Source organism: Nasonia vitripennis, chromosome 5 (assembly GCF_009193385.2).
Source record: "Nasonia vitripennis strain AsymCx chromosome 5, Nvit_psr_1.1, whole genome shotgun sequence".
Lineage (NCBI taxonomy): Eukaryota > Metazoa > Arthropoda > Insecta > Hymenoptera > Pteromalidae > Nasonia > Nasonia vitripennis.
In genome coordinates, this window is record NC_045761.1 from 17,042,546 (window position 1) to 17,185,046 (window position 142,501).

The 142,501-nt window shown below is 42.0% G+C and overlaps 10 protein-coding genes, 1 long non-coding RNA gene and 2 other non-coding genes across 39 annotated transcripts in view; 6 read left to right on the plus strand and 7 right to left on the minus strand.

Annotated features, from left to right (window-relative positions):
* Positions 1–425: 425 nt before the first annotated feature.
* On the plus strand, positions 426–1,758 carry LOC116417783. Its single transcript, XR_004228041.1, has 2 exons — positions 426–1,007; positions 1,552–1,758. It is a non-coding gene; the product is annotated as an uncharacterized LOC116417783 (long non-coding RNA).
* Positions 1,759–2,112: 354 nt separating this feature from the next.
* On the plus strand, positions 2,113–16,479 carry LOC100118200 (WD repeat-containing protein 7). 17 transcript variants are annotated; one of them, XM_016986307.3, is made up of 25 exons: positions 2,113–2,277; positions 2,844–3,019; positions 3,107–3,339; positions 3,413–3,555; positions 5,212–5,402; positions 5,487–5,632; positions 5,936–5,956; positions 6,995–7,021; positions 7,826–7,916; positions 7,990–8,401; positions 8,479–8,699; positions 8,775–8,994; positions 9,061–9,175; positions 9,252–9,457; positions 9,609–9,746; positions 10,037–10,105; positions 10,681–10,782; positions 11,555–11,764; positions 11,832–12,099; positions 12,182–12,621; positions 12,708–13,045; positions 13,120–13,443; positions 13,523–13,615; positions 13,693–13,890; positions 13,967–16,479. In XM_016986307.3, exons 2-25 carry the CDS (start codon positions 2,855–2,857, stop codon positions 14,150–14,152), a joined length of 4,557 nt encoding a protein of 1,518 aa, XP_016841796.1. In that variant the 5' UTR covers positions 2,113–2,277; positions 2,844–2,854; the 3' UTR covers positions 14,153–16,479. The 17 variants fall into 17 exon arrangements, with proteins under 17 accessions (XP_016841796.1, XP_016841797.1, XP_016841800.1 ...); XM_016986308.3 differs by having other exon boundaries at positions 10,681–10,776; XM_016986309.3 differs by having other exon boundaries at positions 2,119–2,277; positions 3,413–3,534.
* A 12,349-nt stretch (positions 16,480–28,828) lies between these two features.
* On the minus strand, positions 28,829–41,008 carry LOC100118230 (homeobox protein Hox-B6a). The gene is made up of 4 exons (XM_016986362.2): positions 40,261–41,008; positions 39,863–40,180; positions 35,323–35,588; positions 28,829–31,216 (listed from the first exon to the last, which is right to left on the minus strand). The coding sequence occupies exons 1-4, from the start codon at positions 40,517–40,519 to the stop codon at positions 30,809–30,811; spliced, it is 1,251 nt and encodes a 416-aa protein (XP_016841851.1). The 5' UTR covers positions 40,520–41,008; the 3' UTR covers positions 28,829–30,808.
* Positions 31,454–32,999, plus strand: LOC107981201. The gene is made up of 7 exons (XM_016986363.3): positions 31,454–31,628; positions 31,697–31,819; positions 31,897–32,028; positions 32,113–32,235; positions 32,331–32,462; positions 32,547–32,669; positions 32,763–32,999. Exons 1-7 carry the CDS (start codon positions 31,494–31,496, stop codon positions 32,808–32,810), a joined length of 816 nt encoding a protein of 271 aa, XP_016841852.1. The 5' UTR covers positions 31,454–31,493; the 3' UTR covers positions 32,811–32,999.
* Positions 41,009–42,015: 1,007 nt separating the features above from the next.
* LOC107981189 lies at positions 42,016–43,209 on the minus strand. The gene is made up of 5 exons (XM_016986178.2): positions 43,013–43,209; positions 42,822–42,944; positions 42,595–42,726; positions 42,383–42,505; positions 42,016–42,282 (listed from the first exon to the last, which is right to left on the minus strand). Exons 1-5 carry the CDS (start codon positions 43,145–43,147, stop codon positions 42,235–42,237), a joined length of 561 nt encoding a protein of 186 aa, XP_016841667.1. The 5' UTR covers positions 43,148–43,209; the 3' UTR covers positions 42,016–42,234.
* Positions 43,210–46,657: 3,448 nt separating this feature from the next.
* LOC116417778 (serine/threonine-protein phosphatase 6 regulatory ankyrin repeat subunit B-like) lies at positions 46,658–60,200 on the plus strand. The gene is made up of 3 exons (XM_031932802.1): positions 46,658–47,124; positions 58,547–59,140; positions 59,202–60,200. Exons 1-3 carry the CDS (start codon positions 46,747–46,749, stop codon positions 59,973–59,975), a joined length of 1,746 nt encoding a protein of 581 aa, XP_031788662.1. The 5' UTR covers positions 46,658–46,746; the 3' UTR covers positions 59,976–60,200.
* A 13,746-nt stretch (positions 60,201–73,946) lies between these two features.
* Positions 73,947–75,397, minus strand: Dctn6 (dynactin subunit 6). The gene is made up of 5 exons (NM_001129749.2): positions 75,280–75,397; positions 74,911–75,081; positions 74,719–74,837; positions 74,496–74,638; positions 73,947–74,406 (listed from the first exon to the last, which is right to left on the minus strand). Exons 1-5 carry the CDS (start codon positions 75,315–75,317, stop codon positions 74,305–74,307), a joined length of 573 nt encoding a protein of 190 aa, NP_001123221.2. The 5' UTR covers positions 75,318–75,397; the 3' UTR covers positions 73,947–74,304.
* Positions 75,398–77,761: 2,364 nt separating this feature from the next.
* Positions 77,762–77,864, minus strand: Mir281 (microRNA mir-281). The gene has a single exon (NR_039002.1). It is a non-coding gene; the product is annotated as a microRNA mir-281 (primary transcript).
* Positions 77,865–83,716: 5,852 nt separating this feature from the next.
* Positions 83,717–86,375, minus strand: LOC100118344 (uncharacterized protein). Its single transcript, NM_001129747.2, has 10 exons — positions 86,047–86,375; positions 85,860–85,971; positions 85,635–85,771; positions 85,372–85,534; positions 85,057–85,292; positions 84,811–84,989; positions 84,508–84,730; positions 84,258–84,433; positions 84,053–84,187; positions 83,717–83,971 (listed from the first exon to the last, which is right to left on the minus strand). Exons 1-10 carry the CDS (start codon positions 86,131–86,133, stop codon positions 83,926–83,928), a joined length of 1,494 nt encoding a protein of 497 aa, NP_001123219.2. The 5' UTR covers positions 86,134–86,375; the 3' UTR covers positions 83,717–83,925.
* Positions 86,376–86,493: 118 nt separating this feature from the next.
* Positions 86,494–86,566, plus strand: TRNAR-CCU. The gene has a single exon. It is a non-coding gene; the product is annotated as a tRNA-Arg (tRNA).
* A 204-nt stretch (positions 86,567–86,770) lies between these two features.
* Positions 86,771–89,717, minus strand: LOC103315397 (uncharacterized protein DDB_G0283697). Its single transcript, XM_008204053.4, has 5 exons — positions 89,427–89,717; positions 89,079–89,328; positions 87,873–88,993; positions 87,653–87,791; positions 86,771–87,559 (listed from the first exon to the last, which is right to left on the minus strand). The coding sequence occupies exons 2-5, from the start codon at positions 89,316–89,318 to the stop codon at positions 87,338–87,340; spliced, it is 1,722 nt and encodes a 573-aa protein (XP_008202275.1). The 5' UTR covers positions 89,319–89,328; positions 89,427–89,717; the 3' UTR covers positions 86,771–87,337.
* Positions 89,718–89,729: 12 nt separating this feature from the next.
* The window catches only part of LOC100118639 (tensin-1), a 149,511-nt gene continuing 96,739 nt past the window's right edge, over positions 89,730–142,501 (plus strand). For 10 of the 11 annotated variants that reach the window (XM_031932730.2, XM_032600291.1, XM_016986247.3 and 7 more), the window contains exon 1: positions 106,520–107,629. In XM_031932730.2, coding sequence (XP_031788590.1) covers positions 107,528–107,629 — 102 coding nt within the window. In that variant the 5' untranslated portion in view covers positions 106,520–107,527. Of the gene's footprint in view, positions 89,977–106,519; positions 107,630–142,501 lie in introns of those variants that run through there. The other variant, XM_031932731.2, reaches the window with a different exon arrangement.
* Positions 130,806–135,700, minus strand: LOC107981195 (putative sodium-dependent multivitamin transporter). Its single transcript, XM_016986248.3, has 7 exons — positions 135,401–135,700; positions 134,778–134,897; positions 133,853–134,074; positions 133,263–133,606; positions 133,065–133,184; positions 132,295–132,978; positions 130,806–131,553 (listed from the first exon to the last, which is right to left on the minus strand). The coding sequence occupies exons 1-7, from the start codon at positions 135,404–135,406 to the stop codon at positions 131,283–131,285; spliced, it is 1,767 nt and encodes a 588-aa protein (XP_016841737.2). The 5' UTR covers positions 135,407–135,700; the 3' UTR covers positions 130,806–131,282.

Genomic DNA, 142,501 nt, shown 5'->3' on the forward strand with positions numbered 1-142,501 from the left:
TAGAAATAGGACGGGTGGGTGTCGATCGGAGAGGTGCATCTTGGGTGGGGTTGACACAAGATAGGGCAGCGTGGAAGGCTTGCGTAGATGAGGCGCTGAACTTTCGAGTTCCAAATGCCATGTAAAAAAAAAAACTATCTTTAGTCTTAAGTACTAGTTTTAAGTCTTTTATTCTTCTGTTATATACCAAGCTTGTACACAGGTAACTTAGTTTACCTTTACAAGGCTTGCTGGTATGCGTATTCTTAAGGTATACTATGAAACCTATCATCTTGGTTTAATAAATAATAAATAAATAATAACATATCCTGCAGGTGATAGTAGTATACCTATATATAAGTGTATAGATATTTATTGATATTTTTTTTAATGTTTATGCACGCGTCAGAAATAACAGGAAGAGATGAGTGGCTTTTGCGAAAGAAATGAGATTTATAATGTCAGCGGCGTGACTGTACACATCGGTGAAAATTTGGAGTTTTCGCTCGGAAGAACCAGAGCGAAAAGCGGAAGCTGAACTGAGACTCTTATAATTTTACTTAGGAGAAGCCCTAGCTGTTTTTTTTTGATGATGGACATCAACTGCGGACAGTCTGTTTTCTTGCTTGATAGGAAAAACGAGCTAAATAAGCTTATGTTACAGAGGGTATTCACATTCTGTAACAGTTTTTTTATAACTACGAATATGATGTTTTCCAGTAATATAACGGTACTTCAATTAAAAATCCCCGCTTTTATCAGTGCTTCAATATTGTATTTTCTATCCCGCTAGATATTGATCTTGATCGAATGCGCTATAAACACGCAGAAGCGATATAAGTAGCAGATAAAGAAATGTATATATAAAAGCACACAGCAGATTTCAAAATGATCAGACTGTAAAGTATCTTGAAATCATCAACACACTACCAGACCAATTTTACTAACCGCCAAAATGAGTCAAACTCTTACCTACCTTTTGCTCTTGGTCGTCCTTATCGCCTGTCTGACTAATGGCGCTGTTGCGGGTAAGTTGATATTTTCACCTGTATTACCTTACTGAATAAAAATCTCAGATGAGATTTCTGGCCGAAATCTCACTTGAGATTCTGCCCTACGGATTGCTAAAATTTCTTAAATAACTATTATTCAGTTTGTTATAATTAAAACTTGCCATCTAGGTGGTAAAAACTCTCAAATAAGTTAAAAAATACACGTTTTCAAGCATTTGAAGCAGTATGCAAATTTAAAAAAAATAATACGAGAATCTCTAGTTAGCAACTCATGAGTTAAAATTTTAAAAATCTATAAAAACTGGCTGTATGAGCAACTCGAAACATTGTTTTTCGAACTTATTTGCGAGTTTTTACCACCTAAGAGGTAACTTAATTATAACAAAATGAATAATGGATATTTATATTAAGAAATTTTAGCAATCGGCATGGCAGAATCTCAGGTGAGATTTTGGCCAGAGATCTCACCTGAAATTTTCCAGTAGGGTATTTTACTTATTAAAGTGTTGGCTGAATGAATTTCGTCATAGCATTAATTGTCATTTGTTAAATGTTACAGCGGCTGAATGGGGATGCAGCAGCAACAGCGAATGCGGAACGTGCAGCTGTACTGGTGGATATTGCGTCTGTCCCGATGGAGTGGTCTAAATCAGCTGAGAAGCCTTATCGTCCTTTTATTGATTGATTTCGAGAAGAACAATGTAGCTTTATAACTTGATTAATTTTTCTAATCCACTAAAATAAATGATTTATAGTATTCCATAAAGCTGGATTGGTGTGATTTTTCCTATTGTTTAAAACCTTCAAGTATAATTGAAAACATAATCACAGAAATAATCGAATACTGACTGGATGATAATATATTCCACTTACATTACCTACCTTTACCTTATATATTTCTAAAATTTATGTATTCTTTAAACAGATTCCGTCTTTTATAGTTGAGCATAAAACGCTTTGCCCGTTTAAAATTTTGTTCATCTTTTGTTCTTACGTATGAGCTTGCAAATTCCTAAGCTTTCGAATAAAAAATATAATTCCCGCGGCCCGCCGTGCGTCGACGCGCCTGCGCAGTCTGCACTCCCGAGTCGCGAGTCGCGGCCGCGCATTCGTGATACATATCCGTGAGTTCGCGACGTCACACAGAGCGCATAAACAGCTGATCCGCATTGACTAGTCCAAAATGGCCACATGCATGAGTTTATAGTGAAAAGTTGGTGTTTTCCGGCAAAATTCGCCAAGTCCTGAGGCACAAATCAATCACTACTGCCAATCGACCGATTCTGTAAGCCCCGTAGATTTACCTCACGCAATTATCTCGACGACGACTGGCGCAGTTGGATTAAAAAAAAGTCGACGAAAACCTCAATGCCGTCACACGCAGTGACATCTCGCGCAGCAGACGCTCTATGGGCTATGGCATTGGCTCTAAGCCTAAGCCTCGGCTCTAATGACTTTTTGTTAATTCGCGAAAAATAGTCACGAGGCGCGTCGCCCCGAGGCTAGCTAACTCTTCTAATGTTTGTGTGGCGTCGTTCGTCCGACCGAGCGACGTACGTCGAATTATTCAATTGCTGGACTTATTGATCCAATTCGTGGCCATTTTATGTAAAGTAACAAAGTGTATGTACAAGGTTGTAAAGTGATTGTGCCTGGTGACTCCGATTCCGATACAGTTTTGCTTCTTGTGCGAAATATTTTTTCGTTTTCGTCAGTCGACTTTTTTTACCTTGCTTTGCCATTTATCAATTTTCCTTCTTAAATATATATACACTCTTGATGGCTCATACGTTGGCCAACTTGAGACTGCTTGTATGAGTATCATAGAAAATTTTGATTGAAATCCTGCAGGATCAGTAATCATGACAGCTGGTACTAGTTTGGTTGTACCCGTAGTGCTGTGGGGGCGTATAGCTCCCACACACTGCATCTCGTGCATATACCTATCACGAGATCAAAAGACTTTAGTAACAGGTTGCTATGACGGACAAATTTGTTTATGGCAAGTGGATCCTGAAACATTAAAGGTAGTTAAATGTTGCTGTGTTTTTGGATTCATACTTTTTTATATATCCACTAATAATGATCATTGTGTTTCATTCATAATCTCACAGATGACTCCAAGATGTTTACTAGTTGGTCATACAGCTCCGATCATGTGCCTTAGTCGAGCCAGTGTCATCATGGAGCAAAACTATATTGTTAGCAGTAGCGAAAGTGGAGAAATGTGCACTTGGGATTTGGTTGATGGAAAGTGCCGTGAAACTGTTAAGCTCAATAACATTCACACTCAAATGTTACCGTATGTCTCTGCTGGAGGCGAGGATGTTAGATTATTTTGTTCAGGGTAAATTTATAATGTATTTAATTTTTTATATCACCTTAGTGACATTCAATAAAATTACATTTGCAATCCTCAGATATTATCCAGAGGTACTAGTGATGGATCCATTTAGCCTAGAAGTACTATTTACCCTGAGTTCCAGGGTAAACCCAGATTGGATCAGTGCTCTACATATCCTGCGGCCGGCCAAACGGAAAGGTCGGTTCTACGTGCACACAAGTTAGTTTACACTCATTCACACCTACGCTTACTACCTCTTATACTTAAACATTAATCCTTTTTTACTCCCTATGATTTGTATTTTATTTTGTAGTAGAGTAAATAATTGCACAATTGAATTTGACCATATTGCAAATAATTAAGATTATTCTGAACTTGCTTCAATTCAAAGCGCGATACTTAGAAATTGAAGAATATGATAAATGAGCTTCTGGTTTCAAACTTTGGTTAAATTATTGAAAGTGTGGATAACAATGGGTTGCACTGTTTTTGAATGATAAAGTCACAAAACTTTGTGGTAAAAATAATCTAACAATTGTATGAGTAGACTTTAAATTGTATATTTACATAATAATAATGGTTATACTAGTTCCTCTTAAAGTAATTTATAAATATTTTTAATGTAAATTATAATGTTGCAGCATGTAATCAAAGCGGATTCAAATTGGTACTTGAGTGCTGGTAGTTGAACTTGCTCTATGTACTCCTATATTTCTAGAATCTTGAACGGGTTTATAAATCTTCTTGCTGTTTTAAAACATACAAAGCATTATCTGGGTTATTGATCGATCAAAATCGATTTTTTAAATTAACTAACAATAACAAAACTTCGTGCTAACTTTTTTTTTATTAGCACTTTTACTCTCTTTAGAATTTTATTTTTATCATACTTACCACAAACCTTGCTAAAGTCTTTTCCCTGCTATTCATTAATCATCTACACACAATAATCGCAAAACAATACTCTCTGTAAGTATATACAACATGAGTAATCTCTTTCATACGAAACTAGAAAAGAGAATAGTATATTAATAATACTTTATATTTTTATAAGCATGAAAAGCTTGTGAGTTTTAGTGAAATAATTGATAATTGTGATGTTTTTATATTGTCAAATCTTAAATCTGTTGACTATTCAATTAAAGACCAAAAGTTTTGCATTTTATTAATTTATTTATTTTATTCATTGTGCAGACTTCATTTGTTGGAAATGATGTAACTTATAAATTATGATTATTAATTTATGACTGAATTCTTAAAAAGTTCTTCTGTAGTAAATTGCTGCTTTATAAAACTACTATATATACTAAAGAAGTTTAAAAAAAAACTCTATTAAAATTTAATCAATGCATATAGTTTCTACACAAAGTTTCATGTTTTTATTTGCTTATTAAATCAAAATGAGATACAAGTGTGTTTTCAAATGGGATCCAGTAGAATTTGGCACAAAAAATATTTTAAAGTTTTGGAGTTTGTGTTATTCCAAGTGGCTAGCTTTGCATGTATTGGATATTCTCTTTCTTTTATTTCTTTTGTATATGTAATTCACTATTTTCGTTTCAATGAATTTGTTAAATATTGCTTTTTAAAGAAAAAGGTTTATGAACTTTATTTTTTATGCATGAATAAAAATGGAAAAAAAAATATTGTTATATTATGGATATTTGTACTTGCATGTTTGTTGGAAAAATTTGTAAAATTGTAGAAAATTCTGTATAATTTTATTTGTATACATAGATTATATTTTTTATTTATTAATATTATACACAAATTGAATTGAAATAAATATAATACAGTTCATGCCAATAGCAATAGAAATAAATTCTTGTTTCTAATTGCCTATTGTTTACAACAACTAATCAACATTTTTTAAAGATGACGTGGTATTGGCTTTAACAACTACTGGAACAGTAAAAGTCTGGACTCTTTTGGGACATGAGAATCGTAATAGCGAGCCACTTTACGAGCATGAGAGCAAGCAGATCAGATGTTTGAATGCCCTAGCTATGACCTGCTGTCCTTACAACCAACGTACTGTACTTATAGTGTGTTCCAAATATTGGCAGGTAAAAATTTTGTTTTCGCGCAATTTTGCACACGAGTCATATACATATGCGCATATTAAAATACAGTTCCAATATTAATTTTAGATTTATGATGCTGGAGATTTTTCGGTCTTGTGTTCTGTAACTGCACCCAGAGGAGAAAGATGGATGGCTGGTGACTTTTTAGCTGCAGACCGGGTGATTCTTTGGAGCGATGAAGGGCATGGTTATTTGTACAAATTACCAGCAAAGTAAGTTTAGACTGTGATTTTGTTAAGTACACTTTATACTACCCATTTTTAAATATAATTAACTGTAAAGGTATGATGTTAAATTTATATGAAGAAATCAACTTTTTCATGTTAATATATTGTTTTGGCAAGGGGGAAAAAGTTATCTATTTCTAAAAATTACATTTAGTGTAGACTGGTGTTTGTGGGAAAAATTGATTTCTATGAACTATGTTTTCTACTTTGAAAATACACAATTGCACAACAACCAAATAATTAACAATTCAATAAAATTACAATTTTGTATTTCTTTATTGGTTGTAGGGTTATTACACAACTTGAAAGGTAGTTCTACACAAGTATTTACATGATTCTTACTAAATTAAGACAGTTATGCTCTTAACATATTTCAATTTAGATAATTGACTTTTAAAACTAACATTTTTTTAAACTATTTTTTTTAAATAATCGTTTAAAACAATACATATTAATATCAATTCTTACAAAACAACACTAAAATTTAATATGTATGTTTTTATTTCATATTAGATTATGCTGCTAACTATTAGCAAAGCACTTGCAAGCAATGCACAATTTAATTATCATTCTGTTATTGCTCATGTTTCTTTTTCAAGCATAACAGCGCCATACATTTATATTCATAATGTAATCGTCATATCTTTTTCAGTAATGAACTTGCATTTACTTTAATTTTATAATACATTTTAATAATCGTTAGACTCATGATTGTATAATCTCATTCATTATATTAACAATGTTATGCTGATGAATGACTCATGGTAATTGATTATCTAAAAAAATTTAAGAAAGATAAAATTGAATTTGATTTATTAAATTCATTTTTTCACACCGAAAGTTCTTTCTACTTTTTTTCTTATATTAAAGTGGTATGAATTAAAAATCTACGAAATTTGTTTTTTTTTATAGTACTGCAGGGCATAAATCCGCATTTATGTTAACACGCCTATCCGTGACATAAGTAGTCCTTTATTGCACCGTGCATATCGCCCTCGGTGCAAAAAAGGACTGCTAATGTCACGGATAGACGAGACAGCGAATTTATGCTAGTCAATGCTATAAAATAATGTACGATACACGTGTCATAAGTCGTTCTTCATGGCACTGCGTTAAGCGCTCGAGCGTAGCGTAAAATACGACTTATGCCACTAGTATCGTAATGTACTAATATTACTTGAGTCAAATTTTTGTGACCAAACATTTCATGATAATCCTGTCCTTTATTCCTTAAGTCATTTACACAGTACTCCAATTAATGCATTTCTGATCTTTTTTTCACGATGATGTTCTTTCCATAAAAAATTAACATCTGCCATGTTCTACGGTGGACCTGGTCTGTTATAGCAAGCTGAAGGGCAAGGCTCTCAGCAGGTAACCCTGCATTGTCATATAAACCTCATATACAATAATTATTCACTCTTCTTTTGTAATTCTATTCTGTAAACCTTGGACTTTTCTCTTTACCAGCTTAACTCGCTCTGAGTCAGTAAATTCTAAGATTTCCAGTTTAAGATGAAAAAAAAATGTTTGTCCTGGACCATTCAAAATAGTCAAGTTTGAAACTATTATTTTAATTTTATTAAATGGTGATGGTTAAGGAATTGAAAATAAAAAATTTAAATAATAGCATTAACTTAATAAATAAAACTTTTTCATCAATAACTAGTATCTTTTTGATTAATTAATACTTCAGAGTAGTGCTCATCTTCTTTCACATTTCATATATAAATTATCACATTTCGAGTTCATATCCTTTTACACAATAATTTTAAGACTTTGCTTTTGTTGCTTCTATGCACGCACTGAATGACACGTTAACAGCTTCTCTATCGAATACAAACACTTTGTTTATTTTGTTTAAAGCACTATGATGGTATTTTATTTCAAATAGTAAGAATTCAAATAGAAGTGCAGAATGCACTAACAATAAAACAATAATTTGGCATCTATGTTTTTGATTTTATAATTTTAAATTGATTTGCTGAATTTATTTTGTGCAATTTAATATATGTGTCTATTCATTGTTTATGCTAAATGTTTTGGTTTTTTAACGATATTTTGAATGTCAATGTTAATATTATAATTGAACAGTTTTTTCAATAATTGTGGAAAGACCAAAACAAACGCTTGAACGTTAAATTATCTACAATGATACTAATAATATTTACTGAGCAGTAGTGTCGCAGACAACAAGAACTTCCATTCAGCCTCAGTGGAGAATGATCAACCATACTTATACTGCACTCTTACTCAGCCTGGTGATAAGGTACGAATAATTTTTCTTTTTGAATAAATATTCTTGTTTTCTTTTTATATTTATAATCTTTATTATTCTCTAGCCTTTATCTTGTCCACCTGCAATGCGACTAGTCACAGCTCAGCAAGGAAACAAAACTCAAAAGTTTCTTTTACGTGGTGACAGTGAAGGAGTTGTAATGCTTTGGACAGTGCCAGACATAACAGGCCAGCAGATGAATCAAATAAATCAACATGACAGTACTCCACCAATGCTACCACCTACCTTGAAAACTAGTATAACTGCAGCCTGGGAAGCAATGAAGCCATCCCCAGTTGGAATTCTGGATCAGTTGGACTGTGGGGATGGACATGGAATTAAATTAACAGCCAGTATTTACTTACCCCAGCAGAGTCGTTTGGTTGTGGGTAGAGAAGATGGGAGTATAATAATTGTCCCAGCTACACAAACTGTAATGTTGCAGTTATTACATGGAAATCACCAGCAATTCGATGGTAAGACTACAAAATTTGGATATTCATATTTTATATCGTTGTATATTATTTTGTAAACGTTTTATAAAATTCATTAGATTGGCCCCCTCATCAAGTCCTGTTAGGGCACTCAGGGCGTGTAAATTGTCTACTGTATCCTCATGGAGCTGCATCCAGATATGACAAAACCCATTTAGTTTCGGGATCTGTTGATTTCGCTGTGTGCTTGTGGGATTTGTACGCGGGAACCCTGATTCATCGTTTTTGCGTTCACGCTGGGGAAATTACTCAGCTACTGGTTCCTCCAGATAATTGTAGTGTAAGTGTGATACAACATTTAGACAGGTTACAGTTGTTTGTTTCAACTAAATTAACGAAAAATTTCAACTTGCAGCCAAGAATCCAAAAATGTGTCTGTAGCGTAGCTTCAGATCATAGCGTTACGTTGCTATCGTTAGCCGAAAGAAAATGCGTCGTTTTAGCTTCGCGTCATTTATTCCCTGTGGTCACCATCAAATGGAGGCCATATGATGATTTTATGATTGTTGGATGTTCTGATGGAGCTGTTTACGTTTGGCAAATGGAAACCGGTCACCTCGATCGCGTCTTGCATGGTATGAAAATTATTTTTGTGATTGTGATTTTACGGAATTTTTAACGTGACAATTGAAATTTTGAAGGTATCATAGCCGAAGAAGTATTATATGCTTGCGATGAAAATACAATGGTAACAACTGGCTCTAGTAGTGGTGGAGGTGAATTGGGCTTAGCGAACCCAGCTGTTCATTTCTTCAGGTAATATAACCAGAAATTAATAAAATTTTTAACTTGATTTTACAATTCTCTAAATACCAACAATTATATTTTTCAGAGGTTTAAGGCACAGAAATTTATCAGCTATTCGTCATGCTACACAGCGAGGTCTGCATCAATTGCAACAACTTCACGGCGGTCATGGAAACGATCACGGGAATCAGATAAGGGCTAAAGGTGCTCCGCTGACCATCCAGGGTTTCCGCAGCAATCCCAAAGATCCAGAGAGTCATATTCTTTTCTTCGACATCGAAGGACTCATAGGTAAAACTCGTAATTTTGTTGCTTAGATTTTTCTTTGCAGGACAATTTTCAGCGGATATAAGCCCCAGGAATAGGAAGTTATATCGGTCCTGGCTTTTTTTGTTGCGTGAACTTGCTTCATAAATAAACGAAATTTTCGATGTTCATACAGTACAATTATTGAGCGACGAGTACGGGTCTATGTCGCCCGGATCATTGGAAGCGCAGGGCTTGATTTCAGCTACGGAGTATCAAAAAGTTGCTGCGCTTACGCAGTCAGCAAGCCCTGATGCACATAAGAAAATTGCAGGTGAGGATTCTGCGAATATGTGGCTGCTACTACTTGACCCTTTCGAGCCAGTTAGACTCAAATTGTACTTTGTATATATTAACAAAAGTTGCTTGTTGGGCTTTATAAAATGTAAGCATACGCGTACAAAGTACTTTTTGAAGTTTTTATTCAAATTTAAAATTATTTTGTCCAATAATAGAAGGTGACTAAAGGGTCAAGTACAAAGGTGCAATAAAGTCCTGCTATTAGGGTACTGCATGTATGAGGAGAGAATGTATGCAATTATTGACTAATATTAAAATTTATAGACTTTTTTGGTCGCGTCAAGGATAAGGCAGGTGACATGGAGCGGATACTGAAGGAAAAGGATCGACATGGTACCGTGTTGTAGCAAAACTGTTGCATATGTGTTTATTTGCCCTTATCAACAACTTATTTGTTACCGTCATATATGTTTATTTAATTGCTTTGATAATTACTGCTATTATACATTTTAACATGTCTTACGTTCTTGTCTGAATTTATTAATTTTACTTATTTTCTAGATGGTTATTATTATTTATATTAATGTTATTATTTTTCTGATTAAAAAATCTTATTGAAAAGACACATAGTAAAATTAGAAATACATTGATTCTTGGCAAATTTTATAGAACAATTCACGTTTATAAATCTGACGAATGCAATGGATTTTTTAATCATTTCAAATATATTTTATTGCAATTTTATTTATTTATAGAAGTAGTCAGGTTTCAATGTTAGGACTTACAGTGTTTCAATTCATTCGGGAAGCATCAAGAAAAATCATTCAGATTAGTTCAGACAAAAATCTGTGGGTCCAGCATGTGAAGCTCCTGTAGAATTTATTATAATTTATGTTCTCGTTCGCTTTTTGTGATTAAAGTATACATGTGAATGTGAAAAACTTGTTAAAGGGCAAATTTTTCTATAGGTATTATTGCTAAGATGAAGGAGGGCGCAGAGAATGTGCATACTAAAATTCAGGCTAAAGTGGAAAGCGTTGGTCTGAAGCCATCGACTCTCGATGGTAAAGGTTAGAGTATTTGCTTTGCGAGCCTATATGAAAGATATAAGCTATAAGTTATAGGCATATATAGCATGATTTTACGTCCTATACGTTTTGCTTTTGTACTTATTATAATTATAATTTTATTCATAAGTTCAATAGATCGTCTATATGCTATGCTTATTTAAAAGTCGTTCATTCAAGGATATTTGAAATTATTTTGTCAACTAATGGAAAATTTAATTTTAATATTACCTCCTTGAATGCAATCGGTTTTATTAAACAGTTTTTTTGTATTTAATCTTTCATCCAACATATCCTGCTTCAGTTTATTTTCATTTTAACTTATTTTTTCTGAATTCTTAGCAATTGGTCTACGCCCAATGTACTACAAAGATTGCTTTTCTTGAAGGCATGCATACACGCTTTATCATCATTAATTTGGCTCATTTCAGTTCTCTCAGTCGATTGCAATGGCACTATTCTCCAGATTCACTGTACAATTTTAATTTATTCTCATTATACATGGTAAAGACCCTGTATTTATTTATATAAATCATCCATATAGTCGTATACTACATTGTTTTGACATGAATATTTAATTTACCTATTATTTGTATCGTTACTTTCATCGTCACGTTTTTATATTCTGATTTATATCATAATGCCCTTGATTTTATATTTAATTTTTAGTCGTAAAGTATGTTTATATATTTTTGTTCACGTCACTGTCATACAATGATAGATTTTTAGCTATTTCATTTGCATAATCTAACAATACAATGTCGTTGATTGTTAGGCGACGGATGGAATAATGACAGCACCAGAAACTCTCTGAAACGCAATGGGGCTTTCAATGAACCAAATTCGACAATGGAGATAGCTCAACTTTTGTTAAGTCTACTGCACGCTTGGGGAATGGACCCAGACCTTGATCGCGTTTGCGAAGGCAAGCTAGGACTTCTGAGACCAATGGTACCGGTATCCTTTGGAGTATTATCGAAAGGAGGTATGTTTTCTTATCTGAAATCAGATCAATCGTTAATTAATTCATTACTGACAAATAATATTTCCAGGGTACATGTCGTTCTTACTTCCAACGTGGCAGACTCATCTTGAGCATTGTATAGGAGAACCTGCGACGCAGTTGGAGCAGCGTTTGCCGGTAGAACTAGTCAGACAAGAAAGGCTCACGAGGGCCTTTACCTCAAGGGCACACTGGGAATTGTCGACCACTTTGACTAGCAACCACTTGTTGGCCGTGGTAGCCCTGTCTAATACTCTCATGTCGATGAATAACGCAACATTTGTTCCTGAGCAAGAAAGAAACCGTAAAATGCATAGGTGAAGTGTTTACATAATATATTTTTTTTTGTTTTTATTACTGACTGCTGATGTCCAACTTATTTTATATTGTCTTTTTTAGGCCAGGAAATAGGCCAGTAAATTGGAATAAAGCTGAAGAAGAGAATGAAGAAATGTACACTGTGCAACAGGCGCAGATAAAACAAGGCTGGTCCTTGTTGGCTACGCTGCACTGCGTTCTTCTTCCCGATAAAGTCGCCGCTCAAGGCGGATCTAAAACATTTAAGAAACCTCAGGTGGAGATGATGGCTCGAAGATGGCAACATCAGTGCCTGGAGATACGAGAAGCGGCTCAAGCGCTTTTACTCGCTGAGCTAGGAAGAATGGGGCCGAAGGGTAGGAAAGCTTTAGTGGACAACTGGGCACCGTATCTACCAATGTACAGCACTCAAGAGCCTATCGCGCCGCAAAATCAAAACCAAAGCCCACCACCTGGTAGTCCACCTCCGAACAGCGAGCATCCCGATGTGGAGGACGACGAAGAAGAAGAACTTGCCGAAGGTGTGTATTTGATATATTTTTTATTATTTAAAATGTATTCACTTACAAAAAAGAAGAAAAAAACATGAACGATTCTTCTTTCACAGAACTGAGCGTGTCAAGAAAACCATCGAGCGTTGCTGAACTGAAGCGTAAACAAACTACTGCTGTTGTGCTGTTAGGTGTCATTGGCGCGGAATTCGGCCAGGATGTGACGACAAACAATCAGAAGAGGGATAATGACCAGCGACGCAAGAGTTCAGTTGTCGAAGGTTTTGGAATCGGAAACAACAATTTATCGAGGCTCACAAGCATTGCCCTAACGCATTTACTGTACGCACCTAATTCGCAAAAATTACCTCTTCACACGGCTTTGAGAAGAGCCGCCATTGATCTCATTGGCCGTGGATTTACTGTCTGGGAGCCTTACCTTGATGTTTCTAGAGTAAGGACACCTATTGTTATGATATAATACGTGGGATTCAGTCCATTTCTTTAAGGATACAATTTTGTTATTAGGTTCTTTTGAGTTTGCTCGAAATGTGCTGTGATGCAGATAAACTTGTGCCAAGTATGACCTACGGCCTTCCATTGACTCCAGCCGCAGACAGCTGCAGAACGGCTCGGCATGCCCTGACGTTGATCGCCACCGCGCGTCCAGCAGCATTCATCACAACGATGGCACGTGAAGTAGCCAGATACAACACGTTGCAACAGAACGCACAGACGCTCAACATCAACCTAGGAGCCAGTGTGCTGGCCAGAGCCAAACCAGAGATCCTGAGAATCGTTGAGCAACTGATCGATAAAATGCAAAGCGAGATGAGCGATTTATTAGTAGAAGTACGTCATTCGAAAACATTTCATTTTAATTATGCCACGTTAATGGTTTACGAATACTATAACGACATTGTCGTTTCAGGTTATGGACATTATTTTGCACTGTCTGGATCCTGGACACTTGAAAACCAAGCCATTGAACGAAGTCTTCCCCGCCGTCTGTAGATTTAATCAAGTAAGTTTTAGTTTTTCGTAAGATAATCTTTTGAGAGTTTGACAAGAATATTACCTATAAAATTAAAATCACTTTAGGTAAGCCATTACCCACCGACGCGCAGGATAGCTGTTGGAAGTCGTACTGGCCATATAGCTCTTTACGAGCTACGTGGCACCGTCAAGTGTCAATCTATAATTGCACATCAAGCTCCGGTTACTGCATTAGCTTTCTCGCCAGAAGGAAAGTACCTCGTCAGTTATTCGTGTTCCGAAAATAAACTATGCTTCTGGCAGGTATGTATGAACAAATATAAGTATAATTTATTTCGAGAATAAGAATATTTTAAAACATGATCTGTAAAAATTGCAGCAAATAAGTAGCGGAATGTTCGGCCTTGGAAACTCGCAGATTCGCTGCATTAAATCTTACAGCACTGCGCCAATAAACGATGTGGCGAGGTTGAATCCGATGAGATTAGCTCGTCTTATCTGGATTAATAACCGCACGGTTACCCTTATGTTAGCCGATAGTTCAGAGACTCGCTTTAACGTTTGAATTTTTGTAAAGTTGATTTTCGTGCTGTTTGATCAAAGAGTTCTTAACCGGGTGGAAAAAATTGAGATTGCACTTACTATAAGTAGAATTTTTACATATCTATGATAATTCGAATTTGTGATCTTAAACCAAAAATATTAAAAAAAAAACAGAATTCCTTAGAAGTGTGGTTTGTCTGAAGCGTCATATGCAGGATAAAAAAGAGTTGATAAAAGTACAAATTGCTGTAGCGACGGTTTTTTAACAATACAAAGTTTGAATTCATTTGTTTTTAAAACATTGAAATTTAAAATCTTCTTTTAATAATCTTTTAAAGTTTATTGAATTTATCATGAATTGTTAAAATAGATCAATCTCAATGACACCGGTCGATAAAAAGCAATTTAACGTTTGTTTAGTTATTGTTATGAAGAGATACAAAAATTTTTCTTCTACAAGATCATTGATACATAGTCGTACTTACGTGTTTGCTAAGAGAACCATAACAGGTTTTGTTCAGCACTGATAAAATGTATTTATCGCATACCGATCAGTCTGAAAAAAGGAAAGTAATATAATGAAACACCGCCCAGGCTTAGAAATGTACATAAATCGCAACTAACCAGCCATACACTGATGTTATTACGAACACTTTTGAATCTTAAAAAATCACTTAAATTTAAAAAAACTAATTTCAGAAAATTGATATAAAAATTGTAGTTGATATTTTCTTTAAGAATAACTTAAAATCCATCAGGAAGAGTAAAGTCAACATAGCATTCCTATAAAGAGTAGTATGAACAATATATTTTTTGTGATATTTAGTTTTTTTAGATTAACAGTTTCTGTAGTAATTGTGATTGCTATTAAAACTGGAAAGTTCGTCTTATGATATGCGACGACTTGCAATGAGTTAAGTTTAAAATGAAAACGGAATTGTCCGTGAGCAATAATAATATTGCTTTACTAACAAATAAGATCATTGCATATAACCCCAGTTTGGCATTCACTTAATGCATCTTGCCTGGACAAAACAAAAACAGTCTTTGAAATGTCTAACATAAAAAAATATCAACTGTAATTTTTATAAAATTTTTTTACTAAACAACATTTTCAAAGGATCGCTCAAGTGCACGAATATATCGAGTTTTTAAGATTAAAAAGAAACCGTAGCAATGAAGCCAAATTATGAGCTCATCTTCGTTGGCTATGGCAGTCCTTCAATATTTTCTATACAACTGTACATTTTCCTCTGTAAATCGTAGATGCGATATTTTTTAGACGTAGACAGATATTTTTCTTTGAATCTAGCAGCTGCTATAAAATTGTTACATGCGAAACCTCAATTGGCACACATCAAAGTTATTTTTTCTGTTTCTTTTGTTAACTAATTTATCTCAACAAAATTTTAAAATTGTACATTGTTCATGAAGCAATAAAATTAGCAGCAGCTTTTTTCAAAGCCAACTCGCAAACTTTGTAAAAATCCTAGTAGCATTCATAAAACGTCAAACTATTTATGTTTTACCATTTAAATTCTCACGCGATCGAATCGGATACGCGTCGACAATAAAATGGATAGTTTAATTTTACCATTTGTTACCTTTTAAAGTAAAATAGAACATCGTTAGGTTCTTTGTTAAAAGAAATAATCTGAAAATAGTATTACGCTTGCATCTAGACAAATCTATTGTAAAAAAATATGTAATAATGACATAACTTATTGTTATCGTATTGTGCGAATTGTAATACCTTCCGGATCTTTGACTTGCTGGCGAGCAAAGAGTGCTTTTTTTTCAATTGAGCCATTCTTTTTTTATTTTGAATTTTATTTTTTTCTTATGGTGTTTTTATAATGTGCAATTTCAGAAGATGATTATACGTACTACACATTCTCCTTTATAACAGCATAAACTTTGTTTGTTGTTTAAATAAGTATATAAATAAGTCCATGTAAATGTTACTTACCTATCGGTTTATTATGCAAATAAGACACAGACACGCGCCTCTTTTTAATAGATCTAACGCGTTCCCTTAGTAATGTATCAAAATTGTCATTCTTAAACTATAATTGATTCGGTTAACTTGTATTTTAATATCACTCAAACTGTTTTACTCAGATGGAGCAAAATAATAACCTGGCCGTGTCTGTCAAGTTAACATTTTGCACGATGGAATAGCCGTCGAGTCTTTGATCCCGGAGTGAAGACACGCTTAATTGTAAAATTAAATGTTGCATAGGTTTTTCGTATCAAAGTCAAGAGCACTTGGTTTCGATACGCAACGCACGAAAGCAAGACGCATTCGAAGCTCTGTTAAAAGTTAGAATAATGTTTATTATAAAGAAAGATAATAAAAAATGATGTGCTCACGATTGCACGAGTTTCGCGAAATCAGCTACCTTGAAACAGAGATCGAAAAACCTCGTTAATAATAAATGTATTATAGATAGCCGAAAGTACGCATTACCAATGCACGTGTAAACGCATGAGTAATAAAAGAGCCACGCGCGTTATATATTTGTTGTTATCGCTAGCGTGTATTTATCAAATGTATTTAAGCTCATCCATCATGAAAAGAAATGTATTACCGATGGAATATTATAATATACATGTATATACACAAAAAGCAATGCAAATTTTATTCTCAATTTATGTCCGAATTCTATTTTTGTCGACCGTCGTTAAACGCCCTCAAAAGATACATAATATGTATCTTATATATTATATACACAACGCTTTGTCGTCTGCCAATCAACTTTACGACTGCATCGAACGTTTGAAAAGTGTGGCAATCGATTATTTCGACTATATACAGCGAGTATATAATGACGTTTTTATAATCCAAGTTTCTCTTACAGGCCTTTGGTCCGTGCCGAGTCCTGTAACAGTGTCTGCATATTAACGCGCCCGCAGCGGAGTTCGTCTGCACTGATGTACGCGCTCCTATTCTTTTTCTTCTTTTCGTTCGACATCGGCATGACAATGGCCTTTTTGTATTGCGCAAAAAAGTTTCTTCGAATCCGTCAATCCGCTCATCATCGAGGTATAGCTTCAGACTTACTCCAGCGGATATCGAAATTGAAAAAATTGCTCAGTGCAATTCATGCACTCAAACTGTCTATTGTATATTCAAATACTCTGTGTAACTACAAAACTTTGATTGTAATCGATTAGTCACGCTAACTTATTTAATTGCTGTCTAAGAACCAGATTAATCGAACATTCAAAACTAGGCTGCGAAAGCACACTCCCCCACAAATCGACCTCACGCACAAAACTACTATATACAAGCGTATCTCTCGACTCAGTATATATACATCCAATGATCCATCGTTACGTATACAAATCGCACGAGCTATAAAGCGCTCCCCTAAACGTCCGTACACTCGTACTTATCATAGGGTACACAGACTGCCATGCCATGTACATATAATGCGACTCAGCGCATCCCCCTGCGACGAGTTTCTCCGGCGCAAAACTGCTCATTTATAATTCACGTGTGAGTTAAGCGCGCGATTCCTTCCCCGTCGTGCCTCTGCGGAAAAAGGAAAGGAATTAATTTTTCGCAGTGCGGGACGATCGATCGCGCAGCTCAGTGTCCGTAATGGACTGGCATGGGACACTCGGAGGGTCAATTGTCGGCGGGGGAAATTAATTGCTTGCGATGGATCGAGAAGAGATTAGCGTTTAGTGCTCGAGTGACGAATGATTTCGTGGTCTACCATTACACTGTATATGAATGCGTAATTTTATTAGCTCAGCGCTCTCGAATGTACCGTTTGATCGAGTTGAATTCATACGCCGCGCAAAAGTAGATGTGAATCGCCGTCGAGCCAAGGTGTGCCTACCTCCGAGTGTTCGTCGTACAACGCATCCAGCTTTCTCGGATATCTTCAACGCGGCATCTACTTTTCCAATATGTATGTTAATTCGTACACGTCTACGTCTTATAATAGTCGCCCAGGTAATGCCTCCGAGTGATTTTGATTCTTGTTATCCCTTCTCTGATTTCGATTTCAGATTCTTTGCGAATAAATAAAAGCGCACGAGCGCACCTCGAGTATTTGTGCGAACAATACGTAGCTACGTCTTTAAACGAACGCAAGTGTATATTATAATGTACTCGCACAGTTTAATCGTCTCTCGACTATATCGATTAATTATCATCGGAAGAAAGTCAAGCGATCCGGAGTTTTCGGATCACAATAGCGACTCTTCCCACTCGCGGGCTCGTCTCATCGCGCGATGCGTGGTCGTGCCTACTTATACCTGATTTCTGCCCGGTCATCGGGTTTCATTAAGAGCAAAAACCGATCCGGCCGGATAAAGCCGATCCGAGAGCGCTCTCAAGACCGCCCTGGCAAATTGACGACACACCCAGCCAATGCCACGAGGCTACGATTTTCATCTTCGATGTGTACATTCATGCGATACCCACAGGTGTGTCTGTGTACTTCTATGTGTGTGCGCGCTCGACCACCGCGAGGTATTTAGACGCGTGGGTATTATGAATGAGTGAGAGTCGAGCTCGTTCGCACTCTATTAATATTTAAGACTGATTAGGCTGAGAGAGCCGAGCTCGGGACTTTTTATATTTCTTTTTCGTTTCGAATTGCTCTGCGGCGATGTGTTGCGAAGTCGCGTGTGCAATCTTTCTAAGCGAGCGAAACAATCATACCGGCGGACGATTTTGTCATGAATGAATTAATACGCGCGGCGCGATAACCCGAATCGCCGAGATTCCGCAAAGTCCAAATCGGAATCTCAATAACATCGTAAGCGCCGCTGAATAAGCCAGCAGACACGTATATTATAGCGGCGCATATCACTTCGTAAATTTCGCCTCAGTAATTAAACCGAGAATTAAGCTCGCGGTCGTCCGATAAACTCGGCTGCAGGGCGTCGAGCGCGAGCAAGCGGTGTCATAAATAAAGCGTAAATATGTATCGGCTAAAATAGTCGAACGCGCCGACGCCGCGGCTCGTGTATCAGACACGACGATCTAAAATGGTGCGGATCGGAGCTAATGTCTGAAACATTCAGAGCCGGTATATCAGAGCAGTCAGTGCTCGTTTATAACTGTTTAATGAGCGTCGCGCGCGAGCGCGCTGACATGGCAATTATTTGCCAATTACTCGATCCGCCGCGCGCTGTGGTTCGTCGTATATTTTCGACGTTGTATCGTCGCCCTGCGGGATTATTTTTTTCATGCGCGCGCGCGACGCTACTGTGGAGCGTCGTTACATTGTTGATCGGGGCTGATCTCTATTTCATTGTGTGCCCTGCACGTGAGCGGGCTAATAGAATTTTAAGCTGGAAATCATTGGATTTGGTATTCTCGACGTTATAATGTGACGAGAATGAATTATCGTTTTCGCCTTATTCGATTGAACGATATCCACGGATCAGGATGTAACCCGATTACGATTAACGTTCGTTCTGTAGCAGAGCGTCGAGAATACCGTATTCGAGGCATAATCAATGATCAGCCTATAGGTTGCATAACGCTCGGATTTCATAATTTCACCGACTTTCAGCATAAATACCACACAGACACAGTAGCTCGAAATTCTCCCCCGGAGCATCGAAGAAAGAAACAAGAAACCCGGACGAGTATCGGCTCACATGTCCAGAGGCGAACGGTCGCTGCTGAGTCAAGTCGTCGCGCGAGTCGCTCCACCCACTTCATCCCCGATTTCCAACGCCACGTACGCCCTCCCTTGCAGTGAGTACAGTCCAGCTATTCCTACGTATATGGTATATAGAAGCCGGCAATAAAAAACAGTCCAGTCAGCGGGGCGTGGATGAAAAGAGAGAGAGAGAGAGGAGCTGCCGCTGTTGTTGCTGCTGCTGCTGCTGCTGCTGCTGCTCTGGTCCAGAGATGCCCTGAGGCGGACAGTCGGGAATTGCCCCAAATACGAAGGACCGATAGAAGAGCCATTTAAATAGCGCACCGTAAACAGATATAAGTGCGCGCAGCTACTGATGCTGTGCTACAGTACTGTGGCTTTTTATTTTTTTCTCTCGCGCTGCTGCTGTAGGTTTCCTTTTTTTTCCGACTACGTCGAAAGGGTGTGTCTTTGGGCGAGATAAATTTTATTCGTCCTCGAGCCGGTCGTTGCGCTCTCTGTTATCGCGCTGATGCTCTCGGGCTTTTTTTATATGTTTCGCTGGTGAGAATCGACGCTGCGAAAAAATAATTCCTACCGCGTTACTATTATACGTATACACCTGAATCGACGTTAATCATTCAATAGCCCGGCACTAAGGGTGAATTGGCGCACTATAGCGTAATTATATAATTAAACCCCACTACTCCGGCTAATCAATTCGTCTATTATCAGCTGCGCGGAGTCGTGCATCTTTAACGACGACTCGAGTCGTAATAAATTAATCGAGCTAATCGGAAACCAATCTTAATTTCTGACTCACATCGGATGAATTATTCTCGACGTATCTATATATTTCTATTCAGCGAATCTCAATTTCCGATCTGGCTCATTAGCGGCGAAGCGCTTTTCTAAAAAAAGGAGAATCCCAGAATCCAATTTTCCAAAAACGACCACACACACACACACAGACTATTCCCTACTTTTACGAGGATATCAGTATCGTCGTCGCCGTCGCGCGCGGTGTAATCAGCGAGCCACGCCCCTCGAGCGCGAGGTCTCCTCTCTCTCTCTCTCCCTCTCTCTCTCTCTCTCTCTCTCTCTCTCTCTCTCTCTCTCTCTTTCGCTCTTGCGTACCGCCCACCGGAGAGCAATTACACCCCGAAGTCACCCACGAGCCGGTCGCTTGGTGGGGAAATTCCCCTCCAGACGATTCGGAGGTGAGCTCTTCTCTCTCTCTCTCTCTCTCTCTCTCTCTCTCTCTCTCTCTCTCTCTCACTCTGTTCGGAGGAAACGATTCGCACGATGATTGCGGATAAATTGTGCTGCTGCAGTTTCTGTACTGCATGCGCGGCTATACACTCTCTTTGTTGTAAAAAATAGAGACGGCCATGTGTATAGTGTATACCCTCGACCCCAACTGCATAAATCTTCCGTTTAATTTACCGAGCGGCTCACTTAGCTGCTCATTTTTTCCCTCGGTGATATCCCGAATCACGGCTGTTTTTTTTTTGCGTCCCTTGGTGGTTCGGTATTTTTTGCGGCGGACTCTCCCTACTATAAACTCTGTCGATCGGACTTGTGCAATTAGACGCCCGAGGTGGGTGGGACACGATCGTCGATGCGGTGACGGAGAGTTTTTCAGCACATGGTCAAGTTTGCTGGGATTTTTTAGTGCGGTTGGATGCTCGATTGAGTATACAAAGAATTGGATGCAGGGTAATTTCTCTGATTTACTTTTTTATCAGAGATCCTGCACACATGTTGTGATGTATGATAGTTTAGTGTGCTATACTGATAAGGAGGTGGGCAAATAAAGCGTATTATAAAATATGTTTTAATAATATTTATCCTATACTCTAAAAAGACATATTACATGGTAATTAAAAATTGAGGAACAATTAAGGGGTGTATATTTAGTTTTATTGTCGTAAGAATCGCGTCGACCTAGTCCACAACCTAATCTTAATTACACTTTTCCATATTACGCGCATAGCATATATGCGTTGCCCAGGTTGGAAGCACAGCGACGTCTTCTTCGGCCAAAAGTCTTGTACTGATACCCGCGTATTCAGTCTAACGCATAGCAAAAAGTAATGTATTATTGTTGTCACTTTAGTTCAGCAGTACGCTTATACAATTGTGTAATATTCCTATGACTATGCGTTATACTAATTTTTTTATTTATATTAAATTACCGCGCAGAATCAAGCTTTTTTCGCGTATCAAAGTTTTTCATGCATAAAACATTGTTTCTCAAGATTTAGAGCTCTCATTGATGATAAGACTTGATAATCTCGTTGCTCCGTAAGAATTTAGCACAGTTCGAATTTTCAAACGAATACTAGCACAACTCGCGACTTTATATTACTTAAAATGTGAGTATTTTACGTTTTTATTAGGTTATTTGGTTGGTTAAGTTTATGAAAACCTTGGACAAAGACAGACAAACCTCAGAGTTTAAAAAGGTTTCGGAAATTTTAGAAGGTTTCTAAAAAAAGTGAATAATTTAAAAAAATGTTGGTAAAAAATGATTGTATTTGTGAAAACAATTTTAAATTCGGTAAAAAGTTGTAAATTGTGAATATTTAAAATTGTCCATTAGGGACAGTTTCGCAAAAATCGGGATATTTTTATAGAAATTGGTTGTTCAAATTTTGAGTTCTGCTAGTCTAGCGTGCGTCAAATGAGCTGTGCTACTTACGACGGGAAATTTGAAAACTGCTACTCTTCGTAGGGAGCGACGATATAAGCTCGGATTAAAATGGCTAAGAATACCACCGTCGTCGTCGCCAACATCATATAATGGATTTCCCGCGCGAGTATAGACGATTAAATCGAAGCTCGAGAGCAGAGGAAAAGCTTCATGTACATCCTATTTGCACTTCCAGAATACCCGCGACCGGGTAATAATTTAATAATCAATTTGATAAGCCGCGCGATTATACAGGGCCGTTTTCCATCAGTATGATTAGGACATCCGCACACTATATAGATATATTGCAATAAAATTGTTATTATTAGGATCTTGCTGATTGTCGATTGCGTTTATCGATCTAAAAGCCTTATAGCGTGTCAACCAGCTTTTTACGGCTTCAATTATGCATTGTATACCCACGTGCATTAACGCTGTTAAATTGTGTGCAATATATCACTTAAAATATGCAGGAGCGCGCTATTATTGGGCGCGCGAACGAGTATGTTTCGTATTATATTATCAACGTTTAGAGTAAATTGAATCAAGCGCTTTATTTATATGGACAATCGCTCTACTCGTATCCGCTTTTACGTCTTAATGGACTTATATTTCGCAGCTTTGTTTCGAGCTGACGCAAGTCGGCACTCGGATCTCCTAAATTTGAAAACACTTTGCCGCGAATAAATTCATTTTACACGCTGTACTCGTAAGATCATTGTCGTGTTTATATCCAACGCGTTACAAGTCGCCTCCGCATATATATATATATTTATAGAAACAAATACACAATTCACATGAAAAAAAAAACACAGCTTCGCACTTTCTCTCTGATCTCGTCCCGAATAAAGTCGGCGGCCAAGAGTCAAAAAGCAACCCCTTGCACACGAGGGACGATAGCGCACGACAATACCTAATCCAGCGAAAAAAGAGCAGCAGTTGGCCGCGCGTCGATTAGTCCCGCTCTCTCGAGGCGCGATTTCACGGCCACTTCGAAGCCAAATTACGTGCAGGAGCCTAACTATATACTGTGGGAAAGAATCCGAAGTAAGTGCTCCCGGAACGACGGGAATTAGCGCCGCGCGAGGGGTGCGCGAGCCTCCTAGTCGTCCTCGGCAGGCACGCGTTCGCGCGATCTATAAGCGTCGCTATAGTGTATACGTACACGTCAACGTATACCCAGAGATTAGCGCAGGATTTGTTTTGACTGTTGCATCCTCCCGGATTACGACGCGGATATACGACGCGTTTCTTCCTTATTATTTCAGCTCTCGATCTACATAAATAAATGCGATCGATCGTTCGGGGAACACAACAGTAGCCGCAAAGCGACGTATACTCACAAAGGACAGGTGCGCGCATATAAGAGCGCGTTTCTCGGAATAACGAAAAATCGCATTCCTCGATCGTAAAAGGAAGCCGGCGGCGGCGCGCGCGCGCTGCATAAAATATGTCGTGCACCCGGTGCTGCACAATAATCACGCCCGATGCGCGTCCACTCCTCCGTCCGTATAGAAAATCGCGTATAGTTGTGTACACACAAAACACGGACACGGAGAGAGGAAAGCTATACCGTCCTCTCGAGCTCGTCGGCGTCGTCATCGCGCGCACAATATATCCTTTGCTTTTCCAACTCGACCCAAGGGTGTGTACACATATAATATACGTGCGCAGCGCGCGCTATACATTGTCCGGTGGAACGACCGCAAATCATCGATGACAAATGGACGATCTCTTTTCCCCCGCGGTATAGACGGCTCTCGAAACTTTTCCGACGTCGCTGCAGCCTCGGCCCATTGTGCGCACGGGCGACTTTTGTCCGACGACACGCGCCGCCGCAGGAAACCGAGCTTCTCTCTCTCTCTCTCTCTCTCTCTCTCTCTCTCTCTCTCTCTCTCTCTCTCTCTGCGGTCTCTGCGGCTTTCCGACTCTCGTGTAATCTGTCGTCGCGCGTATAATGGGCCCAGAGACTCTGCACGCACTGCGGAAGTAGCTTTGGTGCGCGATTAGCTTTGTATCGCGATAGCGGAGGATAATTTTAGCCGCTGATTTTGTTTCGCGAATCAACGCTGCGAATCGTTCACGATTCGTGTACATTCGCTCAGCTCGGCTGCGGTGCAGAATTAGCGCGAAATGCCTGATATACCTTTGCGCTTTTAAATTTCGTTCGACATCCCTCTCCCGCGTTAATAACTCAGACTATAGCGATCGAATATAATGTACGCGACGACGCCATTCACGAAATCGAGTATTCGCAGTGTGGAATTAAAGCGATGAAAATTAATTAACAGCAGCCGGCTGCGAGAATTTTGTCGATAAGTCGCGGCTCGAATGACACATCCGCTAGAAGCATTGTATAATTCTACGGCTATCGATTATTCCGCGGAACCGAAGAGCTATTATATACATCGTCTCGGCGCTTGCGGTGTAACGAAGCTTTATTACGCGAAAGATTCGAATGATATCATAAACGCCGGAATATACGTCTGGAACCGATGGAAATTTGCAGGATGTGTTGGAGTATAGACGGAGCAATCGAGTTAAAATTGATATATCTGATTAACCGCGAAACGTTAAAGCGAACGATGCTGCGGAGTGTAGTGTGTATCGAGACATCGCGCGATGAAAATCGAACGGGAGCTTTTCTCTTTCACGTCTGGTTATATAAGGGCGCTGATTTCGTTAGCATCGCTTGCGCGCTGCCGACACTTTAATTGGCCTCGATCGTTTATAGAGTCGACGATTGAATCTGTCGGCTCACAGGCGAAACGACTTTACTGAACTTTTCAAGAAATGATTTACACTGATTCGCTGGAGCAGAAAAGAAGTTATAAAAAATCAGATAATTTACTTATTTGATGAACCGTATGATATTATAATATCGACACATTTTACCTACACCAATGCATTTTTGTTGATGATTATGATCCTCATATAATTGAAATATATTTTGATATTTACGTCGTTCTCGGTGACGTGAAGACGTTAAAATATGCTGGTAAATCGATGTTAATAGTTCACGTGGCTTGCTTCTGTATAAGATTATTGTAGGTGTTTCAAAAAATAGATACCAGAAATCTACCGCAAAAAATGTTCTTTTGTTTATCGTGGCTCTACATTTCATTACTATAAAAATCAAATTAAATTGACCAAAAAAATCACAAAACAATTTCGCTCCATCCGCAAAGCATCGGCATCAGCAGCAGCAGCAGCCCAGGCGCGACAATCATCTCGGAGACACAAAGCTCGCTCCTTTTTATTATTTCTCGTCCTCGGCAGCGCGCAGTGGTATAACGTAGCCCGGGAACTTACGTAGTATACATCCCCGCCCTCCCCGCGGCGACGAGATTATACGACGACGAGGAGCCGAGGGTCGAAATTTCGTCTCTGTGTCTTCTATATATATATATATATATATATATATATATATATATATATATATATATATATACGGAGGCGTGGCTGGAGCGCGGATGATTTATCCGCGTCGCGCGCGAACGGTAACTGCCGCCGCGCGCGCGCGTGAGTTGATCGCGCGCTAAACGACCGCCGTAGCGCGGACTCGGCCGCCGCGCGTTGCTTGCTATTAACCGTAATGCACTTATGGCCATTGTGTCGTCCCGCGGACACTTTTGTCATGTCCCATGTGGCTACGTGCGTGTGCGCGTGTGTGTGAGAGAGAGAGGGTATTAATGATACTCTCCAGCGAAAATTGTCCAACAGGTTCGGGTTGATTTTTTCTCTTGCGTATTCGTCGGATGTTTAAAATAAATATTTAGCTGATCGAGGAGAGAAGGATGCTGATGTCCAGGTACTCTGGTATATATAAGGGGAGAAATGCGCAGCGGACTGACCGTTTTAATTGCTATCCCGTCTACCTGATGGATGCACCATCGGACGCGCAATTTCGAAGTGCACTTCTGCTTGCTATCGTAAAACAATTGCTGCGTCTCCGAGGTGCTTATGACCATATAAGGTGGTGCTCGCTGGCACATCTGCTCTTGGGGATTTTCTCACTATACAAAATAAAACTATAAACTAACAGAAATCCAACAGTTTTTTCAGTGATATGACTCGATGAAAAGGTTTTTTCAACTTCATACCTGTTTATAATATATAGCGTGTTCCGTAACGCGAAACAAAGTGCGCGTCTCATAGTTTATTTATAACTCTCTCCTCCTAGTTAGCAAAGAAAAACTTTTCCAAGCTACCTCTGCGCGACTAGCAGCAGACGTATAGGGCAAAGTTCGCCATTATTTTTCAGATTCAATTATATAGCAGCGCGAGCCTCTGGAAATCACTGGTGTGTACAGCAGTTGTTACACAGTAGTGGCAGTCTCTGTTTAGAATATTCAAATGAGCCCATTCCGGGTCTTTACAACTGCTAACAGACATTAACCTCGGCTGATCGATGATACACAGCAGCTACGCGTGTGCCCTCGTAGAATATAATATGTCCAACAGTACACTACGTTATGTTCTCCGCTGATGTTCGCAGCGACTAAGGCCTCTTCTGCAAGCGTCGTTCGATGCATCCAGAAAGCTCTGTGATCGTTTATTTATTCAGTCATCCCGAGCTTTTGGATTTTTTCTCTCGGTTAAATTATTCGCTGAATTTTTATTTCGTGCTATTATTGAAAGTGAATCGATGTGATTTGATGAATGTTCAATTGCCTCTAACTCGATGAACTGAAAAAACACCGAGTTCGATAGAATCATTATTCCGCGGGTTTAAGCGAATCATATACGCAGGGGCATTAAAAAATTCAACGTAATATATATTTTGCCGGGAAAACCGCAGAAAAAAATTACGTTAAAAAAAATAAGCGACTTATTCGCGGTCGACCAATTGTTTACAATCGAGAGCGGGCCCAGTCGCGTAATTGCGCACAAAGGGCGGTCCCCGCGCGCTGTACGTGCGCTATACGGGCACATCATGCCCACCGAATTACGGCGTCGCAGCTGTCGCGAGAAAACGCCTCCGAATTAGCGGAGTATAATGCCCACGTCGATTGTAATAATTATTGTTATTGAGAGGGGTGCATTATGCGCGACCGAACACAGTTGCGCGAATGAAACGTGCGTAGACGGTTGTTGGGGGGATGCGCTTTTTTTACTTTTACTGGTTATGCTCGTAAAGTAATTTGAATATTATTGCTGAAAATTTTTCTTTTAATTTTATGTGATTCCTCTTCGTAATGAAGCGTGATCAACCGAATGAAGAAAATCTGTTCGGCCTCGAGCCCAGAGCGTTTACCCCAATTAGCCTCAAGGCATCGATCTCCATCTCCATTCCGGCAATCACAGCAGCATCCCCATGCATCCAAAGCGCTCACTTAGGTCTCTCGCAGTCGCCGATACATCACACGACGCATCAGGCATATCGGGAGCACAAAGCCTAAAAAGCAGTTAAACCGAGAGCGAGTTCATACCATATGTGAGTCACGCCCACGAGGTGCGCGCGCGCGGCCTTATGTCAGGGAGAGAAAGAGAGCCGCGCTGCTCTTTTTTCCGGCTTCCCTTTCTCGAAATCCGCGTGTCGATATTACACGCCCGATGCGACGGTGTGTACCCAGAAAGAGAACCCGATCCCCACTGGGGCCGACTCTCGAAGGTAGAAAGTCACTGATCTATGCACAATGAGAGACAAGCTGCGCGCGGCTCGACAAATTGTCAAAATAGAAGCTATTGTCGCATGCGGAGATCACACGCCTTTTGTCGGGCTATAGATCTTCTTCCTTTTGGCTCGCGATGAATCGTGCAGGAGGAGAGGGATCTGTTTGCTCGTTCGGCTCTCCGTGGAGTGTTTGCGGAGGGTTCGACTGTGCGCGCAGAGGCGTGAATCGGGAAAAGAGACAGAGAAAGAGAGAGAGAGAGAGAGAGAGAGAGAGAGAGAGAGAGAGAGAGAGAGAGATAGAGAGAGAGACAGAGAGAGAGAGAGAGAGATAGAGAGAGAGAGACAGAGAGAGAGAGATAGAGAGAGAGAGAGGACAGTGTAAAGGTGTGATGTATACTTACCTCTCGTGTAGAGACCGTAGGGAGATGGACTGTGTGTTGTATCGATTCTTTCTCTCTGCTGTGTGCGACGACATTTGCATCGGCCGTTTAAAGATGCAGGAGTTTATAAGCGTTATTTTATGGAAAACTCTAATCCAGTTGCGCAGAATTGTACGATCCATAATATGCATGTAATATCCGTTACATTCTTACATTATATATTGATGCTCTAAAACGAGAAGAAAATCGTTAAGAATCGAATAACGCCCGCTTGTGTAAATCAAGAAAGCGCTGACCCAGTTATCAGCTCGCTTATATAGATCACAGAGCGCGGATACGATGATGATATACACATATCTATGTGTACAGAGGAAATAAGTTCGATACTGCATTCTGCTGTATATGTAACATGTTTTTCTTTATTGCGCCTTTCGTACACATACCGGTCAACGCCGCCGCGTTATTTCGGTGAATCATATATATTCGAATCGGCCCTTTAATTATTCTTCGCGTGTACACGTGTAATTCGTGATTATCGCAGTAGAGTTTACATGCATACGCTTGGTGTATGATTATATTTATTTTCGCATATCATTTATGTGTGTCCGTGTGTATGTGTGTATGTGTGTGCGTGTGTGTGTGTGTGGACTATACATCTATTTACACGAGACCGCAGTCTCGCGGCTTTACACATCCGAGGAGCTCTCTCTTTCTCAGCTCGCACGCACGTCTCCTCGATTTTTCGCCCCTATGTATACATGTATACACACGCATTTATAATATTTATAATACTGTATATTATGTACACGAGAATTTATTGTAATCGTACGAAACATGATAATCGTAAAAAAATACCAGCGAGTGTGACGTGTCGATCGTATAGATTGTTGTTATAATAATTATATATTATGCTATTCGTACTTATTACATATATTTGGCGGGATACATTGTACACGTGCGCAACGTCATATTTACAATTCGTCTTTATGCAATAACTTTTATTTACAATATGCAGTTTTTCAGTGTTCTATACGTGTACGCCCGAGATTCGGCCTGTGAACTTTTTCTCATATTTATATGCAATATATTTACAAAGCTTATGATGCGACACGTTAAGGTAGTTCCGTTTCATCGTTGTTGTTCTTCTTATTATTCATGAATAATCAAGTCGCTTCTCTCAGCGGGCTGTAGGTTTAATGGCACATTCATAAGCCGCCGTTAAAAATTCAACGCTCGCCGTTAATTATGCAAAGTGTGTAAGCTGCGCGCGTGCGAATCAAGCTTTTACGTCCTCAATTAACCAATTTTCATTGATTGCGCCGAGCGCAGACTTTACAAAAAGCTCGGATGAATGTTTAAACGGCCGAATTGAAGATGCGCTTGAAAAAGAAATTCCAGGGAAACCGCGAATATAAACCGGTGTAAAAATATATGTCATAATATAACGGCTAATTAAACATGTGTTCGCCTTAATTCAAAAAGCTCCGGGTGAATCGATAATCGCCAAAACGAGTCGCGCTTGGTGTATTTTTAAAGACGCTCGAGCGGCTGCTATATATAAAAACGAACCTCGCAAATTGATTTAGCTTGCAAATAGTATCGAAGTCTCGGGATCCGATAGCCGAACGTACGTAGGTATTTATATTGGCCGTTATTTATAAATGTTTCGCCTAAAATTTAGAAAAAAATCGTCACGGAGGAACTACCTCAACAATACAAAGTGCTCACACTGATACACACTGAAATCGATCTCCTCGCGTCAGCGGCCGCTGCTCAAGATCAGCGCTACGTATGACTAAACTGCGTTGCAATATAATATACACTCGCGCACCCTATGCTATATACACGTAGATACAGACCCGCGCACGCCAGCGAAGTGAGAGAGAGAGAGAGAGAGAGAGTCGTGGGTGCGGTTGGAATATGTATTCATAATTCACCCTTTGTGTCTCTCCGACTCCCCATCTCGTGCCCCCCTCGTCCTCGAGTCTCAGCGGGATAGGTGTACAAGATTTGTCCATTAATCCATTTGAAATCGCGATTATTCCCGCGATTTGCGGCTGTATACGCTGCATCGCGACGAATCTCTCTCTATGGGTGGCTTGCAAAGTACGGGACGTACGTATATTCGGTCGATCAATTTAGCCCGAGGACTCGACTCGCGAATATTATTACCGGGATTAATTGAGGGCCGTGAAACGGCGATGGGGCACTTGAATAATTTAGTCGATTTGCGAAGCGATTGAACGGAACGTAGCAAACATTCGCTTTCAAAGTGATCTTAGAGAGACAGCCTTTGCACATCAGTCAGACGAGTATCTCACAGAGAGCAGCGATACCCTCAACACGCATCCATCACAGACTCTTACTCCCGCGGCTACCTGCTGGCGACTCCACTCGCGGCACTGGACGGTCTCGGCGCGCTGAAGGCCCTCAGTCCCCCGGGTGAGCCCAAGGTCAAGGCGGCTCCGCTGGGCAGAGGCGAACTCGGTATTCTGGCAGTGAGTCCCGTTGTGGTGAGATTCAGTCCGCCACCGGGTCCGCTGGTCCCATGAGCCGGCTGGGGACACTTCTCCAGGTGATGGTGATGCGACCGAACGGCCAGTCGGCTCACGTGCACCGGTATAGGGACGACGATTCTCGGTCCGCCGCCGTTGGACTGGTGACCTCCAGCGGAGGAACCACCGCCACTGTGTCTGGCCGCGGGGTTACCCGCGCCGCCGCTGGTCAGGCCCGCTTTGACGCGCTTCCACTTGGCTCGTCGATTCTGGAACCAGATCTTCACCTGCGGACAAACAAGGAAAGTTTTGTTGTTATTTGGAGGAAAGTACTCACGGAGACGCATGTTGTGCTTCATGAGAGGAATGTGTGGGTGTGATTCCCGAACGCTCGCACGGCTTTATCGGGAAAAGCGGTACTCAATGCGGGTAAGTACGCCGAGGCGCGCGATATCGACCTCGGACGATCGGTTCGGCTGATAAGCCGATTGATAATCCTATATAAGCGAAGGTAGAGGCTGTTGGAGCATCGCAGTTCAGATTTGGAATAGACGAAGCAACAAAATGTTCTCCCGCTACTTTTTGACCTTCTTGCTGGTCGCCCTGGTGGCAGCCGTCGCCAGTGCTAGCGCCGATAACCAAGTGTCCGAAGCCGAATTCGACGAAGCCAAGTACGAACTGGAAGTCCGCTCCAAAATCGTAAGTTTCTAATTTTTTCACTTTTTTTCATTTTTGTTAACTGACCTATATTTACTATAACTGTATAGGGCGACAAAGTCCTGAAGATCCTCAAGAGCTTCTTCAAGCACGCCACCGAGGACTGTCTCAAATCCGCCGTCAACAAGTGCAAGAAGCACTGGTACAATCCCTCCAAAGTTATTCAGTGCGCCGTGAGTATTTTTTTGCGAGTAGAGTAATTAAGGCGAAAGATAATTTTTAAACCGAGGAATGTTTACTGAAATTGCAGAAGGACTTCTTCAGTATCGAGAACATAGGATGCCTGGTCGGTGCTCAAGCGGAATACGAACCCGTGGAATTCGAGCTCGAATACGATGAAGCCGAGTACGCTGAACTTGAAATCGAAGTTCGCTCTAAAATCGTAAGTTTAGAAATATTTGCTTAGTTTTGAAATGATGAAACTAGCCTGTCTAAATTATAACGTCTTCCTATTGCAATATTTTAGGGCGACAAAGTCCTGAAGATCCTCAAGAGCTTCTTCAAGCACGCCACCGAAGACTGTCTCAAATCCGCCGTCGACAAGTGCAAGAAGCACTGGTACAACCCCTCCAAAGTCATTCAGTGCGCTGTGAGTACCTCTTTTTTGTGAAAATCCGAATAATTAAAGAGTTGAATCTATAATCGTTCATTTATTAATCAATAATTTCTAATTTGAATGTGCAGAAGGACTTCTTCAGCATCGAAAACGTAGGATGCCTGATCGGTGCTCAAGCTGACAATGAGTCTAGAAAATTCGACCTCGAATTCGATGAAGCCGAGTACGCTGAACTTGAAATCGAAGTTCGCTCCAAAATCGTAAGTTTAAAAATATTTGTTTAGTTTTCATATGTTGAAACTAGCCTGCCTAAATTATAATGTCTTCGCATCGCAATATATTAGGGAAACAAAGTCCTGAAGATCCTCAAGAGCTTCTTCAAGCACGCCACCGAGGACTGTCTCAAATCCGCCGTCGACAAGTGCAAGAAGCACTGGTACAACCCCTCCAAAGTTATTCAGTGCGCTGTAAGTGTCTTTCTCCCCCATTTGAATGAAATAATTGAATTTTATCATAGGGTTTTACAATCGTTTGACTGGATTTTTTTTTTAATTTTGCAGAAGGACTTCTTCAGCATTGAGAACGTGGGATGTCTGGTTGGTGCTTAAGCTGAATCGTTAAATCATCACCTACCTCATGTACACCTAGCTATAGGCAGAAAACATATTCAGCATAAGCGAAAACATATCAGTCGATAGTTATACATACAAATCTTGTAATCTCACTATTGTACTCGATATTACTTATAAGTTACCATGCAGCTATTTATTTAAATAAAAAATTGTGAACCTTACAAATAAGCTTTTGTAACTTTTCTACCCCACAAGCAGCGTTAACGTATCCTAATCGGTATAATAACTGTAGTTTTTATTTCTTAATACAACTTTGCAATCTTTATAAAAAATGCTATAATTTATAAACAAATGGTACACAAAACACTTAATATTTAGTTTTGTTACAAATAAGATGCAAAAAATGCGTAACAAAAACGCGAAAACAGCGACCATTTTAGATAGCCAGCAGCCTATCTGTACTTTTGGTATGAGTGCAGGGATTTTATTTGAATGAGTGGAAAATGTTTTATAAACAAAAAGGTGGCATAATAAACGGAAATAAGCAAAAAAAAAACGAGTGTATTCATGGCCAAACATTTTCTAAAAATTGAAATCGAAATTTCTGCATTTATACCAGAACTACAAGTGATCAAAGTATCCGCCCAAAATTTTAGCCCAAAATAACCACTCGTTCACTTCACGAATTCTACGGACAGCAAAAAAATGCTCAAAATATTGCACCGAGTGCCACAATCGATAAGTGGGAGTAATCAACTATTTATCATGCCGATAAACATCTTATTATCGGGATCGTCAGTATTGCCCCTACCGAGAGGATAGCTGATCCTCGTCGATGTGGGAAGAATATATTGATGATCTTCTCTTGGGTAAAGTCGAAGTTCGCCAGGAGAAGAATCTCACGAGTCTCTAGTTGTGCGGTACCATCGAGTTTTCATCTAGTGCGTACACTGTAGCGTTTTGTGCGAATTTAAGCTAAGGAGCTCAAAGGAATGAAATCTTTTTATCTAAAAAATCTATGAGATGGTGAAAATTAAGTTCTTTTGTTGAGGAATAGTGCAGTGTCTTCCAATATGTAATAGGTAGTTTGTTACAATGTTTAAGTGTTACAGATTTAGCTATTCCTCGATCGGGCCACAGCTGTGATCAATATTCACTACCGATACTATAGGTTTTCAGCCCTCCCAATAAATCATGAAATAATACACAGTGGTAAAGGTATATAACCAAATTTGATTTCAATTGAACAAAGTATTTTGCATTTAAAGTTAAATAAAGTATGATAAATAAGTGGCACGGTGAAGTAGTTATACAGGATAGTTAATGCGAATAGTCGATTTAACTATACTGCTACAAGGGTACCAGTACAAGATTTTTTGCCAAAAAAAAAAAATGTAGACAAAATTAACTTGAATCGAGGCAATAAAGGCATGGGTGGCACACTACTGTATCTAGACTCGACCTGCATATTGTTATGAAGGATATGGCAAAGTGTCTGTGCGCCACCTATTTTTACCTTCCAGAGGCACGGAGAGTTAGACAATGACGGCAAAAGCCTAAAATTGCTTCTTTATCGTATTGATATCGTTCTATAGCTATCCGTACGTACGTAATTATGCACATTCATTAAAATTAAGCGACAATATAACATAACATAATACATCCCTTATTATAATCATATTTTCTCAATTTTCACTTTTTGAGGTTAGCCAAACAGATAACAAATAGAATAATTACCATGTCTTATTTAGAGTAGAATAGCATGTAATAGCGGCAGTATAGCGTATTTCTTATCATCGCTGGATGAACCGTATTCGCAGAATGCTTATACTATCCCTACACACATATACGTTTTTATATCAATTTTATAACACTAACGAATTGAGACGCGCAAAAACTAATAATTATATATTTCCAGAAGATATATTATTCTCCTATTTGAAGCGTCGACAAATTAGACAGATCATTTCGGGTATAGCGATAATGCCTGTTTGTTATAAGAAATTAGCACGTGGCTGAAGCTGTTGTTGTAAACATGGCAATAAACAATATCGCGCCCCATGCTTGCCCTGCATCGCGTTTTGCACGTACACACTTATGAGGCCCAATCGATTATATTGGTGTTTGCAGGTGAAATCAGTTTAGATTCTATTTGAAATTGACCAACGGGTTTTTTAAAGTGTTTATTTTGAAATATTTTGAGATTATGATTCAAATTGTACTAGATGCGAATTTCATGGCGCTCCTGAATTCACGAATTTCTCACAAGACAGATTACTATCAGCCAGTAACTGCGTAATTTGAACAAAAAGAAGTGGTTTCATCGTCAATTTGTAATGAACAAGGCCGAACACCCGTTCGTCGATTCTGGTGAAGTAGCACGAAGCTTGACAACAGCGCATACAGTTGATATATATATATATATATATATATATATATATATATATATATATATATATATATAGCCTGCCGCAGTATGTGCATAATGCATTGCAGATTCAAGATTCAAGAAAAATTAAATATAATGTACGAAGGCATCAAAACCAACCTGAACTTCGGAGAGCTTGAGCGCATGAGCAATATGCGACCTCTCAGTGAGACTGAGATACTTCTTCGCGTGAAACTCCCTCTCAAGCTCGAGCAGCTGTTCGCTGGTGAAAGCGGTCCTGCGTCTGCGTGCCTTGCTACCAGCCCCGCCACCGGACGACGAATTCTGCCCGTTCGAGCCTCCTCCCGTCTCCCCAGCCGACGGCGTCGCGCCACTGCCTCCGGCCGCCTCGTCGTCGCTGTTGTCCCGTCCGCTCTCCGAGCCTCCTGCGAATCCCAAAAAACGAGCAAAATCAGAGACGCGAAGCGCGTCGCGTGAATGCGGAATCGGAGGTGGCGCCTGCACATTCTCTTACTCTTTTTCCTCGATTCATTTTTCATTTTTTGGCCCACCGCCTGGATTATGCATCAAGCGAGGAAGGAATCATCCGAGGTGTGGAGCGGACTTTTAACGACGCGTAATGCGGCGGGACGTGAGTCTTTTAGGGAAACGAGTCGAATGCCACTTCCTTTGGTTTTTCGGCAGAAAAAGTCGCGTGCGCGCATATCATGTCAATCGACGATTATGTGCCTATATATCAGCTCGATAAAACAATGCTGTGTATAGCCGAAATCGACGAAGCGAACGAGGGACAAAGAGAAAAAGTTGCCCGCACTATTGTCTGCACCTACTGTCGCGAGTCTATATACCGCGAAAACTTCCCTACACACAGTCGGCTGCAATTATCACCGCCCCAAACATCACGGAGTAATATTTTAATGCGGCTCCGAGAAAGAGACGAACGAAGCAGTAAGTTAAGTGTCCCTCCGCACGTCCATGTCGTCTGATTTATATTTAAAAAATTTCGATTCTCCCGGAAGTATCTTAAACCGCAGAGAAATCTCTCTCCCTACCCTCGTCGCGTCTTTACACTGCCGTATCTCGCGCGAGCGGTATATATAAAGGCGCGAATCGATCTACAACGCGTAGTATACATCAGAGACGCGACTCTTTTCTAGATTGGTCATTGTACCCTTCGCGAATACACGTCATCGCTTCCTTTGTCTCTTCTCCCGACGCGTCGCGCGCGATAGTCCGCGATGTAGAGCTATACCGGTTCTGCGATTAATTATGCAGAGGAGAATAAAGGTTTGACGGAAGTTTAGCAACTGCGACAAGTGGATCGCGCGTGACTGTGATTGAGATTCGCGGCTATTCTTCTTTTTCGAAAGACCCGCCGATTTCAGATGTATAAGCAAAGAATAGCGTAAGCCGCGAAAATAGCCCGTCGCGGCAATGTTAGGCCAGATTTCAACCGGATATTAATAAAAGCCGACTCGAGCCCCCGTCTTTGTTACAAAGTACCGCGGGGACATAAGTATATACGAGCGAGAGAAGACACAAAGCGGATAGGCTCGTGAATCTTTCAGGCGCGAGCGACACGAGCACAAAGTTGGCCGTCGTTCTAACAACGATAAAAAGTTGCACTTTACGTATAGCACTTATAATTGCGCCTCTGAGTCTATAGGTTGATAAGTTTAATATGGCCTGTTCAGGGAGGAGGAGTATATAAGAGTCGCGCATATTTATGCATGAAAATTGCGCTTAGTGTGGAAATAAGGTCAATCGCTCTCGCGCGCTCGTCCCAAGCCTTTTGACATGTCAATATTTCTAAGGCGTGTTTGCGGTTTCTTTGTCTCTCTCGCGGCCTCTAGACGGCGACTCGGCGCCGATTACCTGTAGGTTTGTGGACACTTCGCACCCGCGAGTCGCTTTCATTACAGAAAAGCGTCGATACATGCAAAAATGCGATTATTCCACCAAGACAATACACAGCAGCAGCAGCAGCAGCGCGACGGAGATTAATTATTAGCCGTATCGATTTCCGCGGGGAGCTTTGATTTCAAAGAAATATCGAATGCAATTATAGCATCGCGATAAATACGTGAAAGCGAGCCATTCATTCAGCATCGACAGCCGATCAATTATGCAATACCGTCTCGAAATTATCAATTAGCTCGCGATCCCTCGTTACGGAGTATATCAATCGGCTCTGCAACGCATCGATCCCACTTGTTTTCTCTTCTTCGTCGCGGGTGTGAGCCGCGGTAATAAACGATTTCCTCGCGCGGCCTAATTCCCCATATCCGGATAGGAAGTATATACTATCCGCTGGTATACAAAATCTGACTGGTTTTTCCACCCCGTGCGCAAAGCCTCATGAATCATGGAACTTCTAATTGCTATCTTTAATGCAGCCGGGCTCGAATTAAGAACCTTCCTCGCGCGAGCTCGGATAGACGGATACGTTGCTATAGGGAATCGATGACCCGTATTTGAGAATATAACTCGCTCGACGAGACGTGCGGCGCCGACGTTTCTATTATGCATACGCATATATGTATATACATACACACCGTATCCCATCTGCAGCCGCAGTCCATTATCGCGTAAGAGTCGCTTTGCCGGAAGTCGAAAGATTGCAGTATGCGATCGTCTCCGCGAAAATCGATGCGATAAGTCGTTTACAGCTCTATGACCGGTCTAATTTTAACGCGTGCAGTGGCCGTTCCTTTATATCATATCGCGCAACACTTCTCGAGGATATATTTGTATGATGCCGAAGCAGTCTATAAATAATCAAAAACAGCTCTATACGCGCACGCGATCGGCTCAAAAATAGCTCGCGCGACAACAAAAGCGAGCGTCGAATCGCTGCACCATAGAAACGAGGGGGGTATATACCAGTATAAGCTTCGCTGACGAGCGAGACAGGTATGTCATAAGCGACTCTCGGCGTTATAGATTCCCAGAAGCTCTCTCGTCGCGCATACAGATAGTCGACGCATCAATACGCACGCGAGTGCTGCGCCTATAGCCATACGTGATCGCTGCAGCATTTCGGCTCGCGCATTTTTCCGTCGTCTCTCGTTTTGTAATTAAACGTATCGCTTTGTATGTAGACGCCGCAGTTTGCGATGTGCTCGGTCGGGAATAGCTCGGAGGTAAAATTAGACGCACCTATAGAGCCGCGCGGACGCTCTACTGAATCCTCGATAATTTGCCGGCAATTATATAGCTTGCGAAATTGAGCTGCGAGTTTAGGTCAGTCGAATATAACTCGCTATAACTACCTGCCTCGCTGTGTCGGCTCGTATAGCTGTGTATCGTTATTTCGTGTGTCGTTATAATATAATGAGCAGTTAACTATATATAACGCGTGTGCGTAGTGTAATACGCGTTACAAAGAAATGACTCGCGCATGTGCGATTATTTTTATAGCGGATTTCCCCAACGCCGGCACGACGCGACAGCGATCAATTAGAAGAATACAGAAGCGCTTCGATCGGCGCGACGAGCGTTGCTTTTTCTCCTCCGCGAATAATAAATCAGCGGCTCATGTACATCGCGCGAGAAGAAAAGGGGGTATAGCGTCGTCGCGCATACTTCTGACGCCTCTAACACACGCTAATGATTGCTAATGTCGATCGATCATGCGTTGCGAGAGTCGCGCGACTCGCCTTATATAGGAAAGTCCGATGTGGCAACCAAAGGACCCGCCGACACACAGATCATCTCCTGCATTAGGGATTCCCCTCAGGATTCTTCTCTCTCCGCTGCGGAATTATTTTCGAAAATCAATTTGCATAAGCTTTCGGAGACACTAGGGTGAAAATCGAAGGACCGATCGCTGCGTTATTGTACCGCATTGTGTTATCTGTATAATTAAACGGGTCGTTTGGGCGTGATACGCGAGTTGCGCAAAGGCGTCTTTGTGAATAATATTTCCGGAGAGACTAATTTATGACATTCTAATATCGCGCGAGCGCTGTGTAATGGTGCAAGACTACTACTGCTGGTTGTAACGTCTTTTGTATGCTAAATACAATAAAAGGCCAGTGCGCGCGGTGACGCTGCGCTAATCACCAGAAGTATATATATATATATATATATATATATATATATATATATATATATATATATATTTACGTTATACACACGCACCGAATTACAATCGACGCGTGCCTTTCTATTTCCTCCTATTACAACAATGTGTCGCGTGTATCATCACCCACGCGTCGGAAGCGCGACTTTTCTCGAGAATTCGGCGACGGTTTTCTCGATTTAATAGAGTCATTGTGTCTGAGCGCTCGAAAGCGGCCGAACGGGTTCAGCCAGCTCGTAAACCCGCGGGTGACTCATACACGACGCACTTTACTGTTCTCCGTGAGGCGTACCGAAAATCTAACGAGTTCGACTATCTGCGAAACGCGACGATACCGTTGCGCGCGTGTGTGTGCCTATAATAAAAAAGAGAAACAACTCCGGGAGAGCTGAAAGACACGGAATAAATTACCGCGAGCATGAGAGAGAGAGCCATTAATGAAGTGACGCATCGAGCCAGTGAAATCACACCTATACGCTGAATGCGTCGCGTATCCATTCATTCGGAGAGCCGCGCGATGGTTTTCTTTTCCTTATTCGCAGAGAGTCAGTGCTAACCGGGAATTTTAAACTTCGATCCGACGTAGCCGCCGCTGAATCAGAGATTGACGCTTACCGTGCTGCGACTTGGACAGATCGTGAACCGAGGCGGGCGACATGCTTCCCTCGTCCTCGCTGTCGTCCGTGAAGTTGGCCGCCGCGTGGTGCAGTAATCTCGCGGCCGCGGCAGCCGTCGCGACCCTGTGGCCGGGGTAGGCAGCCCCCTGGAGGTGGCCCAGACCCAGTTGGCTCTGCTGATGGGGCTGGCTGGACGGGTAACTCGCCAGGTGCGATGCCGGCAGGCAGGAGGGTCCGTTGGCCAGACCCGAGTTGCCGCCGTACATTCGCATGGGCTGCAACCAGGCGCTGTACAGGCTCAGCGGCATCGCGAATCCTGGGGAGGTTTTTGTTTTTATTGGAGTGAATTTAGCGGACGCGATCGTCTCTTACGATAATTTTCATGTATAAACCTACCTGGCAGGGCACCGGTGGCCGTCGCAAGGCAGTGCTGCTGATAGAGAAACTCCCTCTGCCGATTGGCCTCCTCGCGGTCCTCGAAGTTCTCCTTGGTGTTGTCCTGCGCATTGTTCTGGCCCTTGCTGTTCCCTATGAGACTCTCGATCGTGAAGGGCTTCGGGTTCGAGCGAATCTTCAGGTCGATCGTCTCCATCTCCTCGTTCGCGGAACCCACGTCCAGGTCCGTCTCCTCCACCACCGTGTCCATCTCTTTCATCGTGTCGAGCAGATAATATGTCGGTACGGAGCAACGATTACTAATTTTCGTCAGGTTCTCATGCTTTCTCGGTAGAAAATCCTCTTCGACTGCGTGAAAATAGTATACCTCAGCGTACCGAACCACTTAACCACAAGATATAATGATCCGTTCACACACACAAAGGGCCGGAGCAGTGCAACGCGAGAGCAGATAGTCCGTCGGTACGATGCAATAAAAGAGCCCAACACTGAACGAGCACATATGAGAATACGGGGAGACACGACCGCAGCAGGGCCAAGTCGTCGGCCGACTGACTGGCTGCGCCAGTAAAACACACAACTCGCTGCAGCGGCGCTGACTCGCGGAGGCGGGGCCGCGCAACCATTGGCTCGATGCCTTCCAATGATCGAGCCGAGGCGAACCCTTGGGTACGCGAATTCGCCATCTTGGCCTCGCGGGGGCGAGCGGAGGAGGGAGACGCGGGATGATTGTTGTCGATTCTCGCTCGCAATTAGGCGAGGACTGCCAGCGAATTAGCGGAGGAATTTCGACTCGGCTTTGGGCGGGGGGATGGGGTTATAGCGTGGAGACGGGCTTTTTAAATGCAAGAGAAGACGCTCGACACTTGGTGGGGGTTGGAGCGTTCGCGGAATTTGAAATTTTCGACTCGCGGCGTGTCTTTGTTCGATTTTTGCCTTGATTTTGGGCAAACCAGTATCTTTGAGAATTTTTAATTTGAATTGACAAATTGAGAACGAACATTCTCAATATTTGAAAACCACTGCCAGTAGAAAGACACTAATGCTGTTCGACATTCTATTCAATCAATTTTGCGATATTCGGGTGTCAGTACGGTACGGCCATCAGCTGTGGATAGTGAGAGATCGACGAATTGTTTCTGGCGCTTAAACCGAATTACTCGTCTGATAAAATAATGCCAAAGATATTCGCCTGAGCGGGAACATCAGAATTACTGATTCTGAATAATTGAGCGTCGGCGAATTCGAATTCGGATGAGATTCGATACGCCGCACGAAACAATATTGCGAATCACTTTTTTACTGCGCGCGAATAATGGATTTATAAAATTCGCAGAACTCGGATAATTCAGTTATCGGTTATACAATGACTGGAAAGAGGCGATAGAATCAAGTGGCTCCATTCAAACGTGTTATTGGATTTATCCAATGATGGAATTTTAATGGAGTTGAGAGATTCTGGAATTCAGAAGCTGCCTTCGATTTTTTGTTTTTCAAATTATTTTTCGTTCTCGTGCGGTACAGCGTTTAATATCATATTAAAGTGTTAATTATACAAATTTTAAATATTCCTTTTTGTGTGGGGAGTGACACTTTGACGCGAGAAAAAAGTGATTTTCATATGTGTAGACAAGTTTATTGATAAAAATACGTGGTAAGCATGTTTACGTTATTTTAATTATAAATTTATAACGCATTAAAATTGGTATTCCAATTAAAAGGTTATTATTTTGAATAATAATGAAACAACATAAATAGTATATGTACATTTGTGTTATTTATTTAAAAAATCTGAATGATACATATATTACATAATGGCAACATTTAATAATAATATGCAGCTATTTACATCGTTCTTGTAGTGAATTCTGATGAATAATTCTGTATGTGTAGAAATGTGCTCCGATGTATATTTTGGCCTCTGAATTCAGTCATACATTTATAATGGGTGTTCCAGGTATTGTATAAAAAAGCTTAGGCGCCAATTAGGCATGCTGCGTTCTCAATGCTGAAGAAGTCCTTCTGTAAAGTCACAAAAAAATATATATATTTAGTAACAAGGAAAACTATCGATTTTTATCGTGGTGTGCTTGAACTCAAATAATTAGGTTAGTATACTCACAGCGCACTTGATCACTTTAGCGGGGTTGTACCAGTGCTTCTTGCACTTCTTGATGGCGGCTTTAAGGCAGTCCTCAGTAGCGTGCTTGAAGAATTTCTTCAGGATCTTCAGGATTTTCTTGCCCTAAAAAATAATAATTTGGAATGAATATTATACGATCACTTCGCTCTCTAAAATTTAAGCATAAAATGAGAAAATACGTTTCAACTTACAATGTTGACGCGGACTTCCATCTCAAGCTCTTCGAACTGGGCGTCGTCGAATTCGAGGTCGAGTTCTGTAGACTCATTGTCAGCTTGAGCACCGATCAGGCATCCTACGTTCTCGATGCTGAAGAAGTCCTTCTGCACATTCAAATTAGAAATTATTGATTAATATATGAACGATTATAGATTCAACTCTTTAATTATTCGGATTTTAACAAAAAATAGGTACTCACAGCGCACTGAATAACTTTGGAGGGATTGTACCAATGCTTCTTGCACTTGTTGACGGCGGATTTGAGACAGTCCTCGGTGGCGTGCTTGAAGAAGCTCTTGAGGATCTTCAGGACTTTGTCGCCCTATACAGTTATAGTAAATATAGGTCAGTTAACAAAAATGAAAAAAAGTGAAAAAATTAGAAACTTACGATTTTGGATCGGACTTCCAGTTCGTACTTGGCTTCGTCGAATTCGACTTCGGACACTTGGTTATCGGCGCTAGCACTGGCGACGCCTGCCACTAGGGCGACCAGCAAGAAGGTCAAAAAGTAGCGGGAGAACATCTTGTTGCTTCGGTTGCTCTGATCAGCTCGACTGAATCTGAACTGTGATAGCTTGTCAAACAAGGCCTCCGCTTATATACAATCAACTCGCCAATTCTTTCATCGTCGACGAGAGATCTGATTAATATAATTAGCCGCTTTATCGGGAATATTGTTGTTCTCAATCTGGTGCTTACCCTGGTCGAGTGGCCTATGCCGAGATAAGAGTGAACCACTGGAGCATCTTGGGAATTACACACTGTCGATTTGTATTATAAGAATCACACACAGTATACAATACAACCGCGGACGTATCGAAGATGTTTATTAAATTAGGCATCGTCTATTTGCAACCGATACACTACTTCAGAATGCAAAGCTCTGCTGAATCAGCGATCAGCGGGAAATCGAATCATCCGGCGGGAAAAATTTAATTTTCCATTTCACGTTTCCCTCGCCATCTGGCACTGCAACAGCAGCTATATGTGTTATTATTGCTTCGATGGCTAATAAAATGATACCGTCAATTAACTTATAGTTCGTTCTCGACGTCGATAATCTTTGGCAGAGAGAGTAATGGCGCGCGTCTATAAAGAAGGCTTTCTATAATAAGCAATCGATCAGGCTCGTTTTAAGTGGACGTTCGTCGAGAGCGTCAAATAGAAAGAGAATAGCAGATGAAGGTAATTGGCTCATTTGTCTTTCCGACTTGCGCCCACGTCATTCGTCGTTTAATTATAGACCAGCCGTTCTGCCAAGGATAAATTATACATTAATTTAAATGTACACGTCGCGAATTAAAAATCCACCTGTAGGCAAACATCGAGAGGAAAAATCAGGATCTTTACATCAAAGTTTATTCGCCCTTCTCGGTGGATTTTCGACTTTCGCCGAGTATACTCGTTAGCGAGAGGCGGTTTTAATTGGGCCCTAACGGAGGCGCGTCTAAAGTTAAACGGACGTGTCGCCGCTTCTTATAGGCAGCTTGCCAGGAATCTTCATTGGGCAATTGAGATGTCTCACGAGCCTCGCGATAAATATCCTGCCCCGTGCGCGATGATCTGCGCTAAATATATAATTATACAGCCGGCGAGGAGAGAAAGGAGCTCGTTAGGCTGTCCTTACGGCGATCGGTTCGAGATATCGCATCGATTTTAGTAATATCTTACATCATTTCTTTCAATCGGATTGTCGGATTATAATAATCCGAACACGCGGCGACGATGCGCAGTCGTTATTCTACATTCTAATTAGTTAAGTGAATCAATTTCTCGATTCTTAAGAATTTTAAACTTTAAACAGTCGGATCGCTCATATACACCTCTCTCTCTCGCACGACTCTGAATAAATAACAAAATAGGTTAATTGAATTAATTCCTCGCGCGAAGTGTGTCTTGTATTGGATTACAGGATATTTAATTTATTTCGCCGCTTCAAATTGAATATCCGAAATTATTTTTAAGCGAAATGGAGTAATAAACCATTAATTCATATCGATATATAGCTACTGTACATAAAAAGATCTCCGGACAACGCGTGTGCATGTGCGCAGAGTATAAGAAACTCGGAATGAAGCGCGCCAGATATTTAAAATGATGGAATATTTTGCGTTGAAAATTTAATCGTGACTGAATTTAACATGAAAATGAATTTGAACCGAGAAGCGCGCGTTGAATGTTGCAACGACCGCGTTTCGGGATTGCAAATCGCGCGGTCGAGGCGGATCATTCATAAAAGAGAGACGGATGGAGTTTATATAAAATGTATAAAGGATAATCGATATAAGTCGAGAGTAACATATACCTATTCTAGAGACGTTTGTCAATGAACCTTCGCGCGATTCATACTGCCGCGTGAAGATATTATATAGAGCTGCGCGTTAACTCTATTGTATAGCTTTTCGAATCGCTTTTGCGCGGCGATATTTCGGACTCTTTCGGCTGCATGAAATATAGCATCTAAGACACGGGAGAAGAAGGAAATATTTTCGCCTCCTTCGTTTAACTTTTCAACGAAACAAAAACGATCGCATCCATCGATCCGAATTACGAACCTCCCCGAAACTCGTGGAATTCCCGAAAAACCGATCTTCCCGCTGAAGAAGCATCCGAGCAAAAATACACCGGCCAACTAAGAAATGTCTCTCTCGCGGCAGTCGTAGCATCGCGACTGCAGTTACAAACATAGAACGTGTGCCGGAGGGAGCTATAGCCAGCCATCCATAACAAAGCGTATAGAGCCGCGTTGCAGCCGGTGCATATAAGACTCGACTCTCGCACGCTCGGACAATTCCGAAAAGCGTAAAATCCGCTCTCTCCCTGTCGGATGATTTAACGAGCTCGTGCCGCTGCTGCTCTGAGGGCGAGAAGAAAGCCAGCCGATCGTCATCATACGCGAATACACTGCACCAAGTCGCTACACTTAACAGGCCGTAAAATTCGCGCGCGCGAGTGCGATACGCCCTTCGCGTCGTTTCTGGAAGTTGAATAAATCGAGAGCGCGCCGCGCGCTACAGCTGTAATGTATGCACGAGCGGGGGAAGTTATGAGATCTGCTTTACTCGAGAGCGTAAGAGAGAGAGAGAGAGAGAGAGAGAGAGAGAGAGAGAGAGAGAGAGAGAGATGACGAGAGCTGCTTTTTAGTCTGTTCTCGTGGATCGAGCTGCTGAGGGAAATGTTGTGTGTAAATAAATCGATGTGCGGCTGGGATGTGCGCGGACGTCGAGGGTAAAATTAGATATGCAGCTCTCGAGAGTATTGTGATTCTTTATAAGCTTTAAAAGACGTTTACTTCTATATATACCTTAAGGTCTATTGTATTAATGTATTTTTATGATATTATTTATATATATATATGTACTTTTTTCAAAACGGAAGAAGTGTGAGCCGGTAATAGACACAATCACAGCTAGAGGTAAGAGTAGGCGACGGATATAGCGTCGGTGCATGCAACTGTGTACTTCATAAAATGTTAGGAGAAATCCACCCCCGACAGCGCAGATAGCCGTCCGCTGACCGAGGACCCTTTCCCGCTTGCCTCGGCGGCTCACTTACAATACGCCTACGCACATTCTGGTTATTATAAAAGTTCGCCAAGGCCGCTCCTTCTCGGCGTGGCGTCTATCCGTATTCCGAATCACTCTGACTTTTGGTTCTTCTGTGCCACGCGAACGCCTACACATTTTATAGCAAATAGTACGGTAACGAAAACACGGAATAGTCGATCATTTTAGAGAGCCAGAGTGATTTGAAAACGGATTGCCGTCAGCGTCATCGGCCACTGTGGTCTATTTACATGTAAACATTTTCTGTGGTCTGTAAGATGTCTGTAAGAAGTCTGTAAGATGTGCGGGCGTATTGCAAGCGAGATAATTCGAGGCCAAAGCGGACGCGAGGGAGAGAGTCCTCAGCCGGCGGACAACTACCTGAGATGTCTAAATTTCTCCCCATCTTATTACTGTACAGCTGCATGGTCATGCGGCCGATCCTGAGCAGGTATCTGCGCGGCGCACTGCTGCACCTTCGAATACATCGGCTAGAGCCGAGATCGTCAGTCTATGCGAGTCCGTCGTACCGAAACTTTCTCAGTGACGTCAAGGCCCTCTTTTCGCGTAAACTACAATGCTTCGATCGTTGATATTCGGGCAGAGCCGAATCTTTTATATGTTAGACGTAAATGAAAATGTTACAGAGGTTGTGCATCGCGAGTGGCTGGAGCCGGAGAGCAGCGCGAAAGATTTCGATGAAATTTTTCGCAAATCGCTCGACGAGCTCTTTTGTGACCGTCGTGGCAGCTGCAGCGGCCAAATCAAGGATCCCATAATCAAGCATCAGCTCCTGGAGCAGGAAACCAGTCTCAGCAGCGTCTTTTCGAGAGAAGAGCTCGGGAATCTCTCACTCCTGTGGGTCGCCGTCTTTGGCGCTTACCACAAGTCGGCCGAGCTGCTCGTGCGCTCTGGTGCCGACGTCAACGAGCCCTTCGGAATCCACGAGCCTCAGGTTGTTAACTATTGCATTATTAACGCATTTACTTAAAAATTAATCTAAGTAAAGATATATTATTAAATGAAAACTCGATAAGAATTGAGAGTGAAAAGATTGTACTTTATTCCCCACCCGACCGAAATGGCCACTTTTTGCGCCTGAAAATCGGGGCAAAAGTAGCATACTTTTCCCGTAAACCTGTTTGCGGGGCAAAAGTGAAATTTGCGGGGCAGAAGTATTTTATTTTTTCTTTTATTTCTTAATAAATGAAACAAAAATATAAAAAAAAACGTCGACTTCGATTTTCAGAGACAAATAGTAGCCATTTTAGTCGAGAGTGGAATAAAGTACTATATGGAACACGGGGCGAAAGTAGATTTTTCCGCTGGTGCGTTTACTGCCCTCGCGAGAAGATTTTTCCCTCGGTTTCTTACTGTGAAAAGTCTTTTCGCTCGGACAGTAAACCCACCAGCGGGAATAATCTGCGACTTTCGACCCTTACTGCATAATGTACTATTATTTTACTAGGTCACAGAAATGAGATGTTGGCTAGTCGAGCCCTTCTTCCACACTGATTTTTCTTTCACGCTTTCTTTCTTAGCGCGCTACATTGCATCTTAGAAACTAAGGAAGAGATAACATAAACATAAAAGTACTTAAAAGTTTAATGTCACACATATACTGCATAGAATTCACACATACATTGACTATTAATACAGAGACAATAATAATGAAACTTTTGATTCTTAACATACTCCCCCCGTTGAGAGAGTTAGCGAACAGCACTAAAGTTATTTATCATTATCGATGATAAAGTAAAATCGCAAAATTGTAACATGTTTCTTAAGTAAATAATTATAAGTTTAAGGTTACATAAACTACGCTATCATTTACAGTATGAATGTAATAAATTCTATCTCAAAGCCATTGCGTAAAGAAAAGATTATATCTTCTTTTATAATTACTAACGTTCTTTGTTTCGGATTAGACGTATCTTTATTCCATTTTTGTATAAAGTTCAATTTATTTAAAAATTCCGAAAACGTGAAAAATTACTGTAACTAGATTTAAAGTTTATCACAAAACTATTTTATTGATTAGCGTAGAAAGACTATACTCAAAGCTTTTATAGAAAAAGAAAATTTTAATATAGGAAGTTGCAATTTATGAGACTTCGCATTACAAAATTAGTCATCACAAGTAACTAATTAAGCACGAGCTTAAATTATACGAGCCAAACGTTTCAATTAATGTACTGGTTAATTATTAATATAATTTGTAACGGGGTGTAAATTCGATCAACGAATAACGCGCTAAACGACTGGATCGCGTTCCCTCGATGCGGCGGAGGACTCCTCTACGCCCGCGAAACACCTCCGTTGCATGCAGCTGTCTCAGCTGCTTCTGTTTTGCTGGGTCTACGCGCCGCCTGGCGCGTGCTCGGCTGCTCAACTGCGTTAGATAAGTACTAATAAATATTCGCAGGAAGGAACAGGAATCGGAAGTAAACGAGCGAGGTTTAGAAATGACGAAAAAGCACGTAAAATAATAAGTCTAAGTTATATTTCACTAGCGCGTTAAAACCGTGAGTTTACAAATCTAAAAAATAATAATAATACGCGAGTCTCCAACAACTTTGCGACTCGCCGCGATGCTGGAATAATCGCGCTCGCGCGCGTATATCGCCGTGACGGTCGCGCGCGTCGGATCACCCTCGCACGGGTGATATACACTCTCATGCACACAATCACAGTCACTGCGCGTCGCACAATCCTTCACCATCTCGTCGCCGACGCTCCTGATCCCAGACAGACTCATGCAGGATTAGACGTTGCTGGACCGCTAAGCAGGGAGATCAGGAAACCCGGGCTCCGCGTCGCACTCACGCACAAGATATAATTCGTTTCGCTGGACACAGCACAGCACACGAGATCACGAGCAAAGTCCTGTGTTTACTTTCCGAAGGCCGAGAACTATCTGAGCGCGCACCTGAGGGATTAGCCCGCTCTCTCTCTCTCTCTCTCTCTCTCTCTCTCTCTCTCTCTCTCGCTCTTATTCCCGAAATCGCACGTGTTTTTCCTCGCGCGTGCGAGTTTAGCGGTACTCACCGATACGAGTTAGCCGCGGTGCTAAACTCGTTACAAATTCTAATTAGAATTTAAAATTTTTAAAGTTAAACATTTATTCAAGATTTTCAAAATTAGATATGCTTCCTCTACTTATTCTTCATTATATTGTTCTTGATTATTTAATTTTGTCATATGCAATAACGTATTATGTCTTTTGTCGCATATTTTACAATTACCTTGCTTACAATCTTTTACTAAATGCTTGAAAAGACAATTGAAACATAAGGAATTTTCTTTAGCGACTTGTTGCCGTTCATCGACTGACATTTCGTAGATTTATTCACATTTAAATAATGGATGAGATTCTGAGGAAACAACACATTTATACAATTTATTATTTGTTGCAGAAGTTTCTTGTTTTTTCTCAATTTTATGTTTTTTATTAGAAATATTTTTATCATCAGAATCATCTAATAAAGTTTTATCATGTTTCCTTTTTGATAAACGTGCTGCACTTCTATACAAAAGATCAGCAAGTTTTTCGAATTGTGGAAATTCACCCTTTTTAATGTTATTTTCCATTTATCAAGCGTGCTTTTGTTGAATTTATTTTCTATAATAGTAACTACTTCCTGATTGATATCAATGCCTAAAGAAGACAGTGATTGAATGTGCTGTTGTGATTTATTAGCAAGTGTAATTAAACCGCTATAAGTCTCTTTTTCTTGTGTAGGCAAATGCAATAATAAATTTATATGTAGTGAAATCAATATACGTTTGTCCTCGTAAGATCTCTGTTATAAATCCCATGCCCGAATATAATTTTCATCCGTGATAAAAAAAAACTTTTATTTTTCGCGAAGCTTCATCTTTGAAAGTTGATTTTAGATATAGTAATTTTTTTGCGTCACTTAATTATATCTTTTCTGCTGTGTATCATTGTAATAAATGAATCTTCAAAAGATAGCCATTCTTCCAATTTACCATTTACCAGTAAAAGTAGGCAAAACTGCTTTTGGCAATTTAAATTTTCTGTGATTGGACAAATCGCTAGTAATATAAGAAATTGAGCCCTGCGGCGTGAAAGTTTGTACAGCAGGTTGCAGTAATGTTGAAATAAAACCTTGTGATTTAGCAAGTACTTGATAATATCAATTTTCTATCAATTTTTTATCGTTACTATGATTTGTTGTTGAATCAATGATTTGAATTTCGTCTGATAAGTCGTCTAAATTAGAAAAAGAAGAAACTACTATTTGATAACGTAAATGCAACTCGTTTATATGATTTGTCATCAATATCACAACGATTTAAAAACTCTTGTAACGATATTATATGTTCTCTAATCGTCTCTCTTTTTCGTAAGAGTAAAGTTAAACAATCGATGTTTTCCATTACGAAACTTGTAAACTTTTACACTGTACACTAAATTATTAGAGGTTCAATATAAAAACATACCATTCACCGTTTGAATTTACTACACTCAAAATCAACACGTGCCGAGTTGAAAATTGAACAGTCAGTAGTCCAACACCGTCGATAGTAAGCTCCCAAACGACCCAAGTACAATAATATGTTGTAAGCAGCTAAGACGGCGACACCTTTGACACCAAGATTGCAGGATGCATAAAACCAATAATATGCTCCAAAATTCGCACGATGATCTGTTATACAAACAATTTATAAGCACATTGAACATATTCACTTATAATTTGACACGTGTAAATTTATTTGAACTTACACAATAGTACATTACAATACGTGTGACTTAAATGGTTCTTTTTTATACGGCGCAGTTAGCACCCGAGCGTAGCGAGGGCGCCAAGCGCCATGTAAAACTGAACCATTTAAGTCAAGAGCATCGTATAAAATTTTATAGCACAGACTGCTAAAATCCGCAAGTCTCGCCTATTCGTGACTAAAGTAGTCCTTTTTTGCACCGTGTTTATCACACTCGCTACGCTCGTGCGCTAACGTCACGATGCAAATAAGGACTACTTTAGTCACAGATAGGCGTGACTTAACAGCGGATTTTAGCCACACTGTGCTATAAAATACTTTGTGTATACTCGTATATGATATATGTAAAATCTTGGTATATTAACCAAGCCACAAACACATAAAATAAATAACTATCCTTGATAAAAATATACAACTTGTCTGTATACAAAAAAAAGTTTTACTTTGTCTTAGTAAATGAGTCAAGGAACGATCTTTACACTGCCGCAGTCGAGAACAATCTGCTGTCTAACTCACAAAAATGCCGTCCGTTCGAAATGCTAGAATGTATGACGTAGAGGGGCTAATTTTTTTTTAAACTCAGTTCCTGCTCAAAGAAAGGACAATTAAAACTGCACCGAGTCTGGAAAAGCATTGCGTTTCCAACACGTGTGCGTCACCGGTCAGTCGCGCGGTGTGAACTCGAGAGTACCAAACAAAAATCAAAGAAAGGTCATCTGTTGAAAAGTCGTAAAAGAGCCACTTAAAATACAAAGGTCGGTATGCGAGCTAGTTTTCACGAATATAAACAGAAAAGTGAAAGTCTTTTCAGTATGACGTCGAATAAACAACCATTGACTATGGTATGCTATGTTGATAGAATTCATTTTTCGTATGAGAATATTTTATTAATATTTTGTGTATCGTATTGTATATATTGAAGACTGTATTTAGTACCCAGTGTACTATATGTTAATGTGATTTAGAATAAAGTAATTTTCATTAGTACCATGTGTACCGAGAAACATTACTTTTATTTGGTACCCTGTGACCGAGAAGTTATTTCATTGAAATTCAAATATTTCAATGAATGAATGCATACTTATATGGCACCCTGTGCGCCTAAGCATATGTACAGATTTAATAGTACATTACTATACTAGTGGCATAAGTCGTACTTTACGGTACGGCGTGTATAAGCGCCCGAGCGTAGTAAGTGCGCTTAACGCCGTGCCATGAAGATCGACTTATGACGCGTGTATCGTACGATATTTTATAGCACTGACTAGCATAATTCCGCTGTCACGCCTATCTGTGGCATTATGCACGGTGCAATAAAGGACTACTTATGCCACAGATAGGCGTAGCATAAATGCGGATTTATGCCACGCAGTACTATAAATAAATCAATCATATGTGATGATGCCTGATATCAAACCCCTGTATGTCAAATGAATTCAGTAAATGAATTAGTACTTATAGCACCCTGTGCGCCTAAGTATGCACAATTAGATGAATTTCACATTTGTAATGATACTTAATACCCTGTGTATCACAGATTTTATTGAAACGTGGATGTTTCAATAAACGAATTGAAATCCGTTATTTCATGCACAAAAATATGTATGTATTGTAAGTACACACATATTTTCTTTAAATGAAATAATACTTGTTACTTTGTGTACCGAAGTATATAAACATAAATTGATATAATGATACCTTTGATACCCAATGTATCTTAAGTATGTATTTATTTGAATAAAAATAAATGTTAATAAATAGATTAATACTTATTACTTTGTGCATCAAGTGTGTATAACTATTAAGAAACATGCCATTTTTACTAATATTTTTTGATACCTTATGTATATAAGATTTTATTGAAATTGAATATGATATATTCCGCAACAAACTTACAGATAGAAAAGAACTGAGATCAATCAAACAAAGTCAAGTTTATTATATTTAATCGTAGCAAAGAACAACTCTCAAGATAATTACTACGTCACTTGCCATTGTACTTATAGTGTTTGTATGACGTTCTAATATTTATATAAAGAAAATTTAGTTGTTCACCAATAAATAAAATGAAACGGGCATGTCAAGTGACGTGGTAATTATCTTGAGAGTTGTTATTTGCTTCATTACGATTAAATATAATAAACTTGACTTTGTTTGATTGATCTCAGTTCTTTTCTACCTGTAATTTTGTTGCGGAATATATCAAACTCGCCTAACCTTTTACTTTTTTAAGAGTTAATTTTTTTAGAGATTTCAATCCTTTTTTTAAAATTGTTTAGAGTATTTCATATTCAAAGTCGTAAAAATAAAATATAAGCATCTTTAGCACCATTCGACCACAGCTTTTTTGTAACATTTTTATTACGAAGATGAAATCATTGATTGTTCTAATATACATCACCCTCGAATTATTTCTACACCTAGACACCAAAAACCACGGTGCGAACTACCCAGACCTCGTCATCGGCCACCCTGTACACCTAGACGCCGCCCTTAAATGATTTTTACACCTAGACACCAAAAATCACGGAGCGCACTACCTAGACCTCGTCATCAGCCACCTTCTACATCTAGAAACCCCCCTTGAATAATTTTTACACCTAGACATCAAAAACCACGGGGCTAACTACCTAGACGTCGTTATCGGCCACTCTGTACCTCTAGACACCTTCCTCGAATGATTTTTACACCTAGACACAAAAAACCACGGAGCGCGCCACCTAGACCTTGTCATCGGCTACCCTGGCAAGCTAGTTACTGTTACAGCTCCGGAACGCAGAGTATGCACTGGCAACCTCTTAATTCAAAATATCGTAATATATTATTATATTTTCTTGAGAAAGCAATTCTCATCTGTATATAGCTTTGCGACTAACTTCACGGTCCTTTCACATTTCGGGCTGAAGAAGAAAACGTAATTTTAGCATTTGTGGATTATAGACTTACATATTATAAAAATAAGCAGCCTTTTCACTAATATTTTTGTTGGAAATCATAGGTTAGCTCAGAAAACATATTAATAAGTCTAAAAAAATCTTACGAAGAGTAACAATAAGCATTTTTTCTGTATCATGAAAAATCCGAACACCAATATAGAAGTAAATACTGTCACAGGCGCCGCGGCTTCGTCTGCTTCTCAAACTCGCCTTCGTGGCGCTACCGCGCCACTTGATTTCAATAAATGCTTTAATGATATTTTATGCAACAGAATATGTGCATATTTCAGCAACATTTAGTGTGTAATGATCACTTACGTATATAATACGTACTTGAAGAATCAATAATTAAATATTGTTAATACATAGATTTGTGAATCGAATCTCGCACTGCCTTGAATATATTACACGATCGATCACTACAGTATAACACTGTCGCCAATTACATAACACTTTTCACTTTATATTATCTAAGTTAATTGCCGAATTGCTATTCGGCTCGAAGGACCATGTTAACAATTGCATTATTAATGCATTCACTTAAAAATTAATCAAAGTAAAGATATTGTTATGATCGGGTTTGGGTAATAAAAATAACAACATGTTATTTATAGAAAATCACTCTTCAACTCGGACTCTTTATTCGAACGTAAACACAACTGTTCTCAACAGCTGACAGAACCAGACTAAACATAAACAATAACATCCGCGGCTTCGTTGATCTCGTTGCTAAGGTCGCTATGCGCGATTCTTGGTGTTCGAATCGCGCAACGTTCAGGCTCGGTCACAACAATAATTTATTAAATGAAAACTCGATAAGGATTGAGAGTGAAAAGATTGTACTTTATTTTACTAGGACACAGAAATGAGATGTTGCTTAGTCGAGCTCTTCTTCCACACTAATTTTTCTTTCACGCTTTCTTTCTTAGCGCGCTACTTTGTATCTTAGAAACTAAGGAAGGGATAAAGTAAACATAAAAGTACATAAAATTTTGATGTCACACATATACTGTATAGAATTAACACATTTTTTTTTAAGTGGCATTTGGAACTCGCGGAAGTTTATCGCCTCATCTACGCAAGCCTTCCACGCTGCCCTATCTTGTGTCAACCCCACCCAAGATGCACCTCTCCGATCGACACCCACCCGTCCTATTTCTACTAGATCCGCTTTTACGTTGTCCTCCCATCTACGTCTAGGTCTACCTAGAGGTCAAGCTACTATCGGCCTGCCCATGACACGCGCTGCCGTACGGTCGTCTCCCATTCTCGCTACGTGCCCTGCCCATCCCAATCTGCGCGATTTTATTATTCTGTTAATATTTGGTGACGCGTACAGATTGTGTAACTCATCATTGTGTAGTCTCCTCCATTCCCCGGTTTCCTCACCTTTCTTCGGCCCGTATATTTTTCGCAAGACTTTATTTTCAAATACCCTACAACGGTTGTCCGCCTGCTTAGTGAGAGCCCACGTTTCGCACCCGTACAGAACCACCAGCAGTATTATTGGCCTGTATATTCTTATTTTAACGTTTTTAGACAACAGCCTCGACTTAAGTAAATTACTCACAGCGTAGAAGCAAGCATTACCCGAATGGAGTCTCTTATTTATTTCGACATTAATCTCGTTTCTATCATTTATGGTCGTACCGAGATACCCGAATTCGCTAACCTTTTCAAAAGTAAAATTCCCAACTCTGAGATCTTCCTCCCCTCTGCAGATGCCTAGCTTATCTACAATCATGTACTTTGTTTTTGATTCACTCACTTCTAACCGTGTATACTCCACCGCTTTTATGAGGATTTCCGCGTTTCTTGCTACCGTTTCCCTACAATTCCCTAGTATATCCAAATCATCTGCGTAGCCTAGTATCTGCGTTGTTCCATTAAGCGTTGCGCCTAGCTGGCTAACCTGCATTTTTCTAACGGCATACTCTAACGTTAAGTTGAACAGCACCGTAGAGAGCCCATCCCCTTGTTTTAAACCATCGCGTATCATGAAGGGTTCTGATACATTACCGCCTACTCGGACCTTTCCCGTGCTTCCGTTCAGACATATTTGAATTAATCTCACGAGTTTTTTCGGTACACCGAGAAGTACTAGAATTTGATACATTTTACTTCGCTTAATACAGTCGTACGCTTTTTTAAAATCTATAAATAGTTGGTGTATGGTTTCGCAAAATTCCCACTTTTTCTCTAACAACTGTCTTATGGTAAACATTTGATCGTTCGTCGATCTGTTGCGCCGAAATCCGCACTGATAATCTCCTACTATATCTTCCGCGAATGGAGTGAGTCTAGCTTGTATTTCGTTTGACAGAACTTTATAGCACGTTGCTAAAAGTGAGATACCCCTATAGTTATTGCAGTCTGTCTTATCCCCCTTTTTAAAAATCGGTATAATGAGAGATTCCTTCCAATTTTCGGGTATTGTTTCATTTTTCCAGATGGCACATACTAGTTTATAGATTTTGAAAGTGAGCTCGACGCCCCCATATTTGAGTAACTCAGCTGGCATAGAGTCATTTCCCACGGCTTTGTTGTTTTTTAGTTTTTTAAACACGGCCTTTACTTCTTGGTAGCTCGGTTCCTCCACGTGGAGTTCAGCAGTGTGAATTTCGTCCCCTAATTTTTCGCTATTTTCGTGCACGTTTAATAATTTATCGAAATAATTTTTCCACAGCGACAGTAATTCGTTGTCATTTGTTACGAGGTCCCCGTTTTCGTCCTTCATCAATTGCGCTCTACTCCTAAAACCCTTTCTGATGGCGTTAATCCCTCTGTACATTTCGCGGGGGTTATTTTCCCTACTGTTAGTTTCTATTCTCCTAATAAGATTCTTTTGATACTCCCGCTTCTTATTTCTGTAGATCGCGCTCGTCTGTTTCCTTACGTTAGAATACTCTTCTACGATCCTATCGCTTCTATTTTGTAAGCTATCTAATTTAGCCTTTTTGCGCCTTTCAAACCAAAGTTCGCACTCTTCGTCAAACCATGGTTTGCTCTTTGGCTTTTTCTTTTTACCCAGTACTTTGTTCGCGGCCTCTTTTACCGTTTTTTCGATGTCCCCCCATAAGCTATTCGGTTCGTCATTCCCTTCCGGCGATGTGTTTGCTTCTTCAAGTGCCTGAAACCTGTTATTAATTTCTATCTGGTACCTAATTCGCTCTGTTCTATCTCGTAGCTTTTCAATATCGAAGCTTTCTACCTTGTTTGTTCGCTTACTATTTTGATTCGTTACTAGTCTAGCTCTTAATTTGGCATCTACTAGGAAGTGGTCCGAGTCGCTATCTGCCCCTCTGTAAGCCCTTACGTCGAGAACGTTAGTATGACCTCTTTTTTCAATGAGGAAATGATCAATTTGGTTCTGTGTGGCCCCGTCCGGCGATGTCCACGTTGCCTTGTGTATGTACTTGTGCTTAAAACACGTAGTTTTGATTATAAGATCTTTTGCCGCCGCGAAATTTATGACCCTAATACCGTTATCATTGCTGGCTTCGTGCAGGCTTTCCTTGCCTATAGTAGGCCTAAACATTTCCTCCCTACCTATTTTAGCATTGAAATCGCCTAATACTATTCTTGTGTCGTAAGACGCGAACTGGTCGATTACCTGCTCTAAAGTTTCGTAATAGAGATCCTTAGCTTCTTCTTCTTTGTCCTCCGTAGGATAGTGTACATTAATAAATACATATCTATACCATTCACCTTCGATAATGATGTACGAGAGCCGAGAGCCTATCATTGACGGATTTGAAACTTTTAACCGAATGTATGATGCTTTTGCTTACGAGAAATCTGTCTTGCTACCAAATCTAGATTGTACGTATCAGCTTCCTTTATGAGTTCTTTAAACGCGCCTGTTCTGTATAGACTGCGAACATTCCAGGTTCCGACCCTTAAGTCCCTTTTGGTTTGGTTTTGATTTTTTTCAGCCATGATAGTATGTTAAACGCGCGCGCTTTGGATCCTGTTCCGATCGCAGGTGAGTCCACCGTTCTAGAGGTGATAACCCCCATACCTCTCTAGAACTAAGTATGAGAGCTTTCCGACTTTGACGAGGACAATGTCAACTGGTACACTACGGTTTCATTCTCGTATCCTAACGCCCCCCGCAAGGCAGCGCGCCTTCGCTGGCATCGTTACCGCGTAAGACCAGGTGCCGAATCATTCTACACATCCCCTTTCGGGGCAGTTGTCATCGCTCCCGCATCCTCCTCGGCAGCAGGATTTTTGCCCATTTTTGTAATGTGCGATGAAAGAGATAGATTAAGAGATAAGAAATAATGTGAAGTGTTTTTGTTGTTGTGGTACTTGCGTAGTGTTTCTAGATGAATGCGTTCGACAGTGTGGGCTCATCACACCCACGCCTGTTCCTATCGGCTGTCCGCGGCTGCTTATTCAATTTATTCGCAGCTAACCTCTTTCTCAGGGGCTGTTCCTCTATCCGAAACCTAAGGACGCTGTGTAGTGGTGATAGGCACCACCCGTCCGATATGGACGACAACGCCCAAGGCCCGCTTAGGGTAGCGGCATTGTAAGCTCACTGCTTAGCACAGATAGAATTCACACATACATTGACTATTTCTTATAGCGCGTACATATACGCCATTAATACAGAGACAATAATAATCATATTCGTTAGTTAAACAAATTTATCAATAACAATAAAACTTTTGATTCTTAACACAGGTGATCGACGAGAAGTGGACCATACTCCACGAGCTGCTAGAAATGAAGCCCACTCCAGAGGGAGAGCAACTCATCCGTCTGATGGTGACGAACCACGGTGCGGATTTGCAGGCTCGAGACTCCAAGGGAGAAACCGCTCTGCACATCGCGGTGAGTAAAGGCTTGGTCCCGATCGTCGAAATGATGCTCGAGAAAGGAGCTGACGTGCAAGCTCGTGATTTGGGGGGACAAACACCCCTGCACTTTGCCGCGTTGAGAGGCCAAGTGCAGATCGTCGAAATGCTGCTTGAGAAAGGAGCCGGGGTCAACGTCCCTGATGAGAGCGGTCAAACGCCGCTGCACGTAGCAGCCATGGGCAGCAAAGCAGACGAGCTGCTGCCATTGTTCATTAAGCACGGAGCAAACGTTACCGACAAAACTCACTCCGGCTTTAACGTCTTGCATTTTCTGACGCGCGCCTCGGATTTAGAACGTCCAGCGGACCTGGTTGAAGTCATTATCGAGAAGGGCGGCGTCTCGCTTGTTAACGAAAGGGCCGCCATCAACCAGCTTCAGCCGATTCACTCAGCAGCCGTGGCAGGAAATATCGAGCTGGTAAGCATATTATGATTATTCGAACTCCGTAATAACGTCTCACGTGTCTTTTGCTTTCTAGGTGAACATTTATTTAAACCTGGGCGCGAAAGTGAATTCGCTTGCCTACGAGGACGTGTCTCCACTGTACCTTGCGGCACAACAACAAGCGCCGGCAACTGTGATAAAAACTCTACTGAACCGAGGCGCAAACGTTGCTCTAACAACGAGGGACGGTCGCACGGCGTTGCACGCAGCCTGCGAGAATTTTGATCTCGCAAACTGCGAGGAGTCAATCAAATTACTTCTGTCCTCCTGTGCGGATCCGACCATCGAGGACCGCTTCGGTTTGACTCCGCTCGCTCTTATCGAAGAGCCCGATACAAATTCAGGTGCCTGTCTGGTAATCAAGCATCTGGCACTGAAAAAAGCTTGCAAGCCGTCGATCGAGTTGAAGGACGAAAGGCTCATCGAGAGACACTCAAACCTATTGGATTATTTTCGAAAGTGTATGGAGCAGATCGAGAGGATGCAATCCAGTAGGATCGAGAGGTGCTCGATTTTCGACATCCTCATGGAATGCGAGTGCACGATCGCCGTGTTCATGCGGAATCCCAGATTCGAGATCGGCTTCAATAACTACGATCTGTCGGAATTCTCCGAGTATGCCGAGGACTTGGTCGAAGCCTTCGAACGTGTCGAAAAGCACTACGAATTCGTTATGAGAGAAGAGGATTCATTATTCGAGGCTTTTCTCGATACTTTACCTTACCTGGTTGTGAGGAAATTATTGCATTACGTATGTGATTGTTGTAGTATTGTTAAGAGAGTGATTGGTCCGTATAGTGTTTGTTAAGAGTGTGTTTCAAGAATTAGATTATTTAGTTATTAATTCAGCTATCTTTTAATTGTTTGTTTTTACCCTATCTTAAAAAATTCATGGAATTTAGGAACGCGAATTTTATTACATAACCTACACATACACTTCAAAATGTTAGTGCTCAGCTGTCGGCAAAATTTAAAATTTTTCCAAAAATATGTATTTTATGACACAATTTCCTTATATTAAAAACTCCGTATTATAATAATATATCTGTGTAAATTTATTCTTTTTCCACGCCTCTATTTACCTAAGTCCCGTATTCCCGTGTAGTCTCCACTTTCCCTACAGACTCTCAGTTTTCCTGGACTAATTACAAGTAGTATTTTATATTTTATTTATTCCGGAAAAATTGTTAAATTAATTGAATATATACTATTTGATGATACTCAGCGGCCCGAAGATTTTTCTTTTTTATTTCATTGATTGAAAGGATATCGTATAACTAATATGCCTCTCACTATAAATTCTATATCTTTACTGTGACGTGTTAACTATGTTGAAAAAAGTGTTTAATAAACTTGTGGGTAACTTTCACCTTCGATTTGTTTACTTGAGAGTCGCAAGCTCTTGTCCGTGCCAAAATCAAATTTTTAGCATAGGTCGTTAGGAATAACTAGCAGTAAGACCGAATGATAGAAAATAACAGAACCAATTGTTAATTCACATTTCGCCTTACTCATAGTATCGCTTTACACCATCCAAACTTTCCTACAAGCCTACGTACGTACACAGCAGCCATCAGAGCATCGCAAATCCCAAACCACTCGAGCCGCTTCTTTTTCAAAACACCATATCGCAAAATACTCTCTTGACACTCGGGGTGCTATAACTCGCAACAATAGAAACGTTATATAGATTCGCCATGGCTGTCTCTAGTTGCAGCGCCGCAGCAGCGATTTCGAGGGTGACGCTCGCAGGCGAGACGTGGCTCTGGGGGCAGTGCGGCTGTCTGTCAAGCGGCCGTCACGCCAATTATTTATGATAATGGCCGAGTATTATACGAGGATATCGCGCGACGATTTTCCGCATAAAAATCGTTGCTTCGCTAAAGCTACTTTAACAAATTCGATTCCGCACTTCTACACTATACATGTAATTGTTACACAGGCACGTTCGAGAGAAGCGACACTTATTTGTACACATCCTTCGCTGTACACCCACGCGCGTGTCAAAATAAAAACGTTAATTAATGAAGCCCTCTCCCAGCAAAAACTCCTCAGGCCCCATTAGCCGCGAGCTCCGTCGATCATCGAAAAACGACAGTGGTAGGCGAAAATAAAGAACTCGCGTCTCTCTCACGTCTCGGCATCCCGCTATTAATACGAAAATTAATCTACGCGAGAGCGGCGCACACAGACTCTTCGTCAATGTGACGTGCGCGGAACCGCCCATTAAGCCGCGGGTAGCGAGCTTCTTCCGCTTTTTTGTGCGGGGGGAAACGACTCGACGTGCGCAGAGCGCGCGGCTCTCGATCCACCCACGACAAATGGCGAAAAGCCATCAAAATAAACATCAAAAGAATCGGCCACTGCCATTCGTCATGCCACACAGTTTTTTTCATCCGCCTCCGGAGGGTGAGCTGCTTACTCCCTGTGTATAAGAGCTGGGAAGTCGTAATACGCGTTATGTACTCGTTCTGATAATGCGTGTAATTTTTGGACTCGTCTGATCGCTGCAAAGTACGCTGGCTCTTTGTTTCGCTATATGTAACACGAGCTCGGCGATATTTCTCCAGCCCATCGACACGTGAATTATCAATGTGCGCGTGAATCACAGCGGAACGAATCGATTCCACTCGCGCGCTGCGCGATTCCGAAAATTTAAAAGACGCGGCGTTACAACAGCAGCGGCTCACCCCGCGCACTTCACGCCTGGTTACTCCCGATCCTGCCGCGCGCCGCACCGTACTCGTATTTAACTTTCAAATGTGTTTTTACGCCCTCTTACATTTTAATGCCGCGTATCGCTCGGCGCATAAATTTTAATTTTATCCTCTTCGCGGAAGAAAAACATTGTATAAAATCGTCGCATAAATGTTAACAAACAATCAACAACAGGATAATAACGAAGGAAACACGAATAATCGCGTCAGCGACATTCAGTCACGCCATCGGAGTCCACGCGATATCCTTCGCCGACGAGAGAGACGTTGTCGCGGGCCGCACACAGACAAAAGGTTCACCGCCGCCGCCGCCGCCGGCGGTGTCTTTTGCCCGGCGTGATTTCGTATTCGCAATCCGCGCGCCAAAATCCATACTTCGGCTCTGCCCCTAAATACTCGGAAACGTCGCGGCGCGCGCGGTGTACAGCGACGCGCATATAATAACGGGGTCGGGGCGGGGGGAGACACGTCGGCTTTGCTATTCGATCCCACAAATATAATATCCCCGCGTGCGCGCATCGTTGCCCGCATGAATGTGCGGGAGTCAGCTGAGCGATAAGTTTTTGATTGTTTTCAAAAATTTTATGTTATTGATTCGGATTTAAATAATGTTATAATGCATTTATTTTTATGGTTGTTGCCGCGTAAATTTTTTTTCAAAAACAAGTAATAGCTTTTCATAGACCATAAGAAATAGCCCAAAAGCTCTTATTACGACTCGAACTTGCAAACTATACAGAGGCAGATATAAAATTATGAATATATATAATAAAAAATGCATCCAATATGTTCTACAGAAACGTCAAAGAGCCAGCTCTCCCACGGCAGAGCGACGTCAATCAGCGCAATCGACGAATTCACATCGCGCTCCAAAGCCACCTACCGCCTTCAAAAAAGAAGCGAAAAAAACACACATTTCAATTACACGCGTATCCTCGGTTGTCATCGACGGCTCAAAAGCCCTCGGCTACCGAACTTTGACGGGCCACTTCAAAGACGCGCGCTTGCATTCGGATGCAAGAGCGCGCCGCCCCCTCTTCCTTGCCGTAAAACTTTTCGACTCGCCGCTCGGCCCCGCCACACGCATAGTCGTGCGCGCGCAGTAGCTCATATTATTATATACTGCGTCGCCGGAATGCGCCGCGTCCTCGGCTCTCTAATCTTCGCTGCATCGTCGTTTGCATGCGAAGCTTATACATAAAGGGACTTTGTTTTATTGCCTTTTTACCGATGATCTCTATAGAGGCTGCAGGCCTTTATCGGCGCGGTTTTATAACGAAGACGTGGGTGTAGACGGGACTCGCACGGATGAATTATGCATGCGGGTTCTGGAAGGGCCTGATTCCCAAAATCTATCCGATGGGTGTATATAAGAGCTTTTTATTGGATTTTAACGATCCCGAGAGTCGCATACGTGAGACGATGAAAAGCGGGCTTTTCTTTATTTTTAATCGCCTCTATATCCATTCATCAGTTATTTAACAGCGATAGGTAGCGTCGTATAGCCGGAATAGAGGAGAGTCTATAAAAGACGCGGTGAATTTTATACTCTACGGCGTATTTCCAGATTGCGCTCTGCGATCTTCCATTTAGATTCCGCCGGATGCAAAAATATTTATCAATAACAAAACGAGACTATTAGATCTTCCGCATTTTAAAATACTTCTCGCTTCTAATATTGCAGCCCCGCACACCGCATCGCTTTATTCTCATCGCTTCACTTATAAAATCCGATCTTAATTCCTTTACTATAATCCCTCTTTAAAAATACACCCCGAGAGCACATCGCCGCACACATTCCAAACACTTGTACGATACGATCTCTCCCAGCCCCAGCTCGAGAGAGCGAAAAAAAAAACAAATTTCCTGCAGATACCGCAAGCGTCAGCGAGAGCTCGAAACTATCCGCACTCATCGGAGCATTTAACGCATCGGTTGCGTCGTCCACACCTCCCCTGCCGGAGTCGCGTGTTCCGATCGAGCTGCGCGCACGCTTCGATTCGGAAGTGCGAGCCTCGTCCGCATGTTAATCAAGACCCGGCGCAGTGCTGTCTCTCTCTCTCTCTCTCTCTCTCTCTCTCTCTCTCTCTCGGCGAAGAGGAGGAGGTGAAGGAGGAAAAAAAATTAAAGGACCAAGTTGCGCGCGCGCGCCGACAAAGACGTCGAGAGCGACAAATTGGGGAGGAAAGCTATTTGCGGCCGACCTCGGAGAGCGCGTTACGCCTCGTAAAAAACGCGAGGCAGGCATAGCTGGGCGGAGGATGGATCGGGGAGCGCGTGTATTTTTGAGTATACGAACTCTTTCATCCGGGCGCGCTGCGGCTGTTAGTATCCTGGGAAATTCATCGATTAGGAGGCTGTCGAGGAGTTTGTAACGATTGACGGTGATTGGTTTTTTTTTTTGAGGATACTTTGTATAAGCTGTGTACTTATACTCTGTATGGCGTTTGCAGCTGATAAGAGATTTACCTCATGAATGTTTGAACGTTGTGAAACATATCAGCTCCAACGTGGTTAAGTTAAGGTATCAACAATAGAACACTGCGGGTACGTAAAGTATACCGTTTTTTTCTGAGGTACTTCGATAAACGGACAACGTCAGAATACAGTGGTATTTTGCTGGAACTTCCAAAATCAAAATCTTAAACTTACAGAATGAACCCGTTGGGATTATTATACGTAATACCTCGTGCCTTATTGATAATATATTGTTATATTAGTGATACGATTATGTGAATTATTAATTCACAATCTACAAACGAACCCTTATACTCGCATAAACTCAAACCACCCATATCGTCGCAATTTGTCTTTTCTCGCCCAAAGCGTTCTAACGAGTACCACGATGTCAAAATACAGCACAACAGCACGTTTACCAAATCCCTCATAGCTTGCTCGACGACCATCAATCATCCTCTTAAAGAAGCCTTTTCAAACAGCCTCTTCTTCCTCGCCACTGGCCAATTAGGAAAAACGCTCTTGAGCCCTATTAACCTCGAGCTTTTCCAGCGTCACTCCATAAATCCCTCGGCAACCACACCTCATCCACGCAATTATATTCGAGACAGAAAGCGCATCTCGCGTAAGTACATCCGAAGTTAAAAATACCCCGAGAACAAATAGCTTTCTCTCTCTCTCTCTCTCTCTCTCTCTCTCTCTCTCTCTCTCTCTCTCAGTGTCCTGCGCTGTGCATTCAAAAGCCCTGTCTCTCTACGCAACAAGCTGCTAAATAGCGCAGACGACTGCCGCACGTTTGAATTCCCGCCTAAATCAACTTAACTGCCCGCGACCGCAGCCGCGAGAGCGCGACTATCTTCGGACGTGTATAGGTGGGCATATGCGCGCACTGCGCGTCAATTGCGCGTGAAATGCAAGGCGGCTAAGCGTGCAGCAGCGACGCACGAGAAAAGATATCCGCGCGAGTGATGGAGAGACTAACGAGCGGCTTTGCTCTCTACTACTCGCGGGGGAACGATTAATCGTCGCTCGTTAAAAAATGAGGAGAATGAGAGAAGGCCTAGGTAAGTACACGCGACCGGATGGATGCGATCTTTTTTTACTTCGTATACGCAATAATACTCGTCAAGCACGTCTCCGTTTCTTTCGCGATTATACGTCCCCTTAGAGCGTTGTACGCAGCGACTCGGCTAATTTCCGGGTATAGCATCGCGTACCTATAGGTGTGTGTACGTATTACGTATATATAACACACGGCCAAGAGAGAAAATCGAAGAGACACTATATACGTACTATAACCGATATCGCACGCGACAACTATATACTCCCTGTGCAGAAACGATTACCGCCTAGCGGACGAATTTCCACTCGTGCATTATTCATGCCCAAATACGCGGCTAAGGAAAAAGCGCGCCAGACGCGCTGCATTATGAATAACGAAAGGGCCGCCGATGACGACGTCGACGACACGTACGTAAGGGAGAGAAAACTCCGTCATCGCCGATGTGCGTATAGGTGAATATATACGCTTAATCCATTAGCGTGCAGAGACGAAACTCGTACGCCCACCAATTTTCCCAGTCATCAATTTGCCCCGACACGCGCATGCAATTGCCGGTGTATAGCTGTGTTTTTTTTCGCTCGTACGCGCATCTCTATATACTTACGCTTGCGCGCAGGCGACATCTGCGGTTTTTCGCCGTCTTCGGCCTTGGACATTATATAAGGGAAAGCTGTCGATATGCTTGCAGGGGGTACGTGTGAATTGTATCCGGGATCGATAAGCTGTGTCGCAAGAATATATCCGTCATCGCAGAGCAGAGAAGCAGCGCAATTAAAGAGCCCGAAACGCGCTTCCTGCCAAACGCAGGCATCGGTGCGTTACCTCCAGGAGGTGATAAACCGTATATATAGCGCGTACCTCTTGTACGTACTCGGAAAAAATGTCTCTCCGCTCCCGGTGTCAGCGTCTTCGGCTCATAAAGCTCCGAGTAATTAAAGCGAAGCCACTGCAGCAGCAGCAGCAGCAGCAGGCTATAAAGCTATATACTCCTGCTCGTCGTCGTCCACACGTGCGTAACCTTGCGCCCAAAAACGAGAGCCACGACGACGAGCCCTTTCGGCTTCTAGCGGGGCGCGACAAGATTTAGAGTCGTCTGAGCATCCGAAGTGACGCTCGTACACTTCGTTTTTCATTTTTTGCCGCAGCGGCTTCAGCCGCGTGCTAAATGCTTACAAGAGGCAGGCATTACCGCTACGCGAAATGGCCTGTCTAATTTGTCGACGCGACGGGGCTGAGCTCGACATTCATTTTGAGCGTTTGTGCGTGTATTTTGCTTTTGATGCGAGAGTGGCGATTTGCTGATTCTCAAATTATGATTAGAGGGTTCCAATGTACTGTGCCGAGTTGATGTTTTTAATCACGAAAATATAATATACTCTATTGGAACTACTCTATTGCAACAGGACTCATTATTCGGCTATGGGATATATACTCTGAAAACTCACTCTTATGTGCATTTAATATTCACTCATGCTATTAGGTTTACATCCAATAAATTCACTCTTCTAAAAACACATGCTTTGTATGCGTTTAATTTTATATTTTAGTACACAATCATAGTACTGTTTGTTACGTCTACAGTATTTTGTTCAAAGGATATGTTCTGACAGTCGAGAAGGAGAAGCAGCTAATCCAGAAAAAATTTCGAAAAGCAGCTACTCCAGAAAGCGCTTCGGAAAGCAGCTAAGTAGACCAGAAAATCGCTTTGAAAAGCAGCTAATCAAGAACCAGCCATCCTAGACGACTTGAAAGTATTCGATTCTGCAGAGTTGATAGTGTTCTAGCCTGGGTGGCTGCTCACACACGTCGTACGGGATGGAGCTCTTTTTGCTTGCTGTTCTTAACCTATGTAATTTCATTGTTTTTTCGCGCGATCATAGAATCTTGCAACGGAATTTTATCACACTTTAGGACGGTGCTCGATAAGGAAATTTTATAGGGGGATACAGCTACAATTACCCGGTCGTCATCCCTTATTTTAGCACGAAAAATAGTGTTTTTGGAAAATGTCTGTATACGGATGTGTGGCGGTGTGTGAGTGTGTGTTTGTAGACTTTAAAGGTGCCGCTTCCGCATTAGAGATTCGATTTTCTTTTACAGCGTCTTGGTTTTCAAAACCTTTGGGTGGCTAATCAAGCGATCTCGAGTTTTGAAAAAAATATCGACAGCGCCGTTGTTGTCGGGTCGTCGTTAATAGCTTACGAGGCTGAGGATAGCTTCATTTTTCGAGTGACCGAGGAGAGAGTTTACCCGACTGATCCACGGAAAATGCTTGCAGTGCTGAACCCGTCAGAATCGCTGGCGTGGTTTCCATTTGTTCTGCACAATAAATTGCTCATGCAACTTGCATTAGAAAACAATGCTGCGGTGGGAACAATCCACAAACCATTCATCGAGCGAGTAATTTGGCCAGGTGCTGATTCATCGTTAACAGATCACAGTAGGAGCTGTCATCGAAACGCAACAAAATTTTATATACGGTGAAGATGAAACCAGCCCGACAATATTCTCCGAAGACTGGGCAGGATTTTGTCGAGCAGTTGGCGATATTCTCAAAACAGGCGAATGGAAGAGTAAGCATGACGTTAAACACGTTTATTTCATGTAATTCCTACACGGTGCGCAGTAGAGGTGTGCGAGTCAAAAGTCGAGTTTTAATAATATATTATAAGTGTTTAGATTTTAAGTTGACATACAGATTAAACAGATTCAATAGATTATAAAAGCAAATAAATGTTGATCGGCTAAAAATCAGTCCAAACAACCAATCGAGTTATTTTTTAAGCAAAAACTCGAAAAAGTGCTCGAAGCTTTAAGTAACATATCACCGTTATGATACAAGGAAAAACCATAGTATTTGTTAGAAATATGTAAAAACTCGACAATCGTGGTATTTAACATCCCAGATTTATTTTGCAATCAAAACAAAAAAAGTTCGAGTTAGACTCGCACACCCTTAGTGTGCAGAATACGCTAGGGATTCAGCAAGGGATCATTTAGCAACGACGCTCAGAAAAAGTTTTCGACTGTAAATCTTGTGTAGGTACACGTCGGCTGCCGCATCGCGCCGGTCGAGCAATATGCCACACAACGAGAAAAAAATGTAAAAATGAATATAATGACAACTGCATTGAAACTATAGAAAAAGAAGACTGAACTTCTATAATTTTTAATTTATTTATTAATCAAATCATTTATTTATTTATCTATATTTATTTGTTATTAAAATAATTGTGAAAATTTCATAGATTTGTGTCTAAGTAATTTCTATTATTCCTATAAACAATCATTGAAAAATTATCATATTGATGCCTTCACTTCATAAGCAGAGCACTTCGGGAAAATTGTTCAGAAGCAACCTCAATAAATATCCGGTCTGGCGTTGGGAACTCAAAACCACTGGCGACGAGTTGAAGTCGATGAAGAAGGTGAAGCTGGGCGACAGCGGGATAACCTTTTTCGATCTGCTTCACTCCGACTTGAAGAAAAGGACGACTTACGCGAAGAACAAATGCATAATCTAGTATTTTATTGATGGCATAGAGCAATTCCTACTTCTAAGAGGAAGCTAAGAAGCCAGTCTCCATGGCGGCTTCATGTAACGGCGGCTTATAGAAAGCAGCGAGAAGGTCTTGTGGCGAAGTGCTGATAACGATGATACGTTATTCGGTTTCGTCTATTACGAGAGAATATTGAGTCATTGAAAAAACGAAGAGTTGAATCGGATCCTATCATTGATTGAATCAACAGGTGATGACGATACGTAGCGTATAATACGCAGTATTTGTATATATCAGTTGGTATAAATAACATTTATAATTCTGTTCAGGATGGAAGATTTTTGTATATCGTGCGACGATTGTATGCCCAAAAGTGGTCAGGTAATTCGTTATTAACAAATTAATTGTTAATATTTAACAAAATAATTGTTAATATTTAACAAAATAATTGTTAATATTTAACAAAATTATATTATTTTAAACCAGAAAACATTTTTTAGATTCATTATATGATTCTAAATCGAAAATGTTTTTATAAGATGGCCTGAAAAAGACTTTGTTTTTGAGTAAAAATTGATCAAGTTTGATAAAATTGAGAGAAAAATTGCGATTTTTACCGGATTTTAGTACTCTTTTACTCGAAAACAAAGCCTTTTTCAGAAAACTTATAGGAACATTTTCGATTTAGAATCATATAAAGAATCTAAAAAACTGTTTTTGGGTTGAAATACTTGAAATAAATCATAATTTTGTTAAATATTAACAATTAATTTGTTAATGACAAATTACCTGACCACTTTTGGGCATTCCACCCTCGAAATTCGTATTCAGGAGGCAAAAATACATAGAAAAAACCTTGGTGATCTACTGGATACGCGATTGCGTATTCGTTACAATATTGAGTTCAGCTTTGTTACAGCCATTTTGCACTATTGGCGTGCTAATATAAACAGTATCTATTAATTTGTTTACTTACGTTATTATTATTTGGGCATTATTTTTTTATAATTAATAATTAGTTAGTGCACATTTTACATTTTAAAGCGTTATTTTGTATAATTTGTCAGCATATATTAGTGTTACTATTTAACATTATCGTTAATAATTTGTCAGTAAAGCTCTGATATTTCTTAAACTATAGGTTTGTTTCGGTGCATTTTTCGAGGAGCTAGAGTTTCGGGTTGTTCGATTGCGCGTAAAATAGCATTTTTAGTATTGATGGCACACCACTACAACTGTAGACTCAGCGCAGATATTGTAATAAGGGTAATGGAAAAGTGCCTATGCCCCACCTATTGTTACCTGCCTTATAGAGAGTTTGGTCGGTGATAAGAGGGACAGTTCAGAACTGCTTTGTTGTGATAATTGGTATCGCTCTAGCAGGCCGCACGTAGGTTGTACGTATTATGTACATTAAAATTGAATTTAGGTTGTACTATACTTGTATACACAGGTCTGGTATAATTACACTAAAACTTACAAGGTAGAATTAAATTTCACTTGAGCACAATTGCACTTTTGTAGACAAGCGCGGTAAAATAATTTTATAATTAAATATTATTTTACAGAAAATTATGATTATATTAGTTTTTCATTGACTAAAGCTATATTGATTTATTATTGTTGAGCATTTGACAAATTTTTCCGAATCATATAAGATTTCAAGTTTAGTTAAAGTTCGTTTTAGTTATAGTATAGTGGATCCTTATCTGAGGATCGTGGATTTCTAAGAACTCGTTGACTTCGGCACCGAAGCGCATAAGCAGCTTGGCTGAATGATAGTAAGAGCCCACAAATACGATCCACAGGAGCAAGAGCTTTCCGAGCTCTTCTTTCAAAAAACTCCAGCTGAGGATGTAACATCCTATATTATAATAGAGCATTTTTGTCGTTTGAAAGCACGTTGCGGTGGGATGCTGTTTTGGTGAAATGGCAGCTCCAGGAAGCCTTGACGTCGCTAATACACCGGGAAAACGGAAAAATTATCCTACAATCATTCCTTAAATTTTAACTTTTTGCGAGAGCTTAAATGATGGATTTAGGAAAAAATAAACAGATAATCTCAAGACGAGTGTTTTTTACGCCGATTTCGAAGCACTGAGAAATGTTGGTACGATCCCTAGTAAAAAAGACGCCATAAGATATGGCCGGTGACTAACTACTGGCCATATTTTTTTAGCATAATATGTCAACATAATATGCCCACATTATGTTGAGTACTTGACTCCACCAATGGGTATGTAACCTAAAATCCATAAACTTAATAATCAAATTTCTTTTAACGCAGTAAATTCTAAAATCATTTACGTTTAAAAAAAGGATTTTACAATAAATTTTGAAAATACAAGGCAATGTGTTAAAGAGCAGTAACCTAAAATTGAATATTCATAACCATTTTCATATAATCACACTCAAAACTCACTAACATATATGTATACTATTCTGGCATGCATGTTTTTATGTAAGTGTGAATATTAGAAACAACATCAGGTAAAATTTATATGTTCAAAATTATAAACAATGGAGTGTAAAAATATTGATCTTGACAGATATTCTCCAAACTCAGTGTTCGAGTCAGTCGCAAGCAGTATCTATCATTATATAGCCTTATAAGCAGTATTCGTGCAAGATGTTTAATTTGTAATGTAGATGCTTATTTTATGTAGGAACAGGCTAGCGTAACAATTTTTGCTTGTCTGTCTTTGCTAGCTGACCCACACCGAACCCCATGGCTCCGGTGGCAAAATTTACACATAGGTGTTTATATGAAAATTTAAACTACAGCACTCGAGATAAAGACAAGTGGATATATTGTTTTAACGGCTTGAAACAAATCACCATGCAAAATTTCAGCCCGCTAAGTATGGTAGATTTTATTGAGAGCAAATAAGAAAAATTGAAAAAAGTAATCGTACAATCATTGAGAATTTGATTTTGCTCTTAATTAAAATCTATCATTCAAATTCAAATTATTCAAAACCGCAAATTCACTAGAATGTCGGATAGCTACTCCGGTGAGGTAAAGGTAACACATCGATGCAGATCGAGAAGGGAGGATTGCCCTCACGTTCGTCTTTTTGTATACCTGCTCGGTTTAGAAAATTAAGAATTTTCAAATTTGCAGTCTCTCTGCGTACGCGAAACTGTGTCGCCGTTTTCAACGGGAAAACGCTATAGGCTCTGGGTCGGGTATTATAAACCAGATCTACATACAAACCGTGATGAGGTATCGACGATGTTAGTTTCTTCTTCTTTTATAGATATGGGATGCTGGAACGTTATGCTATAACTATAAACTTTTAACAATGCTTGATATACATGATTAATAATGGTTCAGACTGTTTACTGACAAGCAAAACAAATTTAGAAGATAAAAGTAGGATGATTATTAATTATGAACACATTTTATCAACACTATCACGGGTACATATTATATGTATTTTATTATAAATCAGTAAAGGTCAAAGAGGTTATTTATATGATTTGCTTTACTTACTAATGCTATATTGTAGATAACGATAATAAAAAAGACATGTCTTTCCTGATGAAAGATAAAGAAAAATTCAAAGCCTTTTCAGGAAAAGGATCTGTCTTACACTAGTCTGGAAAGTGATTGATTCAATGCTTGCAATATTGCTAATTCTTTTTTCGTTTTATCAGTGTGAGATTATCAATTCTGAATCGGTCTGTTTAATTACGAAAAACAATACGTCCTCATAATATAAAATACTGTGTACGTAGATATCAGACGGCACTGGTCGTGCATTGAAATAAAAAGTGTTTCGAAAATATCTATTTAACTTTGTTTCGGGTAACATAAAATATCAAACTTTTTAACCTCGCACACGAGCCATTAGGCCAAATTCAATGTGTAGCAATAACACAAAAACACATCGCATCTACTTTACATAATATCGATAACTTCCATTACAAGCCATCGCCAGCACAACAACGAGAGCACGCGCACTAGCGCTCACTCGCTTACATACAGATGCAAATGTGCGCCCCAGTAATTTACAGGCCATCACTCAAGTGCCAACTTTTTCGAGAGCGCGTTGCACAATAAAATCCACGCGAAACCGCTGCATGATAATACCCTATATAACCAACGATTTCTCTCCGCTGATGTCGAGAGAGCGAGAGATTCAATTGCAACAATGAATATCTCTCTCGTTCTTCGTGAATCCGATCTACGCTCCTGTAAACAGCGAAATCGGTGCCGCCCCCGACGAGAGCGAGAGCGGAGAGAAAGATCGCCGGGGGAAACCAGCCGTAAAATCCAGAAGGGGAAGGCTCGAGAGCTCGACGGCGCGCAGACGACTTTGTGACGTGATTATGCTAATGAGGAGACGAGAGCTTCTCGGCTCTTCTCTCGTCCATTGTAATAACGTACATACGCATTAGGCTCTCTTAGAACAATGGCGGTGTCTTTGCGCTTGTGTGTATGCCTCTGCGAGTAGACAAGTTTGGAAAATTGCGCCGAGAGAGAGAGAGAGAGAGAGAGAGAGAGAGAGAGAGAGAGAGAGAGAGCGTGCCAAGTTTTGTTAATGAGATATTCTACTCGCTCGCGTTCATTTGCTGTAAACGGATTTTGTTTACGGCTCGCCTGCGGGCCATAACGAGCCTATAACCACTCGAGCGTATTTATTAATAGAATTGATTTTTAACATTTTGTTCGGCGCGAATCCGTATAATAAGTAGTATGCTGCTCCGGAAGATTCTTTGTTATAGCCGAAATTTCCCCTTTCGCTCTCGTTATGCTCAGCTACGTTACAGCGAAAAATCATTTTGTCCTCGTTGCTATCGCCCTCCTATGCGGATGTCAAAATATGACAGCTCTTTCGACTCGCCACTTTCTCTTTGCTTCCATTAGAAGGGGGTTGAAAAAGGGCTCGGCATTGTTGGACGGAAAAATTTGTTTCGGTCCCTTGCTGTTGCAATGCTTTGACTTTGATCATCGCATTGTTTAATGGAAAGTCATGTGGTTCTTTTTTTTTTAATAAAGGAAACGAATGTTTTTATAAAATAGACTACCGGAATAGTACGTTAAAATGTCTTTATATAAGTTGCCTTTTTAACAATTTTGAATTTAAGCTAAAAAATCAATAAGTTATTGAATGTTCAACAAATATTCGATTGAGTTTGGTTTAAACAATCGTCTAACAACAGAGATTAAAAAATCAAAGTTCTATGAACAGTAAATGCAAATCGTCCCGAAAGTAATATACAGTGCCATCTAGTTTACAAAAGTACAAGCAGGAAAGCAGATCTCTGCATTACTCACTGATGCGTTACACACAGCAGTTTTACAATTTAAATATGTTCAATTTCCTTAAAATTATGTAGCTAAAGAGAAAATACTGTACAATACCTTATGAATAAATAATTTTATACAATATTTTACGCAGAAGGTTCACTCTTTACTGGTTTCATATTTGGCTTATAAATATGATGATAATTTGGCAGAATTTTCATGAGGTAGTCCAGCTGTCCTATTTGTGGCTGTAAAAATATTATTTATCATTATTCGTTTTTGGTTTTAACATCAATTTACATTGAACTAAAATAAAAGTAAAATATTTTCTACTTACGTATGGTTTGTCATTCATTTCTCTGCGCTGACACTGATTACCATAAATAATTGTATTTTCAGGTACGGTTTCTTGTTCAGTCAAGGAACAGCCAGTCCCTATAATGCAGCCACTCGTCAATTCTACCTCCTTACTAACAAAAGCTGAAAAATAAGAATCATTGCTTCAGGAAACCAAAGTATTGAATTCATATTGAATATATTTTTATTCATTTTTAATTTACCTTTGCTTTCTAAAATATTATTATCACCAACTTTTGAAGCTTCACATGTGCTGTCTACTTCGAATACATTATAATTACCAATAATTTGAACAGGTGTGACACTTGGATCCGAAGATATTCTAAATTTAGAAAAATCCCATTCATCGTAATGTATGCATACTGAAAAAGTAGGTCATTTGCACAATTTTTTACCTGTTCGTTATGGTTACCATTTCTTCAATGATATTTCCTTCGCCAATAATTATGGGACCAGCTTCAGCAATAATACTTGCTCGGGGATGAACAACAGTACGTGAACCAATGCATATGTCTCCTTTTAGTATTGCCTCTTCGCATACTATTGCTCCAACTCCAACTTTGATACTAAACAAATAGTGTATGTATTAGCTGATAAAGTATAAATTGTATAATCAAGATAGTATTAATTACACTGATTGTATGATCTAACCTAACAGAAATATAAAAATTATGCAGTTCTATTTATTTTATGCTACTTTGTTTTATTATAAGTGTAGTAACTCATAAAATTTATCAAAAAATAATGTAAAAATTATGTCTTACTTGGAACGCCGACTAGATAAGGACATTGCTTCTGACATTATATACTATTTTTTATTAATATATCTTACGGCAAACTATAGGATATACTCCTTGCAGCTAACAATAACAGAGAACATCTGACATCTGCCTTACCGACTGAAACGCACAAAGCGGATGCAGCGCTCTCTTACATAAGGGCGGGAATTTCGAAATTGAGATCAACAATGCTCTTATCAAATAACGATGGAATGAGCTTTAAATGCATTTACAGAAAACAATCTTGTTCAATTTGATTAGTTTATGAACTATATCCAATAATTCGAATCAACCGTGCAGAGTTTAGATTAGAACGAATTATCCGTTTTTGTATACTTGAAAAAATTGATAAACCTCATTAATAATTTAATGGTTACGTCATCCAATCAAAACATTTTCTGTGTAATATTCGTCATGCTATGATAATATTTATATATCATATGAGTTAAGTAAAAGTAGTTGGAAAAGGTATAGTGTAACATCTTTGGAATTTTCTACGTGCTTTGTATCTAGGCAAGGCAGATAAGAGACGAGATTTTATCAGAAAAAGAATTTAGTATCTGGTAATCATACACGCGATCGCGAATTTTTTAACTATTGCTTTCACGATAAAAAGGTGTATTCAAATTGTATAAGATGTTTTTTAATACATTTTATTGTTTATTTGATTTGTTTGATGTATTTCTAATTTATAAATGGGTGCGTCGAAAATAATCAACGAAATACACTGTTTACTAAAGATACTATTGTTTATTAACAACATTTACACATACAAACGTATAGAGGTCAGCGAAAGCGCCATTCAAAGCTCTCTGCAACACAAAACGCACACTACGTTACACCTCGTGTACTGCAGTTTCAGAATGAAATACGCTCGCTTTCCTAAACGCGGAAAAACCGCAAGGCTGCGCATCGTCGGTTCATTGAAGCCTCTCGCACCTCGTGCGGATACGCCCAATAGACTTACGCTCCTACTTACATACATTTGCCCGTTTAACGAGTCCTTATGAAACAGTCGTCGAGCGCGGCGGCTTTGTGCGTCGATGCCGCGCGCCACTGTCGTCATATGCCCCGATAGTTCGCGCTTTATTCAATATCTTTGTTTATTCGAGAAAAAGCCAACCGGATAATAAATGAGCCGTGAACGTAAGTGTAACGCAGATTCGTCGTTATCTCGCGCGCGCTGCTTTCGAAAAAATCGCGATGAGTCGGCCAAAAATGTGGACCAAGCAAACAGCATAAATTTCCAAAGCCGCCTATACACCTGTGTGCATTATATGACAGTGTCAAGCGATCTTTTCGTGGTATCAGGGCCGCGATAACGCCCGCAACGATTATCATGCGAGATAAAAAGCCTCGCGCGCCTTTATGCTCTCCGATACGAGGAAATTCCTCATTCATAATTCATATTTCAAAACGCTGGGCAAATAGTACAGATCGAACGAGGGCTGAAATTTGAATTTCGCGGCTCTCCGACTCGCGCACGAGAAATCTTGCATTAAAATACGCAATGACGATTACCACGAAGAGCGAATTTATCGCGTTGCGATATAATTAAGGCTAGAATTATTTACGACAGTTGCAAATCCCCGCCGGCTTCTCTTTCTGCATGTAAATACGTGCAATCGTACGAGTGTACGCGCGCAGGTACACATACAACGTAACCGGGGGAATATCACGCGCTAAACGACGCCCGCGCTGCTTATCAGAGCTAATAATCTTGGTGTTTGCTGTCTGGTGCCACGACGCTCTCTCTCTCTCTCTCTCTCTCTCTCTCTCTCTCTCTCTCTCTCTCGGCGCGATGATTTTTCGTCTTCTGAATTTCGTCGTCAAGGCAATAAGCCTGTGTGTAATGTGGTATCGCTCAATTGCACCGCGATGAAATAAGAAAATCCGAATACCTACTGCGGCTTGGTAACAGTCCTTATCTCTCGCGACTATATTTTTAATTTCACGCACTCGGATGATTATTAAGATTCGGAGAAAACAATAAATTAAAATTTTCATTTACATACGCGCTGCATTCGCAGAAACGTCCCTCCCCTCGCGAAAAGAGCATGAGGAATCGCGCAGCGCATTGTGTTGCCGGCCTGGAGAAAAGAGCAATATAAGCTCGGCGGGTCATGACTTTTATGCGCGAGTCGAGCGCTAAACAGTGCTCTCGGCCAGGTATACACCTATGCATCGCCGTAGCAGCGAGTTACACGGCTCTAATCAACGTAAAGGGGTTCAGCGGCCCCCTCTCGAGTATGCGCGCGTATTATATACACGTATGCCTGCGGTGCGCATATTGCCCGGCACGTATTATGGTTTCGTTATGAATGAGAGCTGCAAGGTGTTTACGACGTTTGTTTCAAGTCCTGGTTATGTTGAGTCGATATTGCAGCGTAAAACGAAGACTTTCTCTTCGATGCTGATGCGACGCTCTCTCATGCGGGCGGCTGTGTCACAGATATTCGAAACGTTGCGTTGTATTAAGCGACGTCCACAAAGAGAGCAAGTCCATGACAGTGTCATCTATCACCATACTGTCGATGGATAGCTCTCTTTATAGCGTCCGCTTTTTTCTTGACAATTATGGATTTCTTCTTCTTCTTCAGCTTCGCTCTTCTCTGTGGGCCGATCTCTTCTTTCGCTGCAGCTGATGAGCTTGAAACGAGAAAAAATATTAGTCGAGGAGTCGTATACTCGAGTGGGTTTTACGGACCATCCACTTAGCTTCAGTCCAAGTAGCGCAAGGGTTAACGCTGCTATTACAGTAGATAGAATGGCAAATTGGAAAATATGTGTCTCCGTGGACCGGAAGCCGCAGACTGCTCGTTTCTAACGCGATTTACTTTAACGATTCGCGCTTAACGATTCCAACCGATTTTCAACTGAGAATACCGCTGTTCTCCATAATGAACGCGTAAAAAATGCTGGAACACAGCCCGCAAGCAATCAACCATTTGCCTATCGCCGCGTATGTCCACACACCAGTCGTCGGCTCTATCTCGCTTACGAATTCTCGCAAATTACCTGCGCTGTACGCTGCACCAGAAGCGCGAGGATCGCGCTCGCAGATTATTAGAGACACGGCGCGTAAAAAAAATGTAGGATATTACGAACACACGGCCTCGCTCGTTATCGGGGTGGTGCGAGAGAGCGGCTCATCCTCTCCGCTGGCAGTTAGCGTCCGAGCCGATTGCAACGTGTGTGGAACCGAGTCTTGAAAGAAAGAATTCGGTTTTTTGAAAAAATCGGTATCGTTTTTTCCTGCGTTTTCCGAAGGGACCTCGTCACGATTCTTCAAGGTCTTATCTTTTCACGAAGCTTTTCAAACTAGTACTAATGATAAGGAAAATTTTCTTCGAAGCGTTCTGTCAGCCAGTCTAAAAGTAGATACATTTTAAAGACGAGAGTGAGAGAGAGAGAGAGAGAGAGAGAGAGAGAGAGAGAGAGAGAGAAACAATTTGTTTCTCGCACCAAATACTCTCAAGGAAAAAATGCAAGCGACACACAATATAAACGTACGTGACTCTCCGGCTGGATGCATAAGCCGGTACACATCAGGGTTAAAATGTAACTCCGAGAAAACCTCTCTCGCACTCGAAAAGAAGAAACTGCGGCAGGATCCCGGCTCGCTTTTGAATTCGTTACACCTATACGCGACCTGTTATCGAGCGCTCCCTAAAATTTAAACAAACAAAAACGAAGCCGCCGCGTCGAGAGAGACTCGGAGCGTGTATGCTGTTTGCTCAGTTGATTTTTTTTCACCTCAATATAACGAGCAACTGCTTAAATACCGCGAGCGAGGGAAGAGCTTTTTTGTCGCGAAACGTCGGCCTACTTCTGATTGCGTTGTAAATGTCGCTGGATCGATACTCTTAGTGAATTAATTTAAAAATCGGTAGTAATTTCGGGGATACTTTATAGGCTTGAAATCCGGTATATCATCAGATAAACGGAATCCCGATGTGTATTTTTTAATTAATTTTCATCCACCGGAATTAAATAAGCTTCTAGTAGGTACGTTTCGAGCTGAGTAGATAAAATATCTTCTTCGATAATGAAGTAATTACTACAATTAATATTTATTGTCGACGCGATAAATATTATGATGCGATTATGATGCGATCGATGACGAGATACTGCTAATCCCGATTTGTTTAACGATTATGCGCGCCGATAAACGTTTAACATCTGTTACGACATGCACTCGGAGAAATAAAAATATAAACAGTTTTACTTTCGAAAATTAGCAACTTTATCCTACATACCTACATACCCACAGCAATGACGAACCGAATTTTTTCCAGGTAAATGAAAAAGCTTCTACGTAAAAAAAAACTTCTACACATGCACTTTACGCTCAGCAGCACACGGAATATTGCTTTTCGGAAGGGACAATATGATGATAAATCGTTATCGCGCTCGCTCGCGGACCGATATGATAAGCCTCCCCCGCGCGCCTATATGTGTATACAGCTCCGTATAATACACAGCAACGGTTCGGCAGGTAGACCCCGAAAAAGCTGCTCTGTGTGTATAGCTCCTCCGTCTGTTTTTACAGACAGATAAGTCGATTAAATAAAGGAAAAAGAAGAGAGAGCGAGCGCGAGGCGTCGTGTGGGAAATTATAATCGCAGGTTATGAAACGAACAGTGCGCGCGCGAGTTATAGGAAGAATTTTTCAAGGAACAGTTATTACAATTGGCTATTTGCGCTCTTGTGACTCAGGTGCGAGTGCGCGCCGGTCGGCTTAATGAAAAGATGGTCGGCGTAAGCGTGCACAAGAGAGAATATCGGCAGAGTGAATTTACCGATTTTAACTGGATTGGTTCGATTTTAACGATTTTTTACTTCCGCTCAATTTCAGGACTTTTAACGGAAAGTTATTAGCGGTAAGAGTTGAAACCTAGTTGAGCGAAAAATGAATTATCTGTAAGGTTGCTTTACAGCACCACCTATTTCATTAAAAAAAAGCCGCGTCGCGAAGCCATTACGTAACTATGCCGATCCCCGTCGCAATGAGACCTGTACAGATCGACAGGAGATGTCACCTCGACAAAGTATTTACACATGAAAAGACGCCACGAATATTCCACGTATTGTGCGTGTGGCTTCCTTTTTCTCCGGCGCGAAATCGACGCCTCGTTTAGAAGATAATATGTGTAATATGCTCGAGTGCCTGTATGTGTATGTATGTGTGTGTGCGTGTGTGTGTGTGTGTGTGGCAATGAAGGAGAACCAACGATGAGAAGGAAACCGTTCCCGGTCTATAGATACGTATTCGTGTACACGAAAATTGAAAGTGTCTTTTTATTGTTGGCGTTTTTTTTCTATGTCGTGATGGACGCGCGCTGTTATCTCGGATTTTTACGAAACTTCGTTGCGCACGCAGAGAGCACTATGAGGTGTAACGATCGTTTTGAAAAAAGTTGTTTTTAGAAAATTGCGAAAAATATCAAAGCTTTGGAGAATTTTGCGTCATTAATTGCGCGCGCGCGCGCACTGTTGATAAACGTTTATGATACAAGTTTTTATCCAATTAAAAATTAACTTCGCCGATTACGATTTCTGCTATAACGCATCGTTTAGAAACGTCATTCCCCTTGGCGAAAAGAATTACAACTTATTTTCACTTAGGCTAGAAACTATCTATCCATACAATTCAACCACCTTTCGTAGATAAGATTAAAAAGTAGTCGCGAGTATTGAAAATCAACTGCGGAGTGAATCACGTTTTTCCGAGCATCTGGATCACCGGGACGATCGACAAAAAATGTGTACATTCGAGGTACCACAGAAAACTCCAAAAAATGCCATGTACAACACTCACTTAACCGATCGGCCACTTGCAACAAGCTGCACGGAAAAGCCAATTAAAAATCGCCAAACTCCAGCTCGACAACACCACCTCAACGGCTGCACTCACCCCAAGTTCTCGTCCATCTCCCGGCACTTTCTCTCTTCTGCGATCGTCACAGCAGCAGCAGCTCCGTTCTCCAGCGAGTTCCAGGTCCGAGTGCTCTCGAGTTCGACGATCGCGACGCGAAGGGGGCAGCTAATATCGAAGGAAAAAAGAAGGCGGAGAGCCGAGACGGTGGTGGAAGTGTGGCGCGATAGAGCGGGAACGAGTGACGTGAACGAGGCTCGAGCTGTGGCTCATATACCTGCGCGACACATGACGTCACGAGAACGAGCGTTTTCTTATCAGGAGCTGCGTGTGTTGTATGCCGCCGCCGCCGTCGCTCTTGGAGAGAACACCTGTGCGGCGAACACGACGGCGCTGCGGTGTGAGACTCGCGTCGAGGTGAGTTCGGTTTTCTTTGGACGAGAGAGACTTTTCTTGGCTCCTCCTACTCTCCACGGCTTTTTTGAGGAGATCTGCGTGGGAGTAAGATGCCGATGCTGCGGTGGTGGAAAGTTTGAAAATCGTCGTTGATGCGGAATCTAACGCGACGATGTGATCTTGGTCGTGGACGAGACTAGACTGTTTTCTACTCTTGCATGTCGCCGTGATCGTTAATGCAGGAGTTCAGCTGACGTCCAGATGCTCGGGTTGAGACCGGAGGAAAACCCCCTGCGCTGATGGCTAATTAAACGTGCACACTGTCAAAGTCCTGCGATGCCTAATTTCCCCCCGTGAAGTTTTCGATGCCTATTTTTAGACTAATTGCTAGTTTGGACATATCCGAATTGAAAACTAAAAATATTTTATCCACGAAGAAAAACTTTCTGTATAAAAGACCACACATGTATATTGTTGTTTATTAATGTAGTAAAAGCAAGGGTCTACAATAGCGATTATCATAACACTTCGAGCTGGAGAAAAGAGCCGAATTTTCTTTGCCCATATCCCTACTGCAGTAATTTCTATAGGATGAAAAATATACGGAAATTCACGCGCTTTTCAGCTGCGCAACCTGCATCGGTGTGTTTACATATTCACTCCATAGGACTATTTTCTGATCGCTTGTGATGCTAATGACCGGGTCTGGGAAATGACAATAGGCGCATCTACCTGAAGAACACCAGGCAAGAAAGTTAGAGGGTCACAGAATGATTGATCCTCCTTATAATTTATTTTTCAAATTTTAACAACTATCTGAATGATCTATAATTCTTGTATTAAATAATTCAACGAACAATAATCTAAATATTCCTTTACAACTATAGTTATCTTTTTCAACAACAACACGCACTTACGGAGGGATGATCTTGATTTCGACGTGTTAAAATCAAGCCCACTTCATTCTCGAGATGTGTACAATGTACATACACACACACACTCTCTCTCTCTCTCTCTCTCTCTCTCTCTCTCTCTCTCTCTCTCTCTCTCACTCACTCAACTCGGCCCTCAAGAGCAGAGCAGCCTCTGGTTATCGAGCAAATAAGAAATATCTCGCAGGACTCGCAGCTGAGCGCTGTACCCTGCTCCCAGAACAAAGTTCCTTGACTTTTATAATAATCTGCAGTCTCCCTTCCCTTTCAGAGTTTTGCTTTTTGTTTTGCCTTCGCGATAGGTGGGCTCGTCTGTTAGACGGTTATTTTTGACTGAAATCTACCTGTCATCGTGTTTTCTGTTTATGTTTGCGAAAGAACGGTTCAAGTTCAGCTAGCGTAGAATTTCGCGCTTCGTTCGTAATTGATGAAAATTACTCCTGAGCTACTGTAACTTTTGAGAAAGAATCGAAAACACATCTTATCTGACGCCCGCGTTTCCCAGCTGAACCATCCTCCACTTCCCCCGAGACCACGAAAGCGAGCCGAAGCATTTCACAACGTTGAAACGCAGTGTTCTCTGTCCAACAGCTTCAATCTGGAGCGTCTGCGATGAATTTACAGCTCTATACGCGCGCAGGAGGAAGCGGAGATCTTGTACAGAAAAGCGCTGATGAAGATATCCGAGCGCAAACGAGGACTATAGAGCAAACAGGCGCACACGCGATTACATAAAGTAAAATTAGCTCGGCAAGCGCGTGTGTGTGCGTGTTATACATGCAGGTATATCCTACGAGAGCGAGAATAAAGAATGGAGCGGAAAAGGAGAGACGCGGGCTGCATCTTATCGGTGACACATTTTAATTACATAATACAAGCGCTGTGTGTGCGGCTCTTCTCTTTCACCTGTGTGCTTCGAATGCGGGGGTATATGGCTATGCTAGGCGGCATTAACGAGGGCCTTTATGACGCAGCGTTCGCCTGCGTGAATTTGTTTGCCGTGCGGTAAAATCCAGAGCATTTCCATGTACATTTTGTTTGTAGGCATGTATTTTTCCACATGAGTTGGTATGTGGCTTATTCTTGCGAGACTCGGCTGCTTCTTGCTGTGTACTTGGATTTTCCATCTGGCATGTGAACAATTTTTCGATGGCTTCATCAGATTATTATTTAAGCTTTCTACGTATAAGTATAGTTTGTAAGTTATAGTTTGATAAAGTGTCTCGCTTGCTCGGATTTATATTACTAATCATACGCTATAAACCGTATCAGTAGGATGTTGTACATTTTTTAATTTCATTTCAGAGAAATGATTCATTCAGTTGTCTGCGTTTGAGGGGGATTCATTCTTCAAGTACTGTCGAATCATACGCTTCGAAGTTTAAGGTATTCGTCATCTTCCGTAGATGCACTTATTTTTCAGTTCTAAATCGTCATTGTCGAATGTAATCCGGCTGTAGACATTTTTCCTCTAAAATTTAGAATTGATAAAATCATATAACTGTCGAAAATTCGAAAAATTTGTTAAATAAGTTAGAATTTGCTATTCCACCTGTACGCATCTTTGAAAATTTTTCTCGTTTGTTCGAGCATGTTTTTGAAAGCTGCGAGATCCGAAGCTTTGTCCTTTTGCATTGTTTCCAGACGCGTTTTGAGGGTCAAACATTCTTCTTGCAACAATTCGTACCTATCGAAATTTTCGATTAGCATTTTTCACGACTCAAAAACTAACATTAATTAAAACTCTTTTATCATACGTCAATCGAAGCTCCTCTATATCTTCAGCAGTGTAATTTGTTGTAGGAATAGGTTTGCGAGCTCTCTGTCTGTAATATCCCGTGTTAACTTTTGATAAACCTGCTCGTTCGAGTTCCATCTTCTGTAACTTCGTTTCTAGTTTCGCAGCCCTGCTTCGCTCTTTTCTAAAGGAATCCTGAAAAAAATATAAAATTGTATGTTTATTTGTCGTACTTAATACACGAGCTTTTTGTATTTAAATAAACTTACGGATAATTGTTCAAAGTCATTTCTTTCCTTATCTAATCTTCGATTCAAAACTGCTACTAATTCCATCAATCTTTCTCTTTCGGCTTCGGCAGCAACCGCAATGGCTATGTACTCGTTTGCATCTCTGGTGTAACTCCTCGGACTATACAATGGGCTCTCGCGAAAGCCGCCGACTCGCAAAGGCTGAAGACCGCTTTGATCTTTATGAGACTCGTATCTAGATCTAAGAAAAAAATGTAGAGTTAAAATACAATGCCGTCAAAACAATAATTTATAGAAAGAAATTGAAATTGATCAAATTACCTGAGGGTTTGCAGCTCCTTCTCCTTTTCGTCGATTTGTCGTTTAAAATTCTGAATGTAAATGTGCGAGGCTTCTAGCTCACCCTTCAGTAGAACGATTTCCCTTTCGATCTTTTCGTTTTGCTTTTTAATGTCTACCTCGCGGTTTTGAAACTTAGTCTCAGCCGTTTTCAATTGCTCCTAGAATATTTGAAATATTTACGGAATTTATGAGCAACATTATATTTTTTGATAATTTTCGACTCACATGTAGAAGTTCAATAAGCTGATTGTCGTGCGTTGTCTTTTCATTCAAAAGCGCTATAGTCCTCTTGGACGTATTCAAATCATTTTCCAAAACTGCTGTTCTAGCCCTGGCCGCCTCAAGTTTCTTTTTTGTGCTCTCCACCATAGTCTCGGTTTCTTTCAGTTCCTTAGTCAAATTTTCTATCTGCTGTTTTCTTTCTTTGTCGAAGATACGAATGCTCGACGAACTTCTTCGCTCTGAGATAAAATTAATGATCCATAACTCATCTATGCATAAAAATAACAGTCAAATTTCGGGGCGAATGCATTTTTGAACCTAAAGATTTTTTTCTCGTCGCATCGTTCTCGGAAAGTTTAAGTTGAAGCTCGGAAACTTTTTGCTGCAACTGGTGTATCTGTTCGGCTCTGCCACGCCATCCACCAGGTTGGCTTGATAACGTAGCTACCGTCACATTTTCTCCGACCTCGCTACACAATAACTTTTAATGCTTTTGTTAATATTGCCGCTACTATTTAGGGCTTGTTGCAACAAAATTTTTCTCCATGACACAAAATTTTAAATATCGTATTTTTAATTACCTTTTGGGCTTTGTTAAAGTCTTGCTTTAGGAAAGTATATGCATTTTTTGACTCGTAAAGCTTGTTAGTAATTTGCTGAAGTCGTTCGGTCAAAGTTTTAATTTGCTCATCCTTTTCTGTTAAAAGTTCTTTGCTTTCTGGACACGTACCAAGATAATAAATGGGTTATTAACGTTTTTCCAAAAAAATAAATCAATTACCGTATGTATAACCACGATCAAATACCAAAGATTGTTGATATGTCGGTTTGAACGACCTCATTCCGCCTCGCAGCAGCGCTTGGATGTACATTGATTTTTACCTCGGATTTTTCATTTACTTCGGCATTATCTTCACACTAGGTATAAATAAAAATAAATTAATAAAGATAACCCCAATCAAGTTCATAAAATATATCCTATATTATTTTTACCTTTGTTTCATTCACTGACTCGTCTTTTTTATCGCTATTACGGTGACGCCTTTTTTTAAATTTTTTACTTTTTTTAACAATTTCCATTGCACTTCAAATACTAATTACTGGAAAAGTGCGTGTATTTCCAAAATGTAACTGTAATCTTGAATATAGATCATTTTCGCCGCTAACAACCCATTTCATTAATAAACTTAAGTATAAATTGTTTAAATATAATGTAACAGATAAAAATTAAATAAACAATCATCGACAAATTATTTAAAAACCATCTGGAAGCCTAGGTTATCTCAAAACAACCTTTTTTTGTCATTTCAGCGTGTTACAGCATCGCATGCAAGAAAGGTATATCTATATATATCATGCATGGAATCGTCTCGGCTACATCAGAAGCGAAGTGAGCGCGCTCTATGTTGATAAAGTGCCTAGTGCGCAGACCCTCCCAGAGCCCCTGTGGCCTAATGGATAAGGCATCGGTCTCCTAAACCGGGGATTGTGGGTTCGAGTCCCACCAGGGGTACATAACTTTTTGCAGTGATTCACAATGATTAATTCGTTTTCGACAATGCCTCTTACATAACCCTGTAATACGCTACAACAGCACAGATTCGATGTTGATTAAAAAACAAAGCAAATGTTTGAAATTTAAAATGTAAAAGGATTTTTATAAAATCTTTCTGTTATCACTATCAAGCACAACGCTGAATGAATTAATACGAGTTAATTTAATATTGACAGTCAATATTTTTTATTAATGTAAATATAAAACAATTTTCGATATAATTTGTTGATATAAATCAATGTGCAATTCTGTATGCACAAACTGAGTCATTTGCAAAATCAAAGTCCTCTTAAATTTTATTTTATGCAAGATTATTTGATTTTCTATTATATCATTTTTTGCATTGGATCTACTCCATTTAAAACTATGATCCATCAAAAAGATGTTTCTAAACTCACATTTGTTAAATGTGTTTGGCTCATAATAAAGTTAATGTATACAAATGTATAGATAGACTATATACAAAATAATATGAAATTATAAAAATGGTTGAATACAAGATCATCGACAAACAAACCTATTATCGCAAAGTAAGAACTAAAGTAACGTTCTGAACTAACACAAAATAGATTTGGTCAACTACTTGTATCAAAAGTTCATACAGAATAACATATTCATGTCGTCATTGTCATTTTGAAATTGTTATAAGTTAAAAGCACTATTAAATAAATTCTTGGTAATTGCACGCGTCATTTTTTCCACATTATATTAATAATCGCTTTAATTTATTTAAGATTCAGTTTTAGAATTTCTGTCCGAATTCCTGCGGAAACTCCGTTTTTGGAAAGTTTTCTTGCTTCCAGCTAGCATTCCAGCTTTGCGCATAGCATGTAACTTCTTGTTTTTATGAACAATCTCTTGTTTGTTTCCTGAATGTTTTGAACCAGATGAAGTATACTGAACATTGATTTTTCTTCCATTGATGAAAGTATCATGAAGTGATAGAGCTTTCTATAATACATAATACATAGAATTTAAAAAATGAAATCAAAGAATAATATTATTGAGTATTATGTTATTCGAATAGATAAACAGTAAACATACTTCATAATCAGTACTATTTTCAAGTTCAACATAAGCAAAGCCTCGTGGCGTATTTGTTCCAGGTTTTGTAGGAATTCTGACGTCTTTTACAATATCAACTTTAGTAAGAAAATGTTTCTTTATGTCCACAGTTGTAGCACTGAAAATAGATTTTGTATAAGAATAAAAATTAATTTTTCTATAATAAATATGATAATTTGTAATTAGCAAGTACACTTACTCATAAGACAAATTTCCAACAAAAAGAACATATCTTTGTTTTTTTGGAACGCCAGCATTCTGATTCATTTGATTTGGCTTTTGTTTATTAAAATCTTTTGGTTTCTCTTTCTTTTCTTTCTCTTTGACTGATGTTTGTTGTGTTTTATTCTTCTCTTCTACTTCAGCTTTTTCATTAGTAACCTCATCGTCGTCATCTTCATCGTCGTCATCTTCATCGTCAGCACTGACCTGTTTAAGTTTTTTGTCGGCTTTCACATTAGTTTTGGATTTATTTATTTTAGTTGCAGTATCTTCTTCATTGCTATCTTCAACATCATCATCCTCATCATCCTCATCATCTTCTTTATCCTCAACTTCATCATCGTCGTCATCTTCATCTGCAGCTAATTTTTTAGGTTCTTCATCATTTTCAGAATTCTCTTCATCATCATCATTTTGTACTTTTACCTTTTTGGCCTTTTGTTTTTTTTCATTCAAAACCTGTTCAAGAATTTTTTTTGCTCTACTGACTTCTGATTCTTCTTCACCACTATCTTTGCTTTTCTTCTTATTGCTTTTTTCAGGTTTGTTACCCACTCTGTCTTCAATAAAAAGTGATTGTTCTGCCACTTGTTTGTCTTTTTTTAACTTATTAGGTGTGTTTAATTTACTCTCATCTTGGACTGCGTTAATCTGTTCTTTATTTTTTTCCTTCTTTTCCATTTTTATTGAAACATCCTTCTTGAACTTTTTATTTTTTTGTCCGCTTGCACTGTCTTCGACAGCTTCGCCCTTACGTTTTTGAGCAGGAGTGGTATCAATTGTTCCCTCTTCTATGCTTAGTTTTTTTTTCAATATGCGTAACTTTCTAATAGCAGTTTTAGATTGTGTTTCTCGAGCCTCTATTTCAGCAATTTTCTTCTTCATTTCTTCTACAGATAGCTTATTTACTGAACTAAAATTACCTTCCTCTTTTCGCACTTCTTTTCGTAATTCTTTGTTTTCTTTCCTCTTTTGTTTGAGTTTTTCCTTTCTCTTTGAATTTGCTACAACTCCGTCTTCTTCTGGAACCTCAGTCTTTTCTGCATTATTCTGCACTGGCTTGGGTTTCTCGCTTGCAGATTCTTCAGAGTTTTCTTGCTAAAGTTAACAATAAGTGAACATATTATAATGACATTAAATGAGAATTTATTTAGCTTTTAAAATCCTTGGGAATATTTATTACCTTTTGAGCTTTCTTATTTTTCTTTTTCTTAGATTTCTTCGAAGCATTCTCTGCACCATTAACATTGTTGGCTACCTTTACTTCCTGAGTTTTAGTTACAGCCGCATCTCCTGCATTAGTTTTTAATTTTTTCTTCTTAGGCGAGTCTTTATTACCAACATCATTGGTTGTCTTAACAATTGGATTGTTATCAGTAGCCTCATTCTCATTCAATTGTCTCTTCTTACCCTTTTTTGCCATGTCTGCGAATCTAAGTTATGTTTGTTAAAATATATATATTTTTCACAAAAAAAAAATCTTTCATCAAAGGATAATTTCAGAGAAAGCATAAAATCAAAGTTTTGTTACCTTTAATTCAAAACTGACGAAATAATAACACGTTGTTCACCGGCAATACAAATTCACGTGGTGCTGCCGAGCTCGTGTTTTTTAAGAAGAGTTAGAGGTTACGTTTCGTGAAGTATTTTCTCGACGTGTAGCCGCGAACTCGGTAAGACAGATGTCGCCCGTTGTCCGCTGGTGGTCATGTTGAAACTTGCTTTGACGACCGCAGATGTGGTTTAGTGCAGGCTATGTTACTGTAAGTAATGGTAGTCGGCCGTCTAGTGTACCTAATCATGTTGTAGAATAGGATGATGTGATGGTAAAGTAAGTATGTAACGATATGCACAGACGTGCGGTATAGAGTTAATGTGTCGATTATATTTTGAACTCGCGGCTCCTTACAAAGCAAGTGCCTAGTATATTGTAGTGTACTCATATAGCAATTAGCATTCAACGCTGAAAACAGAAATGGTGCCACTGCATTGTCTTCCTGCTGTATATATTATTCTAAGGTTATCAGTGAAAGATACATTTTGTGGGGGATTAAGAATGATCACCGCGAATGAATATAAAGGTAAAATATTGCATCACGTACTTTAGATTAAGTTAACTATTAAAATAGTATTTCAAAATATGAAATTAACCAGTACTGAATGATTGGTCGTTGATGTTGTTTTATAACCTAATCGTTTAGTAAAAACTGGCGAATGGCGGAACGATCTTTCATTACATTATGTAGCCCCATCACACACTCCGCAATAAGCTCAATACGTTACTGAACATGATTATTTAAAGTTATTGCTGTTCGGGATGTAAAAAATCACAACTTTAAAAAAATAATTGTTTTCCAAATATTGAGCTTCTTAAACTTATGAAACTTTGCTTCCGCGATGCAGAGAATGCAACATGAAAACCTAACTATCGAAAATAACAACGCAGTTTACATTTTGTTGCAGCGAAAATATTGTGCGACTTAAATAACACTATAGATATTTACGTGGTTGTATACGGCTCCCATTTTTAATTTTGCTTCTTCCTAGAGGAGGCTTTGTCATAGTAAAATTTTCAGTTTTGCTAAAACTTTATAGAAACGTATTTGGAGGTGTTTGGAGTTCGAATCATACGTTTTTAGAAAATATCCGTGTGGGTGGCTGTCTGTGTGCATGTATGTATAGTCGTTTTTTTAAGATTCTGACCATTTTATGGTCTGATCGTTTAAGTTTCTAATGTTAGAAAATGGTTATCGTTTTTGTTTATCAACTCTATTTTCTACAATTCATTCTGCATCGTAGTTTTATGAAATGTTATAATCTGTCCAAAAAAAATTGCGCTATACCTCTCATGTGTTTCACATGTAATTAAAGTAAGCAAAATCTCCTCGACTGGACAACCGTCTGGAAATAGCAGAACGTTTTTTCTTAGCCCATACAAAGTCCACACAGCGCTCGGCTACTGATGACGAGTGCACAATATAAAAGTATACGTTATACGAGGAAAATAAGCTATACTTCCAGGGAGAATGAGTATACTCGTCACTTATGTTCGCGCGCCGGTCACAGATGAGCAGCATCCGCGTAATTATCGATAATGACGCTTTTACAACTTGATTGTTCCTAGAATGTAACGCTAATTTTTGCTTTCTCCGGCTCTCTGCAGCAGCGCGCTTTTACGAAAAACCGCGCTGTTTCAGCTAACTAATTTAGTTTTACGATAAAATCAAATTATAATCGAGCAAGATTTCCCCTTTTTTGTCTTCAGCTGTTTTTTTTTACTGGAGATGCGTGATTTAGGCCTGTATTACATATCCCTTTATTTTAATTCCTGCCTTTCTCCTTTTATAGGCAAAGTTGCACATATCTATGATTATTTAACAATAAAAATTATAGACTCAATAGAGTTGCGCAAATACTTATTGCACCTGTTGAAGATTACTTCCCGCACAAACGCAACTTATACCCATCACTTCCCAGCTTTCTCCCACCGTCGGTCGCTTTGTCCACAAGCCGACGTCTGTTCTCATTAAAAACGTCATTTCAAAACAAATCACAAGTGCGCTGCGCCACTGCTTGCACATAGGCCCAGCAACACTTCCGGCGGAAGGAGAGCTAAGCGCGCGCGTCACAGTCCGCAAGGGCGCAGTCTCTGACAATCGCGCATGGAAATTGCCGTTTTTACGCTTCCTCCCGCGATTTTCGGCGTACAGTATAGCCGCTCGTTCAATTTTTTCTGCCGCAGCTATACGCGATAGCTTCCGACTGGAAATGCCTCGTTATCTACTATGCGTACAACGTGTTCGGAGAATTTCGCGAGCTTATTCCATGCATTATTTATGCCGCTCGTTACGAAATTCCCCGTACAACCGCATATCCTCTTTCTCTCGTCGCCGATTTTCGTCGCCGAAAAAAGGGATGATCGCCGCTCGTAAAATGCGTGCGGACCCGCGCAGTGTGTGACGCTCGGCTATTCATCTTTCGACGCTGCGTGAATACTTATAATAGAGAAACGGCACAACGGCTGCGGCTGTGGTGGCGGCGGCGTACGCATGTACAGACAAATAACGGTAATGACGTTTAACTCCTCGGAGGCGCGTCCGAGCGATTGACGAGCTGTCGCTTTCGTCTTCCTTTATCATCCGGGACAGTGAAAATAAATTTCCCTTCCGCTCGAGGCCGATGCGAGAGCAGCGTGCGTGCGTGTGTGTCTCGGAATAACTGGAACGATAATCGAAAGAGCGGCCCGCGCAATCTGCCTGCCCGATATTTTTCGAGAAGTTATGAACATGCGGAAAGCGAGCGCTCCGTATAGTCGCACTAGAAATAGCTGTGCGTCGCGGGATCAATCAGTGCTGACGTGGGCTGAAAATCGCTATTGTCGCTGTCGCTCTCGCAGGCGCGCGACGATGAGCCAAATAAACGAGACCAATTTCAAATAAACCGCGGGAGTTATATACCGCTCTGTGTGATGCATAGAGTTTTACGAGCTCGTGCGGAAAAATTTAGGTCGCAGCCTTGTACGACACATTTTTCAATTTTCGAGCGGGAAATAGAAGAATTGGTTAACAGATGTAAACGTTGCAGGATGAATTTTCGTCGGTCTAGTTTCAAAACCCGACAAAATTACGCTCGTGTGGGAGAACTGCTACTCGTCAAACAGATAATAAACTCGAACCTGCGACCTGCGTACGCGCGAGCGTGAGCATAATTAAATTTCGCAGTTTGCCGCTTAACGACCGGTCGCCCGGTGAATTATAGAGAGCCGCGGTTTGAAGTGTTCAATTTTGTATCGATTTTTTCTGAAGCGCATTTTTTCCGCACTATGTGCAACGATCGATCGTCCTTCTATCGTCGACGTCACGTCGAGTCAATGTCACTTGCATCCCTCTCATCTTGATCCAATAATTTTTCTTTCCCATCCTAACGCCCGAAGTCGAGTGATGCTTCTGCTCGAGCGACTGCGTTATGTATAGCGGGGGATTCAGGTTCGCGTATTGCGTATTGCGCACTTGACTGCTCGAGGATGGTATTATAACTGGAACGTACTTGTATATTGGCTGACGACCAGGGGACTTATTTCCCCGCGCGTATTTCATTCAAAAGATGAGGAAAAAATACACCGACTTTTCGACGCACTGAATCGACGGTTTTTAATAAATATCAAAGTTTACGTTGCAGACGTTTCAGCAGCTTGTTTTAAAACGGGAAAAAGCTTGCATGTGTACGAACATTCTCGGGATAGTGAACAAGGCGTGCTGAAAAGCGTATGTGTGCGGGACTTTGTAATACAAACTGCGGGCCGATTACTTGACGAGAACGTGCGGTTTGTTTGAAGCTGCTACGGCTGCGGCTCTCGGCGTTGATGTGAAAGATAAATTGCTCGTTACACCAAGCCTCGCTCGCGCGTTTTGCAGTTTAACTTACGAGCACGTGCCGTTGCGCCATTGACGCGACGTCCTGGAGAGCTTTTTTGTCGTAGAAGCGCGTGTGTGTAACGCGTGTACGATGGGCCACGTAACAATCCGCTGTTTGTGGGTGGGAAGATGAAGATGCGATGAATGAGCGGGATTGTACAATCGGAAATCCAATTTTTACTGATTTCTCAGAAATTTTTATTCGTCATATTACGGTCTACATTTTCACGCTCGCTGGTGATTCACGCGTGGATGCATCAATATTGGTTGAAATGCAGTGCTGGCATTTGAAACCCTTGTAATTCATCTGTCTTGAGAATCTTGTGAATCACTCAGTTCTCTCGGTACTTCGAGGGGGGTGATGGTAACTTGCAAAGGGTGCAACGTTGCCCGTCAGCACAGCTGATGGCTATGTGCACGTCTTTCTCAGACTTAAGCACACGTACTTACACATGCGCTTTTTTTATTAATCTTTTTGCTATATTTTTCTCACGGGTTTGTAATTTGAGTGGTATTTAGGAGTTCTATTTTATACTCAAATAAACGTGATTCGCATAGAAAAATTACAAAATGAATTCAAAGATTATAGCAGCAAAGTGAAAAGTTCAAAGCAAAAGATAATAATGGACAAAATAAATCCACATGCTAGCAAGTAAAGGAGTTTCGACGCAGATACATTTTGTATATTTCCTGTTTTCATAATTTTTGACAAGCCGTTCAGTTTTTTGTACTCTTTCCATGATTTATGAATTCCTGACTCAATGATTTTTTGTATGACTGAATCAAATTTTTTAGCGTACGGAGATGTTTTTGGATAAAAATATTTATGTTCCACGCTACCAAAAATGTATTCTGACATTTTCATAGCAGACGTATTATTTAGCGAATTTAATTTTGTTAAACCAAAATCTTGACCTGTCAGACAAATACGATCACGATTTTTTATTAGCTTTTCAACACACTCTTCTGTGTACACTCTATCAAATTTTAATTGCTTATTTTCTGCAAATTGATTGATTTTATAAAATGCATTGAAGTATGTTTCATCGACGTATATAGGCAAATTCGACTTCTGGATATCATCAAGAGTGTCAAAAGTCATTTCGTTGTTTTGTACATGCATGCTAAATACATCTACGAAAATTGAATTAAAGTAATGTACTGCAATTAACACGACACTCAACCAAAATATTCTTTCCCTCACTCGTGTTGGCATCTTTTTTGTCGTTATGTTACAAATAATTTTTATCATACTCATATAGTTCCAGTAAATTTTATCGAATTTCAAAAATATGGCAAAATGTGTAATACTGGTAATTAAACCAGCATATATCAATAAATAGTAAACTACAGAAGTAGGCCATTCATAACTGACGAAACGAATTGGTACCAAAGCAACAATAGTTTCTGTATAAAATATTTGTCCTATTTCAAAATCTCGTAGACTATTATTAAATAATATCGGCAAAGGCGTAGTTAACATATCGATTTTTCCGGTCCGCAGTTTCGTAAGAGTGCTGTCAATGACTCCTTTCAAATCTACGCTTTTCAGAATTTCCACAAATTTAATTGTAAAATTTAGATGTTTTGATAGTATTTCTACAATAGGATAAGTTTTTCCTGATACTGTACTTACAGATCCATTTTCATTTCTTAACACAGATAAATATGGTGGTATGTGTCGAAGCAGATATCTGATAGGGTAACTTTCCATATTTTGTAACTTATCGGGAAACAAATCTGTTTGTCTACTAAAACTATTTACAGTGTAAATTTTATTGAATGGATTATAATAATTTACTGTTGTCTTATTTCCTTGTAAGTCTCTGATAACTGTTAAATCCAGAAATTTGTTTGACCAACTATAAAGAGAAAATACTTTAAGTTGGTCGCTTGATAACATACTATTATTCATCATTATAATTAGACACTGTGGTACTTTGGAATCAAGTGACAGATAATTAGTAAAATCTAAAGTTTTTGTAAGGTTGCTATTAAAATCACTAAAATTTGAGAATGACCAATAAACCAAAAATAAAGTTTTTTCTTGATGAATTTTGTAAACTGGTAATAGGGATGATCCATGGTGCGCACTACTGCAAATCACCATGACTGGAATGATCTGATTAATCCTCATAAAAAGATGATTATCCATTTCATTCATTTGGTACAAAGATTGTGTAAAAATGATAATTTGACGTAAATTTAAATCTTGTATTTTTTTAATCAATAATTCAACTTGCTGTGCCTGATCAGACACAACATTATTAATTATAAATATTAATAATATTTGATTTATTATCAACATGTTTTATTCGTTTGAATTTACATTAACAGATTTCAAATGTTGTACTCGAACGTTTCTGTATCAACTGTCACGCTTTTACTGCATGTTTTTTATTGTGAACTCATGCCAGTTAAACTAAAGTAAAGCAAATTAAAGAACATCAATATAACGATTTTGAACATGAAAATATTTTTCTTTTCAATTATCAATACGTTTCTCCAAAGAACATTGTTTATTTATTAACAAGTTGGTTTTTTTTTCTGAATAACTATTAAAAAAAATGAAAATAAGTCAATTTGTATCATGTTCCTAGCTTATAAAAATACCTGTCATATTGTGCGCATAAATCTTACTGCCTTGAATTGTTAAAATCAAATATTTTTCTCAATCATATATTATGTGATTTGAACAGCCACCGCAATAGGGAGAATTTAATTGTATGCAAACACACGAATTCAGAAAATATATTTTCAAATAAACATGAATGAATCCTAATATTTTGTAAATTATTGTTGTACTCGATACGTTTTATAAGCAACGTAAAGAACTTGACCTACCAAAAATCTTGAAACAAGCAAAAAAGCAAAAAATCTTACATACTATTTTACGTAATTTTGCGTGTATTGAATGTTTGTGCTTTCGGGATTATTAGATAAAAAAAAAAAACAATTTTTGTGTCTAGTCTACCGTAGAAAAGCGTATCGTCCCATGTGATGTCCCATTTTTACCCGTAGGCTGATTCCAAATATGTTTTTAGTTTTTCCGTTAGTAGAGCAGTTTTGCAGATGATTAGAAAAAAATTATTATAACGCAGCTGCAGGTTCTTACACACAAGTCCCCGTTAACTCACATCTCACCCAATGCCATATAATATACACTGCAGTGCACATCGCGGCGTCAGTATAAATAAACATAATTGCTCCACGCATATTAGAAGTATAAGCTATTTATATTTATACGTAGATGTGTAGGGTGTCTATAATGCCTGTGAATTTAGTTTGCGGGAGACACCTTTGATCCCGTAGGTATACGCTATAGCGTCAATATTATACACATGCAACGGCGTCGCTTCCGTCTGCGTGGAACCGGTTTCTCGTCAACGCCGAGAAAAATGTAAACCTTACACTCGCTCATGGGGGGTAACTCTCTTACATACGATTGTATTTCCGCGTGTTCCAATGGCTTCTCGGGGGATATAGCCGATGAACGTGTATCCGCAGAATTGAGTCTTCAGATACAGCGAAGAAAAAGATTATAGTCGGGCTCGGGCCCCTTGTATCGATTTACGATCAGATAAGAGAATCAATGGGAATAGATAATGGATTGAACGAAGTACAGGAATGCTCAGCGTTATGGGAAAACGTTCAATTGCCATCGCAATACCTGTACAGCTTCAACATATTTTATACAAAAAAAACAAACAATCGATAATATGACTCAGGTTTCGATAAATGCTCTGCACAGTTTTCCTACTAAATAGTTTCTTCGAGAGCAAGCGATTCTTAAAGAGCAAGAATTCTAACGTTTCAATTTCTAAGGCAAGTATTTCACAATCTACGATTTACGATCCGATAAGAAAACAAATGGCGGAGAATAATGGAATTAACGAACTACATGGAAGTCGTTGGATCGAAATCGCTCGTGTAAATTTCACCTACTGCAGGCTATGGAGTCCGGGTGAAAGCCCAGCTCGCGCGAATCAGGATTTGCGATGCACGCGATGTGACTGTCGAAGATTTCCGATAGACCCAAGCTATGAAGTCATAGAGACCCCGAGAGTGCGTTTTGATTCCAGATGGCGTGATGTGAATGGCAAAACGTTCTTAGATGTATCCTATAGCCACAGCGTGACTTCAATTAGAAGTACGTTTCTCGGTATGGTTCGGTGGAAAAATTTTTCACGAGAAAAATGTTTAATTAATGTCAAGGAGCGGGTTATGGCCTACGAATAGATGATTTAATATTACTTTATTATTAGTGCGATGCTTCGTTAGAAGGTCTTAGATGGCATAAAAATAACTTGCCTTCATAAATATTTGTATATAAATTGCTAGGTGATTATGTTAGTAAACATATACTGCTCATGAAATTTTGATGATTATTCGAAACTTTTTAACAATAATTGTGCAGAAAAGTGTTATCCTGTTACAATAATAGAATACAAACTAAGATTCCCAGGTAGAAATCGCAACTAAATTTAACCCAAAAATAAACTTATAAGTGTCGAATTATCTAAGCCAAGAATATTGGGTTATAATTGGCTAACAGTGACATCGTTTTAACGCAAGAATAAGGTTATTTATAAGGTAACGAGTTTCGACTAATTATGTAACATAATTAGTCGAAACTCGTTACTCGGGGTTTTCGAGGACGGCAACGCTCCCCGAGGTACCTGGTGCCCAGGATGGGCAGTATCAACGTCGTCTCCTAGAGTTTCACGGAAAATTAACGACATTTTTTGTCGAGACTCGTCGATTGGGGGTTTTCGAGGTCGCTGAACACGAATATAGCGCCGTCAACGCTCCTCGAGGTACCCGGTGTCCAGGGTTGGCAGTATCAACGTCGTCTCCTGGAGTTTTATTGAAAATAACGACATATTTCGTCGAGACTCATTGATTGGGAGTTTTTGAGGTCACTGAATACGAGTAAAGGGACGATAATGTCTTTCTAGGTACCTGGTGTCCAGGGTAGACAGTATCAACATCGTCTCCTGGGATTATTTTAAGTATAGCCCCCATATCCATGCTCAGTGGCCCCAGAAATCCGTGAGTAACGTATTTCACTTAATTACTATTAAATTCCCACAAAACTCCAGAAGATGACGTTGATACTATTCACCCTGGGCACCAGGTACCTAGGAGAGCATTGCCGTCTCGATATTCGTGTTCTGCGACCGCAAAAACCCCCGAGTAGCAAAATTGGACTTATTTCCATAAATATTTATGGAGTTCTTATTTATTATCTCTTTCGCTGCACTTTATATAGGTTATGATCGCATTCGACGCGCATATTAACTCATTATAAGCTTAAAATTGGTTAAAAATTGAGTTATTTTTAACGAAAGAAATAAGGTTATTCTTACTAAGCAAGCCAACGCCTATAAGCTAATTCTTCTATCAGGGTTGCTAAGATTACGCGCTTGCAGCAGATCGAGTGTCCGTGAATAATTTCCCAAAGCCTGGGTGAATGCGAACCCGAAAAAATCCCGTAAGCTAAATGACTTCACGATAGTATCTTCTCCCGAACAATCGAATTTTTATCGAGAAACAGCACGCATCCGCGTTATCGAGTTTCCTTCGAGATTGATCGCAGTAAAGGAGTGTCCCCAGCAGTAGAGCCACTATGGCTCCACATACACTCGTTCATTGTCGGAGCGCGGATCGCATAATTGATACACATCGACTGCTACACGCGACACGCATACCACGTCTCATCGGAATACGCGCGAGTTTCGCGGATCACGACCTGGTTTTCTTTCGCGCATAAGTAATCGCTGCTACTCCGGTGGTGATTGTACGCGCTCGGATTTTAGTGCCTGACGCTTGAGCGACGGTAATTGCTCTGTCACTGGCGTTTGCAGTGATTTTCGACGCATTTTAAGTGTTCGCGCGTGAAACTAATCCTCGCAATCTTTATCTGCTTGGTTAATTCTAGGTCAGTTCTTTTCGTAAACTTTCTGATGATTATTATTATTTTTTTTTTAAATAAACGTCATTTTATCTGTGTATTATATGCTTGAATTCATTGTTAAGAAAAGAGAGGATAATAAAATTTTGAAAAATGTCGAATCTAAAAGAAATGTTTCCGGGAACCGTAAAGTAACGACAATAGACAAGTAGGTCGTTAAGTGTAGACGGAGCGATGCACTGCTGCAGCCGAGTGTAGAGCAAATCTAGGTGAAAACCCCGTCGTTTCTCGAATGCTCACTTGTATCCCGCAGTCGAAACCAACGGGTGCTAAAGATCGGCTACGTTTCTGTATACCTTCGGTCTCCAAGCGCACACAATACACCGCAGCAACATAATACAGAACAAATACAAAATTCAACGATCGCTCGCGCACGCGCGGCACGCGCCCGCACAGATGTTGCATGCGCGCCTCATACAGAGGAAGTCCAGGTGTGGCGGCGACTTTTGAAAAGTGCACGCGACGGTCCGGAGAAGAGATGAGCCATTGTCGGGTCGAAATACAAGGACGTCTGCCGGTGAATGCAGGCATAGAAATATATAGTCATGTACGCAAAAAGTGAATAAGGAAGAGGAAACGCGATAGGACTTTCGCTCTCGTTTGCGAGCAGAACTCTCCCAGCATATAGAAACGGTTTGTATTATTATACTTCGTCGATGTAGCTATTCTAGTCTGGAGTTGGCAGAGCAAACAGATCACTTAGCACTGCGGATGGATGATGATGTGTACCGGGAATTCAGCAAACGACTGGATTATTGGAAATCTAAATGCGGTCTAGGACTGCTCTGCAGAAGCTGACTGACCAATGGAAATGTTTACGAGCAAGAGTTTAATTAGAGGAGATGTGGAACGCCAATTGATCGAAGAGCTATGATTTTGTGTACATGGGATTGACACGGTTCTAAAATATTTTTTTTATTTGAGCTTTTGACATACATAATGCTTGTGATCACGGCGAGATTAGCAATCATGATGAGGGGACGTATTCATTGAGAACGCAAATGCACTGACTGGATTAATGCTTTCGCAGAAGAGATGATGAATTCAAGTGAAATAGAATTATAGTACATTCTTACTGGTTTGATTTAATGTCGGCAAGTGGAATTGTACGCATGTAAAACGAGCTTTTTGATGAGTGATCTTTCAGGACATATTTGGCTTTATTATAAATATTTCATATTCATTTAGGATTTACTAAAAAGACAATTTAAACAATTACTCCGACGAGTTCTTTGATATTTGCACTACTACTGTTGAATTTCAATGGAAATATGAAACTATACATTATCAATTCGATACACTCAATCCACCCACAAGCAATCATCCGATCCTCTAACTTCGATAAGAAACTCGAACTCAACTCTATATAGCCTATAGACCCTCCCTCGTCCAATTATGTATTCAGCCGAACTTTATTTCGCTATGTCACTCGGGGGAGTAAACAGTACCGCACATATCCATCAATACTCATTCGATCAAAAATTACAGATATCACTGAAGGCGGAATCTGAGGATGATTGTGCCTCAGACTTAGCCGCCGGGCGGGCGCATTAAAACATTATTAAGTCGCGCGATACTTCTTTGTATGTACACTCGTGTCCGCGGTTTCTTATATGGAAAAGATTATACGGTAAGCTCTGCGTGCAGTGAAAGGTTGAATCGAGAAATCGTATATCACGAATTTCGAGGGGAAGCTTCGTAGTGCGCGGCGCTTAATTTTAAAAGAAATTTATTTTTTCGAGTGTATCTGGATGTATATGATATTTAACGCTATTTTCGATTTCTTTAGATATAGATAGGATTCGGATTTTTGTGCAAATCCACGGAAAACTGGACACTTTTGGGGGTCTGAGCGAACATAATTTTAATTTGAGGGCATACTTGCCAGACCACTTTTTTTCGTTCTGTAGGTCATATAGAACCCAAAAATCTTGGGTTCCCGCGATTTCGAAATACTTATTTTTTTGCCGGTGGGTGTGCCTTCATATTTTAATTTTGTTCGCTAAGACGCTCAAGAGTGTCCAGTTTTTCGTGGATTTGCACACATAGATAGGAATTATTTGTTAGAAATAGATCGATCTTCGGAGCCACATAATTCTTCCTCTGTTTATACAAAAGGGTGATGTATCGCGATAGAATTTAGCGACGCAGTAGAGCGGAAATTTTCATTAATATACTCAAGTAATGACATAATATCTTGATCTATTTATTTTTAAAATTTAATTTATAAAAAAAAAATATTGGTAATTGTGCCATTTTATGCATATCCCCATCTTATATACGACGGTGCAATATAAATTATGTATTCTTTCCGCTGTGTGGAACAATACTTACGAAAACAATCTAATAGCACGATGGACGACACGTTGATAAGGTAACTGAAAGTTTTTTCTTCTATTTGTACCATACACGAAGAGAAATGTATCACTAAGAATTACTATACTTTATCCTAATCGGGAGACAAATTCAACCTATGCAGAAAATTTAGTATGTTTGTGTGAAAATATACTAAGATAAAATGCCCAGTACTTGAACAGCTATTAAGACAAAACTAGAAAGTTATTGATTTTGTATGGATAAATTTCAGTATATCAAAAAATGTCTCACAGTTGGAGACTATTTGACGCGATAATACCAGTACTTGGATGCGATTTTAACCCAGTAGTTGGACATTGTGATTAAAAGTGTCCAACTACTGCTTTATGAAAACCGTGTGCTCGGTGAAGTTGAACAATCCTGAAAAAATTTGCTCTAATAGGACTCCAGAGCAAACTATTAAATCACCCTTTTGAATTTATTTTTGTGAAAAAGTAATCAAAGTCTTACACATATTTTTCGTAATGGTGTTTACAACGCTGATCCGCTTTAGTTTTTGAGGTTAATAAGCTGCACAGATGTAAGACAAAAATGGGGCAAAGTAAAACACAATTTCAACAATCCTTACAAAAGATTCTGCCAATTAACAAATATTGTCATTTCCGAAAATCAGACTCTCAAGTGAAATATAATAATGTAAATGATGAAATAAAAAAAAAATTTTTTGAAACCATGAATGCCGGTAAAATTGTTTAATTATTCTTTATGATTGTAAATATACAATGTATATTATATATTAAAAAATGCAGAGAGTACGATACACGTATCCAGAAAACGCCAGACTAAACAATATATGATAGTTGTGACAAATACTGATAGTAGGAATGTACAGAATGAGTTAATAATTTGTTGAACAAACAAACGTTAGATGATGTTTCACTTTATATACCAGAAAGTTATTCTATTTTTTCTGAATTTTATGAAAGTACTGTTCGAATTTCAAGTGCTAAAACTGTAGATATATTCATAAGCACTGTAAATCAAAATAATGATTAATAGAAGAAAGAGAGAAGAGTACGTATTACTGGAAGTGTATGCTATGAACTTTTTACTTACATCCTTCAACAAAAGTGCTGATTAGGAAAAAAAGTTCTGAGTGTTTTCTTCTCAGAATTCAAAGGTACACTGCAATTCAATATGGAGTATTAAATAAAAGTTTATGTTGTATGGCCAAATGAACATTTTTGTTTTTTTTTTCAGTTATTAAAATAACTGGAATATATTGTAATGAAACAGCAGTTCTCTTCAAAATTTTTCTTTCGCTAGGATCAGTTTTAAATACAATGAAGAAAGATCATTATGCATTGTTCTAAAAAAATTTATAATTTTACCTGTAGCAAAGTAATCAGTTTTTAGAAAATGTCCGTGCGGAGGGATGTGTGTGTATGTACGTATATCGTCATAATTCTGGAACCACGCGATCGGTCGTAATAAAATTTGGCATGCATGTTTTCTGATTCTGAATTCGGGAACATTTTTTTTTATTATTCTGACCATTTTATTGCCATGTTTTAGATATTTTTGATTTTTGAAAAAATATTTTTGCATTTTTTGATAATGACATTTTGCACTATTGTCATGCTAATATAAGCAATATATTATATCTCTTAATTTGTTTACTCAGATAGTATGACCTAATTAAATAAAAGTATATCTTGGTAGTTATGAAATCTATAAAAAAAGCTGTATTATATTACTGTAATCGAAATTCGCGTCTTGCGATGTACTGTTAGAAAACACGAGACTAATCTGTAATAAAGTGCGCACAATCTAATTTTTTCTGAAGCCGTGAAATTAATGATATTTTTAACTCTAAAGCGGTAAATAATAACATTCACCTGCAAAGAGTCAGTTAGTACAAATAGTAAATTGTGCGTCAAGGGGAGAAAATAGGCTATTTCAAGCGAGGGTGAGGTGTTCAGCACGAGACGTAGACGAGTGCTGAAACTACCTCATCCGAGTGTCCATTTCAAGTTAGTTGTTAGTAAGCGTGTATTTTACACAATTTATAAATTTTGCAAATCCTTAAAAAAAATGTATTTATTGCGCTGGCCATTGCAATGGCCATTTTTCCCCACTCGAGTTCGAACTTTTTCACACACGCTTGAAATGAACGATTTTCTACGATACTTTCTGGCGTGAAAAGAGGTTCATTTCATGCCTGAGTTGTGAAAAATTAATTACTTGAAACGTGGTCTTTGCGTCGAGCACTGCAAGTCTTTGGCGTAAATAACACAATGTGCTACTCTTCTTAAGGAGAGACGATATATTATCCATATGTTCGCAGTAGTTTACATCTTAATTATTTCAGCTGTTATAAGATCTTGTATAAAATTACATTTTTATATTTTGCTGAGTATAAGTAATATAAAGACAGTATCTTCTCTTAGAAAAGTGATCGACTTTGTTATGAAGCATTTAATTGATTGGTCGCCTGGTATAAGAATTAAGGAACGTGAATTTCATTACATAACCATAATTAATGACATGGTAAGGAATGCGTGAAGCGCACTTAGATTTCCTAGTACCGAAAGAAAATTGATTGACTGTTGATGTACTAAGTATTTTAATTTTAAAATAGAACATCAAACACGAGGAATCTTATATTGAATAAATAATAAAATTGCACAAATGAATTCTAAACGTAATTCTTAATTTAAATAAAGTTTTCCACATCTTCACATAAATATTTTTAAAAAATCTTCAAAGCAGATCTTATAGCAAAACACTTGACTTTAAACATTCTGCATACAGCTTGCTCGTGTGGTCGATCTTTCGCGACGACTCTCGGCTGCACTCATCGCAGACGGCGCGATACGACTCGATATCATTCCTGCCCGCGTAGTTCCCTCAAATACACATGCACACACACTTGCACTGCTACGTATATTTGTGAAAAGCAAAAAGCTGAGGATTTCATCGCGGCATAACTTTTTAAACTTTTTTGTTCTGTTACTCATACGACGCGGAATTGGAAACGTCCATACGCGACGTGTTTGATGCCGAACGTAACGGTAAGACGCGACGGCTCGTATAGGGTGATTGTAGAATTTAATTGCGACGTGTAGTCGTTTTGCCGCGCAAAGATGAGATTCTGGGTTTTTAGTATTACTTTTATTAAAAATAGAGGTTGTTAATTCTGATCTCGTGCGTATAGTCATCATGGTTTTATCCATATAACTGCTAGTTTGATAAAGAGGTAATGATTAGCTGCCACAACGCGGCGGCATGCTAAATACCGATTTCGAGTTTATAATTATTAAATGAAAGTGACTGCATATTAAACATATAAACGAGTTTACTCTCTCTAAAAATCTATGAAAGAAAATTTTAGATGCGCTAACGAGTGTTGTGGTATGTGTATAATCAGACAGAAGAAGTCGTCAAGCTTTTCTTAAATATATTAGTTTGTATGTTCAAAATGCTATGCAAACCTAAACAGTGAACGATATCAGAGGAGAGAAATAAGGAGAATCCTTTACGGCCATTACAACTTTAAGGTTTAATAATATAGCGGCTTTATTAAAATTAACAGGTACTTTATCGCTTGCTCGGAATCCGACATCTTGTATACGTGTTTTTAGTATCCGTTTATTCGATTACTTTTCTCGAAAAGTTTGCTTTTATGTAAAACGGCCCGACCGAAATAAAAAGTTGTTAGAAATCAGAGAAAATTTCGACTCCGCCATCTCTTCCGCTGTATAGCGACTTAATTCAATTCGACGGCACGTGCGAGAGGCTGCTGACTCGTCGGCGCTTTGAGAAAGTTTTTGCAAATAGCCGCTACTCAGTCACTCGCAAAATCTTCAAAGGATTTCGCCTCCATGTAACAGCGTAGCGTCGCGCGAAGGGCAGCGCGAGAAAAGAGATGGCGTCAAAAGCTGCGTGCGTCTATTAGGAATGTTCGTGCTGGGAGTGTACTGAAAACAGAATGATTGAAAATTATACATTTACATTAATCTTGTATAAATAGGTTTCCATGGTGATTCAATTCAAAGTATGATAAATTAATTGATAATTGCTACTGGAAAGATTCTAATATTTTATTTAGAGGCATGGTAGAATACCCTGGTAGAAAAGCGCCCATTTGAAATGATTGTAAAGGTAAAAACTGGCAAAGTAAAATGTGAAAAGTAGACCAGACATTTTAAATTTCCCAAAAGTAGCGAATTCTTATATAATTTTTATTTACTAGCTTTTTGAGTTTAAAAATATTAAAAATTAAGAGTAAATATGAAAATATGTTTGTTCATAATAATAATCACGAACCTCTTAGAGCACCGATGAATGCATACCTAGTTTTTTATAAAATTGTATACAATAATATAAGCACAAGAAATTTCAAACCTTTGTATCTGAAAATACTGACAAATATTAATTAACATTGTAAACATTTCTTTGATTCAGCGTTTTTCCCAATGATTTTGAATTTTAAAATATTTCAATAACCAATCGGAAAATCATTTTGCGTTCCTATCTCAGTAGCTTTCTTTATTCACCTTACAACCAGCATCTCATAATTTGAATAAGCAATATCGAGTCGCCGAAAATTCCACTTGGCAAAAAAGTCGATCCTCTCAACTTTTCGCAGTCGAGCGCACATCACTCCACAGTCTGCATCAGTGCATACACACTCGAGATTGCGCATTTCGTCTCCCCAACATACACCCTGCACCAAAAAATCACAAACACAAGCAGACAGCAGCAGACGGCGTCCCTTTAAACGAATACACGCAGCCGAAGCAGGCGGCGCACGTTTCCTCCGTCCGGAGAGTCTCTTCTCCACAGGAGCAAGAGAGCTGAAAGAGAGGGAGAGAACGGCTCGAGCCGCAGCCGCTTCCCGGCCGGTATTTTGCTGTCAGTCGACGCTAGACCGCGGGACGAGCTGGTCGCGCGCGCTCCTGCATCGTTGTAACAGGCAGAGATATTCAAACTCGAACGCGCTTCCCGTTCGATTTTTGCGATACGTAAATCACGCAGACGCATACGAGTACAGACGCTTAAAATAGGAATTGCGCATTCGCTCATGTTCATGATCGGAGTAATAAAAGCTCGTGTAATGCATGCGATAACGAGCGAAAGAGGAAACTCAGCCGATCTTCTTCCATAAGTCTTGCATAACGCCCCTGTCAGTGCGGAAAATTCAAATCGGCCAGCCGCGCGCGATTATTATAATGAATTGATAATAGTGTGCATATAGTCCCCTCGGAGCATGCGCAAGCCGGCGCGCGTTACTCGCGAGAAAAATCTAGTGGTACACGCACAGATCGCTGCAGTCGGAGAAGAGGCGCCGAGCGGTGCGATTGTTCGATCGAACGGAGGCTGATGTCATTCCGAAGAGAACTGATCGTGGGGTCGCGATCGAGTAAATTGACTGTGGACTAGTGATTTTTGATTGGACGTTTTCGAGTGCAGTGACGATCTTTATTTTACCTTTGTATCCAGTTTTTCAAGTCGTTCGATAAGATACGGTCGATCGCTGAGGAACGAATTAATCAACGGACGCGCTCAATCGCGAAGCCGGAGAGATCATGCCAACCGTCCGAGCTCAAGCGGCCCGCGGGCAAAGCGGCCGCAGACTCTTCGCGAAATCAAGTCCGCAGTTGAGTCTACATCGAAGCTATTAGATGCGCGGAGAGGATGTAGAAGCGCCATGAGCATTCATAACCACGCGGGACAATTCAATCAGCCCTGGCTTCGAGCTCGTAACTGCACTGCTGTCGAAGAGTGAGATTAATATTTACATCGAAATTAAAATCGAGGAAGCGCGTAGGAGCATGAAAATATCCGAGGCCTAAGTAATAAACCTAATACATCGGCAACGGGGAAAAGTTAACATACCGAAGAAAGAAAAAAAGAGTCTGTAACATGCCGTGGATTAAGTGCCTGGGCGGCGGAGGCGGCAAGACCAGCCGATCGGGTAGTCGCAAGCCGCTGAGCGTCAGCCAACCGATTCATCTACTCGTCAAGGTGAGTCTTATTATAATATGCGCAATGTTATTCCAGTACACTCGAATGAAAAGTACGATGACACTCGAGGCGTTTATTTATCGAGCCGACGACGTGACTAATTTTTGGCCGGCGATTGAAGGGTCTTTGTGTCGTGCGTCAGTTTGTTTGTTTGGACTGCCGGAGGCAGCTCTTGAGAGGTTGTAAAAAGGGCCCCGTGTGTACGCGACGATTCATCCGATCGTAAAAGTCATTTCTTAGCCAATTCCCAGGCTCGAGCATAATCTAATAATAATATCGGCCGCCGTTGTTATGGATATAATTACAATGGCTTTCAGAAGCGGAGCGATTGGTAGATCTAAATTGAAAACGAACGAGCGAGAGCTGCTTGCGTAAAAAAGCCACGCGCAATGTTAAATCAGATTCCTCTTATCGAACCCCCAATTAACCAGTGCAAACAAGCCTACTCTCGTATCGCTGCGAACGTTAAATAAAAAACAACTTTATCCCAGTTTAATACAAAAATCTCTCTGTACACAACGGAGGCCATAGCTATGCCTACGTGTATGTAACGCATATATCTCACGCCAGCATCGAGCGCCTTTTCCAAGAACAATAAACCCAAGGAGATCCGAGCCAGAAGGGCTTTTCCGTCGTCGGCGCTTTAATAATAATCGACGCCGTTAATTTTTATTACCCCGGCGGCTGCGGTCGATCTTTTATCGAGGCTTACAGGGGACCTGTTGTCACACGTGCGCCGCCGAGCGATTAATTCTAGCCGCGCGCGCGACGCGAATAGATAGTGGTAAAGGATGGAGTTTGGCTTATTTGCCGCTCGTGTAAAGAATGTAGAGTAATTCGGTGGTACGATACTTGGAAGCCTGGCTCGTAAATCCCCGCGGAGAATTTCGGGAAATCGAGATTCCGCGACTCTCGTGTGCCTTAAAAAATGATCTCATTCGTTTATGCTCGGTTACACATTCGTCAAAATCTCAGCCGAGCTGCCTACTTGTGAGTCGTTGCAAAACAATTGTCTCTCGCGTGCCTGAATTAATTTTTGTCAACGAGTTCCACTCGAAAAATAATGGGACTCGCGACGCGCGAAGTGTGTTCCACTTGCGTAACTGTGCATACAGGGATAGCCTGTTAGCGCGTATTACGTTGCGAACGTTGCTCCCCGATGCGAATTTTCAGTCTTCTATTTTTCCTCAATAAGCGCGAGCTCTTGTTTCGCCCGAGCTGCAAGCTGTCTCCTGTTACAACCGCTGATGGGTCTTTTACGAACTGACTTACATCGGCTGCGGATTGAATTTTTTATCGATACTTTGCACGTATTATAAACGCTGCAGTACTTGTCGGGGATTTTACGAGCACTCGAAGCCGTTAAAGTTGGTTGTTTGCAAAATAAACCTTTCAGAGGGACAAAGAGAATTCCCGTGAGTGTTTCGCATTAGGATCACCGAAATTCCCCCGATAATTAGCCACAAGCGCGACGAAGCCATGACTAACGAAACGAGAACAGTCGTCAGTACAGCATCAACCGAAGCCGCCCGTGATCTCATCGGTCGCGCGCGACACTCGAGCAGATGTAGAAAAAGACATTTATTACACCAGCAGCGCGCAAGAGGAAGACAAAAATCGAAAGGGGGAGTATAGGACGCGGCGGACTTTCCTCGGGAATGTCCATAAAGACGCCGGAGATACGGAATCTCGAATACGGGACGCGCGGGCGCGCGGTCCTCCGAAAAGTTTACGGCGCCGGCGAGGACCCGCCGCGTGAACGCATACGGGTGAGCCTGAGAGTCTCGCGTGTATAAAGCGCACACGCGGCGGCTGATTTATTAATTCGGGACCGAGAGACCCTCCCGCGGAGTGTCTTCATAAATTTTTAATGAAGCGTGATGGGACTCGGCTACCGCATCGGGGTTTAATTTATAAATGGTCCACTACTGCTGACTTTTGTTTTGGTGCGTTGAATTCGCGAAACAGCCAAGACGAGCGTGTGTTTATGCAGGGGTGGGAGCTGATGCGTCATACACGCGGTCGTGCTTTGATAGTGATTGGCGGCGCAGATAAGAATACGTTGTTATGCTGATGCAGGGCGTGTTTCGCGCGAATGAATATTGACAGTTGCGACACATCTTAAGTGTCTCCAATGGGCTATTTTCGCTGATGATTCCGCGTCGCGGCTGAATGGAAACATTGATAAAGCGCTACGTAAAGAACTTTTTCTCTTTCGCGGCGGTGATATCATCCTTAAATTCGAGCATATAACTCGACGCTTTGTATAAGTTTCGCTACGCTATTATCGACGGGTCGTAAAACTCACCACACGCACGCGTTTTCCGAGTTCCCGATTGAAAGACAACATTATGGCTCGCCGCAGCTGTTCCCGCATCAACTCTTCCGGTCCGACGACGTCTGTTTACGCCGGCCCATTGAGCGGCGGACTGATCCACGCTAGCCATGGCGAAATGCTCAATATAGCGAGTAGATTAGGAGGATCCCAATTACACGCTCTGCAGCCAGCGGCCTCGTTCTATTTACGCCGACGCGTTACATGTACCCGCAGTTTTTGGGAAAAAAAGCAGCTATAGGGCCGGACGGAAATAGGTATGCTAGCGCGCAAGGTCGCGGCAACGCCGACCGAACGAAGCTGCGATGCGCAACTGTTGCTCTCGATTATTGACGAGCATTTTATTCCGATAAGACGTCCGCGATTCTCCGAATATGAGCGACCGAAAAATTTACATAGAACTTTTAATACTCGCGCGCCTGACGTATAATCTCGCATAACCTGGATTTCTCTCGCGCAGGCAGCCGAGAGCTTCAAAGAAACTTAACTCGCCTTATTTCGATGCCTTATCCGAACAACACACACACACACGCATAGTCTGCGTTGGATTTCATGCACGACTCCAATATTTACATTTTTCGTCGCCGCGCGAGTTTTCTTATCGGCGTATATAATGACGGCTTCATTCGCGCGCGCGAGCGCATACACATAAGCCGGGAAAATAATGCGCGCCGGCGTGCGCACGCTCTCTCTCGCGCACACAGAGACATGCTATTACGCAAAAGTTTGCGTATTCCGTTATCGCGCCGGCACATCTATGCTGTACAGCGTCGAGTGTATGTCTTATAAGCCGTGTGTATAGTTGGCTGCGAATATAACTCTATAGCGCGCCATGGAAACTTCGGAAAAATTTTTCAGCCGTGCTTGAAAATGTGACGAGTTCTTTTTTTTCATCACGTTGCGAAATGCGAGAAGTTTTGTTTTCCGCGACGACTGCGTGTACATGTAGGACACATTTTAATGCGTATGCTACCGGCGTAAGCGCGAGATAATAAAACGTGTCGTTTCATCTCGTCTTCTTTTTTTTTTAGAAACGACGACGAAATATTTTTTACGGCGGCACATACACGCTATCTTGTACCTACCGGATTAGTAGATTAGAGACGAGAAGAAGAAGAAAAATAAGTTTCTAACGAAATAATCAGCTGATTTCCGAGCCTCTTACATATCATCCTCTCTCGCTATTAGCGGAACGATACATCACAAGCTGTACGAGTCAATTTTCCCGGTCCTGCAGCCTCAGCTGAAATCTCTCCTGGCGCCAATGCACTCGCCCAGATTTATCATGCGTTTATCGTCATATATAAATAATTAATGCTCCGCTCTGCTCGCTCATTCATCAGTATACGTCGATTTGCGCAGGGGATTTACATGCACGCGCTTGGCTCTTTTTCGTCCTCCGCGACACACACATACACGTACGGGGGGGCATACACGCGAGGAAAAACGAATAAATTGGGATGTAAATCATTTGCGAGAGGATGGGAGGATAGTTACCTTTGCTGGCATTTCTCTGACGATAAATACACATTCTTAAATATACGAAGGGACTATATGCGCGGACTATATCGTCGGGTTATATGCGCCCGGGAAAATTTGCATACGCTCCAAATGAGCGGATTTTAATGGATTATTAAGGGGTATTATTACGGACAGGCTACTTTGGCAACCGCATGGGCGCGCGCGAATGCGCTGAAAAAAGTGTCTTTAATGCCGGCCATAACGAGCTTGTATCTTAACTGCCTAATTAGCCGAAAATCATTCAAATTAGCTACTTAAATGCGCAACTCAAAGGAACCGCGTCAAAAGTCCAATAAACGAAAACACACAAGCCGCGCGCAGCTGCTGCAAACAAACGCAAAGGTCAAAACAGCTCTCGCGCGCTTTCCACTAATTAACCCATTGTCGATATTCAAAGCACAAGTTGAGCAAGAAAATTAGCTACAAGAGAAAAGCTGTACGACCGGACAAAAGCCTCGCCACCGCGAAGCAATAACAGCCTCGGAATCTCTCTCTCTCACTCTCTTGGCTGACTGAAATAACATAAACGAACGGCTTGGCCGCTTTGCATGCAATTAACTGCCCTGCCGCTGCTGTTGCTGCTCCTTTTTGTATACGCGCACGCGGAAGCTCGATCTCGACGCCTACGCGACGAGAGAAGCCTGGAAATTCCATTTCCGCTCGCGCGACAGCTCGGATTATATTTGCGTAGCTTTTATCTAGCCTGGAATTTCGACTTTTTTCCTTTGTTGCTGCAGCAGTGCAGCGTGTGTATACAAGAGCCATCGAAAAATCGATTTCCTTTTCAGTATCCCACGGGAGAGAAAGTACACTCGATACACAAACGCAGAGAGCCGAGGTTGACGCAACACCGAAATAAAACCGAGTTCGCGAAGCTCTTTAACCTTCCCACTCTCTTCGCCAGCTCTCGTGCGATAATTCAATTCCGCCACTACGAGCGCTTGAACAAACTGAATTGCCGGCTCGCGTTCTTTTTTCGCCATAAATAGAACTCGCTGCAGCCTCTCTATCGTAATCCTGCGTCGGTAAGGCGCCGTACTCTACGAGCATCAACGTTGAAAATATTTTTCAACGACGCTCTCTATTGTCTCTCTTTCTCCGCCTACTTTCCTCTGCCCGGAAAAAATCTCCATAGAGGGCAAGCCGCGTCGTTAGAGGTTAATGCGCGCTACCGCTCGGCGAGGAGAGGTTGAAAGGTGAGGATCAGTTAAGGGGTGACGTAGGTGTTTAGCCGAACCGATCAGATAATGCGAACTTTGACGCGACTGTATGCGTGTACGAATCGCTCGACTTTCCTTTGTCCGGAAGGTCGCTTTAATTGATATGTAGATTCCGTTAAAAGCGAGAACTTTATGGGCTTTTCACACGCGTGCACCGAACTCTCGGTTTTACGACTTTTCTCCTCGTTACGCGCAGCTCACGCCCCGAGAGTCGTATACCGACGCTTTTTTTCCTGTAGCTTTCTCTCCAGGGAGAAAGAAACTGTTATCTCCCGCTGCTATACACCCGAAAATTTTTAACTCCCATACCCTTTCATTTCTGGTAAGTATACTCGGGCCGTATTCTCCGACTTTTTTTACGACTTTTAAATTGTCCCGAAAATCGCTAGAGTCACTTAGAGCTTCGCTTTTGGACTCTACAGAGAATACACGCGGTGAATCGAACTGAAGAATATATTCAAACGGTGATAATATGGAGTCATCCTTTTTAAGTGCGCGATTTCAAAAGCCCGCCGATAACGCCTCGTTTAACGGATATCCGATACGCGCGCCTTGATTTACGGCTTTCGTTTTATACGGAAAAGTCCGGCCATTAAAACTGTTTCAGAAAATTTCAAACTTTCGTGAAAGCGTTTTTCACCCGCTCGCTTTTGCCGCCTGTAATAATCGTTATACTCCGCGCTGGTAAACATATTTTTTTCGCGCGCAGCGCTATCCTTGGAAAAAAAACAACGCGATATCGAGGATTTAATTGGCCGTAATTCTGTGGAATTCGAATTTAGCGTCGGAGTACACGCGAGCAATTAACTCCGGCGAACGATCAACGTTTTGAGAGAGTCATAGATGATCGAATCGAATTCGCGTAGGCGATAAACGACTGATGTTTATATATACCAACCGCGAAGGCTGGGTTAATTCTCGACGATGAGATCGACTCGATTCGAGAGTTAAAAATACAAGCTTTCTTCATATCGAGTTCGAAGTTGACGGAGGCGTGGCCGTAATGTTCGACTCTCTTTTGTTCTTCGTTCATTGTTTGGATTATTCGCAAGCAATGATCGTCGCGACTTCAAAGCTCGCTTTTGATTTACGCGCTCGCGCGTGGGCGTCCTTAAACAAACGCACGTGATAAATATTGCTCATAGATCTCTCTCTCTCTCTCTCTCTCTCTCTCTCTCTCTCTCTCTCTCTCTCTCTCTCTCTCTCTCTCTCTCTCTCTCTCTCTTTCCGAAAGCAAAGTTTACAGCTAATATATTATTCCGCCGTTGGTCTGACGTCTATTTTTAAACGCCGACGATATAATCCATCTTCGAGAGCTGCCATGAAAGGAACCGCTCGTCAGCTCGTCACTCGCAAAAGTCTTTCTCACGACGGCTCAATCGCGCGGGAGTCTCCAATTCAATCGCGTGTTCGTATAGCAAAAACAACTCTCCCTTATGATTACCATGATTATTATTACGACCGACGAATCTGCTCCGAAATTCCCAGGCGGCAGAGAGAGGCGAGGCACTTTGGCAAAAGTGGCCGCCATTGATAATGAGGAGCTATTACTCACTTTATAAGTTCAGCCCGAGTATATGGCGTACACGTATATATAGATACGAAGCGCGACATGTGGCTGGTGTGTTTGGCCCACATCGCAGTTCGCGCGACGCACTTGATTTTAGGAGAAAGAGGAGAAGAAGAAGAAGCGGAGGATGCGAAAGAAAAGGGGGAGATGGTAAAGAGACGCGTAGAAGATCGGCCGCGTGTGCCTGGATTAATCAAGCGCATCCTTGGATCGCCGGTATCGAGCTGCAGAGGAAGAATTTTCGAAACGTTAACCGACGATCGGTGATCATTTAACCGATTTTTCAATTACGAACGGCAAAAACCACGATTATAAGTTGCTCTAGTTTTTATCAATTCATGAGAAACCGACCGAACAAAGAGCGCAAAAAAGCCTCATATACACATTTTCCCATAAATACGCCGCAAAAATAACAACAAACAATCCAAGACCCAAGGCCTCGACAGTCCTATCTCCCTCGCATAATAGCAGTGAAAGTCAGTCATTCATTCGACGATCGGCTTAACGCGCTCTTGCGCAGCTGATTATTTTCCGCACGTAAAAAAAGATGCATAGACACAAGCGTATACGGCTTGTGCGAATCGTTATATTATATTATGCGCGGCGCGCCGGTGTGCAAATGCCTCTTGCTCGCGCGATTATCTCCCGCAGCGGCAGCAGAACGTCGTGTCGCTGCTCCATTGAGTAATTGGCTCGGCGGAGCGCTCGCGCGGATATAAATCGCGCGGCTGCGTTAATTGATGGTGTTAATGCATTAGCCATGCGGAGAGCGAGCGGTAACTGGGCTTTGCGGCCTATCGCGAAATTAGAAATCTCGGACTGTGTACACGCCGGCATTTATCTCAGTCGTATTATTATTTTTATATGATAATTTATATGGGGAAAAATTTATTCGGCTGTGATGTTGTCAGAGAGCCAAAATACACTTACTGGAAACTTATTTATTCATTCATGTATTATTTGTTGCTTTTATACAAAGTGATAAGCTCGAAAAAATTTTGTTTGTCAGTTCCCTGCAAAATATTTTTTGTCGAGGGGTGCTGAAACAACACTCGCGAAACAAGCATTTCACCGTCTAATTACTGCCGTAGGTATACACTGCACAACGGTTCGCAAAAGAAACTTCGACAAAAGGACGCGAGGAGATTCCTCGCGCGCGAGCCCAAAAGATTCGAGCGATTCGTGCGCTTGCAAGCGCAGAATTAGCCGCGCGCCGTGTCTGCCTCGTCTCTTTGCGCCGCGTACTGACAAAGCTCGGCGCGCATATTTTCATACCCCGACGGCGCGGAGCTAAAGAAAAACAAAGAATCCTTTCTGCATTGTTTACGTCTCTATCCGCGTTATTCTCCCGACTAATTATGGCTATTGTATTGGAGTTATTCATTCAAGCTCGGCATCATAATACTCGCATGGAAGTTCCTCGCAGAAGTATTTTGAAAAGCCGGTATTTCGTGCGACGTAGACGCGAAGCTTCGAAAGAGCAACGTTCTGGCAAGCGACGAGTCCCTCCTGAAGAAAAGGGCAAAGAGCGAGGGAGAGAGAGAGAGAGAGAGAGAGAGAGAGAGAGAGAGAGAGAGAGAAGTGCGCTCAGAGACGGGGAAATAACGAGAAAGCCGAGGGGGGAAAGTCGGCGAGACGGCTAATATCCGCATCTCACTACTGTACACAGCAGCAGCGGCTCAAAGCCGTATTATCATTATTACGACTCGGCTTTTCGAATATCCTTTTCGGTGGCATATATATAATAACTCCATCAGCCGGCTCGCGCATCATCCCCCGGAATCAGGGATTGTCTGGCACATAATTCTTCTCTCCCCCCGACGGAGGCGCATTGTCGCGACTTCCGCTGCTGATCAAAACGTCATCGCTCGCGACATTTTTCAAGGTCCCCGTTGCATTGTGTCACAGTCGACTCGACGATTTATTTCTTTTTCGACTCTCCCGCATACACACGCGCGTTTTTCAGCGGCGTAAACACGACTCCATTAGCATCAAAGCGTATAAGAGCTAGCGCAATATATTCTTAGCCTCTTTTTACAACTTACATAACGTACACGCGCGCGGTCGTGTGGCAAAACAAACGGCAACATTACAGAGCCAGCCGAGAATAGCCGTCCATCATCGCACCGAGCTCTCGCGGCTGAAATTCCTCCCTTAAAACACCGGCTAATTAAAACTTCTCGCGCGGTGCGACTTTTGTCCGTGTGTACAAAAATACACGCCGCGCGGCATTCGTCGAATCGCCCCTGCGCTGCGTTTCGCGCGCTTGTATAGTGTATTATAAGGCATTGAAAATAGATCGGCGCCGCGCGAGAAGCTGCGTAAATTTAGAGAGGCCTACGGAAGTGCGGAGCGTTAGCCCCGCTTGCGTGTGTGTATAAAATTCTCGGAGCGCAAATGACGCCGCGACGCGTGTGCTGTATGTTCGGCGCCGCGACGCGAAATAGATCTCGTGAATGAGAGAGAGACTTTTATATCCTGTTCACGCGGAGATAGAATGCGGAAGGTGTGCTTTGATGACAGTAAAAAATTTCGTTTATGTTAGAATCTCAAGCTCCACGGAGAGAGCAACACGCCAGTGTAAAAATCCGCAAACAGACCGAAGGTCAGGCCCACATGCACATCCCACTCTCCGGCATTATAAAACTAGACAGCGTGAAGGGCGGCTTAGGGTGGTTATAAAATTTTTCTCCTAACAATGGCCGAGTCTTCGCGCGCACACGCCGCCACATGTGCTCGCTCTCTCTCGCGCAGCATGAGGCTAACGTATGGTCGAGCTATGCTCGCGCTCGTTTATATACCTGCGCGTCGTCGCATGGCGTCCCGTAAAATTGCTCCGGCAAATTACCCGCAATAAAAGGGTGGAACAGACCGCTGCTTTGGGAAATCCCCGCGGGACGGTATTCACAATAGCCCAAAATGTGATCTGTTTTTCAATGCCGATGATTTATAGCGAGAAAGGACCTCTTCATCACGCACGCATCAGCCCTCCGCGAGTAATTAAACGCGGGCGGAAACTTTTCTCATCGTAAAATTCAAAACAGACGGCGGCGCAAAAACTTCTTCGCAGCCGAAACTCTCCGCGCGAGCGGCTGACGCGGAGAGAAAAAGCTCTCGAGGGCTGAGACAAGCGGAAATCGTGAGGTCTCGGGGCAGAGCCATGCGCTCCGCGCGCGAGCGTGTTTCTTTCTTATACGCGCGCGGCTGCCGCGCGTGCGTATACTTTATGAGAATCGCGAAGTGATTTACGGCCGATTCGCGATCGTAAATCGCCAGACGTGAGCTGTTCTCCACTCGATGCTCTGGGCTGCGCGCGTCTTATTGCTTATGCGAGCAACCGCTGCTGCTGCTGCTGTCTCTTTCGCTTGCATGTGCAAGCGGCGAAAGGGTCGTCGTTTCGAGTATGGATGTGCGCGCTCTGCTACGCCCAGCAAATTGCCGAATTTCACATGAGAGCGACGCGAGCCCGGGAGTTATTTCGTGTCTTGGAAGCAGTCGGAGATAATTAAGATAACTTGACGCATTTCAACGCTGTGATGAAATTCAGAGAAAACACCGAGGGTTGTTTACGCTGCTATATACAATACATAACACGGAGCGCAACAGAGGACGAAAATCCCACAGCAAATCTGTCATCGCGCGTATAGCCGCATAATAACAAACAGCACAGTAACCCCCGGTCTACGCACACGAGAGAGCCGGAATGCAACGAAACAGATTTCCATCTCCGCGCGCCGTATAACCCACGCGATATTCAGCCCCGATAAGTCTCGGCGGCAGCAGCAGCATCCAACGGAATAATAATGACTGCGTAACTTTTTCGGCACCGACGCACATACAAAAAGCCGGCGCACGTATAATACGGGGCTCCGAGTGGAAGGAGGCGGAATTTCACGATGGGCCGCGAACAAGGGCCCGTATACTCGCGGAGAGAGACGCATCAGACGCTGTACAAATATTTGTCCTCGAAAATTACACGCTCGGCGTTTCGTTCGGGATTCCGGAGTCATTGTGGAGCTTTCGAGACCTTTGGCAAACAGACACGCGACGCGCCTGTATCGGTTATAAACGCGGGGTATAGAGCGTAACTTATTCTATTAGAGCGCGCCGCAGCAGTATGTGAAATCGATTTTCGAGCCTATGTGTGTATCTTTCGTCGGCGCTGCAACAATGCGCTCTTATATCGATACTTTGCAGTTTTTATTTCCGAGAATGAATTTTACACTTTCAACTAAAACAGTGCTTCAATTAAAAGCACGAAAGTGCAATCGTCGCAACAACAGCAACAACGGCGCAGACGGCTCATCATCGTTGAAACAACGCGGCAGTACACAGTCGAAAAGTTTCTCTCGCAAAATTTCCAACTTTACGCTCGCCGCCGCTGGAAAAAAAAGCTCGCTCCCTGTGCAGAGTTCGAAAAATAGGAGAAAAGAAATTTTCTGCTGCAAAGAGGGCCAGATTAGAGCCAGCGCTCTCATGCACGCTCGTGCGGAAACTATTCTTTTCTTCTTCGCCAGCCGGGGTTGCCGGTCTTTGACACGACGCCGACGGTTTTTCGTGTTTTCGGAAATAAAAGGCGGATTTGTCGGGGTTTTTAAATACTGTCTTAATGATGTTTCACGTTAAACAAAGATTAATTTGTTAGAGAAACCAATATTTTTACAAAGTCGGACAAAATTTTCGCAAAAATTACGAAACATAATGCATTATTTATATCTGCGTAAAAAATTCTATACAATATATGAAAAAAGGTAAGAATAACAAGAAACACCGGTGCAAAGCACTATTGTATCATCGCGCACAATCGCCCCTGAAATCTGAATTTCACATGGAATCCTCCCGGCTCCTGCGGGGAGAAAGATGCATGCCGCTGCACAATGCCTCCAGGCGTCGCGCGCGCTATCTGAATAAAAAGGAGCTGAATATTTTCGAATCCCGGTAATGTGCCAGCGCCTCGCGTCGGCACGTTTTAACGATCATTAGCCGGAGGCTTCCGGTGCCGCGCGCGTATACACACGCCAACCCCGAGAATGTTAATGCGATTAAGGGGGATGCTGTACCAGAGGCTTTTTTTCCCTCTCGACGGCTGATGCTACCCTTTGTTTTCCTCTCGGGGTGCAGGAATATCGACGCTGGATATTTCCCGCGGAGAAGTCAGCCGTTACCGAGAGAATGTGGTCTAGGCGATAATTGAGAAAAATAAATTACTCGATTTATCTCCGGGCTATAAATAACTCCCCTATACATGTCGCCTTCCGTTATAGAAAGCGTTTCGCAAGCTCGCTCGCGAGAGAGAAAGAGGATCGTTGTACCCCCCGCGACGCTCGTGATCCCGCCGTTAAGGCGAGAGGGAGCTCTAGAGAGAGAGAGAGAGAGAGAGAGAGAGAGAGAGAAAAGAAAATAAACCGCCGGAGCCGAGCATAGTCCCACCCGAGCTCCTCGTTTACACGCTCGGCAGAGCAAGACAAAAGCCGGCGGCGGCTCCGGACACCGAAACTCTGTCTCCGCGCGAGCGCGAAAGGTGCGAAGTAACTGCTACAGTACACAACGCGAGCCCATCTCTTATACGACGCTTAGGCGTGTATGGGTGTAACGACGCACACGTACAAAGCCGCTTGTATTTATATACGTTTCACAAGGATTTAATCTCCCAACGCGATCTCCAGCGTTTCTCTCTTGGTGGCGGCAGCGCTCTTACTTTGTTAATGATTAACCGTCCCATTGTGCTTAACACGAGCGCGCGCTCTGTGTTGCGGAGATATATCGTATAGGAGCGTACGGGGCGCTGATAAGAGGCACCGCCGAGTCGAGAGCCGCGAATTGAAAATCGAGTTGCGGTGTGAGAGAAACAAATTGAGTTTATTTCTGTGTGACAGTGTGTGAATCGGACGAAGTATCGAGATGTGTGATTTTGAGCGATGCGCGTGTCTGACTCGGCTTGAATGCTAGTACTTGAGGTTGAGTTTATATATAGGCTGAGGAGAGGCGTTGCAATGCGTGTATGGCGTTTATGGAATGGAGTTAATGTACGGGAGAGAGTAGAAATGTACTAAAGTCCCTTGATTCTAATGGTAGGCGCCGGCATCTCACTGTTGTTATACTCTGGACTGATGATTTTACTTTAAACTAATCAAACTTTGCAATTATTAAACTAATAAGTAGCAAAATCTATCCTTCGTAACAGTAAAAATCCTACAAAAATTTTGCGGTTTTTCGAAAAAGCCCTGTATTTTCCCAGGAAGCAGCTCTCCCCTCAAAAAAAAAAAACATCCCCGCAGTTCTCTTCATTATACATCCCACACTACTCCCAAAGAACCTGAACGCACACCAACAACACCCCGATTATTTGTTCGTCACTGTTAACGGTTCGTGACTCGCCGCGTGAGAGAACAGCAGCAGCACGTACGAGGCATCCTTCGCTCGACGCCGCTCGTAATTCCGCGGCCGGGTCACGCGCCGGATACCGTCTCTCGTCTCAGAAGGATTATTCCTTGGAAAAAGGAATAAAAAAGAAAAAATAAAATAAAAGCGAGGCCGGTTGGCAAACGCGCGCGCTTGGGAAAGCTCGATTTTTCCCGGCTAACGAATCGTCGCCGAGTATTATTTATGACATATGCGCGCGAGATGCGGGCGGCGGCGCCAGCCTTATGTCTCTCGAACACAATGCCAATTTTGTGTGTATATATGCGTAGTGCACATGCGCGAGAGGCAGTTGTATGGGCACAGCTCTTGGCTGTATCCAGAGAGATTGCGATCGGACGCATCGACCCAGTTCTCCACGGCGACTTTTGGATTTTTACGCTCGTCCTTTATCTCTTGACACCCTTTTGTGCGCGCGCAGTGTGAGTAGTGCTGGTACCTTTTTATTGGTCGCACTTTAGAATCGAGGTTGTACACGAGATACTTACGCGTCGTTGCTTTTTTCAGCGTGAGAAGTATCGCGTACCGTTTTCCGGGTGACCTAATGAGTGTTAAACGCCGTATTTTATCGACGCCTATACAACTTCGAGCTAACTGTCGCAGAGGCTGACATAAACGTCCCGGTGAATATATATCTCGCGTCACTCGTACGCCGCGAAAATTAATCCGCAGGTAAAAATGATCGATCGAACGAGGCGTTAAGTAATTCCCGCTAAAATATGCGCGCGCGCGCGGAAATCACGATAGCGGCGCGGACCTGTTGAAAAAAGGAGAACAAACATACAGAGAGGGAAGCCGCGTGTATACGACGCACACGCATCCGGCTTATGCGAGCGGATAAATCCCACTTAAACCGGGGCGATTATGTAAAGCATTTTCACGGGTGGCCGCATCCCATCCGCCGAGACAAAAACTAATCCAGAGTAGCCTACTACGCTCGACTTATTCGCGCGTGCGATATAATTGTTTGCTAATACGCAAAAACGTAACACGCGCGGCGGGGGCGTTCATTTTCTTTCCGGAACGCGCGCGCGAGTTGGCATATTTCTCTCTCTCTCTCTCTCTCTCTCTCTCTCTCTCTCTCTCTCTCTCACACACACACACATTACAAGTGTACACATAACGACGCGGAGCAAAACGAGGCCGAGCATAGCGAGCTACCGCGAAAGAAGCTCGAGAGGGTAATCTCATCAGACGTGCTTCTCGCTTTTAACCGGATTCTGCGGGAGAGCCGACTAATAAGTAGTCCATTGTTCCCGCTTCGAGAGACGCGTTTACGATCACGAAATGACAGCCGCGCGGAGCAGATGCGGGGTATGGAATTCCGAAGCGAGAGGTAAAAACCTACTCACCTACTGGGAAAGTATTTTATTATCATTGCGAGCGCGCGCCGGGCTGAAGAAAAGCCACGACTTTATTATTGCATAATTTCGCTGTATTACCGCCCGGTATTTTTTTCGTGCGAAAAGGGGATACAAGCAATTGTAAGAAAAAAGCGAGAGTTTCGGAATGGTGTTGTGTTGCTTCTCGGAAGATGGACTTTCTTGGGGCGGGAGAGCGAGAGAGCGGCAACTTGACGCCTCGGTTGACCGCCTGAAACAAAGGTTTCCTCCTCGTGATTTTTCGGTGACACTTGAGATGAATCCTTCGACAGGTTCCTTCCCGGGGCTACCTCTCACGAGTATAACCGAACTCTTCGTGAGTGTGATTTTTTGCCACGTACATACCTATACACCGATCATAAATATCGGTGAAGGGAATGATTTAAATTTTTCTAGTTCGTTCATCAATCCATAGCCCGACGATCATTCCTTTTTTGACGGCCGATTTTTCACGCGTTTCCATTTAGCCGAGAGAGGATTTTCCAGAGACCCGACGAGGGCCTAATTGACTGCGGGTAGAAAATCACCGAAGCAGTAGTATAGGTATTTTCGGTAGCCTAACGATCGGAAGGACGAAGATTGATGTGGTTCCTTGAAACTGGCCCTCTCGAAATTCGACGAGACAAAAAGAAACACTAATGGCGGTTTGTACGTTAATCCCACGGTATATCCCAGATTTTTTCAAAAAGGACTAATCGTCCAACATCTTTACGCGCATACCAGCATACAATTTAGCCAAGTTGCGATTGCATCCGTATACTCGATTTCCAAGTTTGAATTTATACGAAAATTAGAGAATTTACATAAAATCACGATCATAAAAGACGCTCGTTCCTTCAGCTCGAATAAGGTATCTCTTGATAAGCGACCCTCGTTAACGCCACCCGGACAACTTACTCCGACCGTCTCTCTCTCTCTCTCTCTCTCTCTCTCTCTCTCTCTCTCTCTCTCTCTCTCTCTCTCTCTCTCTCTCTCTCTCTCTCTCTCTCTCTCTGTAAAATAAAACGCCGTGATCCCGCAAAATCCGAGCCAAGAACCCAATCCCGAAATATCCGCCGGTAAACATGCAAATTGCTCAATGCGTACTTAATCCCACCAACAGCGATACGCATACTTCTCTCGGCGAACGGTCGTTCCATCAGAATTTAATTTTCGCATAACGCGCGATATGTGTACCCGCGCAGAAAAGGAAAAATCGCGCGAGAGTAAGAGCTCAAGACCTGTCGCAATGTGTGCGCACACATCGACCGTGCTCGATATACGCGCTTATACGAGTGCGAGTACTTAAAGGGCATTAATCCCGTATCCGATTACGGCTTTGTTTTTTCCTCGCAATCGGCATTATGCCGACGCAGGAATGCGCCGGAATCATATTTCCCCGGCGATATTTCAACCGGGTGGTGCGGATCAGTCAATCTGAAGTTTATGGCGAAATTTCATTCAAGATTGTTTTTTTTTCTTAATATAGATAAAAGCGCACGATACTTAATAAAATTTGTTTGATAAAGTATACAACTAACAATTATGTTCTGACCTGTTATCGTCAGTTGTTAAGAATATGGTTCGTATAATAACGACAGAATATAAACATTATCGCTGAACATTTGACATTGATTCCCCCATTTTTCGTGATTCAGTCTAATAGAAACGACTATATTTATAAACGCCAATTGTAGCTTAGTCTTTTCTGTCATTTATTTTATTGATTCAATTTCATTTTCGGCATTGCAGTTGTAGAATATTGAGTAAAATTACATGTGACTCAATAACTGTACACAGTAGAATTCAAGCAAATGTTTACAGAAATTAATTTTCAACAAAAACCGATTTATTTCAAAGGTTTGAAAAATTTACGGTTTTGGACTGGCCTTTCCTCCGGCGCTTTATCTTTTCGGCTCTCTAGTTTCTGGTCTGCAAATATAGGTGGCGCGACAGGCTGTTTGCTATTTCCCTAATCAGTTTGCGCTCAGAATGTGTATATAGCGATGCGTGACCTATGCCAAAACTGCCTTTTGTTGGGCATGCTTATGGACCGCTCATGCTGTAAAATATATGAATCGCATTTTGTCCATCAATATCTGATATTATTGATGCCGTCACTTTTGTAACGTTTGTATTTTCCCCAGGGTCGGGGAGCCATTCGGATCCAGGATTTGGTTAGGGGGAAAAGGTTTAAAGACTTTGTTTGTATTGTTTAACAAAAATAAGTATGTATTTGGTGGTTAAATCAACAATGTGGGTGAGTGATGTTACGGCCCACCTGTATAACAGAAATATATGATAGCGGTTGTTAGAAATATTTCGCCTGTACAATTTAAGTGATTTCAATCGGCGCGGTTACAATATTTCGGTGCGATTATAATGTTATGCTGCGTAACAAAAAAAAACACAAATATAATATTCTAATGAATTAAATCAAATTATCCGTTTATAGTTTACAACAATTACTATAATATATACTTCAGCGAAAAACAGGTAATTTCTCTTATCATAGCTCAAACTGCTAAAATTAAATTCCCCATTTTCCACTACATTGATATCCATTCAAATTTCACATCCGCGAACGCACCATAAATCACAACTCTCGCCTCTCGCGATGACTCCTGCTTTCATCGCTCGGAGTACATGAAAGCGCCTTTCCAGCACCTACGCACACGCGTGTGCACGGGCGAACGGCAAAAGAGCAAAGTTTATGCACTGCAAACACGTGCTTCTCTCTCAAGCCACTCTCAGCTTCCCATCAAAACAAACGCGCGCTTCTTTCTCGAACACTATAAGCACAAGACGCACGTACAAAAGCGGCTGTCGAGTAATTATAAATATATACCATACACTCTCGCGTGACCCAGAGAGAGAACAAGCCACAGCCGACGGGATTCGCGTGTAAGATGCTGCACGAGAAAATTTCGAACACGAGAAGCACATTACCGCGCCGAGAAATCTCCGCGTGGAAGAATTCCACGAATCCCCGAGCAGACAATGATTCGCCGCCGAGAGATGTAATGATCGCGAGCCGGGGGAATTCCGATGGCATGTCCCTCCCGCGTTTAAAAAGACGACGCCAAGCGGCCTCCTTGGTAGATATCTCTTACCGCGCGCGAGTGATGAGAGAAAAAGAGTCAGTGGGTGTAAGGATGATTATGATTATTATGGGTCGTACAGCCGGAAAGAGCCGCATTGTTCCGTCGTGTGCACCTATATCGGCGATGACGACGTGTATAGAGACGGAGAAAAGTGCCTTGGAATTTCACTCGGGAGACACGATTCTTGCGCGAGGCTGTTGGGGACGATCTTTCAATTTGTCGAAGCCAATTGAGTCATCCTTTTTTTAGCTCGAATTCTCCGGGATGATTCTTCATTAAACAAACTTGGCAGCGTTGAAAAAACAACCTAATCTGACCTGCAGCCAATCGATCTAACGAAAGACCTCCTCCAGCAGCTGCTACACGACGTCCTCGCTCGCAGTCGCTTATCTCCGGGTCAACTCGGCCGTCGACAAAAACACAGGAGCGCCGTTGCAGGAATCGTCCCTATAAATCGGCTCGCCGTCGATAGCGATCCTCCATCACCGGATCACTCGGAGGTGGTAGCGCCGATCACGAGTCGGTCGGCGGATACCGATCGCGCGATTTATCCGAGCACGGAGCTAAATTGGTGCCAAAGCAGATCTCTGTGTGTGTGTGCGCGCGTGTGTGTGTGTGTGTGTGATACTTATCGGCCCGATCGCGAAATTTGACTTCCGCGCGCGTGTCGGAGACGAATGGCCAATTGTTCGCCGGTCAGTTGCGTTCGCCACGGATAGATAGCATTGTATCGGTATAATTGCTTTCGTGGATTTTTCTCGCGGCTCGCTTGAGTTATTGCTCGCACTCTCGCCGGCGCGCTAATGACGCCGAGGTATTAGCGACGATCAATCAAAAAATTACGAAGATTAAGATCTGCGAGAGCTGCAGCATCGGTTCGCACGGCGTGTAAATAATCGCCTGCACTTTGTATGCTAATGAAAAGTTTCGCAAAAACTCGTCGCGATCGATCACGGTGCTACGTGCCCATCTCCTTCACTTCAACGCGAGCAACCAGCCGATATCCTACCTCAACTCGCGAATCTCCCACATGCAGTTCTCGCGAACAAGGTGTAGCTAGGAGCTTTTACGAGCCTCCTCTCCTCCACCTCCTGCTCCCGGTGTTCGCCAAAGCGATATCCATCTCTCTCCAGTGCGTCTGTAAATAACACGCGCGCGTGTGTAATAACGCGCCACAAAGCGAGAGGGTCAGCAGAGGCGGGGGAGGGAAGGCACTCTCGCGGTTTTTGATACGCCGAGATATACCTCTCGCGCGCGCGCTTATAATGTACGTACAAACAGCCCGCGCGCGAGTGTACGTTTCTGGTCACGATGCGCTTTGCTGTAGGTACATAAAGCCGAGCGAGTCTACCACTTCAAATACTGCGCTGCTGCTGCTGCTGCCTTTTCTCCGCGGGGCCTCGTAAAACTCGTTCTTTTCTTCGCTCGGACGCGGCTGTAAAATCATAGAATTCACTTTGGCCCCGCAGCTCGCGAGAGTTATACGCACACACACACACGTGTTATACGTATGTCTTTTAGCGCGTAGGCGGCGCCGCGCGCGAGACTCCCGCTGAAAAATGAATGATTTGTGCATAAGCGCATTATTGTTGAATCTGAGCAAAAGTCAGGATTTATCGCCACTTAATAACAACAATAATAATCGCGAGCGGCTCGTTATCGTACGAACTACAGCTAGGAAAGCCAGTCCAACTGCGGCAACTATCTCTGCGCAGTCATCCGTCACACGTATACGCGCACGAGGGCCAACGTACTCGTTTTAACGGTCGCGCGGTTTCGCAAGCTGAGAGATTGACTTGCCCTGACCGCAGACTACACAATGATCGCGAGCTGCCGCGTCGAACGAAGATGAAACGCACGCGAAATTCCGCGGGTTATTTTCACGCCGCCACTGCATCTGTTCAACTTTAGCTGGTCTCCTTCCAGGGGCTGAAGCACTCGACTAAGAATAGTGCGTGTGCGTGCGCGGTTTATCTGCGGAAGCGCGCTTGATAGTTGATAGAGAGAACACGAAGTTTATGACAGAAATATAGAGGATTGGTTTACCTCCTTGGCGATTGATATACTCTCTAGTGCTTTTGCACTCCAAGGAGGATTGGCTCTATACGCGGTCAGCTATGTGTGTATACGTCTAATAAAACGAAGTTCGATACATTTCCAAGTGTATCGACTCCCATGTACATTTGTCACTCAGGGCACGGGGGACAGCACCAATAAACTCCCCGTGTTTACGGCTACTTAGCTTCCGGTCAATACGGCAGCTCACTCCCCCGCGCGCGAGTGGCCGCAAAACCGCCCGAAATCTGCAGCGCCGTATGCCGCGTCCATTATGAAAAGTGCGCATAGTGGCCAGGAATCGTGAATCGTCCGATTTACGAGCGTATCGCCGGACCAGCAGCTGACGGCGCGAAGCAGGAGCAGAGCAAAAGTTTCGAGAACGAGCAGAAAGTCCTGCAGCTGATGCCGTGCCTCGCATCTGCCAGTCCACCCCCGCTGTAATGTTATTGTTTGCCGCGAAACTACTCGCTGTACTTTTCCAAAGTTGGTCAGCGATTTTTTTTTGCGATCGTGCGCGGTGTTGATTCGCGCGTTTTTTATTCAAGCTGAAGTACAAAACGATGAGCTCAAATTACGCTGAGATGTCGGTTTGTTTATGATGCAGCTGTGTATCGACGCGTCACTGCAATTTTGCTCGGTTGTTCCGGACTGACTGATCGAGTTTTTCAGCGAATTCTTATTTTTTTTTTAATTTTCGGCTGATTTCGACTGAAGAGTTTTTATCTGCTTGGGGGCACCCTTTTAGCGGGATTGAGTTCTGAAGTTCGCTGGTATATCGTGGAATTCAATTTGGCAAAGTTTTAATTCGATCTTGTCTTGAGTACGCACTCCGCTGCATAATCCTCTTTCTTGCTTAAGTCGATTGGTTTCATAACGATACTGCTGATGATAGGGCTTCTGCTCCAATCAACCTTTGAAAAATTTCACAATCTTTGTACGCTGCGAGTGTATTATTATTTTAATTATATGGACGATTCGAATTTTACAATTATAAGCGTGCATTTCGACAAATGCAATTTATGATAATTTTGACATTTCGTGGAATAATGTGACCCAGCAAATTTCGCGTAAAACCATGGACAATCACAACCGCGATTCCAAAGCATTGGTATATAATCCCGAAACAATTAAAACCCAGCACTGCATCCCAGCCGCATTATTATGACTCTCCCTCAGCGTGTACACGCGCCGGCTGAAGCAAGCGTAGGAATGCCGCAGTGCCTCACGTCCGTGTGCAGAGAAAGAGAGGGAGATCAGGAGGCTGGATACTACGTCGAAGCCGCTGGTCAACGTACCATTCATGAGCCGATCCTCCTCCTCCTCCTCGGCTTTTCCATTCTTCCAGGGCCCCGCGAGATTCGCATTGATCCCTTCATTGTGAACAACGCGACGCGCTTCTTTCCGCGAGGAGCGAATGCAATCGATTTTGCAGCGAAAACTCGCCGGTGTGTATACGGGCTTGCATAAATTATCGACGTACCAAACAATGGGATTATCTGGATGAAGCGCGTGCTGACCATTGTTTAGGCGCTCGTTCGAGCCGATGATCGACGCGTAAAACATTTGTTTTGCCTAATTGGCCGGCGATTATCGTAATCGACGTATAGTCGGCTATAACGTTATAAAATGCAGCTGCCGCGAAATTAAGACACGCGCGCGCGTGTGCTGTGTGTGCATGGGGGCCGGTTGGTACTCATATTTGTGGATAACAGATGGACGTAAATGGCCGACTCATTCTTTAAAGTCAGATTTTCAAACCTGTTATTACGAGCGAATAGAATAATCCTATCTATCCCTTTCACGCACACTTTTCTCCATGTAATTGTGCGTGTACCAGAGTACACAGAGATGATAAACCGAGAAAAAGTGCGCACGCACTATTGCGCCGATCAGATAAGCCCTGTAATTGCTCCTATAAGATTAACCATAGAAGCATACGGCGCTGCAGAGCGCGAAAAATCGACTCGCCGTGAATAGCCCCCGTAAGCTTCTTTTCTTCGCTTTATGCTATTATGGATCCACAAAGTCCGTGTATGCGCTCGGTCATCGCGCGGTGAGTTTGCGAAATGATTGTGCTCCCGGAGACATATGGTCGGATCCAATTTCCTAAATTCCATTCGGAGAGTGGAGAAAATCGTCGGAATACTATATGCGACGCGGTCAATCAGGCTGAGTGCGTGTGTAGTGTAGGTAGATCGAATCGAAGGAGCGAGGTGCGTGCCGCGAGTTTCAAAGGGGTTGCCGTGCGCGAAATTCACCGGCGACTGCGATTCGTCAAGTGTAATGGTCCTACTTTTTCATTTCCTCGAGAGCTGCTATCTTGGATCTTATCGAGCTAGAAGGTAATATCGTTTATTTTCGAAGCTCATAAACATTATTAGCATTACGAAAAATCCTATAATATAAGATACTTTCTCTCTCGATTCCCCGGCCAATTATCCGACAAAAACGTAAAACACGTCTCTCGTCGTCGCGAGAGCAACTCAATTTTCCATCAATGACACATGCGCGCACGCACCTAATAACGGCCATCATCATCTCTCTCGGCGCGTGTTTATCTCGACGTCACAATTAATTAAATGGACAGCTCTCCAAAAAAGGCTCCAAAAACGTAATCATTTTAATAGGCGCTCGAAGGACGCGTGTGCGCGAACATCAACGCGTGCGTTTCTGTGTCGTATACGCACACACACACGTCACTTTCTCACGAGACTCGAAGGTCCGGTTTCTCTCTCAGAGGGTGGGCCACGCCTCGACAAATACCTGCGCCACCTTACACACACACACACACGTGTATACAGTGCAATTCGAGACGTGCACGTGCGCAGCGGCGCGGCGTAAAGCGACTCGGCTAATAGCGCGGAAGTTTTTCCCGAGTTTCCGCAGCCAATCGATCGGAGCGATTTGTTATTGCTCGCCGGGGTGGCTTCTCGTTCTTACACGGCTTCTTGATAAACTCGATATCGCTGTGGACGTGGTACGCCTATAATTTCATAAATGAAACGATTCCAAGACTGCTGCGCCTACATTTTTAATTCGCCCGGTGAGTAATAACAATCGCTGCAGACGCGCTGTATACATTTACTCCGATGAATCAGCTCTGAAGCATGTGTTCTTCCCTCGCGGGGAGAGGCCAAAGTTCGTAATTGGATTAGTCCGAATGGCGCTTTGAAAACTATACGAATTTACATCTGGGCAGCTTTATGAGCGTAGGCTCGTTCGTTTCGTGTTTTTTTTTCCCTCGACTGCGCGGCTTTTCATTTGCCCGCGCGTGAACTTTACGGGGTACGAATTTACGCTTGTTCGCCGGAAAGCCATAAGTTCACCGAGTTCCGGGAGAATGGTTTTTACCTCGAGCGCGCGAGAACAAGTTGAATATGGAAATGCGTGGGAGAGAGATGGAGATTTTTTTAGGAGCCATAAGTCATATAACCACGCGGGGACGCCGGCCGCGTTCTGCGGAGAGGACTTTCCGCAAAGTGCACTTAACGATTTTTAATACCACTCGTTCGAATTTTTTTAGATTATACTGCCGCATTAAACTGCTCGATTACGTCGGGCGGTAATTAATTAAATTTCACGCGGGCTTAGCTGATAAGTCCTTGCTGTGTGTATCTTTATTATATGCCATGCTATCGAACAATAAACATGATAATATAAGGCACTTTGAGTAATTACGTTTTTATTGCTTGTGTTTCAGGTGAGTTATCTTAACGATCCCTCGCAGTTACCGCTACTGAATGCGCGCGTGTTTATAATATACACGTCCAGTTTGTGAGTATAGTAAATTTCACTTATATCTTTTACAATACAACAAAAACAGACCTATAAATCATCAACTCGAGATACAATGATCCGACTAAAACTTGGTCACAACAACAACAACGCGCTCGTAATCATCCCGTTGGTCAGAGCACTCGACGCAAGGCTCGCTACTCGCCGTCTCCTCCGAAATCGTGAAAAGCGTTGAACGAGGTGTCCGTCTGCCAGAAATCGACCGGCGGCTTGCCGTGGGACAGCTTGCCGACGTCGATATCCCCGGACGCGCCCTCGTCACGCTGTAGTCACGGCCGCCTCCCGTTCGGCTCCTCGAGCGTGAACACTTGGCTGCTGGTAGTCCTCGCGGCGTCGGCTCTCCGTCGTCTTATCCTCCGGGCCACCAGAGGTGTGAACAAGCTCGGGTCCGGCTCGATGGGTGTCGAGCTTGAAAACTTGCGGAAGATCAGACTGGAGATGTAGCCGACCACGATCGTGATGGTCAGGCCCATCGGGCTGTACCACATGTAGGAGATGCGGTAGAGATAGAAGTAGGAGGCTGGCTCTGCTTCCGGTTTGCTAGAAATTGATCAGCGTTATAGTTGGTTAGTACTGGGCCATCGCTGATTTCCGCGCGGTATTGTGAAAAAAGAAAGCCGCCGGAAATTAATCTCGTTATAAGCGCGCGTTAAACGCCGATTAGCTGAAAAAAGAGGTGAAAACGCGTATCTTCTGTATTTTTCATAGTGTACCACACACGAGTGCGACAAAGCGCTGCGGATTTCCGGGACTCTTTTTTACACCCGCGTATACGTACGTACGTACGCGTGTATTTTTATTGTCTAGACTTAAAAGCCCTCGAATTAATGCGAATAATGGCCCGACAATTCGCGCCGGATCAAGCGCACAGAGGCTTCGCTCGGCGCTCTTTTTTCTGGATACTCGTCCATTATTCGCGTCTCGGAAGTGCGCAATTAACCTATTTGAAAAATTGCGCGCTGCTCTCAGCGACGCGCGCGTTCTACGGGACTTGTGTGTATTCGACGGCTTAACGAGTCGGTCGTAAAGTTTTGCCTCGCTAAATACTTTTCATACTCTCAGTGTCTATAACTTTCCGAGCAACTGCTGGAAAACCAATAGGCGCGTACAAATCGGCTCTAGATCACGATATTTTACCCGAAAAAAGTGTAGCCACTTGTCCCGCTGCTTAGGCAGTAGCCGAAATAACGACTTCACGGAAAGCTTTTCCCCCCGTCGTAAACCACTTCCCGAAAACCGCGCGTGAAAACAGCGCCGCGCATCCCCAAAAACAACACTCACTCCGCCATGCTGGAGATCAGCAGGGCGCTGGTGGTCGGTGGCAGTACGATGGAGGCGTTGCAGCCATCTGCGTGAAACGGAAGCGGATGATGCCTCGGCCGGGGCTGTCCGAAGCTCGCCCACATGCACGTGATCAGCGCGGTGACTATGCCGCAGATAGCGCCCTTCTCGTTCGCCGACTCGAAGAACATGCCCAGAGTGAAGATGCCCAGGACCGGGCCGCAGATTGAGCCCGTTATCGAGAGGGTCAGTTGCACGAGGCTCCCGAGACTGCCGGCGAGGAAGGCTATGGCGACGCTAATGCAGCCGTTGACCACCGCCAGGAGCTTGCCGAAGAAGGTGGCGTGCTGCGTCGGGAAAGTCTTGCCGAGCCGGGCGTAGATGCGCTTGAGGTAGTCCTCGAGGAAGACGGCGGCCAAGGAGTTGAGCATAGCCGAGATCGTGCTGAGGCTCGCGCTGAAGATGCCCGAGATGAAGAGGCCCGTGAGCCCCGGGTAGATGGCCATCTTCGTCGCAGCGAAGTGGGGCATGATCCGGTCGTGCGAGGCGATCTCGCCCGTGCGCACGGGATCGCAGTCTTTGTACACGGCGTAGAGAACCAGGCCGCAGAACGACGTCGTCAGGCCGAAGGTGATTAGCAGCGGCAGGTTCACGAACAAGGCCAGCCGAGCTGATTTCAAGGATCTGCAACGAAGTGGCAAATTGGTTTTATTGTTCGTCGACGTCGAGGTGACGCGCGTTGTAAAAACGAATGTGTAGTAGTTGTGTACTTCACGGTCAGAAGCCGCTGAACCTCCACTTGGTTGACGCCGTACAGGGAGCAGAATAGGCAGAAACCCGCCGCCAGGAGACACCAGCCGGTGTGGCGTATGGTCGGGTCCGGTCGGTAACTGCGAAAATTTCGATGCTCATTAAAAAAAGCTCTTAACGATATAAAAGATCGATTTATGTGTGTACTCAGTACTGACTCAAAGTACTCGATCCTGCCGCCCTGCTTAGCGATGTTCCAGACGTTGCCGAGTCCACCCTCGATTTCGCTGGACGCCACGACCATGATGCAGATGAGCGAGGCGAACATGAGTATCGCCTGGAATATGTCGGTCACGAGGACGGCCTTGATCCCCCCGATCGTCGAGTAGAACATGCAGATCACGGCTATTACCAGGATACTCGTCTTGCTGGACAGTCCAGTCGTGGCCTCGATGGCCAGGGACGGCGCGTACAGCACCACCCCGGTGTACAGCGTCAGCTGCATGAAGTTGGCGATGCTCGTCGTCAGTCTTGCCGCGACGCCGAACCGCCTTTCGAGATACTTCATAAAGGTGTTATTCTATCTTACGCGCTTTTAATTGCATAAGTCGAATCAAAGCGTCAGCTCTATCGCGTAACGAGAATACCGCGATCGTGGTATATGAGCTTGGGCGATTTGAGAAAATACCGTTCCAGCGGCAATTTGCCCGGCTGGAGGAGGTAATTGCCGGTGATTTGCGACGTCGCCGCCGTTTATACGGAACGTAATCACCGATCCGAAAGCATAGAGCCGATCAATTATATTCACCTCGTAGACGCTCATGGTGTTGAGCTCGAAGAAGACCGGCAGGTAGAAATAGGCGACGACGATGGTCGCCAGGATGATTCCGGCGTAGTGGATGACGAACTGCGTGCCGAAGGCGTAGATCTCCGCGCTTATGCCCAGGATCGTGATCGCCGAGACGAAGGACACCATCAAGGCTATGCCCAGTGGCACGATGCTCATCGACTTGTTCGCCGAGAAGTACTCCTGTAGCGCCGATTACAGTGTCATCGTTAAGAGAAGAGGAGAAATCATTTTCGATGGGTTAATCGTGTTTGTACAATACGTAATAAGTATATACGGTATAAGAATCGGCTTTATGTAGGTGAAAATAATTAGCTTCTGCAACCTGCAGCCGCTGCCGCTGATTATTATGTGGATTCGGAATTTATACGCGCGAGCGTAATGAGACGCTATTGAAGCTCGCGCAGCGTGCGCTGCAGTAATGGTAATTCTGAAATATGGATGGACTAGATGCATGACTGCGCAAGCTACCACTTGCCGCTGATTAACTCTTCAATAACGCGCTTTTTACGAGGGCTAATTAAACGCGCGAGCGAAGAGAGCTACGCGAGTATAAATCCTAATGACACTTCCATTACTCATATCACTTCGATTTCCAGCCGATATGCTGCCGGCGCAATCGACTTATTCACGCCACGTCAGCGGACAATGCGCGAGACGATTTGTTAAGAGAAAGAAATACGCCGTTATGTATAACTCAGTAGTGGTTATTCCGGTATCGTACATCCAGAAATATAAGTAAGCTGCAGCTTCTTTTATACGCACGCGAGACTGATTAACTCGTTACCCGGCATTGGCAGTTCAATCGGCCGCGATATGATCGTATTATTGATTTTGTGCACGAATATATCTGTATAGAGCGAAGAACCTGCTGCTGGACACTCACCTCTGCGGTTTTTTGCCGGCCTCCGGTGAAGCGGTAGTAGACGCCGATTCCAGCCGAGATCAGCAGCACTATCCCGATGACCAGATAATCCTGCCATGTCAGCATCGACACTTTTTCGTTCTGGCTCAGGACAAAGGATTAGTCATGTCATATCGGTTCCGTGCGCACGAAAAAACGCAGCAGCTCGTTAGCAGGTGTCCCGCGATATTGTGGAAGCGGCCGCGTTATCTGATTTCTAATTACGTGACTAATCAGCCAGACATGTAAGTGCGGCGCGTGTATTGTTCCGACATTATGTCACGAACGGTTGTGCCCGCGGGTAGAGCGTAAAAAGTACGGCGGCAAAGCGTTACGTTCAAGCAGAGATTCTAAATAAACTGTCAATCGTGAGAATATCACGAGGGTCGATAAAGTGGAGAATTTGTTGTTTTCGAGCGCGGCTCCGGCGACATGTTTATGTATGCAAATTCACAGAGGAAAAGGCGAAGGATCGCGTGTGCGGTACGTATTTCTGGAATCTCGTGCTCGCGCGGAGCTTGCGTAACCCGACCACGTGCACCTGCGACTCGAGTCTCTCATTTTCTCCGTTTAATTATTTTTTATAGCGAAAAAGGCGCACTCACCTCCATTTTTCGAAGATCGTCTGTTGATGCAGCTCGTAAAATTTCCGCCAAGGCATAAGCGGCTTTCCCCTGCTCGAAAATCTAATCGATCAGCGTAATCGACCTCGACGCAGAGCAGCAGCAGCGACGACGAGCGAAACTCCTCGCGCGACGACTTGTCATGTTGCGGATTCGCGCGAAACTATCGTTACGGCTCCTCGGAGCGCAGGAAAAAAAGAGGACGATCTCCGCCGAATGTGTAGGTACACGTACAGTCGAGGTGACGTCGTGTACGTGTCTATCCGTCAACTTGGGTTATCCAGCGCGAGGATGATCCAGAGAGTCGGCTCGCTCGCGTTTGCGGTTACATAAACCATGGCTCAGCGTTTCGAGCAACAAAATAACACGTGAACGCTCGCCTATACGTCTATACGAACAATCTATTTTTGCGGAAATAGGAATTCCATATTCGAAGAAAATTCGCGAGCGAGCTATGGAATTAGAGGCGACCTCTCGTTTTCCTATTAACTCATCCGCTTTGAACCGCTTGCCGTACAGTGTATTATGCATCGCAGCTAGCGGAAAAATGGAGGAAAAAAAGAACGACGAGCTACTGCCGTTACACTACACTCGCGGCGGCATTGACATTCCCGAACGCCGTCCGGAAGTGCGTGCGGGTCAGTACGTGACGCCGCTATATTCGCGTGACGGAGGCTTCGATATTCAAAAGCGCCGCACCTTCTATCATAATCCACGACTAAGACCTTCGTACACATCTCGCACGGGCCATCTCGCCGACGACCTGTTGCGCTATTTATTTACCGCCCGTACACGCGGATGTGAGAGAGGAGGGAAAAAGGAGGAGAGAGAAGATGAAGGCGCTCGGAAACAAGGCTAGCACGAAGAGAAGCGCAGTCGGTAAGTGGCGAATTCCCGTCATTAAGTCGTTAGAGGCTATAGCATGCGCGCACGCGGGATATATAGCGTATATCAAGAAGACCGTGCGCGGTGCGCGCGGCCGACTATTAACTGCCGCTGCCGCTGCTGCTGAAGTTGCGATCTCTCTGGCTCTCTCGGTATAATCGAGAGGAACGCGGCGGACGTTTCCTCAAAATTCACCTGTAATATTTCACAATTTGAGCGCTCGGAGGGTAATGAATGTTTGTTGTTCGCGAGAAAATAAAAACCAGTCGCGATTAGACTGCCGATTACGAGAGTCACGTGCAGCGCACCCTGTGTAATCCGTTTACTGCCATCGAGTTATATACGCGAGAGCTGAAATCACCGCGTCTCGGGAGGAATACGCGTCGAGTCATCCGCCGGTAATATCGGTGGGAGCTCATTTAGTGTGTGTACGGGCGAGTTGATCGGATTTTGTTTGATATCCGGCGCTTCTGTGGAAAAAGGTCAGTTTTTGTAAACTCACGCGCGCGCGCGGGGAAAAATAAATCGAACGTACCTCCGACGGATCAGCTAGAAGGTCGTCATCGGCTTCAAAGATATATGTATGTAAGCAAGTTGTTTAGCCGCGGGTGTAACGCCCAGAGCAAATAAACCAAGCGGGAAAAGAATTTCCCGCTGATGTGTGTTGTACACGTTCCCGGTTAGATACAGCGAGAAAAAAAAAATTCTCTCTCTCTCTCGGGCGACAGGCGGTCATTAATTGAAGATGTTAGGATCGGCGCGCAAATAAACACTCGGACAGCTTGACGTCCATTCGAAAAGCATTCCAGCGCATTATTTAGCTTTCGCGCGCACGGCCCGTAACGCAGATATCGGGTGTCTCCCTCGTCGCAGATGAAATTATTCTCCGAGATATAACACATACGCGTAAGAGATACAAGGCGCATGTATTATTAGCACAGACTTAATTTCGAATAACCTTAAAACCCATCCCTGAAAATCCGAGCGATGTTTGCATAGGCCGGCTCGCAGTTCTCTCGTTCGGTTTGTGTTTTCCCTACTGGCTCCCTCGGCTAAATTATGAGGTTCTCGCTCCCGTTCCAGCGAGATGACTGGTATGTTTTCCCGCGTTAATGTAGCCGCGCTCTCTCGTATGTGTGCGGTGCGCGTCTATGGGACTTGCTTCCTCTCTCTCTCTCTCTCTCTCTCTCTCTCTCTCTCTCTCTCTCTCTCTCTCTCGTTCGGAAAGCGTATAAACTCGGCCCACGCGCGAGAGAAAACCAGCTCGCGGATGTCGCTCCGAGGGATCGAGTGTGAATTGAGGAGGATGTGTCGGGGATTTTTTGCCGCCGTGAGCGGGGGATACACGTAATGTATAGGGTGACATTTCGAGGAGAGCAAATCGAGCCGTTATTGTGGGCGGATTGCGGTATCGGTGCGCGTCGATCTCGCGAGGCGTCTTGGTATTATGCTGTTAGTCGGAATTAGTAGCTATTCGGCGAGGTTATATTACGGGAGTTTCGAACGGGGGGAAATGCTATACATCGCTTCATTTAGTTTACAAATTAAAGAGCCGCCAACAAATCGTCCTTTGTGCGGAACACACGTGCGGGCCAGCTGAGCGACTGGAAAGTCGTGTAATATTTGGGTAGGTTTTTCAGACGTATCGATTACTCCGATGGTATTCGTTTCGAGAATGTAAGGGTACACGAAGCGCACACGTGTCTTGTTATTATATGCACACGATGGGGAAGGGTAAATTAGTACGAAAATAAAAGAAAATCTCTCGTTGCGGGAAAAATGTCTCCCATCATTCTCCGACTCCTCATCTTTCAAACGAGTGTTTTTTCTTCCTTCAAATTGGAAAATCCTCTTGGAAGAAGGCGCGCGCGGCATTTTTCTTTCACTCCATTGCGAGCCTTATACCGCCGACTGTTTATGTTATTCATAGATTTTTTTTGCTGAGGACGCGGGGAAAAAAGTCGCCAGCTCAACGATCGTAAATTTTATAAACGTTTTTGCCTCGCGATATTTATCCCTCCGGCTATAAATAACTCTCGGCGTCGTGAAAATCACGACGACAAACATATCGGCAATGCGTATGCGCAGCGGTGAATTAATCCTCTCTACGAAGCGTCGCGCGAGACCTTGTTCTTGCCGGCGTCGTCGCGAGTCGTGTCATTCATGACAGTGGTGTGACCGAGTACGCAACTCACAATGAGGCAGAGCTTCTTCCTCTTATTCTTTTTTGCCCTCGCGTCCCCGCCTCGCGCGGTGTAATATCGAGGCCAGCGATTAGTAATGAATCTAGCCGTATAATGCAAGTCGTGTGTGTATTGTATATAGCTAGTCGTGAGCGAATTCCGCGTCGATTCGGTATCGACGTATACGTGTCGCTATTTCTCTTGCGATTTTCCGTTAGGCAATATTGTTTGTGAAAATATGGATGTACAAATAAAAAAGTGCTCATTACCGCGTCAGTAGTGTATTGCACGTCAATTTTCGTACCCACTACCCACTAAAAAATTTATTGATTTCTAAAATTTTTTTAAAAAGCTTTCAGTTTAGAGGGTGAAGTACCTGTTGAAGGGTAATGCGTCAAGTAATAAATAAAAAGACACATTTGACCATCGTGACAAACAAATTTTATAAATCGGTTTCTGCTAAGCTAATCCGTCGAAGTTTATTATGTGAATCGATTTCAGAGTTATGATGGTGTCAGATTTTCAAGTCAGATAGTCAGATAGTCAACTTCCATGCTTTCTAAATTTCAGCTTATCAAATGTATCCGTTTCAGAATTCTGGTGAGGATCTCGAAAAGATCGAAATTCGCATCATTTATACAAAGCTTTCTTTTTTGAGAAAGCAATAAACTACACCTAAAAGTGTAAATCGTATATATTCATTTAACGGTACAGAGACTAGACAGATAGAGAGAGGTGAAGCATTCGAAGCTCGCTTGGCATTTGCGGAATCAGCACAATAGCCCCTCCTCTGAGTGACGATCACGGATGTGATTTTTCAAAAGCTCATTTCGGATGAAAGCGAGCCACAGTGTAGTGTTCGACGCGACGCCTCATTGTCCGCTCGCAAGAGGAGATTCTTATTATAGAAACGCAAAGCTAGACTCGCTCGCGAGAACTATTACAATGCGCGAGAGGGACTACACGCTACACGATGACTCGCGCGAGAGGTACTAAGTAAGCGACAGTTTGGGCTTGTACAGTCGCCCGGAATGAACTGGATGGCAGAGGAATGCTAATGGACGCATGAAGTTCTTTTGTTCGCCACTGGCCTATCGGCTCAATCATATTATTACATATTGATGTTTTAGTCACGGACACGGATAAGATCGCATCTATTGTTTCAAGAAGCTTCTACAAAAGCTCGCTCTACACATCTCTAGCATAAAACAAACTCGGAAGCGTCGCTATGGATTAAAGCGCGCAAGTAACAGCATCTCTAATTGCATGCCGCGCGCGGCTCGTTTCTCAAAAGCCGTAGTGACGCGTTATGGCGCGTATGCGAATAAAATTAAAGTACACATCGGCTTGGCACACATATGCGCGCATACAGACTCGTCGTCGAAGCGCGAATCCCGGAAAGCGCATCTAAGGCTGATACGCTTCGTTAATCGGCTGCAGCTCGCTCAAATTAGAGCGACGAGAGTATGTTGACCCACTCGTGTGGCGAAATGACTTCCTTGACTATGAGCAGACTCGTCTGCGTACACAAGCTCGAATTTAGACCCTAAAACTTTAATCTTCGGCATAAAAGCTGAAGCGTAAAAGCGAAGCCCGCTTTAACTGGAGAGTGTGAAAGAATTGGACTCGTTTTCCGTTCCGAAGGCTTAATTGGGTGATTACGCAGTTGCATCGTGTCGCCTCTTTTTCCCGACTTTTAATCGCTCGGAAAGTATGCGTAAGTGTTGCGAATAACTCGCGAATGCGGGCGCTTCAATTGAAGTCGGCTCTTTTTTTCCATTGCAGAATTTTAAATATAACAGGGACGACGACGCGCTTTATTCGATCAATTGAAACCGGGCACAACGCAGTAATCGCTTGATCGAGTTGAGCGAATCAACAGGTGGCCCAAACAAATCTCCGTCGTATATTACGAGCGGCTTTTTTAATACGAAGGTCCAGCTGGACAATCACGTTAATGAGGAAATTATTGAATTGCCGCAAGGAGAAAGCTTAGCTTATATACGAGGAGAAGACGCGACTATCTTACAGAGTGATGAAGAATGGAGGAAGCTGCGATGACACGGGTTTTCCATCGCGTCGCGCTTGATAAACTCCTCATCGATAAAAGAGCATCTCGTAGAAACGTATGAGTAAAAATCCGCAACACCGAGCGCCATTAATCATCTATTCACCGTTCGATTTTTGCGATATAATACACGGCTACTTTACGCTGTTTTAATGCTTGTCGAATCGGCCGGTTACGCGCGCTCGCCGCATTGAATGTTAAACGTCGCATTGACATTGGAATCGCGGCATAAATTAATGCACAACTAGCATTGATAACGAAAAAAAAAAGAGAATTGGTTGTATACGTAACGCGATCGGTATTAATTATATTTTAAAGCCGATCTGGAACGCTCGCGATTACATCTGTCCGTCAATGACACCGATTTTTCACAAGCATCCGGAGGCTAATTGAATTCCTCGCGGAAAAATCTGAAATTTTAATCATGCGCACGTTTTTCTCTCCTCGGCATAGCATCGCGATTGGTATGTTTCTTAGATCTCGTGAGAAGGGCTGATTGGCGTGTGGGCTACGTGAGCGGCTTTCGCGAGAGACCAGCTCGCGAGCACAGCAATCCAAAAACAAGCGAGTCGCGCAAAGTTCGTTATACCTCCGGTCATTGTTGGAGTCGACGAGGTTCGATGTTACTTTTTTTAATAGTGCATGTATAGACCGAGAGCGATATGAGTTTTCAATTAGCAATAAATAACAACAACTGCGCGATCCCGTGTCGATGTCGCAATTAAAGCGACGATAAATTCTCCGGATTCATTGTGATGCTAATGCGCTTGTGCATGCGCGGCGCAGTACAACTACGACACGAGCTATAGATATAGACCTGCGGACGCGTACACGTTAGCTAAGAGACTATTCAATCGCAACAATGATGAATATCATGGTTCAGAGATCAGACGCATTGTGTCGAGCGAACGCCGGGCTTGAATGCGCGCCCCGCGCGCGCGCACACACGGCTCCAAAATACAAATTGTGAAAGTTGTATTTGGAGCTAATGGCCTGTCTTATTATTTTCGGTCGAAAAATCTTAGTTATAGTCAAAGCTGTGTGTGTTTGCAATGCCATTGTTGCCTCTGATTGGGTTCGCCCTTTTCTACCTATCAATATGCAGATTCGACTCCGCCGTGTCGAGAGAGATATTTCCAATTCCCAATATCCATCGGCCATTAAGCTCTCGATCCACATATTTTTCGAGCTGACTACGAGCCGATCTATGTATAAATTCCCAGCTCTGCGCGTCCCTCCCGATCTATAAAACACTGGCAAACAGGTTCGTTCGACTTGTTCGTCGGACCGCGAGCGCTGTAACGCACAACGCTGCGCCGCAGTCGAGTTCGTCGCTCGTTACAGCCCAAGATTTAATCGATGAATAATAGTTGATTAGCCTCTCGCGTACACTTACGTAAAAGAATAATCCAATAATCTGCGGTTGCGCGTAGATCGCCTCACTGTTATACTGCTTTCTAGCTCCCAGCGACGCGAAGCTTCCCTCGGTAATAACATCCTCCGGCGCGATTACGCGATCTCGTTTCGAAGCAGCGGCAGCGGCTCGCCTACGCGAGTTTTCTCACCTGACGCCCACGCGCCGCCGCTAGTACACGCGTTATCGCGCGCTTCCATCGATCGGATTTTCCTCGGTATCTTGTGGTATATGATATTCTGCATAAGAGACGACGTTATTGCTGGCGCTTGGAAATTAACGAGGTCTTGATTTAGGGCTTCTTTAAAGCGGAGAGAGAGAGAGAGAGAGAGAGAGAGAGAGAGAGAGAGAGAGCGGCGTGTACTGTAATGATAGGTGATTAGGGGCATTTTTTAGATGGGTAGGTTTATGCGTCCACTGGTATGCTTCGTTCGTTATTCGAAGCCAGCAGCTGGAACGCTTCGCATGCTATAAACAATTTGTTAGGCCTCGCTTGGATTGAAGAAGATTTCTGTATCAGGATGGATTAGGTT

What these genes read in the sequence shown, in the direction of transcription:
- LOC100118200 (XM_016986307.3), top strand. Translation starts at nt 2,855, where the DNA reads ATGACAGCTGGTACTAGTTTGGTTGTACCCGTAGTGCTGTGGGGGCGT. An exon ending in GTTAGATTATTTTGTTCAGG is followed by an intron (nt 3,340 to 3,412) that starts GTAAATTTATAA and finishes TGCAATCCTCAG; the next exon opens with ATATTATCCAGAGGTACTAG. An exon ending in CCAGCTGTTCATTTCTTCAG is followed by an intron (nt 9,176 to 9,251) that starts GTAATATAACCA and finishes TATATTTTTCAG; the next exon opens with AGGTTTAAGGCACAGAAATT.
- LOC107981201 (XM_016986363.3), top strand. Translation starts at nt 31,494, where the DNA reads ATGTTCTCCCGCTACTTTTTGACCTTCTTGCTGGTCGCCCTGGTGGCA. An exon ending in TCGAAGTTCGCTCTAAAATC is followed by an intron (nt 32,029 to 32,112) that starts GTAAGTTTAGAA and finishes GCAATATTTTAG; the next exon opens with GGCGACAAAGTCCTGAAGAT. An exon ending in TCGAAGTTCGCTCCAAAATC is followed by an intron (nt 32,463 to 32,546) that starts GTAAGTTTAAAA and finishes GCAATATATTAG; the next exon opens with GGAAACAAAGTCCTGAAGAT.
- LOC100118230 (XM_016986362.2), bottom strand. Translation starts at nt 40,519, where the DNA reads ATGAAAGAGATGGACACGGTGGTGGAGGAGACGGACCTGGACGTGGGT. An exon ending in TCTGTCCAAGTCGCAGCACG is followed by an intron (nt 35,589 to 39,862) that starts GTAAGCGTCAAT and finishes TGGGATTCGCAG; the next exon opens with GAGGCTCGGAGAGCGGACGG. An exon ending in TCAAGCTCTCCGAAGTTCAG is followed by an intron (nt 31,217 to 35,322) that starts GTTGGTTTTGAT and finishes GTTTGTCCGCAG; the next exon opens with GTGAAGATCTGGTTCCAGAA.
- LOC107981189 (XM_016986178.2), bottom strand. Translation starts at nt 43,147, where the DNA reads ATGTTCTCCCGCTACTTTTTGACCTTCTTGCTGGTCGCCCTAGTGGCA. An exon ending in TGGAAGTCCGCGTCAACATT is followed by an intron (nt 42,506 to 42,594) that starts GTAAGTTGAAAC and finishes ATTATTTTTTAG; the next exon opens with GGCAAGAAAATCCTGAAGAT. An exon ending in CTAAAGTGATCAAGTGCGCT is followed by an intron (nt 42,283 to 42,382) that starts GTGAGTATACTA and finishes GTGACTTTACAG; the next exon opens with AAGGACTTCTTCAGCATTGA.
- LOC116417778 (XM_031932802.1), top strand. Translation starts at nt 46,747, where the DNA reads ATGCTTCGATCGTTGATATTCGGGCAGAGCCGAATCTTTTATATGTTA. An exon ending in TCGGAATCCACGAGCCTCAG is followed by an intron (nt 47,125 to 58,546) that starts GTTGTTAACTAT and finishes TTCTTAACACAG; the next exon opens with GTGATCGACGAGAAGTGGAC. An exon ending in TGGCAGGAAATATCGAGCTG is followed by an intron (nt 59,141 to 59,201) that starts GTAAGCATATTA and finishes TTTGCTTTCTAG; the next exon opens with GTGAACATTTATTTAAACCT.
- Dctn6 (NM_001129749.2), bottom strand. Translation starts at nt 75,317, where the DNA reads ATGTCAGAAGCAATGTCCTTATCTAGTCGGCGTTCCAA. An exon ending in ATGGTAACCATAACGAACAG is followed by an intron (nt 74,838 to 74,910) that starts GTAAAAAATTGT and finishes TTCTAAATTTAG; the next exon opens with AATATCTTCGGATCCAAGTG. An exon ending in AAATGAATGACAAACCATAC is followed by an intron (nt 74,407 to 74,495) that starts GTAAGTAGAAAA and finishes ATATTTTTACAG; the next exon opens with CCACAAATAGGACAGCTGGA.
- LOC100118344 (NM_001129747.2), bottom strand. Translation starts at nt 86,133, where the DNA reads ATGGAAATTGTTAAAAAAAGTAAAAAATTTAAAAAAAGGCGTCACCGT. An exon ending in AGTCAGTGAATGAAACAAAG is followed by an intron (nt 85,972 to 86,046) that starts GTAAAAATAATA and finishes ATTTATACCTAG; the next exon opens with TGTGAAGATAATGCCGAAGT. An exon ending in ATTTTCAAAGATGCGTACAG is followed by an intron (nt 83,972 to 84,052) that starts GTGGAATAGCAA and finishes TCTAAATTTTAG; the next exon opens with AGGAAAAATGTCTACAGCCG.
- LOC103315397 (XM_008204053.4), bottom strand. Translation starts at nt 89,318, where the DNA reads ATGGCAAAAAAGGGTAAGAAGAGACAATTGAATGAGAATGAGGCTACT. An exon ending in AAAATAAGAAAGCTCAAAAG is followed by an intron (nt 88,994 to 89,078) that starts GTAATAAATATT and finishes TGTTAACTTTAG; the next exon opens with CAAGAAAACTCTGAAGAATC. An exon ending in GTTGGAAATTTGTCTTATGA is followed by an intron (nt 87,792 to 87,872) that starts GTAAGTGTACTT and finishes ATCTATTTTCAG; the next exon opens with TGCTACAACTGTGGACATAA.
- LOC107981195 (XM_016986248.3), bottom strand. An exon ending in GGCAGGATCGAGTACTTTGA is followed by an intron (nt 133,185 to 133,262) that starts GTCAGTACTGAG and finishes AAATTTTCGCAG; the next exon opens with TTACCGACCGGACCCGACCA. An exon ending in CAGCGGCTTCTGACCGTGAA is followed by an intron (nt 132,979 to 133,064) that starts GTACACAACTAC and finishes ACTTCGTTGCAG; the next exon opens with ATCCTTGAAATCAGCTCGGC.